Source organism: Pararge aegeria, chromosome 12 (genome assembly GCF_905163445.1).
Source record: "Pararge aegeria chromosome 12, ilParAegt1.1, whole genome shotgun sequence".
NCBI lineage: Eukaryota > Metazoa > Arthropoda > Insecta > Lepidoptera > Nymphalidae > Pararge > Pararge aegeria.
This window is the reverse complement of record NC_053191.1, coordinates 2,817,637-2,961,815: the sequence shown is the minus strand read 5'-3', so window position 1 is coordinate 2,961,815 and position 144,179 is coordinate 2,817,637. Positions and strand designations below refer to the sequence as shown.

The following is a 144,179-nucleotide window of genomic DNA, read 5'->3' as shown; positions in this document are numbered from 1 at the left end:
AGGGTCGCTGCCCACTGCGCCACTCAAAATAACGATTTAAATGACTACACTTTGATCCAAAAACTTTAAATAAAAGAAAAAATTATCGCATTGTCTCTACAGTTAACACAAATACAGCCTTTGCCTCTAAGCAACTAAAGAAACAATCTTGTCCGCTGTATAATAGAATAAATAGAGTATTGAATATTTATCCACTGAAACTGCATGACTGTAAAAAAACAGTAACAAATTGGTTAAAATCATTAACGTACGACGAGACAGAATCTCTCTTCGTGATTATAAAATAAAAGCACACACATAAACAGACACACACACACAAATGAAGACACACACACAGACACACACACACACACACACACACAAACACTTACACACACCCACTCACATATTTGCATGCTTGCATGATTGATTTTGAAAATTCTAAACATTAAATTATCAAATCATAACATACCATTTTTATGTCGTATGTCATGTAATCAAAGTCTTGTTATCAGTATATGTGTAAACTTTGTATCGGAAAGAGCGAGACCTCCAAAACCAAGTTTTTTCCAAACTTATATGGAGGTCTCAGCCTATTGTTTTGTAATTAAATTGAGATAAAAATAAATTATTTTTCATATTTTTCACTTTTCATGACAATGTGAGATGGTGATGAAAAAAACACTCGGCTAAGTTTGTTGTGGGCTTCTTCTTAGACCAGGACGCGTTTGGAACCCTCGTAGCTTTAGTTTTAAGTTTACGAATATTATTATCGCCATCATCTCACTACCGTGTACTTCTTATGTAATGTACGCATCAAAAGTGCCACCTATGGGCCTACTTGAATAAAGATATTTTTCATTGACTTTCACATTTTTGGGAGCATATAATAGGTTTTAACAGGTACAAATAAATAATATCTTTAACTCTAGTTTGTAATGATTACATATTTATTGAATTGATAATATTAAAAACATATATATCTATATTAAACAGTAGGTGTCTAAAGCACGAAATATACTACAGTATTCAGTGACTCTTGAAAATTAAGTTAAACAGTTAGGGCGTTTTTCAACGGGGGTCGTTAAAAGGCGCCTCTTTCAGCCGCCATTTGCAAAGCTTTTTACACGCTGTGAAAAATTTTCTTTTAATTAAAAATGAATCCTTTCTAAATGGACTGGAGAGTTGGCGCGTAAAAAGATAAATAGACTGAGTTTTGTTATGTATACAGGTTGGATAACAAGATCTGACTCGGACATTTTAAAACGCTTTATTATTGTTTTTTGCTGCGTAATTATTATAACTACGTCGGTCAACAAGTGGTTGAAATTCTGAGAAGACCGCATGAATGAATGTTGCCAAATTTTATTTTGCTAAGCGCTAAAACTGGGCTGGCTATACAAGTATAAATAAAAAAAATAAAACAAATAGAATCACAAACAAAAGAAAAAAAATTACTTTACTATTTTGTCTATGCCTAAAAATAACAAAATGTGTGCGTGTACTAGTGTACACACGTAAGAAGTAAAAATTCTTTATGACTTCTTTATATACCAGGTTAAGGCCAATGTTGGTGGTAGTTGGTGGCGTGGAGATTGGCATTGGTGTTATACTGTTTGTAATGTTGGCGATATTGCCCCAAACGTACGAAGAACCGTACTCTGTTGAGAATATATCCGTTTAGCATATATTCACAGAATTAAGAATATACAGAAACCGCATGACTAATAAAAACCACTCCACTTTATTTAGCAGTTAACAGTAGTTATTTTACCTATACCTACCTACCTACATAGGAAACGTTTGTGAGCTAACTAGTTTCCAGGGGTGTGAGTTACCGATTTTAATAAAACATAGTTAGTCAATCGTATTTATATAATTGATTTCATTGATTGATTTCATGTTCCAAAGAGTATTCAAACATTGTGTTTGTATAAAAAAAAATGAAGTAGAAATTCGGGACTATCTTCCTTACCTACCTAGGCTACAGTTGGGGCTCTCGTTGAATGCACGAACACAAAAAGCCGGCATGAAACCTGACTCCAGAGAAAAGAACCATATTAAAGCAAAAATGGCGGAGTCATTTTTAAAAAGTACCCAATTTAAATGCGAAGCACGTCTCAGCTTAATGGATTTCAGTTATCCAGCGTAAAACCATTTCATAACGCATAATTTTGCTGAAATCTGAATCAATTAAAATTGCTCTTTGGTATCCAAACTTCCATCATTACTATTTGAGTACACGATTGCCTACAAGAAGGAGTGTATTTTTTATGAAAGAGGCTAGTTACCACCCTGATATAGACGTTCTGCCTAGCGATATAGCGTTCCGGTACGATGTCAAGTAGAAACCGGTTAGGGGTATGGGTTTAATATAACTACCAGAGTGAGATTGCAGCTAAGGGATAACTTGTGCTGGAATAAAAAAATAAATTCGTGTCGCTTGAATCATTTTCTATCGACACATTTTACGTAATTTGATTAAAATCTGTCAGTTTTGTAAAATGTGTCGATAGAAAATGTTTTGATGACAGATTTTAATCGAGCTACGTCGCGATTGAAAATTCTGGTTGCGGATAGACGGATTCAATCCACGCCATTTTAAAAATGTCAATATTACGATTACTTGATACTAAATCATTATAAAGGCGGCACATGCGAAAGATGGGATTGGAAAAGGAAGTACTGTTCTTGTAGACACTTAGGACAAAGGGTTTAAAATATTTTAATCTGGTATTAACGCGAGTATTTATAGTAATGAGCGAGAGTAAGACGGAAGAATCAATTTGGGAGTTAATGAGCTTAAATAAGAAGATCATATGAAAGTATTTTCGACGAAATTGCAAGCTATGTACAAGCCTGTCATGGTAAGTTGTACGTTTATGGCCGAAGTGATGTCGATATGACAATATTGGTAAAAACATTTTTTGAACAGTTTCTAAACGATCGATGGTATAATACGGTGACCATATATTTTATATAATATTAGTGAGTTATACTACGGACCATAGTTTGATAAAGTTGTATTGGGCTTGATGGTTTCTGATAAAGTATACAAGATAAAACATTTTTGAATTTAGATGACTTTAAGAATAACTGATTTAAATAATACATATGTTAGTACAAAATATATTACTTACTCATATTATAAATTGAATATTAGAACGTTCAATTATTAAATACTAGGAAAAATATGATATGAAAAATTGCAAATATCTATTATTTACTTACTACAATTGATAACTATGAAAATCAATTACAATAAAGTCGATATTCTATTATATATCTAATAAAAGTGCTTTAAACCAATTTACTTTTTTTTTTCTATTATATTAACGAACATTAATAACAGATTATGAATAAAACATTTAAGTATAACCAAAAGTAAATAATAGATAAATTATTATAATCAAAGACAGTCCTTTATATAAACTAAACGCATATGAGAGAAACGAACTGAGGTCATTCGGAGATGATACTTAATATGTTACCACAGAGCTGGGTGTGCTTTTAGCTGTAGTTATGAAATAAACAATCAGTCAATAAAGTCGATAGACGGGATGGGCATAGAAATGTTTTCTGTGTTGAAGTGAATCGTTTGAACCTTATGACGTTGGGATGAGGTTGATATTATCGTGAGTGATTCACAGCATTGCTTGCGCACGATTTTAGCCTTTCAGCTATGTATGGACTTTTGACGTCGACCGTACCTACTAATGATACGATTGGGAGCCCACCTATTCTAAATAGGTGGGCTCCCAATCGTATCACTGTGTTACTGGTTGGGTCTTTTGTCCCTTTGGCGTGACTCGTTGGGAACCTAATGGAAAAAATGTTGCAACGATTAGTAAGTATGACTCGATGGGAAAAGAAAATTCCAAACGTGTCACACTTTTCCCATCCGATTTGCTAAAATCGCGATTGGGTCCAATTGCTCGACTTATTGAGGAAGGTTTAAAGCTGTTTGTTTTTTTTATTATTTGGTTTACCAACAGCTTTACTTTATTACGAAAAAAAAAACAATTTAAACTAGCTTATACAAAATGAAGACAAAATGTTCAGCTACTTATAGGTAAACGCCGCATGCAATACATAGTGTTTAACTAGATTACAACGACACAAACAAGATAAAAGTATATCATGTTGTGACAGAGCTCGTCCGGGAGAGTACTACCGCGTGCACAGTTTTTCTGACCTGGGTATTCATAAAGAAGGCAGATGCCATAAAATGGAATAATCCTTCGCATTAATGAGTTATACAAAAAATTTAGGGTATGCAAAGCTTTTGTGCATGTATGAAGTGCACGCCACTGACTACCGCCATTCTTATTTCTGCCACGAAGCAGTATTGCTGTGTTCCGGTCGTGGTAGCCGATGTAATTACTGGCACACCTACGCCTCAGCACGGCATGGGCAGGAGACAATTATAACCCCGGGGAAAGAATATAAATTTATCTTCTCCCACAGCTTTATCAATTCTCAGAGCACTGGCGCACAAGTGGAAATAATATCCAAATAATATATGTGTTAATAAATTTATTTATTTATACTCTTTATTTGTACACCACTCAGAAAAACGAGACAAAAGAAGAACAAACACATGAAGAGTTAAGTAGGATACAAAAGGCGGCCTTATCGCTAAGAAGCGATCTCTGCCAGGCAACCTTAGGATTAGGAAAACAACAAAGAAAACAAATAGCTGGGGTACACTATTTAGTACATACATACTTATATCTACTTACTAATACATAAACCAGACTACACAAATAAAAAAAATATACTATTGATAAATATAAAAAATAAATATACTAATACATATCTTAATATACCATAAATACTTAAATATGAGTTTGAGTAGATAAATAAATAATAATAGTCGTCTTTACTGAGCGAGATAATGAGCCTGAACAGCATTTTTAAATATGCCCAATGACTTCGACTGTCTTATGTTCAATGGCAGTGCATTCCACAATTCAGTAGCTTTGACAGTGAACGAATGCTTATAAAACTTCGTTTTGTGGAACGGCATGCTCAAAGTCAGCGCACGACTCGATCTAAGTTCAGACTGCACTCCAAGAAATTTAAACTTCTCCGTCAGATAAGAAGATGATCATGGGTATTAATAAACGGGGGTAAACTTCTCCTATTCCATGTTCCAGTGATTTAGCAGGTGGGCACGTTAATTATATCCCTTGGTCAGGGGATATAATTTTTATCTCCCGCCCGTGCTAGCCCGGCAGGTTGATGGACAAAGGCACATTGCCATTTCGACGGCCGACTGGCGCAATGGGCAGCGACCGTGGCGTGCACTTCATACATGCACAAAATCACTGCATACCGAAATTATTTTACATAGCTCGTATTGGAGGGGAATATTTCTATTTTATGCTATATATCTGCTTTATGCATACCCTGGCCGAAGACCCTGTGCACGCCACTGGCAGCGACCCTGCTTTCAGAGTCCTAGGCCGTGGATTCGATTCCCACAACTGGAAAATGTGTATGAACATGATTGTTTTTCAGTGTCTGGGTGCTTATCTGTATATTATAAGTATATATGTGAATTTTATTTATAAAAATATTCAACAGCTATCTTAGTACCCATAACACAAGCTACGGGGGCTAGTATATTTATTTTTATTTTATTTATATGCTATAATTTTTCATTAAACATCAGGTGGGTCATTAAATTGGTCCGTCAATTATAACTATAAAAAAACCAGTTCAACGAATCCAATGAAGTATGAAGTTAGTTTGATAACGTTTTTGTCAATTATTATAATTCTTTTTATTACTGGTCTGCGTACGAAAACCCAGTGGTCAAGCGAATATGTTACAAGAGTTTAAACATAGGTTAGACACAGCGAGGAATATTAATTAAAACTTAACTTTTTGTTTACTAGATCTGAACAAAGGTAATGGAAAAAATGTTATACTCAACAGAGGTTGCATTTTGGGAATACTAACTTAATCTAATTCAGGAAAGACAAAATAAAACAGTGTAACCTACTAGAGTAATTAGTTAGTGAAGTGCTAATAAAACAAATATATACAACGTGTAACGGAATTACGAAAAACTGTTGAAGCGTGAATAAATATATTTCATAAGAAATCACCCTGAAAAAATATTAAATCCATAGAAGCATATTTTTAATTAAAAACATTCTAAGTGTTTACTTATGACAACCCTATTGAAGATAAAAGACCGACACATGCATAGTACATACGGTACGCGACGCGTACCTAATAAAGTGACAGGAGTCTAGTAAATTACACTATACTCTCTCTACCTCTGAAGCCTGCGAATTATTATTTCGATTTTCATTCACACGTTGTATAAATGCGAAAGTGTGTTGGATTGTCCATGCTAAAAGCCCTTACTAAGTAACCAATCAACTTGCTTTGCACAGAGATTGAAAGGGCGGAGAGTAGCATAACATTCTTTTTTTCCAGGAATTTAGTTTCCCAAAGGATTTGTGAAAAAACGTAAAGAACGGACTAATAATATAATAATTTTATTTATTATTTATGTAACAGAAATAGTGATACAAACATTAATAAGTATATGAAGTGAAAAAATGGAAAGCTTATCTCTATAATTGATCTCACGATAATAAGCTGTGAGAGCTTATATAATATATAATAAAAAAAAAGAAAAGCTCATCATCAAATGTTCACCAAATTTATATTTACGTTTAACGAATGAATACGTAGTAACTCTACGGCACAACTGAAAGTAAAGAGGTGCGAAGGAACGTATCTAGTAATTCCTGTGCGCAACCATTGCCTTGCTACGTGATAGCTACGCGGTAGAGTCCTACGGTACGTGCTTACAGTTACGTGGTGGCGTAATGTATACCTATTGCTGTCACAGTGTAGTGTAGAACAGTGCAAAAGCTGGAAGTTTCCTAAACAAATAAAATTAAAGCTTTCTACATTCAACCTTTAAGCATCAAAGTACCCTTTTTACGTGAGACGTTTTTTTATTATATCTTGAAAATAAGCCTTGACGAGCTTGAATTCCGTGGAATGAGTATAATCAGTTATCTCTTACATGAATAAATAAGTACCCCACGACTTCGTAAGCGTAAGAATTATAAATTTGTTATTGAATTGTAAATTTTTCCCATACGAAGTTTCTTCATTATTGGACTATCAAGGACTGTAACGTTCTGTTGTATTATTATTCTCTAGAATTGGGCGTTTAAATGAAAAGTATTTTTTTAAAATCCGATCGGTTCGGTTGCGCCAGATATAAACGGTTTTAAATAACCAAAAGTACTCAGCAACTTTAAATATTTAAGTTTCATTCTAAATATTTTTGATTAGTGTTAAAAACCGAGGTCAGCTGGTATAATGAAAAGTACAACTAATATAGTTTAGCAAAAACATGCTGGAAGTTTTTTGGCATTTTAGTATATTGCATCCTAATGAAGAAAATAATCAAAACGAAGTAACTAAAAATTTCTTTGAGCGCCTATAGTCATTCCCTTGCTACATAAATTGTATTCTATATGCTACAGGCACAGTGTAACAAGATCAGGCAAAATAAAAAAAAAATCTGAGACTTGTGCGTGTGACTTCCCATATCAAAGATTTAATGGGGTGTAAATGTAATATGTAAGTTGTTGTAGAGAAAATCTATGTAAATGCCATAAAAAAAATAACCAAGCACTTTGTTAATTTTGTAAGTAAATATCGACTATGATAATTTCTGATCGTAATTCCAAAGGAAAATTTTGATGAGGTCCTCATGATTAGCCAAAGTATATTTGCATTAACTTTAACTTTTTATAGTTGATTTATTTGCGAGGAGCATTTAAACGTAAAGTGACATATTCCTGATAATATAATTCAGAAGAAATGTAGACTGCGCCAAGACACAACGATCCACACTGACAAAGTTTTTTTTTTTTTTTTTTTTTAATTTATTGTTCAAAATAAAAAGTTACAAATATTTTTCCAACATAATTATCCATCCCCTTAGAAACTATGCGTTTATGGTGGGGATGGCAGGTTCGCAAGTGTATATCTAAAAAAAAAAAAAAAAAAAGAAAAAATTTATTCAACTACTTAATCTTAATGTAAAAATATTTAAACAATCTTAATCAAACAGTGGCATTTTTGAACTATTAGCTAAAAAATGTCTTTTACAATTTCTTAAAAATATATGTTTTTTTCCATTTACACATTGCAAAGCAGGTGGGAGATCTTCAAATATTTTGGGTAATATGTATTTATAATTCCTTCTTCCGTACACATTATGTGTTTTCGGTAGAATAAACTTTTTATAACTAGGCAGTTTCCGAAAATTACCATCTCGCCCTTTACGTCTAAGATGTTGTATATTACCAAATTCTTCCTTAAGTACAGCTAACGTAACTTTGCTCTGCACTGGCAATAATTTACAATATGTGAATAATTCATGGCATTCCTTTGAGTATTTTAGTTTGATTTTTTTAGGTACTATGGTTTTTAACATTTTTAGTTGTAGGTTGTATATTCGGGTTATATATGTTTTATATGTTCTACCATAACTACTCAGACCGTATCCAATTATTGAGTCTGCTAGTGCCAAGTATAGTAATCTCAGCGTCTTGTAAGGAAGTTTATATTTGAGTATGTATAACCTACTTAATATAGCTCTCAGCCTTTCGCAAATATAGTTTATATGGGGTTGCCAATTAAAACGAAAGTCAATTTTGAGACCAATATACATATGCTCCTCCACCATATCTATATGGGTACAAATGCAATGTTGTATCCTGCCGTGCAAGCAGTCGTGCGCATGCGCAACTATATGAGCTTTATATTCTGCTTTATTGTGAGCAGAATGAATATGCATGGCCTTCGTTTTTTTAATATTTATCACCAGCCCTAAATCATGCGCCCATTTGCATAGGGTGTCGAAGTTGGCTTGCATCATGCGCTCGGCCGCCCGCACGTCCCGATTAGCGACAATGATACATGTATCATCTGCGTATTGATACACAGATCCCTCCTGAAATAGGTTACACATGTCATTTACGTACATAAGATATTCGGTAGGTTCTAGTATCGAGCCCTGGGCTGTTCCTTTAGTCGTTTTTATCTTGTTACTAATGATGTTATCGATTTTTACACATGTAACTCTGTTTCTATGATAATCCTTGAACCATTCCAGGAGGGGTCCCTGTATTCCGCAATTAGTCATACTTTTATATAGCTTATCATACACTAACAAGTCAAAAGCTTTACTAAAATCAATAAAGACAACGAGTACATGCTTTTTGTCATTCAAGTACTCGTTTACTTCATTTGTAAACTGACATAGTAATTGAGAAGTGCTTCGATTTTTTTGGAAGCCGAATTGTTTTGTGTTTATAATGTTATGTTTTTGCAAGAATTGTTTTATACTATCACCTAGGTACTTCTCAATTACCTTGTCGATGCATGACAATATGGTGATTGGCCGATAGTTGTTAAAGATTTTGTGACCACCCCCTTTATATATGGGCCTAATTATGCCAATCTTCAGGGCATCAGGATATGATGCGGTCGCAATGCATGTATTAATTAAATGGGTTATCACTGGTGTTATGTATTTATTTAAATTCTTTAAATCTTTTGCTCTAATTTTGTCATACCCAGCGCTTTTTTTTTCATCGATATTCTTAATTATTTTAGAGACCTGGTTGTTCGTTGCCAGCCCTAGCCTCATTGACACCCCCTTCCCCCCAGATACTTCTGAGATACGGCACAAAGCTTGGTTACACGTAACAGCTGTCAATTTAACATTTTTTTCAAACTCTTTTGCGAAGCTGTTAGCTAGAACATTTTTTTCTAAGTTAAAAGATTTTAATAGTAGTTCATCGACTGATATTCTAAATTTGCCACATATTTCATTTATTAAATTCCATAATTTCTTAGAGTTTCTAAAATATTTCCTAATTTCATCCCTAATGTGTTTATGTTTGAGATAGTTTATGTATTTATTTGTTTTATTTCTATATTTGTTGTATAAAATTTTGTTATCAATATTTTCTGGATTCTTGAGCCATATTAAATATAATTTTTTCTTTTGAGAACACATTTTAAGCATTTTTTTATTTATCCATTTGCAATTACTTCTATTATTACCGTTTAGTTTTGTAACTCGCGAACAGTTACTGTAAATAGTATTAAACTGCTTGCAAATAAAGCTGTAAACTTCAGTAGGGCAGTTGAATGACAGCGCTGCGCTCCAGTCAACCTGACTTAGTTGCTGTGATACATTCTTGTTATTAAATATTGTAATAAGTCGCGATGCCTTTGAATTATCGTTCACGCGGGGCCGGTGACCTTGTCGCTGCACGTGACAAGGTCACCGGCAAGTGATTGGCTTATAGTTGATTTAACGGCCTATGTACGTAGAACATTGTTAAAATGGAATCATTGAAATTTGTCACAGCATAGAAATAGTAATTTTTACTTGCTACGGTTGACTGTATGAAATGTTCTTTTTTTATTTTCAGTGGTCCATTTTATGAGAAACCTGGTCGTCGTGAGCTACTACAATTTTAAATTTGTGTGTTTTCACATGAAACCGTATAACCAAAAGACAACACCCAAAATTTAGCTTTTTTGATTTGCTTGCCAACAAAGACGAGCCTAATTATTCCTTTCCACAAGTTTTGCTAACAGGCAATGTATGTTCGCAAAAACCTCGGTACACAATTACCGTGTGAACGCTGATATACACAAAATATTAAAAAAATATATCAAAAAGTTACATCAACCTCCTCCTCTATTTCCTTCTCCTGTATTTTTATGTGGTGAACAATTAAAGTGTATTCATTCATAAGTTCATTCATCAACTGTTTTTGATTTACCATATTAAGTCTTCACTTCACACACACATTGTCCGATGAAAAAGGCACTAAAAATAATAAATAAGTGTTAGTGATAAAATATACAACTGCGTGTGTGCAATTATTTGTGATATATAGTTAAAAGTTCTCTTTGATCTGGAGGCCTGGCGACGTTTTATATTATGCCTAATTGTCGTCCCGTCAAGGTAAATTGCACCTTAACGTCCTGTGTTAGCGTATGTTATTCATTATGGGGCTACGTGGTCGTGACTGAAACTAAGACGACCATAACAGAGTTATAATTGTCGATCAATATAAAATACTCTTTTAACTTATTTTAAATGTAATTCGAATACATAGCTGGCTGAAAATCAGATAATAAGACCGTAAATAAAAAAAAACATTGTTGGTAGTATGGGTACACTTGGGTACTAGTCGATATATTTTTTAGGTTTTACAAAACCTGGTGGTTTTTTTTGTATACTTTTAGTTCCCACGAGAAAGGGAATTAGTATCAGAGGGAGTCAAAGCCAAGTGTAAACGCCACTAAGTTCCAAACTAACACTGAATGAAGGTCTGCACTTAAGCTGCTCTGATCGTCGATTTAGAGGGACAGAACTTCAGTATTATTATTGTTATTATTAAAACCACTTTGAACAATACTCACTCACTTGTCAGTTTTGTCTCATTTCTTACAAATTGCTTTCGTCTTCTTAGTTTTCTATAATAAAACGCTATTGGAATCTTATTTGCCGGGCTTTATAAAACGGGCAATATCAGATTCGACGAATTCCCGTTATGGTCACTGAGACTTGACCTGTAATAAAAATAATTTATATCGTCGGTCTGGGGGCTTGCTACCATTATTCAAGTTGCAGTATTAAAATAAGTTTTACATGAGATACTGTGACGTCCCTAAAATAAGAATTGTAATTCTGAAACTAGGGTCCTTAGTCCTTACTTCCTTGATGAAAAATGCGAAAGTGAGTTAATTTTTTTGTACGTGTTTAACACCCTAACTAAGCAAGCAATCGACTTGATATTTGGCATAGAATTAGTTCAACGGTTGAAGGTTAGCATAGGCTCATTTTTATCATAGGAAAAAAACCCTTTTCACAGGATTTGTGTAAAACCGTTATAAACGCGTTCGAATTACATGGTCTACTACTATGTGCTAGTATTTAAATAACACTTCTTTAAGCGAAAGTAGCAAGCTCGTTGGTTATCATCACTATCATGTAATAAATCTACCAAGCCCGCCAACTCACATTTGTGCAGCGTGATGGATCTATGTTCTAAAACTATCTTTGCTAAGAGTGAGGGCCTTTTCCCAACAGTGGCCGCAAGCATGATGATGTTGAACCAAACCGAAAATATGAAGTCCAATAAAAAATAAATCCATAACATATTTCGTTCAGATTGCTTCAGGCCGAAGTTCTGATTTCCTTACGATCATTTCTATGTTAAAGCAAGTGAGTGGTTTGATTTCTTCTGTCCACCTAGTTGGGGGCCGACCAACCGTGCGTTTACCTGTGTGGGGTCGTCACCCCAGCATCTTGGAACCCCAAGGTCCATCGGTTCTTCGAGCTATGTGCCCCGCCCATTGCCACTTCAGCTTTGCGACTCAATCAGCTATTTCGGTGACTCTGGTTCTTCAACGGATCTCCTCATTTCTAATTTTATCACGTAGAGATACTATACCCACAATTACTTTATATCTAATACGGAGTCCAGAGCGGCAGTAACAGTAATTTGTGCTCGCTCAAGGATCGGTCGGTCGCGGCGGGACTAGAGGCTGGACGCTCGACCAATTATCCGCTCGTGTTGACCCGCGATCCTTCAGCTCAAAGTCTACTCGTATTTGAGAAAGGGTCATATTTGTGGTTCAAGAATCAGTATCAAATGAACTTTTTAAACATGTTTTTATTAGGCTTAGTATGTATGTATGAAATGTAAACGGTGATAGCCGATACCAACGTTGCGTTTACCTGTGCGGGATCGCCACTCCAGCAACTTGGAACCCCAACGTCCATCGGTTCTCCGAGCTATGTGCCCCGCCCATTGCCACTTCAGTTTTGCGACTCGATGAGCTATGTCGGTCTGATTGGTTACGTAGATTCTCCCAATCACCTGCTAAGTGACTCTGAACCTTCTTATGAGGCCTATAGTTAGCGACCACGTTTCAGATCCATAGGTCAGCACTGGCAACACGCAATTTTCGAAGACTGTCGTCTTCAGGAACTGAGGAATTTTAACATGTCCCATGTTTTCGTCCAAAATTCCTCAATTCCTTCCCAGTTTTTCCGAAGTTGAGTGATGTGCTCGCCGTTGATGTTGATGCCAAGTCTGTTCCAATCCAGAAGCTTAAAGACGTCTTCCAATGTAGCCGTAAACAGCTTCGGGGAGATGGTATCTCCCTGTCACACTCCTCGCTGCAAATGGATCAGCCTCGTAGTCTGGTCCTAAATATGGATTGACATGTTGGTGTTTTCTTACAAACACTTCAACACTTGGAACTTTTTGTGTAAGTTAATCTAATTTTTCACGCTCCCCATCTAAAAGTTACCGAGTTTCTAGATTATACGATTTATGACGTATACAAACTTTATACACCGTTTAGCTTTTAAAGTTATTAACATAGAATATTTAAGTAGCTTGAAGAGGATTTTCTCGCATCATTAGGGTTCCGCTTCTCAGGACGTAAACTAATTTTCATATATTTACTAAGAACTTGCTTTTGCAAGCGACATCGTCCGCATTTGGTTTTGTTCATCATTTCAACCAAGACTTCAATATTAGGCCTCAATATACGAATTGAAAATATTAATTGAAGTCTAATAGACTTCAATATTAGACTTCCTACTTCAAATAAATGAATTTTGAATTTGAATTAAAACCCAGATATTATAATCGATCTGGAACTCGTTGCGGCGGTGCAAGTACCGGACTGTCGATATGGAGTCATATTTGTTCCGATACGCCCTGTGCCCTTAGCACGAGATTTGCTTGCAATCGAGTAGTTTTGGCATATCAAACTCTGTATCGTATATCGTGTACAAAGTAAAATGAACCTAATGTCCTAATTAGAGTCCCAAATATTGTACTTCCGGTTTTTGGTATTACATAAACAAAATAAGAAGCCATTTATTCTACTACCATTAAATTAAGAATTACATATTTTGTTACGTAACATTAATTTAAAAGCTTGTGCGTAGAAGTCGCTTCTCTGGCGTAGGCCTCCCCCAGTTATCTCCATTCCCTTCTTTCCTTAGCGTTTCTCATCCACAAAGGTCCACGTACTCGAGTTTTGGTATTACATATGTCCTATTAAAACCACGAGCTGAGAAATTGTAGGCAAAGTTAAGCTTTATTGCAATGAAAATATAGTGAATTTTTCTTTTTCTGCTGATACAAGTATTTCCTTTCTCGAAAACGACTCCTCGATTGCTAGCAAACAAATATTGTACTAAAGGTATTGCAGCGGTTCGCCTCATAGCTTCCGCTCCGTTACATTCAATAATTAATATTATCATTCCACAAACTTGGAGCTCGATATAATGCTTGGAGCATTGTAATATGGACCTTTGGAAAAGTACCTCGAAACTGCACTGTTTCCTACTAGATGGCGCTGCAGTCGCTATGAGACTGATATAAAAGGCTTATACTAATTTCGGCATTGGTCGTAAAAATTTAAAATTTTAAAATCGTGTATAAAAAATACATGGAAGAGATAGTAAAAGTAAAGGAAAGTGACGAAAGGGAGGGAAGGTAAAAGGACAACGACGTTAGTGGTAAAGGCAGGTACACTAACGTGTTGAAGGCAGGGTTTTTAGTCGGTAGAAGCCGGCGTGAATTTTCTCTGGTTTGGTCCGGGGGGGGGGGGGGGGGGGGGCGCCGGCCGTGGCTAGTTATCACCCTACCGACAAAGACGTGTCGCTAAGCGTTGGCGTTCCTTTACGATGGCACGCAGAAACCGAGTAGAGGTATGGGTATAATATAACTGCTATACCCCTAACAGGTTAGCCCTTTATCATTTTAGATTACATCATCACTTACCAGCAGGTGAGAAATCGCTGCGAAGCGATAAGGCCGCCTTTTATATACTGCTTTTGTCTGTGTTTTTTTTATTCTTCTTCTGTATTTTTATTAGTGTGCAAATAAAGAGTATATATCTCTATATATATAAAAGATAAAGTGTGTGGGTATGTTCCGTATAGGCTCTGAAACGGCTGGACCGATTTCAATAAAACTTTCAGGGAATCTCCGGATTGACCTGGCGAGTAATCCTGAAGAGTTTAGTGACGATCGGAGCACTCATATTTTTGAACTGTCAAACTGTCAAATAAAGCTTTTATTTACTATGATGATATTTTATTGTTGGGTGTACATGGGTGTAGATAATGATCTTCACCCGCTCGAGAAGAGAATAGAAGAGAATGAATACGGAGAGAAATAAATGATTTAATATATCATGAGACTTAAATTAAAAATTTAATGATGTAAGTTTATTGTTTAAATAAAATAAAGCAAAATGTAGCCCGGCGAAGCGGGCTGGGAACGCTTGTAAGAAATAAATATCAATCAGTTAAACTGAACCCGAGGAGTTCGGTTTCAGTTTTACTGACTGCTACACCTCCAGGTAATGTGGTGACCGCAGATCAGAATACAGCTGTCACCACCTATTCTCTTCGCAAGGGTGTCGTACGTGGCGACTAGGGGAATATAACAGAGAACGGGTAGCAGTACCCTGTTCTGCTACTAGCACCTACTGCGATCAACAACCTGTCTATTACCCCTATTGACCCCTGACAGGTGAGTTGTGTTTATGTAAGTGTGTGTGTGGGTGTGTGGGTGTGTGGGTGTGTATTAGCTATATTTGATGAAAATAGGTAAAAATTCAAATTCAAAATTTCTTTATTCACGTAGGCCTATCACAGGCTCTTATGAAGCTCTTATACATACATGTTTACATAATTTTAAGGGGATGGTGATAACTTCGTTCGCCAACTTAAACCATAAGTTACGAGGGTTCCAAACGCGCTCTGGTCTAAGAAGAGCCCACAACAAACTTAGCCGGGTATTTTTTTTGTTATCACCATCACACAGTAAATTTATTTAGCTATGAAGCTAGACCAATTCACCCCTTTTTATCGTTTAAGTAATCCTTAATATTATAATAGGATTTTTTTCTAAGCTTATGTTTCATATAAACTTTGAACTTATTGAGAGACATCTCAAAGAATTCATTTGGAAATTTGTTATAAAATACCATACAATTGCCCTTGAATGAATTTGCAATTTTGTGTAGCCTAGTAAACTGTACAAGTAGGTAGAATGTATTTTAATTTTTAATAATTACTAACTATTGTTGTCAACCTAAAACCTATTATTTCTTGGTTCAGCACTACGCTGCAAGTCGCGGACTGTCATTTTGCAGTCTTATTTGTTCCGGTACGCCCGCCCGCCTCGTAGCTTCCGTAGCGTTCTGTTTCATAGTTAATATACCAACCCGTAGTTCCATTTCAAGTTTCTAGTTTCTTTAATAGATTAAGAGCTAAGATGTAATGCAACCTTCACGTATGTAAACATTTCACTTCGCCAGGTTACACATAGGACATAATTATTAAGGTTTTTATTTCTTGTTAGCTGCGCCACGCTGTTTTTTTTTATTCCACTACAAGTTAGCCCTTGACTACTGTACTTTTAGTATAGTGTCCACTCCCAATCAAGGAGTCGTTTGCGGTTTTAGAGTATTAAAATACTTGAACATCTAAGTGAAATAGATCTTATACAATTTACATTGTAGCTCAAATTTGACTGTAATCCTTTAGCTAGGGCATTCGGCAGAACTATTGTAAAATAAAAATCAAAAGTACGGAATTTGCGACTCTATTGTGGCTAAAATAAGGCCTATTTTAGTTTAATGGTTTTATATGCGATAACGTCTCCTGGATTGCGAGCAATTGTTATAACAATTTTAATAACAATTATAATGAATATTATTTACTGTAAAGTCATCATCTCCTGAGGATGCTCAACAACACCATACAGATTCTCCTGCTTTTCGAGGAGAAAAGCAATTTAAACTTATTTTTTATAATATACCATGGAATTTCGCAAAGTAACGCCTGCTTATAACGAATATTTTGTTCTTTCTGCTTTCTTTATTATTCTTCTCTTGTACCCTATAGTTCCTCTTATTTTGTTTTAGTTTGTGTCATCATCAGTATCAACCCATTTACCGGCCCACTACAGGGCACAAGTCTCCACCCACAATGATGCGTGGTGCTCCACCCACCACGCTGGCCCTGTGCGGATTCGTGGACTCAACTCAAATTTGTGAATTTAATGAAGAACTCTTAGGCATGCAAGTTTCCTCACGATGTTTTCCTTCGCCGCTGAAGCAAGTGATATTTTAATTACTCAAACCGCATATAACTTATAAAAGTTAGAGTTGCGTGCTGGGATTCGAATTCGGCCCCCCAAAGGTGAAGTCGAAATCCTACCTTGACGCTTACTAAATACTTGAACTTTATTAGATACTTCCAGCCCAAAAACCATTATCATCATCATATTACCGGCCCACTACAGGGAACGGGTCTCCTCCCACAATGAGGAGGGGTTCAGTCAAATAACAGCTCATTGAAATCAATGCAAATTCAAAGCAAAATCACTAGAACATGGTGTACCTACGTTATATAACAAAGTTTGTGGTAAGTTTCATATTTACCGCAAAGCCGATTGTTTTGAGCACAACAGTGCCAAGTACAAATTTCGTAAACAAATAGGTTTTAGACCACAACAAAGGTACTGTAATTACTTTCTATAAATGACCTGCTCCCATTCCGTAAGTTTTCTGGTAGTTAGACCCAGCCCGCACTGCGAAATAATCCGCGCGTTTTTAACTCTCGCGGCTTATATTTTACGTACTGAAAAAGTAAGCATAAAATAATAAAGCAAAACGTGAAAATCACACTATTTTATAGTGTACGTTTGATTTTGTTTTTTGATGTGGCATTCAATTTAGTCGTAGTTCTAAAATTTTTTAAAGTATTCAGTATCGCTAAACCTTAAATGTGGGGTTTGCTGCTGTCCGCTGAGGAGTCCTGTCCTCTATCTCCAACCACATTCATCAGATCTACACAAAGTTTGGGCAAAATTAAACACATATTGTAATCTCTATAGTACAAAAATAATTATTTAAATCGGTTATAATTTGTCGGAGTTATGGTGTAAAATCGTCAAACACTTTCATCCCCTCTCCCAAAGAAACCTAGCTTTATATCGGAATAAAAAGTATTCTATATTACTTCTAACACTTCCAATAATATGAGCATAAAGTTTCATGAGGATCGGTTAAGTAGTTTTTGCGTGAAAGGGTAATTAACAAACTTACATTGACATTTATAATATTAGTACGGTTAGGGATAGGGAAGTAGGGATTGTACGCAGTTGGGCAGAGTTTCGGCTCACAATGTTCACTTTAGTCAAAAAGCCCCAAAAATGTAAGCATTTTACTGCTTTACCCATTCTACCGAAGGCGATCAGTAGCTGCAGTGGCTTCGCAAGGATTGGCTGGCTTAGGTTGGCTTAGATTGGCTGCTTTAAATTGGCACGCTATGATTGGCTGAGTTGATGTCATGTAACAGTACGGAATGTTACTAATCACACTACTGAATACATTTCCTTTCGATATTTTAAAGTATTTACGGTTGTTCTGTGGTAGGCCGGGGCTGGTTACCACCCTACAGACAAAGGCGTGCCGCTAAGCGATTAAGTGTTCCGTTGCGACGTCGCGTATAAACCGATTGGGGGTATGACTACCATAACCCCTAACAGGTAAGCCCGCTACCATCTTATACTGGATCGTCACTTCAGGGAAGTTCGTCACGTCAAGGGCTAACTTGTAGTGGAATAAAAAAAAATTGAGTTCACGACTTAAATGGACAACAAAATATTGAAGTGTATTTACAGCGTGAAATTTGTATCAAACCACACCGCTTTTTATAAAGAGAAAAAATATTTAGATCCTTAAGAAAATTGCAATAATACGACTCAAAGTAGCAAACTTTTAATCTTATAAAATATATCTCACTATCATAGATAAGTCGCAATAGATTCTTTCTTGAAAAGTCATTTTTAAAAACTACACCCCATTTTTCTAATATACACACTATATACTCAACTTTTAAATAGCTTTAAAAACAAAAAGAAACGCTGGCAATAGCTAGTCAGTCTATATGCTTAAAGAGTTGAGAAAACGCGCGGTTTTTTTTGCAATGCGCGCTAGCTTTTACTTTCCTGTGGAGACCTGTCATCTCCACACAGCGATGGGCATACCATAGTAAGTAGGACAGTTACAACTATCGTCAGTGCCTGAAGAAAACAGTCTTCGAACGGAACGTGTTGCCAGTTATACCTACCTCTCACGAATTATCGAATATTCTTAATATACCTGGAAAAGGTACTTGTGCTTAAAACAGCTGCTGTGCTGGGCTGAAATAGGTCTTAAGTTATTTTAAAAATTAGTTCAAAAAATTTGTCAGAGACCTAGTCTACTTTATCATTTTTCATACCAATTTTCCAAGTATAAAATTAATATTGATGAATTTATTTTTATACTCTCAATGAAACGCCGATTGGCGCAGTGGGCAGCGACCCTGCTTTCTGAGCCAAGGCCGTGAGTTCGATTCCCACAACTGGACAATGTTTGTGTGATGAACATGAATGTTTTTCAGTGTCTGGGTGTTTATCTATATTTTATAAGTATTTAGGTATATTATTCATATAATTATTCATCAGTCATCTTAGTACCCATAACACAAGCTATGCTTACTTTGGGGCTAGATGGCGATGTGTGTATTGTCGTAGTATATTTATATTTATAGTATGTCTAGAATGGGTTTGCAACGTTTTTGGGATAACACCGATGGTAGAGGTAACTACATATTGGCAAAATGTTAACTCTGTATTATTATGGTTTTGGTGTTTTTTTTTTTTCAAATCCCGTGGGCACCGTTTGCTTTGCTGGGATATAAAGCTTATGAATGAACGAATACACTTTTACTGTACACCAAAGAAAAAAAAGTACTTACAGAGATATAAATACATATCAAGAGAGTACAATTTGGTGGCCTTATCGCTTATGTTACTCTCCGTCCTTTCAACTAACTCTAGGCCCAAAATCAAGTTACTTGGATGCTTAGGTAGGGCGTAAAAGAAGGACACACAAACACACACACTCTCGTATTTATAATATTACCTATTGTAACTAGAGTTGTTTGAACCTGTGTCCTTAAACGTTTAGTCTAAATTCTACTGTTCAGCTAAGCTGGTGTATAATATTTTCTCTTAACAGCAAGCGAGGGATTTTCCGGATGAACGGAGGATGATATAAACCATCCATTGTTCTATTATTACAGTTTATTCGATGGCGCGTATCCAGGGCGGATGCTAGGGCGTCAGGGCGGGAAGGGGGTGAAATATTAAACTTATATAACGTTCACTGTTAGCAAGCGCTTTGTACGCGATATTTACGACGCCGTAAAGCTGACCGACATGTCATATACGCTTTATTTCCCATTTTCACACACGAGAACTTTCATTCGGTGTTTTGGATTTTTGTATTGACTTCTGTGACACATCTCAAAGTTAATGAAATCAATGTTATCAAAAATCTTCAGATCAAATTATTCAGTTATCCTTATTGTCAGGATAGGGGGGAAATAGGAGAGCAATACTAAATTTAATCCTTAATCTGAAGATCTCAGATAAGATTGATTTTAATTTCGGGCGTTAATATTAAAGTACAATAAAAAAAAAACAGTTTAGTTCCGGATGATTCCAAACGGGAATAAAAAGTGCGAGACAGATCAAACTATTTTGTTTTGGTCTGTCTCCCCGCACCGAACTAACTTTCATTCGTGCATTTTAGGTTTTTGACTGCCACTAGACAGTTGCCCGAGTTCATTGTCCTCTTTTTAACGGTTTTTTACAAATCAAAATATAATAAAATAAATAATAAATATACTATGAAAAAAAAACACATCGCCATCTAGCCCCAAAGTAAGCGTAGCTTGTTTTATGGGTACTAAGATGACTGATGAATATTTTTCATAAATACTTATAACATAAATAAATATAAACAACCAGACACTGAAAACATTCATGTTTATCACACAAACATATTCCAAATGTGGGAATCGAACCCACGGCCTTAGGCACAGGACTCAGATAGCAGAGTGCGCCCACTGCGCCAATCGGCCGCCGAATAAAAAGCTCAGGTTACTCTTCGACCTTTAAACTAATTCTGTGCCAAAAATTCTGTAGATTTATTTCGGAATTAAGTAAGGACAAACAAACCAATAGACAACACTCAATTTTCACAACAAACACACTTTCGCATTTCTAAAATAATTAAGTATAGATAGGTTTAGGATAGTTTTAGGATATAGATAGGTTGGATCAAGGGATTTTTTCTTTTGGATAAAAAATAAAAATCGAATCTATACTTCTAATAAAACTGTTATGGATCAAATTCTGTAGGTACATTAAATAAATAAATATACTATGACAATACACACATCGCCATATAGCCCCAAAGTAAGCGTAGCTTGTGTTATGGGTACTAAGATGACTGTTAAATATTTTTATAAATAATATACATAAATACTTATAATATACAGATAAACACCCAGACACTGAAAAACAATCATGTTCATCACACAAACATTTTCCAGTTGTGGGAATCGAACCCACGGCCACTCAGAAAGCAGGGTCGCTGCCCACTGCGCCCGCCAGTGGGCAAAGATATTGAAGATATTTTAAGATTTTTTTTTGGGTCAGCTGAACCCAAAACTGTAATTTTTTTCAATCGTGTTTGTCTGTCTGTGTGTCTATATGTCTGTATCGGGGCCGCGCATCACGCTGAAATTACTTACTATTTCAATTCAATTCTTTTATTTTCATAATTCCTACATATTTAGTCAAAATTTATGACATGCAAATATTTATTTACACAAATTAATTTACTTTAAATTTAATAACTAAAAAATCATTAAAATAAACAAAATCAGAATTATCAAAATAATATGTCGGCTGAATATAATAAAAATGATATTAATTTTACTGTATGAAATAAAAAAAAATATAAGCAATTAAAATAAAACATAAATTAAATTAGTACATACAGTATAAATTATATTGTGATGTGTGGCGCAATGTAAAAGATATTTTTTTTTCTTTGCTTCAATACCGTTGAAACAGTTTCGCCCACAAAGCAATGTTTGGATCGTGTATTCTCTGCAGTAATTGAGCGAATTTACCGTGGTAGGTGCCAAGGTCAGGAACTGTGGAGTCACAGTGCGAGCTTTGATAAGAGTCGTTTTCGCGTAGCTAACTCTACGCGACGCCGTTTCAATTTTCAAATCCTGTAGGTACTTATTTTTATTCAGTTACCCATTGACATCTGGGTGATGTATCTTAAAAAGTTCAAAGTTTATATTAAACGTAAGCTTATATGAAAGTCCTATTGTAGTAAAAAGGACTATGTTATCGATAAAAAAGCTTGGGTGTAACTTAGTGCTCTAACCAGGTTCCTCTTCTAATAATTTTAAATGACAATGTGAGATGGTGATTACAAAAAAAAAACACCCGGCTAAGTTTGTTGTGGGCTTATTCTTATGCCAGGATGCGTTTGGAACCCTCGTAGCTTTAGTTTTAAGTTTACGAATATGGTTATCGCTATCATCTCACTACCGTGTAATTCTTATGTAATATACGCATCAAAAGTGCCACCTATGGGCTTACTTGAATAAAAATATATGACTAAAGTCAAATACTTTAACTTTGGACATCTATATCTAATAGATGTAGATATACTACGACATACATTGCCATCTAGTCCCAAGGTAAGCGTAGCTTGTGTTATGGGTACTAAGATTTACTCTTGAAACTTACAAATACAGTTATTCGAAAGTGCTCTGTTAGATCTCCATTTTCATAGTTTAAAGTTTGTAGTTTTAGTAGTTAACGACACATTAGCTTTAGGACGGCAGTAGCGTACGTACATATTAGTCTGTGGTGAGTTATGCCACTGCAACAAACCATTTCTATTATCTTTATTCTTTCCCGTTCGGAAAAGGCAAAGGTATATCATCGCACAGCCATATCACAGAGTATTAGAGAGTAAAAGAAGTTATATGTTATTTTATAATTTTATACAGCGGAAAACGGGATTATGAACATAAACAGAGTTGCGTATCACTAACAAAAGTTCTACTCGTCGCTAACACTTGAGGCGTACCTCAAAATCAGCACGTCGCACACAAGCGCTTGGTATCCTCTAATTAGGTTGAAATAACGAGTTAACTCAACATCGCCCGATACGAGCGATGTCAATTTTAATTAACTTAATTAACTGCGAGGAAAATGTCCCCGGGAGCAGAATGGTTCGCGAAACCTGATAATATGTTTACTGAGTGAATGCGATCTTCGTTTGTAGTCTATGGTTATCACAGACTGCGTTAACAATTTAATTTCAATAGTGGCTGTGCAGTGATAGTACGGGGGTAGTATACCTTTGCCTTTTCCCTATGGGAATTCAATAGAGGAGTGCTTGTGACGTTTAAATGCTATGATGACTTAAATTCTTAAAATAAATAAAAATTAATATTTACCGACAAAGCTTAACTAGTAGCAAAGCTTTTTTTTTCTATTCCACTACAAGTTAGCCCTACACTGCAATCTCATCTGGTGGTAAGTGATGATGCATTCGAAGATGCTAGCGGACTAACCTGTGGGAGTATGGTGGACATACCCCTTATCGGTTTCTACGCGACATCGCACCGGAACACTAAATCGCTTAGCAGCACGTCTTTGTCGGCGGGGTCGTAACTAGCCACGGCCAAAGCCTCTTACCAGACCAGACCAGAGAAAATTCAGAAATTATAAGTAGATTACCAAATTGCCCCTGCCGGGAATCGAACCCGGGACCTCGTAAAATTCACAGTTCTCACCGTTGCGCCAGGGAGGTCGTCAAATCAAAGTCGGCTTAAGTCGCAATAGGCGGGACACATAGCGCGGAGAACTGATGGACGTTGGGGCCCCATGGTGCTAGAATGGCGACGATGCCAGTACCCGGACAGGTAAACAACGAGGTGGACAGACGACATCAAACAAGCGGCCCAGGACCGTGAATTGTGAAGATCCCTTCAAAAGACATGTCCAGCAGTGGACGTCAATCGGTTATTCGCTCGCTAATAATAATTTATTATTATAACTTAACTTGTACGCACTTAAATTTAATGACTTCTTCTTCTGTTCCTGGGCCGTTTCCGCACTTGGTTGGTCTGAAACCGTCCGTTTTACGTATATATTTACGTACTTATAAGACTATCCAATTACTTATTGAATGTTGTAGAAAATATTTATTTCTTGCTTTGGAGTTTCGACAAAGTTATTTTGTTATTGTAAATTTTTTTTGTCACGCTTTTTACGAGGTAGTTTTGGGATTATCTTATTTATAATAGCCAATTACAGTCAAATGTCAACTCATAATCCTTTACAAGATATTGCTTTTCCCGAAGCCGAAGGTGTTAATGGTTTAGAATGTCTCCCAGCATTTACAATGAATTTTTATATTGTGACGAGCATAAATTGCTTGGTAAGAAACGCAACCCGTGTAATAATAAATATTGTATCGTTCATCATCAGTTCCACTTTACTTTAAAATATACTCAAATTGCTATAGTTGTGCCTATAATATTTGAAGAGCCCCTGAGGTATAACGTACCAAACTTAAAAAGAATCAATCATCAAAATTCTAAATTCATTTATTTCAAGTAGGCCCAATATATAAGCACTTTTGAAACGTCAAGGTTTATAATTTGTGTAGTAATCAATTAGGTACCTAATTTTCCAAAAGAAAAAAAAAACAAAGTTGAATTAAGAACCTCCTTCTTTTTTAAGTCGATTGAAATATAGTATAATAACATACTATAGTATAATAGAGGTCACTGATGTTAAGTGTATTTCATGCAAATTATCGCCCTTAATTACATGAAAAACCATAGACGAGCGTCAATTTATAAGAAAGCCATTAATCAGAGAGAGTGTAGCAAAAAAAAAATGGCTGCCACGAAACCCTGTGGGCCTTGCAAAGTTATTTATTCTTAGGTATTTTCTTATTAAGTAGATGTTGCCCACGTCCTTCGTTCGCGTTTATTACGGTTTTTTTACCGATCCCGTGCGAAAGGTTTGGTTTCCTGGAATGAAGCCTATGTTACTCTGCGTCTTTTTAACTACCTGCACGCACAAAAATCATGTTGATAGGTAATGGGTTTCTTATTTAAGACGTAAAGGAAGGACAAAAAAATAAATACATGTTTTATTAATTTATTTATTCACTTTATTACACAACCAACCAGGCGGCCAGACAGGGGGCAGGCAGGTGGGCAGACAGGCGGGCAGTCAGGCGGGAAGGTAGGCGGGTAGACTCGCGGGCCGGCAGGCGAGCAGGCAGGCAGGCAGAAAAGCGGCAGGCAGTCAGGCGGCCAAGGAGACGGGCAGACAGGCCAGCAGGCAGGCTGGTAGACCGGCGGGCAGACAGGCAGGCAGGCAGGCGGGTAGACAGGCGGGCAGTCAGGCGGCTAGGCAGGCGAGCAGACAGGCAGGCAGAACAGCGGGCAAGAATGCGGGCAAAAAGGCGGACTGGCAGTCGGGTAGACAAGCGACCAGTTAGGCGAGCAGGCGGGCGGGCAGACAGGCGGGCAGGCAGATGGGCAGTGGGTATAAATTTTCATCCCCTATTTAATGTCTTTGTGGGTGGAATTTTTAAACGTTGTAATAACCGAAAATATATAATTGTATAGAATCTCCGGATTGACCTGGCGAGTAATCCTGTAAAGTTTGGTGACGATCGGAGCACTAATATTTTTGAACTGTCAAATACAGCTTTTATTTTACATTTACTTTAATTTATTATGACGTTTAAGTAGAAGTAGAACTTTTTTAACGGAGCTCATCTTCCGGATGTCTTCGCCATGCTTATTTCTGCCATCAAGCAATATTGCTGTGTTCCGGTCTGGTGAGCGTGATTGTCGGTGTAACGTAAGATGTACGGAGTTACAGCACATTTACGGTTCATTCGGAATCACTAAAATCATATGTGATAATAATAATAATCGCAAAAAGCCCTTCCTCAATATCTGAGGGGCATGCATGATGACTCCAGACATAAAAACATTATATTATCGACTTTTAACACACATTTAAGTGTTTTGACACTAGTTAACGTACTAAAAAATACAAATCTTGTGAGATTGCTTGCAATAACTATTTTAATATAAAAAATAACAGGAAGAGAATGGCATGTATGTAAAAATAATCTCGCTATTTATTTACATTTTAAATCGTCCTACTTACCTATTAATTACCTTTATCGTAAAAAGCTAAAGTATATGTATTAAAATTCTTTAGAGTGAAGCAACGACTAGGTATCCTATAACTCGGAGGTAACTTTTATCATGTGAAGATTAATTAAAAAATAACACCGAGCTAAAAGCAAGGGGAAATCCAGCGCCGTTGAGTGTAAAAAAGAAAGGTTTTCAGAAGCTTCTGCATTTTAATATGCAGAGAAAATATATATAAAGTATAAACAAACGAAGCCGTGATAGCCAGGACTTCGGCTTCACTTTCGGGAGCAGTGTTCGAATCCCAGCACGCACCTAAGCATAACTTTTGTAAGTTGTGGGTTTTAAAATATCACTTGCTGCAACGGTGAAGGAAAACATCGTGAGGAAACCTACATGCCTGAGAGTTCTCCGTAATGTTCTCAAAGGTGTGTGAAGTCCACTACTGGTGGACTACGGCCTAAACCCCTTTTTATTGTGGGAGGAGACCCCTGTCCTCTGTATTGGGCCGGTAATGATGTAGAGTATCAGAACTATTAGGATAAATGTAATGTTTATTATTTAGTTTCCATGGTAACTAGAATAGGAAAAAAAATTTTTTAATGTTTTCTATCTCACTCTGTCCCTTACATTTATGTTTCTTTACCTAGATAATATACGGTTTCCTTGGTAACTTAAATAGGAAAAATAAGTTAATTAAACGAAAGCGACGTTGCATGTTTGCGCATCACAGTTGCCGGGCATGCAACGTCGCAAAGCGAAAACGTAACGAGGTCATTCATCAGTAGATTTTACTCCTCACATTTTTCTCATACCGGGCGTCTTATATATGAAAATCGATTCTTAAGGAGTAAACTCCAAAAACGTTTTTCTGAGCAGCATATTATGATGTTACGTATTAGTAGACCTTTTTTGATCCGGATGTCTCCGCCATGCTTATTTCTGCCATCAAGCAATATTGCTGTGTTCAGGTCTGGTGGGCGTGATTGCCGGTGTAATTACAGGTGCATGAGACTTGACACTTACTCCTCAGGCTAATGGGAGTGTTCCTTCCATGCCCTGTAAGGTTTTGCAATGTTTATAGGCGACGGTTTTCTATATTTATTTTTTTGTTATTTCTGTTATTTCATTATTTGTTTTCTCTGTAATTTGGGCAATAAGGATTTCTTGTATCTATTATTAAAAACACTTATTCGGCTGCAGATATATTTATTAATTTCTTCTTACACCACAACACTACCAACTAGCTTAGAAGCTCAATGAAGACTGATTCCTTCTTTTTTAAGAAACCCCAAATGAAATTTAAAAGATTATTCACTTTTATTAATCAGAATATTTTATCATTAAGTCATAATTGAGCTACTAATGATTTAAAAATATGAAAATCGTCAAACATCTCTTTGAAATTACAAGTTAAATGAAACATATTTTGACGGAAGTTTGAACAATATTTTTAATTTGATTCATGATGATGACAATTTTATTTTATACAACTTACGTAATGTTTCAAAACATTCAATAAAATTAACAACTTATTTTAATAAAAGCAAACACTATCTATACTTATAAAAAAACAAACTTTTTCTCTGCATCATTGCGTGAAATGGTAAGTAAATTTAAAATAAATATACCCGAAGCAAGAGCCTGCGTTTCTAAACAGATTTACAACAAAATGCGTTTAAGGAAAAGAGACGTAGGTTAGCCATGGGTTTGAAACAATAAATCACACTGTCAATAAAGATTTGTTAAAACCACCCATTTATTTTCCTATCTTTAGCTTCAGCGGAAAACCATTATTATCCCCTTGTTCCCATAGCCACTCTAGATATGTTCAGAATTAATAGATTATTTGACACTGTCGTTTTAAGAAATCGTATAAGTTCAGAAATTTCTTTTATAACCCAACCTTTTTTATTGTGGGTTTTTTGAGCCGCAAAAGCCTTACTACTCGCTGAAGCCAAAAGGCCATAAGAGCCTATGGATTCGCTGAGCCTTGAGCAACTAAAGCCATCTAAGTTACTTGTACTAAAATTCTGCAGAAAATAATATTGTTGGATTCCTTAACAGCTATCAACGTCTGTAGCAGTTGGTAGCGCACTTTTCTTTTTGTCCTTTTTTTTAATAAATAAATAAATATACTATGGCAATAGCCACATCGCCATCTAGCCCCAGCGTAGCTTGTGTTATGGGTACTAAGATAGAAGATGATTTTTTTTTTTATTAATATAATACACATAAATACTTATAATATACAGATTAACACCCAGAAACTAAAAAACATTCATGTTCATCACACAAACCTTTTTTTTGGGTTGTGGGAATCGAACCCACGGCCTTGGACGCAGGAAGCAGGGTCGCTGCCCACTGCGCCAACCAGCTGTCTAAAGTTCCTCTGATCTGTTCTGGTGTTAGGTAGAAGGCTTCGTCCGTAGCTATTTATGACCCTACCGGCAAAGTAGAGTCCTACCGTAGAGTAGAGTTTACCTCAGGGAAGATCGGGTTATGTGGGAGTTTACCCCCTAAGACCCCCTCGGTAGCCATCCTTGGCACATATTTGGGAGGCTCCGGGATCACCCTAAGACCGCACCGGCACCTCCCTTGTACAACGCATGTAGAGCTTGTCCTGGGACCCCTGCCTCATGTGCCTCGCAGACGAGGTATGGGCTACGATGCGGCTATAAATTGATGGCAAACGGCAAGAGCCCTCTATGTCTTACCCCTAACAGGTTAGCCCGCTAACATCTTAGACTGCATCACCAGTCGAGATTGCAGATAAGTCAAAATATGTCAAATACGCAGAGGGCCTATAACAACCTACGTATACAGTACAGTTAAACGTAAGCTTATTGAAAAGTCCTATAATAGTATAAAGGACTACGTAATCGATAAAAAAGCTTGGGTGCAGTGGCGTGCACTTCAAACAAAAGCACTGCATACCCTAAAATTTAAAAATAGCCCGTATAAGTGCACGCCACTGCTTGGGTGTGAGTTATTGCTCTAACCAGGTTGCTCTTCTAATAATTTTAAATGACAATGTGTTTTTAGTTTGTTGTGGGCTTTTTCTTAGACCAGGACGCGTTTGGAACCCTCGTCGCTTTAGTTTTAAATTTACGAATATGGTTATCGCCATCATTTCACTACCTCGTAATTCTCATGTAATGTACGCATACGCAAAAGTGCCACCTGGGCCTACTTGAATAAAGATATTTGACTTACAATAATGGCTTCAGAGTATTGATGGGGCTGCCGCGCTTCTGAAGTGCATCAGAAATGTTTGCGGGGAATCCCGTTGATGACTTTTACGCAATCATGAGAAAAAGGTCTGCATCAATGATGAGCAGGCTGAGAGAAGTTAAAACAGTATTTTGAAAAAATTAAGCAATAAATTGGGAAAATCCCTTTATGGAGCACTGTGTTGTACTCACAAGATTATTGTTACATTCTATGGAATTTTATTCGAAATATACGTTATTATTATTATTAAAATCGCGACTAGCCGCTTGAAAATAACTGAAATTGAACTGTGCAAACAATTCGGAAACATTACAATCCCATTTTGTACCATATGTAATGCAAGGAATGCAAGTATGACTGTAGTTTTAATAGTTTGAATTAAATTTTCTACTTGTCGTCTTTTATAAATAAAGGCTTATAAAGAAACACACAAATTCCATTATAACTTTTTTTTTATTAAAAACATGCCAAAAATAGGAAAAAACAACACGTTACAAAACGTTATCATTCTTCTCTTCACCATCGTTAGTACCAAACAATATCCAAAACCAATTCTAAATACGACCCAAGCTTGAATATTAGTAACAGTTAGTACAAAATTTATTCGCATTCAGCTTCGTGCATCAAAATGGCGCGCCTTACGTACCGGAAGTGGTAGAAACTGAACACCACCACGAAGGAGAAGAAGTATAAAACTGCAACAGTAAAACAAACAACGATCAGGTATTCGAAAGTCAAATACTCCCTTTTTCAAAAAATAATTCAAATAGGTACATAAAAAATTGTACATTGTATTTGCTACGCAGGAGTTGGACGGACAGACTTTATATTTAAATTTACCTATATCCATTAAATTATTTGTTGTTTTTAGTTTGAAAATTTCTTTATTTTGACAATAAAATGTAAAAAATGTTAAACAATAGATATAATAAGTTCTTATTGCTAACGTAAACTAATTTTTTTTTTTGTTAAATTATTAATATATTATTAATAATCAGCCCACTGTCTACAAGCGCTTTACGCAATGTTACAATCAATCAATCAAAAGCGTGATTCGCGTTAATTCCTAGCATGCTAAATTATGTTTAGCATGCTAGGAATTAAAGCGAATCACGCTATTGATTGATATATATGCTAAATATAATTTAGAATTTATAGTAATTTGTATGGAGTCGTCGCACCGGTTTTCGCGTAGCCTAATTGAAGCTCTGACAGCCTTAGTGGTTAGGGCTTCGGTTTCACTTTCACACGGTAGCACTCTCGTATCGAACTTTTCTAAGTTATGTGACTAATTGTTAATTCATCAAATTATTCAATGTAATGTCAACATCTCCTGAGAATGCTCGTCGGTGCGGTGTCGGAGCGAACCGTGCTTCGAGAATACATTGCCAAAGATTTGTACAATTGCCATTGTTTGACGTGGAGAAAAAGATTGAAGAAATTGTAAACAACACCGTACATATTATACTACTTTTCACAAAGTAACTGTAGCGAATTAAGTTTATTTTCACTGTACTTCTTTACGTTCCCAATGCAACGACAGCTTCTATCCGATATTTAAATTGCTAATAAATAAATAAATATGCTACGACAATACACACACCGCCATCTAGCCCCAAAGTAAGCGTAGCTTGTGTTATGGCTTGTGTTATAGCTTGTGCTAAGATGACTGATGAATATTTGGTTTTATGAATAATATACATAAATACTTTCAAAATACGTAGAAACACCCAACAGTGAAAAACATTCCAGCTCATCACACAAACATTTTCCAGTTGTCGGAATCGAACCCACGGCCTTTGACTCAGAAACAGGGTCGCTGCCCACTGCGCCAATCAGCCTTCGAACGCTACATCAGATTTCGCATGCCAATTAACGCGGTGGAAATTAATACATCACTAATAAATACCGTATCGGCCATGAACAGATAATTCCTGGTAGATGCAAAATGAGCCGGATGATGCATTACTCGCTGCAGATATGCATTAACTAATTAACGCGTACTTTTGATTAACGCACACGTGTACATTTTAGCATATTGGATGGTTTCATATCACTATATATGCTCCAACATTTTACAATTTTTATTAGTGTTTTTACATACACACAAACACTTATAATTAAAAAGCAATGTGTCATCTCTCGCTTCAAAAGTGTCTCATTGTAATGTGGACTTTTGCAAAGTAGATTTAAACTACAAAGTTTCCTACGAGATGGCGCTACAGTCGCTATAAGACTGAAAACAAAAACCTAGCGAAACTGAACTGAGTCGAAACGAAACAACTCATAGGGAAATACCTATTTCGGCATCGGCTTAGTGGTTAAAGTGCACGGGCCGCAATTGCCGCAGAGTCGCAGGTTCAAATCCTGTCGGTTCCGTAATTTTCATATGCATATAATTACCTACCTGGAAGCGGTGATATCCCATTGGGTAGGCCTTCGACTTCGCTTTTGGTTTCGGTAGCGAGTTCGAATCCTAGAACGCACCTTTAACTTTTCTAAATGATGTGCGTTTTAAGCAATTATAATATCACTTGCTTCAATCGGTGAAGGAAAACGTCGTGAGGAAACCTGCCTGAGAGTTATCCATAATGTGCTCAAAGGCGTTTGGAGTCCACTAATCCGCACCGGTCCAGCGTAGTGAACTACGGCCTTATAGAAAATTACGGTAACACAAAATGAAAATCAAAATTTCAAATAAAGAACGTGTTCTGTTTTCAAGCAAAGGTACGTACGGGCTCCAATAAAAGTGCAGAGTCCGCTAACGCATGCCAAATTGGCCAATCGATGCTGCTCGTCTTTTATCTTCGGAGCTGAAAAATATTAAAATCGATTCAGAAAATCAGTAGTGGTTCCTTTCCAACTAAAACCTCGTTTAGGATGAATACTATTTTTATATTTTGCAAGTTTTTTAACAAATATTTTAGGAACAAATGTTTTATTTAAATGCTACGTAGGGATTTCGCGACACTTCTTTTACCTATATTAAATTTATAATTTCAGAATTTTCTCTGGTCTGATCTGGTTGTTGGTTGGCCTCGGCCTTGGCTAGTTACCCTAACGATATACCCGTGCCGCAAAGCGATTTTGCGTTCCGGTACGATGTAGCGTAAAATCTGATTGGGGCATAGGATATACACACTCATCTTATCATACTCTAGTCATACTCTTACATCTTCCGTATCCCTAATAGACGCGCCACATTTGTTAAGCACTCACATTACAAATCCTCTCTCATAAAATATGCATGTTTTCATAGTAACTGACATCTGAGCAGATGACATGCATAGTTTACTGAAAGTAATCAGATACAGCCCTAACATCACATGTAAGATTAAAATCAAGTGACTCTTGTCGCTTTATAGGGTTCGCGTCGTGTAGCGTAGGTACTAAGTGCGTGTCGGTCTTTAATCTTCAATAGGGTTGGCATAAATAAGCATTTTAAATGTTTTGAATTAGTTTGTATGGAAAAATAAATAGAATAGAATAGAATAGAAAAACTTTATTGCAACACAACAAAAAAAAAGGAAAATACAAAGAAAACAGTAATAGTACTTAGTGCTAGGGTGCAAAGGCGGCCTTATCACTAAAAGTGATCTTTTAAAGGCAACCTGACCGTACGAAGCCGATAAAAGAGTGGAAAATGGATGGTGCATAAAGTAAGTTACAAAAAAAAAAAAAACAAAAAAAAGAAATGTAATATAAACTTACATGAACATACATACTACATTTACATATTAACTACACAAATACCAACATAAATTAAAATATGCTTCTTTTGATTTAATATTTTTCAGGGTGATTCCTCATGAAATATACTTATGCGTCCTTCAACATTATTTCCTAATTCAGTTACACGTTGTATATATTATGTTAAGACAGCCGACTGGTGGCGTCGGCAGCGCCCTTTGAATTTGTTATCATATGAAAATCTGTCAATATTTGCTACAGTTCATAAACAAAATAAACTAAGCTAAATAAACTAAAACATAACTAATTAAATATTAATTGTAATTATATAGCTTTAATGAATTTAATTGTAATTAATCAAATTCTGAACGTTATTAATTATTTTTAAGTTAAGATTTGCGTGCCTTTAAATGGGGTAAACATTGTTCTGTATAACTTTTTGTAACATCTATAATTTGACATGTTTTTTGCAAATAAATGATTATGATTATGATTCCATAGCTGGAAAACGTTTGTGTAATGAACATAAATGTTTTTCAGTGTTTGGGTTTTTATCTTTATATTACAAGTGTTTGTGTGTATTATATTCATCAGCTATCTTAGTACCCATAACACAAGCTACGCTTACTTTGGGGCTAGATGGCGATGTGTTATTATATATATTGTCAAAGTATATTTATTTATTATATAAAGATAGGGTTACTTACCATCCTGGAACCGCACGCAAGCTGTACTTATCTTAGTGACAGCTAAGGATACGATGCCCATCCAAACCAACGATGCGACGAGGAGGTACACCTGCGAATATATTGTTATATATATTAAAATTTTATCAGTGATAACTTATTATCAATAGCCTTTAACACAGCTGGACTATGCCAATATGAATGTTTTCCAATCAATACCCTGGGCAGAGAGGTTATTTTGAAGTTCTTCTACTTACTTTAGTACTTCTTCTGGCGCGTTAAGGAAAAATTATGTGAATAAATTTTTACAATGCGCGCGCGCACACCGTCACAAGAAACCGACACCCTAAAGCTATAAGGTTTGACAGAGTACACCTTCAATTGTCAAGTCAATTATACAACAATATTAAATTTTAATGTGGATTGAAACTTGGTTGTCCGATAATGAGTATATTAGTATTAAAAATTTAATAATGTTTATTATGTCCATTTCTTTAATTATGTAGAAATATTTTTTGTAATATATGTAAATAAACCTTATTAAAAAACTTTAAATGTATTAAATACTCTTTTCCTATTGTTAGTGTCTTTTTTTGCAAACGTTTTATAGATTAAGGCGAAAGATAAAGTTCAGGAACAGACTTTTATCTAATTACGCCAAATGAAGTATAACTTCTAACGCGTGTACATAAGTACACACACGTTTATTGACGACAATACCCTTCTTTTTAAATTTCTTTTTTTAGTTATTATGATAGCAATGATGATAATCGTGATGATCATTTGTAAAAGTATACTAGTTGCGCACCGCAGTGTTACTCGCGGTAAATAATTTGTCCCATTGCTTTGTTAGGACGTAAAGGAAGGACGATATTTGGTGTAAAAACACGAATGTTTCTGTAAACCTCCCTTGGAAATTTATAATGTTTTTCCAGGATCAAAAGTAGCCTATGTTACTTGCATGGTTGCTTGGATAGGGCGTTAAGGAAGGACAAACAAACAAACACATTTTATCATTAACTTATATTAATCAATTGTATTTGTTATTCTGATGTATAAGCTACATTACTGTAAAGTTTTATAGAAATCCGTTCAAAAGTTTTCGCGTGATAAAGTAACAAACATCCATAAATTCATATTTCCTCACAGACTTACGTGTTCACATTATTAGTAAGAGAGATTAAAAATAGGCTGTTATTACGAAATAAAGGCAAACCACTGAAACTTTGTTCATTTGTAAAGATATATACATCCGAATGCCTAAACAAGATGTTCGGATCTGATGTCGTAATAAAGTTTGCGTCTGTATTTCCATTCGAAGTTTACAGTGAAATAACTAACAGTGTTAACTGTTAACATCTAAATCAAACAGTATTGAATATTGCAAATTGAATATTCAATTCAAAATGTTGATATTCTGTATTAGAACATCGTCGCTGTGGACGAATTTAATAATAATTGACAAACTATGTTTTGTTAGTTTAAAATTGAATACTAAAATTTTACTGCACACAGTACGTTAGATTTTACTGCACGTTTTACATGCATGTAGCCAGGGGGGTGCACAACCCCCTTTCCATAGTCAACAACCCTTGAAAGTTCGTCTGTCACTAAAAAACGTCATAGGTGTAATCCGGGTTTTAGAATTTTGGTTTAATTTTGCGCAATTATGTACGAGGTTTTTTACGGTTTGCTTGCATTTACACTCATTCAACTTTTTTTTTCAATGTGAATGTTAGTCAAAGTTTTTGATGGTTTGTTACTCTTAAATGCTTAAATGGCCTAACGGAGAAAAAGGTAACGGAATATCAAAGAAATTTGCCAAAGTATGGATAATGGAACAATATATAGAGTTATGTGGAATTGCCTAAGACTTCGTTCACGTTTTTTTCGGTGTTAAAAATCCCAAGGTATTGTTCGAGGCTAAGAAGTATTTGTTCTACTAATATTTTAATTTTATTTATTTATATCCTTATTCTACCACTTATCATCAAAATAATAATAGTGTATAGTGTAGCTTTTTAAAAAAATAACATTAATATTTTTCAATTTCCGTAAAAAATAACAAACATCGCGATCCTTGTGAATTCACTCAATATCTTCGGAGGTAGGCTAATGCCAAACAAAATCAAGATCTATGAGATAGGCTTCGCTGTGAATCACCTGTCATGCAACATGCTAATGTGACGTGATATGCTACGCGTAGCGGCCTGTTTACGTGTTAAATACACTGATATATTGATACGTAGGTGTTTTCACTTCGGACGATTTTTATCTTCACAAATAATCATCCGGAAGCTCGACATAAAAAGTACCCATTATTTTATGTTTCTCACTAAGAAGCATGCTATCTCTGGTGCAAAATAGTCAAGATTTGTGCAGTTGTTGAACATATTAAACATTTCCACATTTTTTATAATATTATTAGTATGGAATTAAATATGAATAACGATATAAAAAAATATCGGTTTTATAATATTCTCAGTTTTTGACCCATCCCATAGAAAGAACTAGGCTACGTCTCTGGGAGTATTGCATTGGAAAATTCGAGTAGACATAGTAAACAGTTTGGATGCGAATTTTTCAGCGTAACAGCAAGATAGTTTTGTAATTTGTATTGAACTTTTTTGGTATTTGCCCCAAAGCTACAGTCTGTACAAAATTTGATGTGCACGCGTAAAAGTACCATTTTTGCTAAAATTTTATACAAAAATTGGCACTTGAAAAAATGGCTAAAGCGTTTTGTTTACATTTTTATATTTCCCACACATTTCAAAGCATTCATCATTTTTTTTAAGATCGAAAATAAATTTACTCCCAATATTAATAATAAACTAATATAAAATCCAAAAATGGCAGATGAAATAATTTTTTTGTTTTAATTGTTCATTAAACTGGTAACCATTTATAAATAAATAAAATAAACTACGGCAATATACACATCGCAATCTAGCCCCAAAGTAAGCGTAGCTTGTGTTATATATATTGTGGTACTAAGATAACTGATGAATATTTTTTGAATAAAATACAATCTCATTCTTATAACATCCAGCCACTGAAAAACATTTCAACATTTCCCAGCTGTGGGAATCGAACCCACAGCCTTGAACTCAGAAAAGCAGGGTTGCTGTCAACTGCGCCAATCAGCCGCCCAATCAATCAACGACATCATCATGAGAATAACAAAAGTAAGAGAAACCTTCTAGAAAACAAAGGCATGTTTAATTAAAATATTATGAATCTAAAAGTGAATGGTCAACAGTGTGAACCAAAAAAAAATTTCTCATAACAGAGAGGGATTTCGACACTAGAACGCTACTCCATTAAAGGCTCATAGAATGTTATAATGATCCCCCTATCAAATAAAATATCAGAATTCATTACGCTGCGCCCACATTATCGCAATTAATTCGTATCATATTGTGAAAGGAACATCGTGTAAATCATTACAAATGTCTATATATAAACTTGGATCGCGCGAATCGCTTCGTGAAAAATATAAACAAATAGGTATTCTTACAGTAGCTTCGCAATATATTTATAATATTATAGTCTTTCTGAGACAAAATATTACTCTTTATAAACAAAAAGCTGAAATTAACAATCGACTTACCAGAAACGGACATAAATTAGTGACATCTGCATATCGTCTGCGAAAGGTGTAGAACTCCTTTGTGGGGTTGAGTGAGAGACTAAGGAAATTCTTGACCTACCAATGCATACATTTAAAAGATGTGCAAAAACGCATCTAGTACAGCGAGGTTACTATACATTTGATGAATTCCTCAATGACAAGGTAGATTGGAAGCAGCCAGCCTCGCTCTCATCTCCCGCAAGATAGCAAAATGATGGTAAATGTAGATGGTTTAAAAGAGCAACTACTGAGTTTTAAGCTAAAAAAATTTTGCACATTTCCCCAGTTCATTTTCTAGGTGCATCGTTACTTTTCTGCCAAAAAAATACATTCACGTCCGTCGCATACAAGAGCTGAATTGCATCCATACAATAAATAATAATTACACTTTAAACTGCAACTGAAGAAGTGAAGCATAACAAATAAGCTTACACGACATGTTCATGTGTGTGTATGCGTGTGTGTGTGTGTGTGTGTGTGTGTGTGTTTAAGTTCTATGTGATGATGCAGTCTAACACAATAGAGGGCTAACCTAACTTTTAGGGGCGTGATTGTGATTACATACCCATTTTAATGCGTACATCATATATGAAACAGAAGTGAGTTGATGGCAATAACTAAATTCGTAAACTGAAAACTAAACTAAACTAAAGTATACCATAATAAAAGCTACGAGGGATTCAAAGGCGACTTGTTCTAAGCAACAACCCACAACAAACTGAGCCGTTTCATTTCATTTAAAACTATTTATCTTTATATATATATTCCTTGTGTGCGGCCATGTATGTCACTGAACCCCGCCTAGACCCGATTTGAATGAGTTTTTCGGTATGCGTTTGGGCACCCCGGATGGTTTAGATTCACAAATCAGCCCGACAGATGGCGCTGGGGACAGCTAGTTGGAATGTATATATGTACAATAATGTACGCTAATTAATATGTTATTTAAATATTACTGAATATTATTAATGCTTTGGAAAGGCAGCGTGCAAACTTCCTTGCACCTACCTACCGGTGCCTACGCACCTGCTGGGAGTTGCAGCAATGAAGCTTACTCTATCGCGACAAAACCCTTTGATGCGCTCCAGTTTACCGACAGCGGCGCGATAAGCATTCGTGTTCGCCCGAATACATCGCTATTCGACGGGCTACTCGGCCACACTTCACGCGATAACGCGATTATTCAGCGAGTTCAGATAATGTGGCTTTAGCGTAACTTTGGCTTAGCCGGTGTTATTACATTATATATTGACACAGAGGGGCAATTTGTAGGACGTTTTTTGCATTACCTGCGAAGTGTTGTTTTGCTTATATCAGATACCCTTGCAATAAGGTGGGCCATCTGCTTGGTCCGAATGGTTTCAAAATTCAAATCAATTCATTTATTTCACGTAGACCTAATATAAGCACTTTTGAAACGTCAAGGAAGTCTGTTTGTAGTGACTCTACCACCGGTTCGGAAGGCAGATTCCACCGAGAAGAAGCCGGCAAGAAACTCAGCAGTTGCTCTTTTCCAACATCAACAATTTAAATTTTACATTTCAACATAATATTTTCTATCTTGTGAGAGATGAAAGCGTAGCCGGATGCTTCCAAGCAACCTTGACATTAAGAAATTCATTAACTGTATAGTAAACTCGCTGTAATAAATGTGTTTTAACATATTCTTTAAACTTATGCATTGGTAGGTCCAAAATTACCTTAGGAATCATATTATAAAAGCGTATACTCAATCCAACAAATGACTTCTGTACCTTTCGCAGACGATACGCAGATGTCACTAATTTATGACCATTTCTTGTATGTACACTGTTTATATCCACTTGTTGTTTATATAGACTAATATGTTGCCTTACAAACACTATATTATTATAGATATATTAACTTACATTTATATAACTAAAAAACTTAGATGTCGATGTAATAAATTTATTGTTTCTCACCAACATAGCTCTGCAGTTCTCTGTGAGTGCGACTATAATCAATAGGAGTCCTGCCCCTGTCACTCCGCTAAGTACCGCACCAGAAGCCATGCTCATAACTTTAAAAATAATGTATAAATTAAAAACTAAATACCTACTATATAAAAAAAATAATACAAATAAAAAATAAAATGAGATTTCAATATAGGGTGCATTTTTTTTTTGTGTTTCTTTTTCCTCCGACATGGTTGCCTTTTTTTTGCCTGTTTATTCTTAATCTTTTGGACTACGTACTACTTATTATAAGTGCAGTGCGTCAGGGTTATCGGTTCTTTTGGGAGAGGGGATGAAATTGTTTGACGACTTACACCATATCTCCGACAAATTATAACCGACTTAAATAATTATTTTTGTACTATAGAGGTTATAATATGTGTTTAATTTAGCCCAAACTTTGTGTAGATCTGATAAATGTGGTTGGAGATTGAGGACAGAACTCCTTAGCGGACAGCGGCAAACCCCTCATTTAAGGCTTAGCGATAATACTTAAAAAATTTATAACTCAACTAAATTGAATGCCACATCAAAAAACAAAATCAAACGCAGACGAAGTCGCGGGCAACAGCTAGTATAACATAGAAGTGAGTTGATGGCGATAACTACATTCGTCAACTTAAAACTAAAGCTACGAGGGTTCCAAATGCGCCCTAGCCCCTAGTCTAAGTAGAAGCCCACAACAAACGTAGCCGGTTGTTATTTTATTATGACCACCTCACATTGTCACTTAAAACTATTAAAGAAGCAACCTGGTTAGAGCAATAATTTACACCCAAGCATTTTTATCGTTGACGTCGTATCGAGAACGGGTTAAGTCCAGCACGCTAGCCCAGTGCGAATTGGTGGACTCCACACACCTTTGAGAACATATTAACAAATCTATAGATTACAGAAAAAGAAAAGGGACATATGGGAATATGAGGGAGAATGGGTAACAGTCTCTCAGTTTTGCTACCACACTGCGATCACCAAACCGTCCGCCCAGCTTTATGGGCAAGCCCTTCGCTTTGCGAGAGGCGTAAAGTCCAGCAGTGGGCAGTTATAGGCTATGGATGGATTGATGACGTAAAAACACAACAATGTTTTTCTAATACTTACACTGTGATGTTGGAGTCTGATGCATTTCATCATACTGCTTTCCATGGGTTAGGATCAGGGTCAGAAGAATAGATCCAGCCAGAACTTGACAGAACGCTATGAGCAGCACCCCAGGGAATAGGTTACAGACACCGCAACAGCTCTCTATATGGCACCCTGGTTTGTGGAAGGTAAAATGGAGAGGAGCATTCGTTGTTCTACTGGTGCTGCGAGGGCGTTTATCGCTTGATGTCGTAAAGTCTTCCGTTGTGCTTTTGGGCATATTTGCGGAAATATCTCAAGAAGAATTTATTGTTTTCGATGATTTTATAAATATGGAGTGACAGAAGATTGACAGGAGACATTGGCTGGACTGGCCGGTATTTTGACAAGTATAAAAGAGGTCAGTGTTACTATCAAGAAGTACCTTTGAATACATATGACAATGCCATGCAGTGTTTGAGCTCTGGCCATCCATGCCTTGAGGTGTCAAATCAAATTTGCCAAGTGGTCAAAATAACCAATTATTCATTTTAAAAAAAATTACTACATATACTCTAAAATAAACTTGACACTAAAAAGTCACGAAAAGATCTATAGGTTAGTAGACTTTAATTGTAAAGGGAAGGAACCTGTGCATGAACTGTTGGTATGATTATCGATTCAACACATTTATAATCAAAGAGGATATAAACACTGAGATTTTGCGTTAGTTTTAATAAGTGATTTATTATCATATACTTACTCTACATATTATCACATTAAAAATTCAAAAATACAAAATTCATTTATTCACACATTCACAATAACTTTTGAAACGAGATATTCAGATTCTACCAAGAAGAAGCCAGAAACTCAGCAGTTTCTATTCTCCAACATCATTTTACAATTTAACAATAATTGTTCTATCGTGTGTGAGATGAAAGCGGAGCGGCTTGCTTCCAAGCAACCTTGTCATTAAGGAATTCATCAATAGTACAGTAAATTCTGTAAACGTTTTTTATTAACTTCGAGAAAAATCATGGGAAATCATGATTTACAAGCATATATGCTTTTATAACATAGTACCTAATGATGGCTGAGTATCTCAACCCCACAAAGGTTTTTTTACTTTTCCAAGAAGATATGCTGATTTAAATTAATTTAGTTAAATTATTGTACGAATTTTAAGAAATAGTATAGCTTACAGTATTCCTATTTCTTTAATTTTTTTCACGGAGAGATTCGCGTGATCTAAGATTGTATTAAGGACTGCGTAATAGATAATCTATATCTATAGATATTTTCTAATAATTTTAAATGACGATGTGAGATGGTGATAATAAAAAAAAAACCACCCATCTAAGTTTGTTGCAGGCTTCTTCTCTGACCAGGATGCTTTGGGAACCCTCGCAGCTTAAGTTTTAAGGTTACGAATATGGTTATCGCCATCATCTCACTACCTATAAATAATAAATAAATAAATATACTACGACAATACACACATCGCCATCTAGCCCCAAAGTAAGCGTAGCTTGTGTTATGCGTACTAAGATGACTGATGAATGTTTTTATGAATACATATAAATACTTATAATATACAGATAAACATTCTTGTTCATCACACAAACATTTTTCAGTTGTGGGAATCGAACCCACGGCCATGGACTCAGAAAGCAGAGTCGCTGCCCGCTGCGCCAGTCGGCCGTCATCAAAAAGTGCCACCTAGGCCTACTTGAATGAAGATATTTTTGACTTTGACTTTTACTTTTAAATATTGATCGGAAAGCTCTTTTTTGTAATATAAAAATATAAGGTAAGTATATATATCAGCTGCATTAGATATGTACACTACGAAACAGTTACATATTTTATTGTTGCACTACGCGATGAGAATATCAAAGGCAAGAATTTAAAAGTATATTTTTCCAAATACTAGCTAACAAAATGAATAGGCCCGTAATAAGCGAAATTCGGTATTAGTAGAGTTAACAAAGACCTTTTCTTTGTTATCCAGATAACCTTTTGATAGCTTTTGCTTAGCTTTGATTCCGTTCTTTTGATTTTTGAACAATGGTAATCAAAAAAGGGAGAAGTCAATGTCTGGAAATAACACGCTTTTGCCTTTTGTGTGTTATGTCACGTCCACCGCGAAGTTCCAATACAATTTGAGCGTGATTAATGATCAGGCAAATATAAAACGAACGATTTGCAAATGATTAATGCTTTTTAAAACCCGACGAAAAAACGACGGGGTGTTAAAAGTTTGACGTGTTTGTGTATGTGTCCTAATAATTTTAGATCCTGCTGGAGGAGGAGATCTTATTTTATATTTTAATTAATTTATTTAGTTTTTTTTGATTCAGAAGTTTATAGTTTAATTTTACCAGAGTTTGGAATAATTTCACATTAGGTGGACGAAGATATGTAATTCTTCACAAAATGGATACAGGATGCAAGGAGCACTTCAAAATATATTAAAATTTCATTTATTATAAGTAGGCCTACTTTAAAAGCACTTTTGAAACGTCAAGTATCATAAACCTGAGACGTAGGTGTTGTACACCCTTCAGATCGGAGCATAACAATGCTGCTCGGCGACGGAAACATACATAGCGGCAGTACTGAACCAGACGAGATATATATATTTTTTTAATTAGTAAATCAAGTAGCTCTTGACGTAGCGGGCTAACCTGTTAGCGAGTATGGCAGTTGTATTAAACCCGTACTCCTAATCGGTTTCTAAGCGACATCGTACCGGAACGCTAGTTTTAGTTGTTCTCTTTTACAGTTTATTTAGTTTTTTTTTTTTATTTAAATTTTTTATTACAATTTACTTAAGTTATAGTAATAAAGCAACGGGCGACGCGTTTGTTTGCTCAGTCTGATACTCGTGCAGACTGAAAATCAGCGCTGAGCGTTGTTGCTAATGCACAGCATATTTGCCATATTGTTAATATTAATTGATAATCATTTAGTTAATAATCTTGTATTAACAATAGTGTATGGCAATTATTATTATTATTATTATTAACGCTAAATCGCTAAACGGCACGTCTTTGTCGGTAGGGAAACTAGGCTGGTTTGTACCTAGCCACGGCCTCGGCTTCGTCCGTGGCTAGGTATCCAGACCAGACCAGAGCAGAGAAAATTCAGAAAAATATAAATTCCCAAATTGCCTCTGCTGGGAATCGAACCCCCAGGAGGACCTCCAACTTAAAGCCACAGCGCTCTCCGCTGCGCCAGGGAGGTCGTCAATATTCTCTCAAAAATAGCTCTAGTGCCTACTAAATACTTTGACATTTTTAATATTAAGCACGGATACGCCAACACTTGATTCCATTTCAGGAATATTAATGGCGTTCTAAACACAAAATGAGGGATTCGCTAATGATTAATGTTTTTTTAAGCCCTCTGTTACAATTTATTTACAAGAAAAATCGATATTTAATGTTCTCTCTTGTCGAGATACACCAGAAAAATTAATGAACTTTAGTAACTCTTTAAAAAAAAAGGGCAAGAGTGCGGTCATCTACTCGTTGGACACATACGGTGAAATCGCTGACCCAGACAACTGTGGTGGAATGCTTTCGACACGCTACCAACTGCCAAAAGTGGAGAAGACTCGCGCGGGACGCCGTGCAATCCAATGATGCCTAATGCCATGAAATTCATCTCAGCAGCCACGACCACTCTGCCAAGAGTGCACAACTAAGAAGAAGTAACTCTTTAAAAAAATAAAAAGGAATTGGTAGTTCTTAACATGACGAACTCCTCAAGTTCTTTGGACACATAACTAGGAATAAACACTTCATGGAACAACTCGTTGTCGAGGGGAAAGTCGAACACCCACGCGTTGGACAGACATAATAAAAGCTGCTACACAAACCTCCAAAGTACAATGTCCCCGAAACGCTTTAGACCGTAACAAGTGGAGGCGCATTACGGGGGCTACTGTAGCCAAAGAAAATGTATCATCGTCAACCACGGTCACTCTGTGAACGACTAAGGAGCGACTAAGGAGGAACAGGACGACCTCTTTCATAAAATATCTCTTAATATTAACTCTTCTCGCTTTTAACAATACCCTTGATATTTCCGATGAATGTAAGCTCATAATTAAACGCTGTAGGTATATAAGCAATGGTTTTTTAGTGGAAGTCCGCGATGCACAAAGCTAAGGTTAATTTACTTATAATCTCCCAAAACCTTACAAGCCCAACACGATCATAGCAACCAATAACAGGGCATTGTTCTCCTCCCATAGTGAAAAGGGGTTAAGGTCGTAGTCCACCACGCTGGCCCAGTGCAGATTGGTAGACTCCACACACGTTTCAGAACATTTTGTTTGAACAACCTTCAAACATGCAGGTTTCCTCACAATGTTTTCCTTCACCGTTCAGGCAAGTTATATTTTAATTACTTAAAAAAACGCATATAACTTAAAGACACACTGGGCGAATACCGCTTCAATATATAAGCTCATATAGTGCAATATTGCATAGCGGTGGCCGGTGGCCATAAACCTTGAAAATTAAAAATGGTGGACTCGGCGAACCTAAACTCCATTTTTTCTTACATGTTTTATTATGTAGATAAATAATCTGTAAATGACTTTTTTTGTATAAAAATCGTTTGGAAAATATTGAAAAATAATAAAAGCATGCATTATAATAGCCTAAGAGCCCAGGTCGGCCAGACGTTCGTTTCGTCGTCATTTAATAAAAGCTGAAAGTTCTTCTGTGCGTGTCCCCTATACAGGTAAGAACGACCAGGGACTGTAGAATTTGGATTGTGGTAACTTGGGCAGGTCACAGGTAGTAAAGGTGTCTAAAATAGCACTTAATTTCGTTAAAGTATAAAGTTTAAGTTTTTATAAAGAATATCTTTTTTTATTTTATTTTTAAAGCATAATTTGCACTAAAAAGTAATGTATTGCATAAGAAATGATTGTTAGAAAAAGAGTACATAAATCGTTCAAATTTCTTACGAAATTCCGTGGCGCGGAAACTAAGTAAAGGAAACAAATACACTGTCAAATTTGTTATATATACGTTAGGATATAAATATCGTGCACCTTGGAAAACTGAGTGATTTCACTCATTTCACGCTGAAAACAATTCGCGAACGTGAAATTAAGATGAGGCAGCGTATCACAGATACACTTTCAATCTTTACCTGAATCAGCATTTCAGTCTCGTGTCAGAACACGAATCCGAAATTGAAATTTCAATCCAAACTCACGGATTCCATTTGGCTACAGATTGGCACGTAAGGGAAACAGAGCGGCACGTAATTAGTCTACAATGAACGCGTGCCTACGCATTTCTCTTTTTTTTTATTTTCCGATGCTACTTTTCCGTTTATCCAATGTTTGTTCTTCCTTCTTCCGGTGGGAGGCTTCGGCCGTGGCCAGTTACAACCCTAACGACAAAGAGCGCAAAGCGATTAAGCGTTCCGTTACGATGTCGCGTAGAATCCGATTAGGGGTATGTGTTTAATATAACTGCTGTACCCGTAACAGTTAGCCCGCTACCATCTTACATTGCATCATCACTTACAACCAGTGGACAGTCAAGGGTTAACTTGTAGTGAAAAAAAAAATTGTTTAAGTTTATTAATCTTTCTTTCTTTACTACTTAGACAACCAAGAATTTATTATCGATTTTTCTTGTAAATACATTGTAACAAAGGCCATCCTTCATTTTATATTGAATAAGTCATTAATCACCTTGAACTGAAGGGGGATCAACTGTTCAGTGACGCATTAAAAATGTAAAATAAATAAATAAATATACAACGACAATATACACATCGCCTAGCCCCAAAGTAAGCGTAGTTTGTGTTATGGGTACTAAGATGACTGATGAATATTTTTATAAATAACATACATTAATCTTATATCTTTATACGAGCAATTCTTGTATATATGCACATATATAAATGGAATCTCGGAATCGGCTCCAACGTTTTGTCAGGGGGTTTCGGGGGCGATAAATCGATCTAGCTAGGATTCATTTATATTGGAATCTCGGGCAAAAACTGCAAAAAATATCCTTTTTGAGAGATTCTGATGCGTGCGGTGCGAGAACCGTAAACGTTACGCCAAACGACGGAAGTATGGAGTAAGTATATCGGAATTAACAAAATTGTAGTTTCTTTAATGTTCTATAAAACTGTCCGCGCCAACATACGAATAATTTTTCGAAGTCGGCTCATTCGCGGACTAAGTCGCGCGGGTCCGCTAGTACTTATAATATACATATAAACACCCACACATTGTTTTTATATATTTTATATATTTATTTAAGTAATGATATATTTATTTTATGTGTGTATGTGCACCACCAACCCATTTTCTGTATTTGTTTTCTTCGCCATCGCTATGAAGCGATAAGGCCGCCAAATTGTATACGTTGTTTTGTTATACTTTTCTTTTTGTTATATACTTTTTGTAGTGTGCAATAAAAGTAAATTCATTCATTAATTCAAACACCCAGACACTGAAAAGCATTCATGTTCATCATACAAACCAAAATCCAGTCGTGGGATTCAAAACCACGGCCTTGGACTCAGAAAGCAGGATCGCTGCCGACTTAGCTACCCGTCCCTATATGAGTCTCCCTATTGTCTGAGGGGGGGTCAAGCTGAGTCCTGATCCCCTCCTCCTTAGCGTAGTAGCCCTGGCAATCGGTTCGGGCGGTTGGTAGACGTCTGGGAAGTATACAACGGGTTCCCCGGACGTCCAATAAAGCCAACGAGAGGGACATGCCGTGGTGATTTTTAGTTCGGGTAAACGAGTCCCACATTACCTCTGTCCCGCCCAAAAGGACAGAGGTAGCCATAAAGCTTTTCCACCACGACAAAAAAAAAGGGATCTTTACCGACTGCGCCAATCGGCCGGCTAAGAAGAAGTTGTAGAAGCTTTTTGTGACAGCTTATGCCGCCAAGCAGTAAAGCCAAGCCAAGCAGCAAGTTTCTGAGTTCCGGTCTGAAGGGCGTGGTTTAAGGTGAAATTTCAAAAAAAAAAATACAAATTTATTAAGATTAAATAATTAATAATAAATTAAAATTTATTTATTTATTTTTTTATTTTTTTTTATTTCTTGGATACAGGGCTGCATCTTGTTGGACGTTTTTATTGCATGCCCTGTTTATAGGTGATGGTTTTCCAATTACATCAGGTGGCCTGTATGCTTGGTTAATTTATTAATATAAAAACAATAGTTAAAGTCCGCCTACCCGCATCGGAGCAGGGTGAAGGGTCAAATCTGTTATCACTCGCTTATTCGACGACCTCCCTGACACAACGGTGAGCGCTACGCTGCTATTTATTACATCTAGGTTATTATACAATTGATGAATTTCCTAATGACAAGGTTGCTTGGAAGCATCCGGCTAAGATAGAAAAATGAATTTTAAAATGTAAAATGTAAATTGTTTATATTGGCAGCAACAGCAACTGCTGAGTTTCTTGCCGGCTTCTTCTCGGTAGAATCTGCCTTCCGAACCGGTGGTAGAGTCACTACACACAGACAGACTTGATGTTTCAAAAGTGCTTATATTAGGCCTACTTGAAATAAATGAATTTTGAATTTTGAATTTTTGTGATTTTAAGTAGGAGGTCCGGGTTCGATTCTTGGCATAGGCAATATGGGAATTATTAATAACTGAATTGTCTCTGGTCCGATCTGGTACCATAACCGACAAAGACGTGCTAAGCGATTTAGTGTTCCAGTGTGTTGTCGCGGTTAAACCTATAAGGGGTATGACTACCATGTACTCCCTAATAGGTTACCGCTAATATCTTAGTCTGCATCATCACTTACCACCAGGTGAGATTGCAATCAAGGGCTCACTTAGAGTGGAATAAAAAAAAAGGCATGTAAATCATGGTTTTTTTGTAAAGTAAGTACTGCTTCTATGCAGTGTACCTAATTTACACCGTATCGATCTGCAGTACGTTCGCTCAAATAGTATGCGCGCTTTGGAAGTCCCCTGTCGGCTTATACCGAAGGTCGTCTTAATCAAATACTTTCACTCGTTACACTCTATGCTACGCAGGTACGTCAGCGTTCGAAGGATTTATAAAAAAAAACTTTGTATTTAGATATTTAGTATACAAATTCATCATAAACATCTTCGTCTTTGGAGTCCTACTCTCCGCCACATTACATCATCTCACAAATGGTTGGTAGCAATTGGTATTGGTTCCAACAATTGGTTCTCTTTAAAGATCACTATCAACGTTATATTAAACGGGACCAACGCCTTAACGCGCTATCCGTTTATCGGTGGCGTGCATAGGTCTTTTAACCATAAAGCGGGAAGATGGCGTAAAATTAAAAATTCTCCTTCTATACAAGTTGTATGAAATGTTTAGGGTAGGCAGTGGATTTGTGCATCTATGGATTGCACGCCACGAGCATGTTAAGTAGAACTAACCGATACCTTAACAATTCTTGGCCCGGAAATGGTAATCGAACTCAAGACCTCGTTATCCATAATTGAACATTCTAACCACTGATCCAACGCGGAAGTTGAGTTCTTGTACTGTATTATTAAAAAATGAAATAAATGAGGTAACTTATAAATTATTAAGTAAATAACTGTTGCCTACGGTCTTTGTCCGCGTTTACTACGGTTTTTCACAAATCCCGACTATTTGTTTTGCTGGGATAGAAATTATGCCAAAACTCAAGCAGATTGATTAAGCTAAGTTTGGGCGTAAAGTAACAAGCAAACACTTTTGAATTTATAATAGTAGTATTCAAGTAACATAATGTTCCTTTTTATTTATTTTTACATATTTTCCAAATTAGTTTGTTATTAAAATTGTTTTTAGGGCCTTTATTCGATAAGACCGCCAAATTGTATACGTTGTTTTGTTATAATTTTCTTTTTTATGTAGGTACTTTTGTGGTGTGCAATAAAAGTATATTCATTCATTCATTCATTTCATTCATGTAGAATATACCGCAAACTATTTGGGTGAACGATCGATACAGCTGTTTCATACTTCAGTCTTCAGCAGACATCGCGAATTCAGTTCATTAGTGTGATACGCTTGTACAAATTTACTTCGACAATCCGCTTAATTTGAAAGTTTGTGTGCATCTGCTACTATGTAACTCCACAGCTGTAGTCAATCAATGCATTACGGGGAATTCGGGATTCACAGACAGTTGGATGAGAACTTTCAGTTTTGTGATGGTAAAATGTCTATTCGTTCGTACAGTAGAGTCGTAATTCAAATTTAAAAATGTATTATTGAAGTAAAACTGCTTTAGGCGCGACTAGGGAGTAACTCAGATTTTTCTGACGGAAGTAACGCTTACGTCAGACGTCTACGTAGTTTCCGCTATTTAAAGATAATATTTTGGATTGGTCATAAGTACATGTCATATACTCCACGCTTCTTGACTTATACGCCATCTAGTGGCAAATATCATAATCAATAAGGATTATTTATTTCCAATGTTTCTAAATGGATCAATTGTGAATAGCCAAAATGAATAAAAATTCAACAGTTTTGAAAATAAATTTCAAATTGCAAACTTTTTTAATAATCTCTAAATATATGTTTATTTATTACTTTTGTATTAAATAAATTATTAATAAATTTTCTAACGATTGTTCTACTCTCAATATTATATATACTCTCAATATCAATTTTTAATATTATTATTTAACAAATGAAAATATTTAAAAAATGTAAAAGTGATATTAAATGAATTTTATATAGAATATAAAACGAAATAGTGATTTTTAAGTGAAATGGCGGAGACCCAGGAACATTTTACTATTTCATCAATAAATAACAATAAAAGTTTTATTTCAATCGCGCGTAAAGATTACACGCAGACACTTTTTTTTAACTTAGCCAGGTTTTTATATAGCCAGCCGTGCTAATATTTTGTACCTATATCTTTAAGAAAAAAATTAAAATATAACCTTCAGAAAACAAGGAAAGAAAAATTTGCCTGTAAAATAAGTAAGAGATGTTATGTAAAGCTAGTTTTTTTATTTTTATTGCACTCAAGTTAGTCCTCGACGGCAATCTCACCTGGTGGTAAGTGATGATGCAGTCTAAGATGGTAGCGGGCTAACCTGTTAGGGAGTATGGTAGTCATAAAATTAGTTTCTACGCGACATCGCACTGGAACACTAAATCGCTTAGCGGAACGTTTTTTTCGTTAGGGTGGTAACTAGCCACGGCCGAAGCTTCCCTCCAGACCAGACCAGAGAGAATTCAGAAATTATGAAGAAGTTCCCAAACTGCCCCTGCCGGAAATCGAAACCGGGACCTCGGGTTTGAATTCACAGCGCTCACCATTGCTCCAGGAAGGTCAAAAGGTCGACATATTGTGAGATAAACGTTTATTACTTTTTTTTCTGCAGTGAAAAAATAACCGATATACCGAAATCGGTAGAGACAAATCTATTGTTACTATACTATCTCTCATATCGCAATTTCGGCCCAGCGCCCGACAGCTGCGTTGATTGTGGATTAGAACCACAATCGATTGAGCTGGAACTACGTTTCCAATCTACTCCACCGCTTAGTACGAGATCGGACGCACAACTCGCAAGTTTAGATGGGTTTTTTTTAAAGTATTCATTGACAGACCAAGCATATTGCCCACATAATCGTAATTTTAAATTTAAATTTTATTTTTAATATTACTCATCAATCTGTTATAATAGCTTAATTCATATTTACATTATTATTTTTAACTAGTTGTACCCTGCCACGCTTCGCACATGTAAGTGACACATTTTTATGGAATGGTTGAGAAATGATATACAATAATATAATAGCAATATTTGTGAATATACAATATTTTGGTTGTTTCTACACTGTCTGCGTAGATATAAAGACTCGCGGATATGTGTCTGATGCAAAAAATAGATAAAAACAATCCTTGATGCGGATATTATATCATGCTAAAATTTCAGCTCGATCGGTGCAGAAATTTTTGAGTTTTTGAAGCGTACACAAACCAACATAACAATTTTAAATATTTCTTAATAGTTTTTAGTAAAATACTTATTTTAGTTTTAATTTTTTTATAATGTGGCCGGAGATAACAACGATAAAGCTGTATACCTATAATTGATTATTGTAGATTGTAATGGCACTAGACAGAATTTGTAATTTTAACACATAGTTTTTTTTTTTTTATAAATGTAGTTACAATTAATTGGTGGTGTGTCTAATAAATAAATAAATAAATAAATAAAGATAATCGAAAAACCATCGCCTTTAATTGTGTTAAGTAACACAGGACGTGTTACTTAACACATTTAAGTAACACGTCCTGCAAATTGCCCTTTGTCCAAAAACCTGAGGCGTAGGTGTTAAACCTCATGTGACCTTACACCGACAACCACGTCGTTCTAGATCCTTCCAGATCGGAACACAGAGAGATAGATAGATAGATAGATAAATTCTTTATTGCACACAATTTATAATATAAATTGGAAACATAAATATAAGAAGAATAAAAATGCGCAAAGGCGGTCTTATCGCTTTAAGCGATAAGACCGCCCTCCAGCTCCTCCAGACAACCTTTAATGAAAGAAGAAAAGAGAGAACTGACACTAAGAAAACAGCAAAGTGGTAGTAATTGCTGTCTGAGTTCTGTCACAAAAAGCTACTTACTACTCATAAAAGGACTGGTAAAAACCGGGCTGATTGCTTGACACGTATTTCAACTGTGCGCTGCTAGTCTTACGAAACTATTTTTCAACCTTCAAAGCCAGGAGATCTAAGTCATCCTTACCTCAGCGTATAATGCACCACCACTTGGCAATAGGTACGGGTAAGCTATCGCCCTTAGGTTAGAAGACCTCTGGTTGCGCAACCCGTGTCCTATTGTATAGGACGGACCTCTATGTTCGCAGAGTTGCCACAGATGTGAGCAAAGTCGCTCCCAAAATTCAAACTCGAAATTCAAATTTCAAATTCTACATTTCTTTATTCATGTAGGCCTATCGGCTATCACAGGCACTTAGCGTTCATACATAAATGTTTACATAATTGTAAGGGGATGGTAAAAATTTCGTTCGCCAACTTGAACCTAAAGCTACGAGGGTTCCAAACGCGCCCTGGTCTAAGAAGAGCCCACAACAAACTTAGCCGGGTCAATTTTTTTTTGTTATCAACATCTCTATATTAAGCTATGAAGTTAGAGCAGTTCACACCCAAGCTTTTTTATCGTTTAAGTAATCCTTAACATTATAATAGAAGGAAATATGAGTCATATTTTAAAAAAATCGTTTAAAATAACTAGATAGATTTTTATTGTGATTACCTGTGGATCGTTGTCGTAGAAATGAGGGTAAGATTTTAATGGGTTTTTTTCTTCTTAAGCTATATTATTGAAACAACCTAATTTTACGTAAAAGACATACATAATTTTGTTAAAATTAGAAAAAATAGGTATACTTACGGTAGCCTCACAATATAATTTATAACAATATAGTATTTGTAAGACAATATATAAGTCTATATGAACGAAAGGTCGACTAACAAGAAATGGTCATAAATTAGTGACCTCTGCATATTGTCTGCGAAGGGTACAGAAGTCCAACCAATACATAAGTTTAAAGAATGTGTGAAAACACATTTATTACAGCGAGGTTACTATACAATTGATGAATTTCATAATGACAAGGTTGCTTATAAGCAACTGGCTCCGCTTTCATCTCTCACAAAATAGAAATTATTATACCATCCAAGAATATTTAACAGACACAATATTATAGTTTTGATATTACAGTGATTATAATTTGACATGAATAATAATTGATTGATATTTGTAATTTTGATTATATATTACGTATATTTATTTTACATTTTGGTATTTATGTATATCAACACTCTTAGCACTATCCCGTTCTCTTGCTGTAAGTCCTATCTACAAAGGTTGCCTGTAAGAGATTGCTTGCAGCAATAAGGCCGCCTTTGCATGTCTACATTGTGTACTGTATACTCCTTACTGTTTCTTTTTCTGTATGTTATACGTGCAATAAAGTGTTTCTTCTTCTCTTTCTTGTAATTTTGATATCAGTCTTATATTTTATTCTTATTTTAATAATGTCGATTGATTTAGGATAGTATTATGTATAGTAAGGAGGAATTAGTGTAACATATATATTTTTTGCATGCCATTTAAGACGGATTGTTTGTCCCTATATTTTGTCTACCAACAATGTAAAACCAATCTGCAAACAAAGGAAGGAAAAAAAAGGAAAAGAATTTGAATTTGAAAAAGGTTTTGAATTTTAAAATGTAAAATGTAAATTGTTGATATTCGAAAAGAGCAACTGCTGAGTTTCTTGCCGGCTTCTTCTCGGTAGAATCTGCCTTCCGAACCGGTGGTAGAGTCCCTACACACAGACAGACTTGACGTTTCAAAAGTGCTTATATTAGGCCTACTTGAAATAAATGAATTTTGAATTTTAAATATACGGATTTATACATTACTGTGGTGCTACAGAAATGAGATAACGGCGATGCTTTTTAAAATTTTTAATTTCATCACTTGTACTCTGTGGTTTTCGAAAACCATAACGCTCTTCGAATGGTACAATCTCGCACTATTGGTACTTACTCGTAGGAATAGTGTTAATTGAATGAAGCGCTCAAAGCTGCATTGTTCCTACATCTACAAGCTTGGGATTTAAAACGATCTTTCAAATTTCGAATAATCAAGTAAAAGCAAAAATAGCAATAATAAAGTTGAACCGGTGATAGCGCAGTGATAGCTTGACTTCCCTTACGGGGAGCCGAGTTCGAATCACAGCACGCACCTCTAAATTTTTTAAGTTATGTGGGTCTTAAGTAATTCAAATATCACTTGCTTCAACGGTGAAGGAAAACATCGTGAGGAAACCTGCATACCTGAGAGTTCAACATAATGTTCTCAAAGGCGTATGGACTTCACCAATCCGTACAAGGCCATCGTAGTGGACTATGGCCATAACTCCCTCATTGTGCCGGTAATGGTTTGATGTGATCATTTTGACATTTATGTATATATATCAACACTTAATCCGTCTTTGCATGTCTACATTGTTTACTGTATACTCCTTACTGTTTCTTTTCCTGTATGTTATACGTGCAATAAAGTGTTTCTTCTTCTTCTTTATCCGTTCGGGAAATACGATGCCACAGACAGACGCACACACCAAGACACGTCAAACGTAAAGCGCCGTTGTTTTTGCGCCATGTTCAGAACGGTCTCTCCTATGAGAGAGGTGGCCTGTATCCAGAAATGGGATGCTGAATGATTTTTTTTTAATATATATAAATATACTACGACAATACACACATCGCCATCTAGTCCCAAAGTAAGCGTAGCTTGTGTTACGGGTACTAAAATGACTGATGAATAATTTTATGAATAACATACCTAAATACTTATAAAATACAGATAAACATACAGGCACTGAAAGACATTCGTGTTCATGACACAAACATTTTCCGGCTTTGACTCAGCTGAGTCGCTACCTACTGCGCCAATCGACCATCAAATGAATGGGATGGAGGGGATTTTTTAAATATTTTTGCTTCTATTTTATCATCATCCCATTAACAACAGCCAACTATAGGGCGCGGCTCTCCTCCCACAATGAGTAGGGGTTAAGGTCCACCACGCACTGGGCCACTGGGTTTGGTGGACTTCACACACCTTCGAGAACATTCAGGTTTCCTCACAATGTTTTCCTTCCTTGAAGCAAGTGATGTTTTAATTGCTACAAACGCACATAACTAAGGAAAGTTAGAAGTGCCGGGATTCGAACTCGCCCCCTCGAAAGTGAAGAAGTGCTACCCACTGAGCTATCAGCGCAAATGACAAAGAGGTATTAGGTAATCAGCAAAAGACAAAATGTCCGCATCTCTGCAATACATTATCACCGCTTTGGCCGCTATAATCTTTTATTACATTACACGTGATACATTCCAGCCATCAGCATTAGCGACGCCGTCATAACAGAAGTCCCTTTTCCCAAAACAATTATTAATATTGTTTCTGAGTGTTACCCACTGTTGTAATATTACGGGGCTTAATTTTACGCGTTGAGTTCGTAAATTAACTTCGAGCTATGCAATTTGTTGATTCACTCTCAATAAGTGCAAAGTTTATATAAAACGTAAGCTTACAGAAAAATCCTATTATAACGTTAAGGATTACTTCAACGATAAAAAAGCTTGGGTGTCGATTGCACTAACGTCATAGCTTCATGTAAATTTACTGTGAGATGGTGATAACAAAAAAAAAATACCCGGCTGAGTTTGTTGGGGGCACAACACAAGCTTTTTAGACCAGTCTGCTGAGTGTGAGATTTTTTATATATTCGATCGCTTAAAAGTTAAGTATGATGATTTGTATGGCGTCGAAGCGTCTGGTCATCTCTGGTCTGGTCTGGTCTGTTCTCGCTCTTTCGACGCCATACAAATCATAGTTAACTTTTACGCGATCTATTCGCGATCTACTCGATAGAGAAGGAAAATCTCGCACTCAGCACTCAGGGCGTAAGTTAAGTTGGCGAACGAAGTTATCGCCATCCCATTACAATTATGTAAACAATCAACATATATGTATGAACGCTAAGTGCCTGTGATAGGCCTACATGAATTTGATTGTTTGTTATCGTACGCTTAGTATTAAAGTGACCGACAAGTTTTGCAAGTAGGACTTCCGCTGTTTATTTCGACAAAATTACATAAGGTGTTAGTTGTTGAGTGTAAGTTAGCATTCAAAATAGATGAACCACAAATTTAGGAGAAACTTAAATTTGAATGAGATATTATTTATTTTGGATAATTTTTTGTACATTGTCGTGAAATATTCACTGCATATTTCTAGTGAATGCGTTTTAGCTCTGGGTAGAAGTAGAGTCCAGCGAGCCCAGCAGACAAAAAGTAGTCCACTTCGACTACGCTGGGAGACCAGACAAAAAAGGGAGCTTTGGGCGTCGCTAGTAACAACCCTGCTAACAAAAGGGCACGGGTCTCCTCCCACAATGAGAAGGGGCTAAGGCCGTAGTCCAACACGCTGGCCCAGTGCGGATTGGTGGACTCCACACACCTTTGAGAACTCTCAGGCATGCAGGATTCCTCGCGATGTATAGATTATAAGTCACTACTCCAAGCCCCTTCCGAATCAAGTGAATGTAAAACACTCGCTTTGCAGCTTTATAAAGACTGTCAAAAAGTAGAAATATTAAAAAGTAATCAATATGACCAAGAAATAATATTTCGTTATGAAACAAGTCAAGTGAGTGTAAAACACTCGCTTTGCAGCTTTATAAAGACTGTTAAAAAGTAGAAATATTAAAAAGTAATCAATATGACCAAGAAATAATATTTCGTTATGAAACAAGTCAAGTGAGTGTAAAACACTCGCTTTGCAGCTTTATAAAGACTGTTAAAAAGTAGAAATATTAAAAAGTAATCAATATGACCAAGAAATAACATTTCGTCATGAAACAAGTCAAGTGAGTGTTAAACACTCGCTTTGCAGCTTTATAAAGACTGTCAAAAAGTTGAGATATTAAAAAGTAATCAATATGACCAAGAAATGACATTTCGTCATGAAACAAGTCAAGTGAGTGTAAAACACTCGCTTTGCTGCTTCATAAAGACTGTCAAAAAGTAGAGATATCAAAAAGTAATCAATATGACCAATAAATGACATTTCTTCACGAATAACGCAAGTCCGAATTGAACTGTTTTACAGAATTGTAACGCGTACATAACTCTACAGTTATTTACAAAAAATACAAAATTATATAGGTAATACAAAGTATACTGAACTTGTTTTTCTATAGGATTATCCAAACCTCCGGAAAAAAGATATAAACTGTTATCCAACAGCATTGAATTAAGAACAGAATCCTCATTTAGCCATTATTAGATGCAGTACATTGTGTCCAAAAACAGTGAAAGCGCCCCGCGCATTCTCATTTCACAACCGCGTAATGTTCCTAGGTCACAATTTATTTTCCCATTTCCCCATTTTATGGTGAACGCTTGGAATATTAGAGTTAAAATAATGAGTATCAACTGCTGTCAACTGCAACCGTTTGTTCGAGAAACCAATTTAAAGTGGAGTGGTTTTATGATGCTTCAATATTAGTGTACACGGTTTCTATATGTTCTTAACTCTATGTCCAACAGTTAATGTTTTGTTTTATGCACACATTCCGTAATAATAAGTATATTCAATGAATACCCACTAGTTAGTTGGCTGACTCTTTTGTATCTAGTACAGTTTATATTCAATTATTTTGGTACTTACTACTATTAAAGTAATTAGAAAAATTAAAAAGTCCACGCTTACTTAGTTCATATCGTTCTACAATGTAGTAGTATGTTTTTCCCACAGCTGTTTTTTTTTTTAATGTTTTATTTATGTAGACCTTATTACAGGTTTATGAAGCGTTCATACATTTAACATGTTACAGTAATGTAGTGATGGTGATACCTGCATTCGTTAACTTAAAACTAAAGCTAGGAGGGTTCCAAACGCGCCCTGGTCTAAGAAGAGCCCACAACAAACTTAGCCAGGTAAATAAACTTAGCTTCCTAATTAACACCTAAGGTAATCGTTGCGGATAGGCACCGAGGATCAACCTCTGCGGTTCTTGCGGTGCTTTTATACTAACGATTTTAATGTGATTGTTTTATTTGATAAATAAAAAAATACTTATTTTTAATTAATGAATCAAAAAAAATTATAAAATATTTAGCTTTTTCATGAAGCTAACACTTGTAATCATACGTAGATAAATTTAACGTAAACAGCAGCAAAAACAAACCGACAAAGGTAATAAAGTTGCCACCAGCCGGAATCGTAAATTAAGAAAATTTTCCGGCCCTTTCCTATATCGATAAGGAATGTTTTGGCAAAGAACAAAACAACATTGAGCTTTTATAATAAACAACAAGTTTTATTTTATCCAAATAGGCCAAATGTCGGTTATTAAAACAACTACCCTATTTTACAAAGCGGCAATTTATAATTACACACAACTTTATAATTTTTGAATTTTCTCTGGTCTGGTCTGAAGGCTTCGGCCGTGGTTAGTTACCACCCTACCGACAAAGGTGTGCCGCAAATTTATTTAGTGTTTCGGGCTCCGGCACGATGTGGCGTAGAAACCGATTAGGAGTATGGCTTTATTATAACTGCCATACACATAACAGGTTAGCACTTAGACTGCATCATCACTTACCAACAGCTGTCAAAGGCTAACTTAAAGAGGAATACAAAAAGACAGCGTAATGACAGAAAAATTGCAAAATAGGTACGTTCTGTTTCGTCTAATCATCGCGCAGCGCTTCGTTTATGGCGTGTTTCATGCAGACTGATATCCATTAGAACTCCACCTACGATATTGTCTGTACTGAAAGTATACCTTACATCAAATAGGGTAACTGTGCTTGTTACCGTACATTGAAAATTTATGGAACATTCTTCCCGTGGGTGTCATACGAGCTGACTAAGTAATAGTATAAGTAAAAGATATATAATGGAGTCAAGGCAGCAGCGTCCTTTGTACTACCACTACCGTCTACTGGGATCACCAACGTCTGCCCGGCAGAGTATGCCCTAGTGATTATATGCAAAATCTGCCGCCGGGAGAGGTCAGAGTCCAGCAGTGAAATGTTATGAGAATGATGATGATTATAATTATTTACCTTTTATTTATTAATAATCTATCTAACTCAATCTTCAGATTACAGATTGGATTGAGTAATGCAATCCCTTTCCATCTCTTCTAAGTAGATAACGATAGCCCTACTAAATTCGAGCCTGCTTTTCAGGCTTTAAAAAAGAGTCAAAGACTATCCGGAGATTTTAAGCTTTAGAACTTTTCACAAAACTAGTTTACCTGTTCAACTGTGTACGGGAATTTTTTTAAACGCCTTCAATCCGCAGATATTTTTTTGCCACGATTATTTATCTACCTGTCTAACATAAGAGATGAGACTTAGATTTATTACAACTGGGCATATGACATAGTCAGTGTTAGGTATCTCTGAACACTCTTAAATCATTTTCCTGCTTTTTATTAAAATCCAATTAAAAACAATATGAGGTGGTGTATTATGGCAGGGACGACAGTATTTTGTATTATATTTGCCAAAAGTATCGAGTCTTCGTTTTATTAATTAAGAGATCCTAGATACCTAGAATCTACTAATATAATTTATGATTTTTACTATTCTTTTTTGTCTACTATACCGCATATAGGTTAGCAGTGCATTTTATTTAGATATAATCGTCTTTTAATTTTACTAAGCCTATTTTCCATTCCATCAACATTTCAAAATGTCGGTAATTATAACAACTACCCCATTTAAACATGCCTCAAACGCAGGCTGCGTGCCTTTTAGCTTTAGCCCGATCTAAGGTTTCCTTTCAAGGTATTTACATGCTACTATTTGTTTTCGATATAAATAAATATTATACGTTATTTACGTCATAACAGCATAAAATGAAGTAACGTAAAATAAGTAAGACAGAATGTTATCAAACCACTTGCGCCTTTACTGTATATAGTAGTTAAGAATGTTCGGAAAAAACGGCATGCTCATTCACCTCATTTTTGTCTGTCCGTCCGTCTGGCCTACATGCGTCATTACGATATCTTACAAGCCTAAGGTTTAAAGGTAGAAAAAGTTTTAGCCTCTATTCTTTATTACTATGGTCTTTATTTACAGATTTAAGTACTATAAGTGAATAATATAACTGTGTACGTATCTTACTTGAGAAATTATAGGCTCTGAGCGACAGACAGATAAACGAAAGTACATATAGACAGCTATAACTACAGACGGAATACATAAATTTAAAATTTCGAAAACCCTTTTCATTCAATATAGTGTACATTATTCTGCTAGTCAACCCTTTCGTATAATACCCATATTGAAGGAGTTGTGAAAAATCAATGAAATTCGTAACTGTGTGGTGGCGGACATCTTAGATTTAAAATATAAAAACGCTTAAAATTACAAAACTTCATCGACGAAATTTGTTTCCCTATTTGTCATACTTAGAAGGGTTTTTTTGTTTATTTGTTTCTTATTTAGTTTCATTTGGTCGACTAATCTACTGCACCAAATTTGAAAAATTCTCGCGGGCTACAGCTACTTTATCTAAAATAAAAAAATGAAAAACAAAATTCGAATAAAGAATTACTTCAAACTAATTGTACAACTGGCAGATTTTTCAAACACAAATAGTTTTTATTTCTCCCTCAAGTACCTATATCGGGTAGCGTAAAATACTCGTACATTTAAATCTTACAGTTTGCAGGCCCTATATATCACTGTCAAACGTAAAACTACTTGATCGATTAACAGTCTGAGAGCCCACGGGAAAAGTTGAATTACAACAAATCAATGTCTTTATTTTTCCAACCCGACTGAGTTTTTACATGTCATAGAATATAAAACTGCACTTTTCGTAGCAAGCGTAGCTCTTTGGGCGTAGCACGTTATGTAGAAAAAATGCACCGCTAACCTATATGCGGTATAGTAGACAAAACAGAACAGTAAAAATGTCTACACATCGTTTTAAATACATCCTTATTAATATAATAAGCGCCACTTTTGGCTATTTTTTTTAATCACTTTTTCAGCTCCACGCCTATGTTGGTCATATTTTTCAGAAAGATAGCTTGCATGCGGATGACTTCTTATCCGGGAAATCTAACAGTTTAAAAACAGGGAATTTTAAAAACATGTAATAACTCGGATGAAGCTACCTGCAAAAGTTAGTGAAGTTGCAGCTTTCATTGAACTTACTAACCTGGCTAAGTTAGTTGTTTGTTTGTTGTACTCTTCTCAGACCAGGGCGCGTTTGGAAACCTCCTAGCTTTAGTTTTAAGTTAACGAATGCAGTTATCACTATCATAAACCACATCACATTTGTGTCACATGGTAAATGTATGAACGCTTCATAAGTGCCTGTAATAAGGTCTACATGAATAAAATATTTTTGAATTTGAATTTAACAAGCGAATTGTTATTAATTTATTTGCTACTTACAGTTAGTTCTGCTCTTATTATTTAAATAAAAGGGATCTCACCATGGGTCAAAGCTGCTTATATAAAACGATATTCATATTGCAGAAAAGAGCTGTACGGTCAATATATAAATTTAAATCACATGAAACCCTCCGAGAAAAATTAAAAAAAAAGTGTACTTACGGTAGCCTCACAATATATTTATAACAATATTGTATTTGTAAGACAAAACATTACTCTTTATAAACGAAAAGTGGATATATACAACTGCCTTACTCGAAATGGACATAAGTTAGTGACATCCGCATATTGTTTGCGAAAGGTGCAAAAGTCATTTCTGGGATTGAGTATAGGTATGCTTTATAATATTCACAAGGTAATTTTGGACCTGCCAATGCATAAGTTTAATAAATCTATCTTCTATTACGTCTACGGTGCCATAAGCGCGTTTTTATTGGTAAACTTTTATTTTGATAAATGTAAAGGAATCTGGTTTCAATGACCAGCCAAATTTTACCGTTAGCTCTTATTCTATAGCAAAAAGTTTTCCGTTCTATGCGACACACCGTTAGTAGGGGACAGTTTACTATTATGGGCTATGGATATGGGAGGGGAGGAAGGTGTAGTGAGTAAATTACTCCAATCTATTTACGCGAGTGAAACAGGCGAGCTAACTCCACCTCAGCATTTATTGAATGGCTAGGCTTACCACGTCTTGGAATCTTTTAAAAAGAGTTTTTAAGAGTGGTGATATCCTAGTGGTTATTATTTAGACACCATTTACTGAGGAACTGACTTCGATCCGATGATCCTCTAACGTTTAAGAAATTAAATTTAATCTCCATGCCTTACTAGATATATCTCATCTTATATCTTTAAACGAGCAATTCTTGTATATAGATAATTGGAATCTCGGAATCGGCTCCAATGATTTTCATGAAATTTAGTATACAGGGGGTTTCGGGGGCGATAAATCGATCTAGATGGGATTCATTTTTAGTAAATGTCCTTTTATTCGTGTTTTCCGGTAATAACCGATTTGGTGCAGACGAGGTTGCACGGGTCATCTAGTTCTTCTTTATAATATAATGGAATAGACTACAATATGTTTATTTGCAAAATTTAAAGTTGTTAATTAAGTATTTAAATTATATTACGGTAAACTTTAATTGAATAGTAGGCTTAAAATCAAAAATAAATTTCAAATTAAACAAAAAAATGTGTTTTAAAAAATCATTAACAGTAGGTATAAAGTTCTTATATTTTAACCAGTTAATGAATAAATTTTCTCAAAGGTGTGCTTATTCCACAAATCCGCAATCGGTCATCAGATATCATATAGACTAATAACTAGCCTGCCTTTACACTTAAAGAGTCGATCAGCGAAAAAATATAAAGAATTTTTTCATAAAGTATTTTCAAGTAACATGCCCGACTTCGCTGAGAGTACAACACTACGCGACTTCGTCTGCCTTTTGCCAATCCCATTCGTCCCTTACTAGATTTTGCATAATGTTCTGAAGAATTGTTGCAACAATGGTATCTCGACCTACCATGCGGTGTACCTACCCGCTTAAATTTTATAATTCTGTTTAACATTATCAGATTGTGCAATTTCCATACAAACTCAGTGGAGTTTCAGGACATGAAGTCATCCTACCTACAGATTGTAAAAAAAAGAATGTTATTTAAAATCTATATAACATGGTGACCCTACTCGGGTCTCATTCCATACATTCGGTACATTAACCAGCCTATTGTTAAGCGACTTACACGCTTAGGTCGCTTAGGACAGCGGTTAATATCGAGCGTTTTCGCTCACGTTAACACCTGGTATTTTGATACCCTAAGATGTGTACGTTTTAGCACGTCATGCTGTAAAATATGATAGGCATAAACTCATGATACACTCATGTAACATACGCTTTTAGTGTTAAATTATTTACACCTTGCTTACTTAGATCGTATAGTATTTAATTAAAGTAATAATTTAAGTAAAGTATTTTACACAATTTCATTTCTTTGAGAACATCGGAATATACGTTTTTGTTGTATAGACGGCCTTTATTACCTTTTCAACTTACTTAATTGTGATTCTTAAACAGTGGGGGGAAGGAATTGTGCACCTGAATATAATTTTATTTAACACCCATCGCGGTTCTCAAAATAAGGGGTCTTGACAGATTGACAGACAGACAGAGAGTCAGTCAGAAAGAAAAAAAAGACGTCCTATAAGGGTACTTTTTATCCCTTTGTGATACGGAACCCGATTAACTGTAATGTCTTGAAATCACATTTAATTTTACACGCAAATGTTGGTGCCTAAGCCCGCTATAATAATAAGTTACGTATGTCTATGAAAGTATTGATTTCAGGATAACGTTGAGAAAGTTTATTTTGTATGTATACTTACTGTAAAACCTCATCGGCTTTCCAAAAAACCGTGTTAAAACAGGAAAAATAAAGAATGTAACCATTGTCATACAAAATATTTATTTGAGCCAACACACTTTTTACCCAGTACCTTAAAAAAAACAATACTTTTAAATAGAATTGCAACAATACAATAAATAATTGAGAAAATTATTTCAGTGCCTTTAGTTAAATTGATTAAATAACACCGTTTCCAAAAATCCTTAAAAACTTGATTATTCTAAAAAGTCACTAAAATTTAATTACACTTTTAACACTAATGATTATTTTATTTCGGTACTGGTCCTTAGATTCTTAATTCTATATCACTTAATAAAAACATTCACACTTATGATCTGTTTAAAACAACTAAAAATAAAACAAACCTTATCTTAAGACTAATAATTCAATAAATATTAAATAATTAAACACCCAGGTTAAATATTTCATACTTTAGACGAGAAATCAAAATTAAAAAAGAGAGAAAGAAAACGTGACCTCTTGGCATACGATATTAATAATGCTTTCAAATCGATTTATTTTACAGCTGCACAAAAGAAATTACAGCGAAATGAGTCTCACTATATAAATCTAATGTAGCACAAAACAAAAAATCAAATAATAGTTTATGATACCTATTTAAATAATATCATACCTATTGCATTATCGTTAGTTAATTTTAACACAACTATTTTCAGCATGTCATTCCTATAATTTGTTGAATATATCAGACGCATTTGTTAAATTATTGGCGCTCACCTGATGGGTGTTGTCAAGAGAATTAGGTATGCTTAGATTTTTATAAATACTTTATTTATTTCTTTGTTTTTAAATACAAATAAAAAAAATTAAGGACAATAGAAATAAGAACAGAAACAAAAACTTTAGGATACAAAGCCTTATTGGTCTCTTATAAGCCAGATCAATACAGCGTGTTAGAAAATACAGGTCAGCCTGCAAACAACCTACTGAAGTCAGTTGAAAACATGCAAGAGCAGAAGATATAAGAAACAACAACCTTTCAAAATGTATGAACTATAAATAAATAGAAACAGGTTTTTTATTGATTTACTGCAATTTTTGATGTAGATTTTAGATTTAGAAGAGACATTTAGGTATAAAAAGAATTTTCATTTCCAAAAAGCAAAAACATTTGACTTTCTCACTTCGTACTAATTAATAGTTTATGAAACGGTAGCTATAAAAAACCTCTACAACTGATTCTTCTAATTACACCTATTTTTTACAACCGTTTTTTTTGCAGTTTTAGTGGATTAGTATCTTTAATCGTATCTTGATATTCTTAAAACACAGTAAATAATAAAAGTCTATTTAGTTATACACATTAAGGAAAAGCTTACGTTACGTTAAGATATGTAATTTAAATATTTATAAAACTGTTTCAATAATGGCTTCTTTTACAAGTTATTTTTGCTTCACTTGTTTGATACTATTAAATATGATGTAAAGTTTCACTATGTTATCTAAAATCATGTATTAAAATTTAAAACCCTCGTATCGTATTAGCAAAAAAACTTCGTGGCCAGTTTTTAGTATATTTAAATGAATTTTTAGTAAAACATCATTGTTGATAAGAAATTTGCTTTATAATTATTTCACCTTTTCCTAATGCATAATAATTATTTTAACATGTAATTATAGTATATCACATCACCGTATCATCTTATACTTCAACAGTACGTTGCTTTTCAACCATACTAGTAACGATATTTTGAGAAACTTTACCTCTACCATCCTGTTCTGCTAATATTCTATTAATTATATTAGCACAATCCTTATTCTCAATTATACTGACATGATTGCCTTCTAAATGATATACGGTAACCGGTCCTTCAGTTATTTTATCTAGTCCATAATTATCGTCAATAACCAATTGGGGAGGACTTTCTTTAGGTCGCAGAAGTACAATAGGTGCTCTGATTTTCTTAATATCAGTGTGGGTATGGTTCAAGACCATTTTAAGACGGTCGTACGACGACACTGCCATCGAGCTAATGAATTTATTGGAATACTTATTTTGGACAGGAGTTATCTTCAGGGCATACTGGATTCGATCCTCAAACGATTCTATTTCGTCGAGATTATCGATCAAAAGGTTGGAAATATCGTTCTTGGGACTGACGAGGTCTATGGAGTGTTTGATGAGGTTGTTTTGTAACTGCGTATCGCTTTTGGAACCGATAGTTAAAGAGAGTAATGCGTAAAGAAACTCGGGGGCGCCGTCGACGCAGAATATTGTTCCTTTGTGACCTGAAATTTTGAAAATTATTATATAATTCGTTACATCAATGAAGCGATCACCTCAGTAAGATATTTAATTTCGAGTCATAGTAATATTATTGCCCATATTTTTCAAAGCTGAAAAAAAATTCAAATTTCTGCTGAATCGTCGAATTTCACATTGATAAAAATGTGTGCAAAGAATTATTTCTATTATTGTAACAGGGTAAAATGAAGAACAAAACCTATTATTGTAATTAAATCTAAGGTATCATCTCAATTGATCTAAAAATTAACTACTTGGGTAGAGAATAAAATAAGAGAAATACATACAATAAGAGAGCAGTTAAAAATGTTAAAAATAAGTAGCAAACCTTCGTTTTCCAAAATGCCGGCCAATTTCAACATAGGAAGAGTTCCAAAACTGTAACCCATAAGAATGTAAGGCATTCCAGGATTCAACCTTGACCGGGTGATCTGTAACCATTACATTATTTAAATGAATTCAAAATATTAAGTAAATAGTAATATTAGCATACTTTTGTCTACCAGACTGCCTCGTTAATCCAATGGTTAGCTCGTCCAGTCCAGAGATAGATAATGGGCCGTTTCACACCCCGTGTTGATCTCAGTTATAAACATTTACTTGTGATAATAATTGTTAATGCCCACCAATCCGCGTTAGAGTACAGTGGTGGGTCTTTGCCTTAAACCAGTCTCTCCTAAGAGAAAGGAGACTTATGCCCAGCAGTGCACGCAAAAATGGATTCCATTACGCATCACACGCCCAAATAAACACGTACGTTGTAGCAAAATCCCGTCGCAGTCCAGTGTCTACCCTCAGCAAGTATTGAAGGGGAAATTAAGATTTAATTCGGTACTTTATACATTCAATATTATTATTATAGGTTATTCATTAACCAGTCTGCTAGGGTTAAGATGAATTTGGGGAGAATATGTTAGACATAATAACTATCCCTACATCTTGCGTTTATTCTCGTAGCCTTAGTTTTAAATTAATTAATACAAAACTGTCCCCTTCGCAACATAGCAACAACAGCACAAGTCCTTAGACTATTTGAATAAACAAGTTATTGACATTCAAATTCAATTCAAATTCAAAATTCATTTAACTTGCAACCATAAATTTTACATTAGAGAATTGTATTTTTATAACTTGCTTTGTTACCAAATTTTTCTTTTCAATACCTTCATATGAGGTGTTCAAAAATTAACCTTCTTATTCAACCATACATTATGTACCTGCCCAAGATGAAAATTTATTTACCTGGTGGAGTCTATTGACCATTTTCTCTAAAGTATCATCCTTGTACTCTATTCCTAGCTGCAGTACGCAAATTTTAATCTTAAGCCGTCGACATAAGGGCGCCATTGCCGCGGCACAGCCTTCGAGGCCTGGCAACATGAACATAACCAGCTCGTTGTCATGGACAGAGACATCCGTCTGAAACAAAGTGATTTTTTTATCATCCAAATTTTTATTTTCATGGTCTAGGTGAATAAAGATCTAAAGTTACCTCGGATCCATCGCTGACCATTGTAGGCATATAAATGAAGGGTTCTGTAGCAAGATTCTCGTCACCGAAGTTCCTAATGAGAACTCTTAGGCCAGCTGCATCATCAGATACAGCAGGTCGGGCTGTAACAGCTGTAGAAGCAGCTGCTTCCTTTTGAGCTGTGAGTTCCACAAGCCTGGAAATAATGAGGATTATAAAAACCTGCTAATTTGGCAGTAGAAAAAAACCAACTAGTAAATTGCATATGACAAAATACCTAAACGCCATCTTTTTCAACAAAGTTGTGAATTGGGTGTAAATAATAGGTTTGATTTGGTTCTGTGGAAGGTTGAGTTTTGCAATCAATGTCGTACGGAAAAAAAATTGAAAGCATTTAAATCAAATTTATTATTATCTTCTGTAACAATAGTTAGTGAAACTATATATGATTATTTTCTGACCAATATTTAAAATATATTTTAACTATGTTGTCTTTACATGTTTTTCAAATTTAATATTTTCTTTAAAAGAACTAATTAAACTTGATAGTCAGTTAAATACCTTGCAAATGTTAGTGTCCTGATGTCCTGAGCCGTAAGGAATATCTCAAACTCCCGCTCCAGAGTCTGTTTGATCTCAACTGCCATCATACTGTCCATTCCTAACTCTGCCAATGACACTTGCTGCGATACAGTCTTCAGATCCTTAATACCTATGATTAAAACAAAAAACGATTGTAGTTTATCATGACTTTAACTAGAACTGCTCAAAATCAAGAGCGTGTTAGTATCCCTTGATGTTGATTCTTTTAACTATGGATAACTTCGAAATCGTTAAGATTTTGGTTCAGTTCATAATCGCTTAGAACAAACGACAAAGAAAAATACTTTTCTCTGGTGAATTTCCTCTGTGATCTTAAGAAGAAAGATATGATCTTGAAATTCCTTTCCGGTGACAAAAAAAACAAAGGCCTATAACAGTCCACTGCTGGGCTAACAACCTCTCCAAACGGAAGAGTTTGCTCATAATCACTGGGCAGGTGGTTTGGCAATCGCTGAAGATGGTAGAATTATCATAAAGGACGCTGCGTCGTGTTTTCCTATATATTCCTTTAGTCGCCTCGTACGACACCATCGGGAAAAAGAGGGACAAATCTATTCTAATCTGCAGTCACCCAGTCATCACGCGGCATATCGGACGTCTCCACACGGCACCAAACTCAATTCAAATATTGTCGCAGTATTAAAAATATATATATATAAACCTCCTACCTCATTCAATCTTCTACTTCGATTGGTCTCCTATGAGACATTAATCCTTCTCTCATAGTTATGTTATTTAACATCTTAAGAATTATCATTGAAGGATATTGTTTGAGCAACTACTATTCTCAACGAATTTATTAAATAACAACAATTTACTCGAATCTCTGTTGAAATAATTTTGGAAGAAAAAAAAAACGTTGGAAATAGTAATTGCGGAAAGAACCGCCCATTTGAGGGAAGCGTCTAGATTGAACTGCTAAATGTATGCGTGTTTTCCAAATCCAGCTAACAGAATTAACATCCAATGGGACGGACTGCTCGCATTAATATTTATAGGTGTTTTTCAGTATCAGTGTAACTACCTACGTGTAAATGTTTTGAACAAAGTATTTATCAGACTTTATTCATAATGCCCGGGAATGGTTAACGATGCAAAGTCGACTTAGCTAGGTACTAGCTAGCTAGCTAGCTAGGTATGTGTTGTTCACCTTACTACAGTCTAGCAACGACCCTGATATCTGAGTCCAAGGCTGTGTGTTCGATTCCCACAACTGGAAGAATGTTTGTATGATGAACATGAATGTTTTTATTATGAAAATTAAGCTTAATTTGCTATACTCCACGAACAGCAGAAAAATCTGTAGAATCCTCAGGAGATGTGGTCTTAACAATTATTCATTGTAAAGTCAACATCTCCTGAGGATGCTCCGGTTTCGGAGAGAAACGTGCATAAAGGGTGCATTGCCGAGGATCTGTTTGGTGTAGAGTATACGGATTGAAGAAATTATAAATTACACCATACAGATTCTCCTGCTGTTCGCGGAGTATAGCAAATTAAGCTTCAATTGAATGTTGCTCCAATACATGGATGTTTTTCAGTGTCTGGGTGTTTATTATAAGGGTGCGTACTGGGTGCTTATGTATATTATTCATCAGTCATCTTTATACTCATAACACAAGCTACGCTTACTTTAAGGCAATGTGTGATTTGTCCTTGTATATTTATTTATTTATATGTTAGAGTTTCGATTGATGATACATCTCTCATTTTTAAGACTGATAGAAACAAAGATAATTTTGACGACGTAAACCGTGCTTTGTCACATGTGTCAGACTGGTTTACTATTAATAACTTACTTTTAAATGCAAAAAAAACCAAGTGTTTGGAATTTGTTTTGCCTAACGTAAAAAAAATTGATAAAAACATCATAATAAATGGAGAAACACTTGAAATAGAAAACTCCACTGTTTTTCTAGGAGTGACCTTAGATTGTAAGCTACAGTGGGGTACCCATATAGAAAGCCTAGCGAGTAAACTCAGCTCAGCTGCATATGCAATCAGGAAAATTAGACAGCTTACCGATGTTGAAACAGCTAGGCTTGTTTATTTCGCATACTTTCACAGTATTATGTCCTATGGGATCTTGCTGTGGCGAAAAGCTGCAGATATTGAAAGTATATTTATACTACAGAAAAGAGTCGTACGATCAATATATAAACTTGGATCACGCGAATCGCTTCGTGAAAAATTTAAACAAATAGGTATTCTTACAGTAGCTTCGCAATACATTTATAATAATATAGTCTTTGTGAGGCAAAATATTACTCTTTATAAATCAAAAGCTGAAATTAACAATCGACTTACCAGAAACGGTCATAAATTAGTGATATCTGCATATCGTCTGCGAAAGGTGCAGAACTCCTTTGTGGGGTTGAGTATACGCTTTTACAACATGATTCCTAAGGAAATTCTTGACCTACCAATGCATACATTTAAAAAATGTGTAAAAACGCATCTAGTACAGAGAGGTTACTATACATTCGATGAATTCCTCAATGACAAGGTAGAATGGAAGCAGCCAGCCTCGCTCTCATCTCCCGCAAGATAGCAAAATTATTGTAAATGTTGATGTTGGAAAAGAGCAACTACTGAGTTTCTTGCCGGCTCTTCTCGGTAGAATCTGCTTTCCGAACCGGTGGTAGAGTCACACAAACATGCATACTTGACGTTTCAAAAGTGCTTATAAAGTAGGCCTACTTGAAATAAATGAATTTGAATTTGAATTTGATTGGTTTGACGTTTACGTCAATTCCCGCATCTTTCTTATAACACGCTATCTTTCCATAATTCTTTAAGAGTCTCTTCAAAATCCTTAATCACTTTAGCCACATTTTCACTCAATAAGCTTTAAAAATTTTGCAGAATCCTATTCTTATAAGTTTCAGCGTATACGGTTTAGTCTAAACTGGGTAAAAAGCAGTCTACATATTTTGTCTTTAGAAATTCCCGCTGTGCAACATTTCAAACAATTTTAAGCTCAATTAAGAAGTTTTTTTTTTTTTAAATCTCAGACAGAAACTTCAACTTTATTTACTTGTATAGATTGATACGCTGCATGAAAACTTTTTGACGGAGTAGCCTCTATTTTTTGTATCATCGTTTTTCCAGAACGTATATTTTTATTGCAAATTGGACAGCGTGTTCAAATTTTGAATTGGCTATGCGTATTGTGCTCAGTTCAGATCATGAGATATGATTTTTTTTTAAATGTACAATTGTTTTGAAACCACGAAAATAACCTACTGCTAAGAATAAGAATGAAAACCTTTTATTAGTTTTAAATTAACAAATTTATAAACCATTTACACAGCTTTATGACAGCTGAAAAATAATAAAATAAATAAAAAGTATATAATAATAAGATGTAAACTTGTTTAACGGAAAATTATTTATTTTTGGTTCTGCTATAACTAGATAACTATTTTATAATCAACAACCCGCTGTATGTTAGATATGTATTTGAATGGGACTACGCAGTGTCGTGCACTTCATACATGCACAAAAGCACTGACTACCCAAATTATATAACTCTTATTGGAGAGAATTTTTTCCATTTTATGCCATATTGCTGCTTTATGCATACCCTGGTCGAATACCTTGTGCACGCCAATGGGGCTACGTATCTCTACTATGTAAAAATAAAAAAACATGACTTACGTATATCTGAGACGCGGTCTCTAACTTTGGGCCTTATAAGAAGACTCAGAGTCACTCAGCGAGCGATGGAGAGAGCTATGCTACGAGTATCTTTACGTGGTCAAATCAGAAATGAGGAGATCCCTAGAAGAACTAGAGTCACCGGCATAGCTCAGCGAGTCGCGAAGCTGAAGTGGCAATGGGCAGGGCACATAGCTCGGAGAACCGGCGGACGTTTGGGTCTTAATGTGCTGGAATGGCGACTCCGTACCGGTAAACGTAGCGTAGGTCAGCCTCCAACGAGGTGGACAGATGACATCAGGCGAGTCGCTGGGAGCCGCTGGGGGCAAGCGGCCCAGGACCGTGGATTGTGGGACTCCCTACAAAAGACCTATGTACAGCAGCATGATGAAGACAATATCGACACCTAGTTTATTAAACATTTCAGTACTACGCCTCGTAGAAACCGACTAGAGACATATAAATGAACAGTCACTTACCCATTATCAAAGCAACGGCGTCCACCATGCTACCACATCCAGATCCACCAGCCTTCTTCTCCGCCACCACGATCGAGGAAACTATCACTGCGTCCTGCTTCAGGAACTTGTCCAACGCCAGGAGACAGGAGGAGATCCTCTGCTGAAGAGTACCACCGATTTCCAACTGCACGTCCTCATCTTGCATATCAGCCACGAGACCAACCTGATGAAAGTCAAAAGTCAAAGTCAAATATAAATATAATTGAATATATTACGACATTACACACATACATCTAGCCCGAAAGTAAGCGTTGCTTGTGTTATGGGTAATAAGATGACTCATGAATATTATACACAAATACTTATAATATACAGATAAACCTTCAGACACAGAAAAACATTTATGTTCATCACACAAACATTTTCCAGTTGTGGGAATCGAACCCACAGTCTTGAAGTCAGAAAGCAGGGTCACTGCACACTGCGCCAATCGGCTGTCTGTAAAATAACCACGTTAAAATAATGCTAATAAAATTATATAAAGACATCAAAGTAGTATTTATTCAATCTTATGAACAATACACGATAGAAAAAGAATCGAAGTGCTAGATACTTAGTTGAAAAGTATACTTTTCATAAAGATAAAAAATTTAAAAAAGTGAGTTTATCTGTAGCTATTATATTTCAAACAATTCAAAATTCAAAATACATTTATTTCAATTAGGCCTAATATAAGCACTTTTGAATATCTATGAATTAATATTTAGGTATATCATTCATAAAAACCCGTTACACAAGCTACGCTTACTTTGGGGCTAGTAAGATAGCAATATGTATATTGTCCTTGTCGTTGTTGTAATTATAACTTAGAGTGCTTTAAGTCAAATCTTAAACCAATTAATTAATGAACCTGTCTTCTGTTGCTGATATAATTAAGATATAATTACTATGTAAATCGATTTACCACTCGCTCTGGATTTCAATGGAGACATACATCAACTTAAAGGACTGGTAAAGGATTATGACGCACACCAAACAAAACTACAGACATAAGAAAAAAACATCACAACATAGCGTGTAAAATTAGGCGACCTTATAGCTTTATATATAAAAAAAATAATTATATTTACTACGACAATAAAAACATCGCCATCTAGCCCCAAAGTAAGCGTAGCTTGTGTTATGGGTACTAAGATGAGTGATGAATATTTTTATGAATAATTTACATAAATACTTATAATATACAGATAAACACCCAGACACTGAAAAACATTAATGTTCATAACACAAACATTTTCCAGTTGTGGGAATCGAACCCACGGTCTTGGACTCAGAAAGCAGGGTCGCTGCCCACTGCGACAGTCGGCCGTCAATGTTCGTTTCCGTCAAGTTTATTTATTCATAAACATAAATAACCTTAAATAACCCTAAATAACCTGAAAAAAATGTACCAAAATTAAACAAAATAAAATCTAAAACATTCGAAAGCACCGCAGAAAGGCATAATCCCTAAGAGTCTGGCAACATCGCCCCTTTGAATGGCCAAACTAATTCTTAGGCCAAGGTAACTGCCCACTCTCACTCCAGGATCACCGGTAGACTCGGAACCCTTTTTGACAATTCCTTAAAAAGAGCTCGAGTTAGCTGTCGCCACGGTCCCGAAGTATCTACTCCGAAACTGCTGGAGCGACACATGTGTCATTTTGCTGATCACTACAAAATGTATTGCACGACGAGTGCGCCCGTTCTATCAATCAATGGCAGTCGTGTTTTTGCGCACAATAAACAATACCTGTGCTATGACGTGTTTCATTTAGACACCCAGATAGGGCATTGTTAAAACTGCTATCAATTATATAGGCTACTTTTTGACCGAGGAAAACAAACGGTTTCCAGAGGATTATAAAAAGAAAACCGTGATAAACGCGGACGAAGAACGTGAGCAACAGCTAGTGTTATATAACACGCGATACCCAAACTCTGTAGGTACATATATAAGATTGTATGTACACTTCGTAAAGTAGACTAGCGACAGTATAATTAGCAACTGAAGAAGAAGCCGGCAAGAAACTCAGCAGTTGCTCTTTCGCAACATAATTTTACAATTTAACAATCATTGTTCTATCTTGTGTAAGATGTAATGAGATTCCTTATGAAATATACTTACGCATCCTTCAACAGTGATTCCTAATTCCGTTACACGTTGTGTAATGATGAAATGTGAATGCAATTCATTGCTGTTGTTAGTGTCAAGCATGGCACAATTGGCAAGAATAACTTTATTTAATTAAATAATGAAATTACCAAGTGAAAATAAATATGTTGTTTTATAATCAACATCATAATTCTAAACCCCTTATACGGTCTTCTCTCAGGATAAGGGTCGTACTCTGCCACTATGAAAACATTATGAAGATCTCTCATCACTTAAGTTTCCCCACAACGTTTTCCTTCGTTCAACAAGCATACACAAGTGCGCATAATTTCGAAAAGTTCCGAAGTGCGTGCCGGAGATTGAACTCGGTCCCTCAAAAGGTAGACCGAAGCTCTAACCACTAGTCTATTACCGCTTTCTTGTTCTTGTAATTAAGGCTAGTGACACCCTTATTTCGATTTAGAGGTATAAAATATTATGACAAATATTTGTTAGACAATCTGTACTTATGTAAATTTTGATAGAAAATATTTGGTTCGTTATTAATTAACATGGCTACGTTTGCCAAGAAATAATTGGGTGTGATTTACGAAAGGTTTGATTTAATTTTTGTAAATAATTTTATAACTAAATAAATAATCATTTTCATACAACAGAATGGCCGATTTTAGAACATAACGTATACATCATAGTTAAATTAATTGAAGTACCTAACATATTTATAAACAAAAATAGTATATGTACCAAAATAAAAGAACATAAAATTAAGCACGTTTTCGATACTACCTCCAGCTACCCAAGATGCTGGCAGCATGTCCCTTTGAATGGCCAAACAAATAACTACAACTACAAATAACTACTATATACCCGGTAGACCCATTTTTTGAAAACTCATTAATAAATAGCCTCAGGGGTCATTAATGGGGTCTTGGATCAGAAGCTCGACCCCCCTTACCCAAGGCCCCCTAGTCTCGACCCCCAGAGCACAAAAATTAAACTGCTCTCAAGGTTTTAAAATGTGTGCCTCTGGGCCCGATCAGCGCTATACACCATTGATGCCCTAGGATACCTGTACGTGTGCTCACATCGTGAACGTGGAACGTGGTATCGACACATGAGGCCTTCAAAACAAATAAAATATGTAATGCAACGAAATGGCCAGTTCAAAGTGGTTTGTAGCATGCAAAATATGTGCCAAGCCGATAACTAACAAAATGTAATCTAATTAGTGGTTTTTGCAATAACGCAATTCAAAAAAATGTGTGACGAGACGCCTGGTATAAAAGAACAGATTACGACAGCAATCAGATAAGGCATAATGAAAAGATAAAGAAAGCATCACAAATTTGTTTCAAAATACTGGCTGTTTATAGCATAACTATGCATTTTTATTAAATTTAAAAAAAAGAAAAATTCAAATTTTATTTTATATCGCGACAACTCAACTACCTATAGTACATATATTCCATCATATAGAGTGGCCACGCCAGCAATCAAGTTTACCCTCGCCTGTAGATGCTTCAATTCAAAAGAGAATTTTAGAAAAACTTACATCGCCAACAGCACCCCACTGCACCGCCAAGGCAGGGAAGCCAAGCTTCTTCCTCCATTCACAGATCCTCTCCATCACTGAGTTAGAGAAGCCGTAGTTTGCCTGACCCGCGTTACCACGACCGCAGGATACGGAGGAGAATATCACAAAGTCCCTGAAAAAATAAGTACCTATAGCATAGTGTCCCAACAGTGAAATTTTACGATATGTGGTCCTACTAATCTATTAAATATTTTGTAATAGTCCAATCCGCACTAGGCCAGCGTGGTGGACTACGGCCTTAACCCCTTCTTATTGTGTGAGGAGACCCGTGCTCTGTAATGGGCCGGTACTGGGTTGATATGACGATGATGAATTTAAAAAATAATATATATCAATCAACCTATGTTTATTACAAATTGTAATTTTAATTTCATATTTTTATAACCCTGTTATAATAGTTTACCTACAACTTACCACATCATTTCAATAGTTTTTAGTCTATTAACGGATATTTATTGTTATAAAATTAGTAGTTCACTTACTTAAGAGCCGGACACATTTTTTTCGAAAGTTTATCCAGATTCATCGTTGCTAAGGCTTTCGGTGCAAAGGATACTTTGAAGGACTCTGGAGTCTGATTCTGGAAGATGCAATCTCTAAGTATGACCGCCAAATTAAAGATTGCTTCAACCTGTCCCATGGAGTTCGCCATTGCTAACATCTCTTCGCAGCCAGATTCGTTGGTGATATCATGAGTGGAGATCCTAACATCGGCGCCATAGCTGGTCCATGCTCTAGTAAAAAAGTACAATTTTAAAACACGTTTCGGCAAACTTAATGCATATCCGGCTCGAAGGACCAATGGAGTCATTATTTACTTTACAGAATTTCTGGGAATGTAACTGGTTTTTTTATTACTTGCCTTTTTTCTTGTAATTAATTTTTATTGATTATTCATACAGATATAATTAAAGTAATCAATCTTTCCCGACATCTATAGTCTACTATCTATAGTCATTTAATATTAGTAGATTTTGATGTCAACAATATAGCATTTGCAAATGTGATACTTTACAGTAACATATAGAATCAAGGCCTAGGTTAAACACTAGAAGCATCCAAGGAAAAAGGAAGTAAAAATTATAAAGTATCTAGAAGGGTAAATCTACACTTAAACAAATACGAATAATTTCGTTGTTTAATTTAATGACAGGTTTTTTATATTTGGTCCAATTTTTCTTTTTAAATTAAAAAAATATTATTAAATATAGATTTTTCTGAGGTACTCAATTCCTATAACAAATTTATACTTACTTTATTCTAGAAGACTGGTAGCCATTACTAATTCCTCGTCTCGACGTGAGCACCACTTTCCTAGCACCCCTCAGGATGAGCCAATCAGCCAGTTCAAGGCCAAAACCTCCAAGACCTCCCACAACTACGTAAACCAGTTCTTCAGTACACATGTATCTGGAAACAATACGAAAATATTAAATTATTTATTTATTTATTTATTTATTTATTTATTTATTTATACTCTTTATTTGTACACCACTCAAACAAAGAAACAAGACAAAAAAAGAACAAACACATGAAGAATGAAGCAGGATACAAAAGGCGGCCTTATCGCTAAGTAGCGATCTCTGCCAGGCAACCTTAGGATTAGGAAAACTAAAAAGAAAACAAATAGGTGGGGTACACTATTTAGTACATACATACAAATATCTACATACTAATACATAAACCAGACTACACAAATAAAAAAAAATAAAAAATACTATCGATAAATATAAAAAAATAAATATACTAATACATATCTTAATATACCATAAATACTAAATTAAATTATCACCCTTCTTTGTCTGCGTTTATTACGGGTTTTTACGAATTCCGGCGGAAACGATTGTAGCCTATTTTGCTCTCCGACCTTTCAAATACCTCAAGGAAAAATCACCTGCTTTTCGCGTAGCTTTCGCAAACTAAGCTTAATGTTCTTTATATACATGTTTTATTTCTCGCTTTAAAACATTTCGTTATACGAAGACAAACAACATCATACCTTGGAACTGCTTTTATTTTGAAGCTTTTTGGTTTCACTGGTCGATTTGTTCGTTCTTCTTCACGAATTTTGATGATGACCTGTAGGCAATAATTTCGTAAGTAAGAAGCATAAGTAATAATAGTAATAATAGAATATATAACAAATGTGCTATCGTCTCATCATTTAAAAATACACTGCTAGACTGATTGCATGTGGTTTTCCGGAAAATCGCATCTTCACTGAAGCATTTGGGACCACTGTTACCACACCAGATTTATAGGGTTGCCACAGATTATAGCAAATTAATCTATGTGATAGATTCTAACCGGTGGATACTACCGCTACTGGTTAAATATCAGTGTGCCATTAAAGTTTGCCACTTGCACTGTAATTTTAGAAGTAGCGGGAGTAGACACCAGCTAGTTGGACAGACGACATCAAACGAGTTACAGGAAGTCACTCGACACAAGCAGCGCCAGACAATCTATCAATTGATGGGCCATCGCCCATCTACCCACAAAGTAAGCATAGCTTGTCATATGGTTACTAAGATAGCTGACGAATAATTTTATGAATATAATAAGACATAAATGCTTAAAATATACAGATAAACACCAAGACACTGAAAAACATTCATATTCATCACACAAACATGTTCCCGTTGTGGGAATCGAACCCACGGCTGCCCACTGCACCATTTGACTGTCAAATTTATCACTGTATTAAATGCTTTCAGATATATTGAAAGAAAGAATCGTCCTTATAATATCACATATCTAAAATGTTAAATCTGTATCATTAAATTGTTTAAAATTAAATAAAAATGTGTGTGGAACGAGCTAGCTTAGTATAGCTGAATACTTTAGTATTAGCCCAGCACTGATTTTCAGCCAGCCCCTTTATCTTCGTCGGAGCCGAATCCTCGTGACTAAACCATAATAGATCAATTATAAAATAAACAAAAACGCTGATTGTATATAAGCAAACAAAAATTGCACGTTAACATTAGATATTGAAGTCATCATAGTAATGTTTCTTAACATAGATATGTAAATGCGTTGAAACAAAGTAAACATTGAAGATAATCAAGAGAATAATCTGTATAAAGAAATATTTGACTTTACTTGAAAAGTATTAAAGCAGCTGTTTACCTTTCCAATATGTTTCCCGGCAGCCATGTAACGGAAGGCAGCTTCGACTTCGTCTTTGTTGAACGTGCAATATGTGAGAGGACGGATGGCTCCACTCTCCATACCAGATAAAAGGAGATCTTGTAAACTCTAGAGAAATCAAAGACAATAAATATAGTGCACGTAGTGTTAATTTCAATAATTGAAATTCGTATGATGATACCGTACTTATGGTATTTAATATTATATTTAAGTTAGTCCAGGCGAATCTATTGCACAAAATTGTAATAAATTCTAGCTTTATTTAAACAGAGAGTTTTATTTTATTGTCTGTATCAAAACTCTATTCTTACAGGACACGTATTATATCATCAAAAACAATGTAAAAAATGATGCATCCTAACCTTTCTGAACTCGTAGCCTTGTTCAAAGATGTAATCCAACATAATACCGTGGAAGGAGATCTCTTTGAGGAAGCAATACATTCCGATGGGGGTGTTGTTGCTGATATCAAACTTGCCAATCTCGAGGAAACGCCCGCGATAGCCGAGACAACGCACAGATGCCTAAGGATATTATACAAAGGTCATTAAAATTTTTAAAGTATAATCAGATTTTAAATAACATATTGATAATACGCTTAAAAATCAATAGGATTAGGACAATGTAGGACAAATTTGTAGAAAAAAAAATTGGTAAAAAATGTATTCAATTTAGCAATTCACAATGGGCTACATAATTGTGTAGCCATATATCATTTCAATAGCAAAGTAATACAGCCAGTAGTCAGGCAATAGTGAGAGTTTACTGGAGAAAAGCTTCCACAGAAGTTGAAGATGTTTGTGGTATTTAACACTCCATTAATTTTACCTGCAGTTTTTCGTCAGATAGTGAATTGAGGACCATATCGACTCCCTTGCCATTAGTTTCCTTTCGGATCATGTCTTCGAAAGATGCATCACGCGAGTTGCCGATGTTACTGTCTGTAATACAGAAATTGAAATAAATAACTCAAGACAAACTGAAGAACTGATAAAAACAAGTTCAAGTTTATTGTTCAATAAAAATATAAAAATTAATTAAAATAGCTCTCGTGCAGCTTTTCCTTCTGCCAGTGGTTGCCTGTAAGAGATTGCTTGCAGCAATAAGACCGCCTTTGCTTGCCTATAATTCTTGTTCTTTTGTTTATTTTATGTATATTTTTATATTAGTGTGCAATAAAGTATTTCTTCCTCTTAAAATAGGTACTAATCTGCTGACAGTTGTTTAAAAGAACCTCTAGGTTGAAAAATAGCTGTCATAAGCTTGAAAAGCTGGTTTTATCTTAGATTGCTCAACCGATTCTATGGTGATAACTATCCTTATTAAAATAAGGTATATTCACTTTACCTGCATAATCTATTCTTGATTTTCAGTTAGGTATCTTGTAAAGTCAAAGGTTTGAAAAGTTTATTTAATAAAATACCCGCAACTTCGTCCGCGTTTATTTTGGGTTTTTAGAAATACCGCGAGAACTCTGTATTTGCCCAGGTTTATGTTTATCTCTAGGATGCAAACTATTTGTATGCTAAATTTCACAAAGATAAGTTTAACAGTGAAGCTATGCACAAGTGCTATTTATTTAAATCCCGAGAATAACTTTTACCAGAATCTTTCCGGGATAAATATTATCCTATGTCTATTTCCTGGATCTAAGAAACATGTTTCTGTGAAGGTCGGCTCAACTGCTCAGTCACCCACGGGTAAATAAAACCAGACATACACACTCACATCGCATTTATATATTTATAATTTGTATTAGTGTGAATTACCTATTTGTTTAATCAATTTTAACTCAGCATATTATTTTAGTTTAAATCTTGAGAGAAAATATAAGATTGAGAATCTAAACCTTACCTTTCAATTGCGGGAACAGTTTCTTAATGAACGCTCGTTTTTCTGGGGTGCCCACGGTGGTGAATACTTCACAACCGTAGTGGAATGCTACATTAATAGCTGCTTGACCTACGCCTCCAGAGCCAGCGTGAATCAGTATTGACTCACCGCGTTGAAGTTGGCCTACCATTATCTATAAAATATCATCTTCAGATTAATAATCTAGATATTTCTAACCAAAACATGGTAATTTTATTCCAAATTCAAATCTTGAGCAAATGTATTAAAAACACCAATGTGGCGGTAAAACACGTTTCTGCAACTGCTAAATCTAGACGTAAAATGTTTGAGATATACAGACACGCAAGAGAAACTGTAAGGGTTCGTTGTTTTGCCAAAGTATATAAAATTTTAATTTTCTTAAATAAGTTCAATGACTTGAACTAAAACGACGAATTAATGAATGACTAGATAAGAAATAATGAATGATAAGAGAAAAAAATCCACAAAACTCTCCTCTTAAGCATTATTTATCTTGGCAATACTAACCATGGCATAATAAACAGTTCCATAAGCGACGGGAACGGTGGCGGCCTCTTCGAGGGTCCACTCGTCGGGAATATTCCACATTAGGGCTCGGTCTGCTTCAACCATGTTCGCGCAACCAGAGTTGGTCACCATGGCCATTATTCGGGCACCACTACAAAAAATTGTTTTAACCACATTTAAAACTGATGACGATAATGATGATAATTTCTTAGACAATGATTTTATTGATGCAGTAAGAATGTAATGGATCAAATGAACTGTTTATATTTTGACCCAGCTAAGATCGTCATTACTTACCAAACAATTATCGTCAAGGTACCTAAGAATGAGTTTTAAAAAGGCTAGCTTTATTCTCATATTTTGCTGTTCAACATACGCCTGATTATTCAATGTAATCCGAAATCTTCAGATCAAATATTAAAGTTAGTGGAGCCATCCTTATTGACAGAATAGAGTAGGAAAAATATAGTAATACTAAATTTAAAATATCTTAAATATTAAATATTTGTCTTAGCTTGACTTTTATAATAATGATTTCGTTATCAACCATTTTAATTGGTTCTGTTAAAAAATTCAATTAAACCTAACCTTAACCTAAGCCTAATTAGGACTTAATTTTTAAACTTGCTTAGGGTTTTATATTAAAAAAGCTACTACTACTTGGTTTAGAATAGGCACACCTGTTTCTATGAACAAATGCTTACCTGACAGTTCTACCAACGATTTCGAAACCTTGCACACATTCTTGTGCTAACCTGCCTCGAGCCACAGCGTCGACTGTGACACGACCTGTAGCCGTCATTACATCTCGGAAGTTCATTGCAGCGCTATATACCTGGAAATAAAACAATCCATGTTTACTGCGATAGATACACCGCAAAGTCGTCAAATAAATTGTTATGATAGCCATAACTATAATTGCATAAACCGGCTGATGCTGCTCATAAAGAGAAGAAATTTTAAACATCTTTAATATCCAAGCAGTTTAAGGCGCTATTCAATTTTAAACCGGTTTATTTTTTCTCATCTGAGCAAATGTTTCTTAGAAATTCCTCGGGTTTGCTATAAACCTCCAAGAAGAAAGAGTAAGGTAGCTGGTAATAAATAAATATACTCACATGTACTAACACACTGTCAGGATTTTTGAAGGCTTGGTTTTCTCGGATGGGTCCTTCCAGCCATTTAAGCGTTGACAAGTCTCCTATAGTTGTAGTGTTGACATAGGCATGGTGCGCTTCGACGGTATCCAGATCCCCCAGGAGTAAGTGGCGGTATGTGCCCCATTGACCCTGGAAAATAAAGTTGTCAAGAACAGCACAGTTCTACCGTCGACCTGCTTCTGAGCAGCATCTTTAATCTAAGTACAAACTGCTGTAAAACGGGACTTAAATAGGGTAATAGCCTGGAAATAATAGCTACATTGTTGACCTATAAGACAAAGCCAGCCACAAAACCCATAAAATTTATCATCATCATTACACTAGTTGATGCTGACGGGTGCTTTATCCAGTTTTTACGAAACATATAGAGAGATAGAGAATATAATAAAAAATAACATCACTCACTTCTTGATACACATTCAAAGCTAAATCTTTATCCAACTGGTCTTCATAGAACTCCAAATCAGGGTTGAAAGGTGGTGCGGATGGATCGGACAAAAGGAGACCACAAACAATTTCACCACCAGGTTCCCTCCTTAGACAATTAATAAGACCTAAGAGCCCATTTATAAGTTCATCTTGGCTATAAAGTACAAGTTTTTGTCCAGCTTTAAGCTCCTCCTTAACTTTGTCAACCCAAGCGTAAGTTTGATCTACGGTATCAATTTTTACAAACTTCGCAGGCTTAGCTCCAACTCTTTTTCTGAAAAGAACTAAGTATTCTAGGCCTGTGTCTTGTATAGTAATTATATCGTATTTATCAGAGTAGTCTTTGGGGTTAATGCGATCTTTTTCTCGGCTTATAACGAAACATTTATCACGCAGGGTTGATAAGGCTTGCTTTAGTACCTATGAGACAAGAATAGCATAATATTAATAATTGACGAATAAACGTAAATCAAATTTAGTTATTTCTTCATAAGCTCGATGCAATAAAATCAGAATTCATGAATGAAGGACAACTTACGTCTGGCCGCCTAAGTAAGTTAGCACCAACAAATATTACTGTGTTAGTTTCTCCGAGCAGCTTCTTATTTTCAACAGTTATATGGGACGGCATATCAGGCAAAGGATCTTCAGATAAAACTGATAATTCCGCTTGTACTAAAGGCAAATCACCAAGTACATCACCAACGATTTCCATTACAGGTTTTAAGTTGTTGTTTTTATATTCTTCATCAACAAGTTCAATACTTTTGACTTTATAAGTTTGAATGTTTTCTAGGATAAGCTGTATATTGGCCCGAAGGATATCTTCGATCTAAAAAAAGGGTATATTACATTAAAACATCTATTATTAAAGAAATGTAGACTAGGACAATTGACCAAGTCATTTGTAAAAGCAAAAATAGAGGCCCCGAATGGTACCTTGTATTACTAGAGATATGAATTTACCTTCATTTTTGATTTGCCGAAGTTAGGTATAAATTCGTTTTTTTCAAGTACTGGCACGCCCAAAGGAATTCTTTTGGAAATAGGAGTAGCATGTAGACCCCGAATTTCCACACCGCCAGCCCTATTTTATGACAAAAATAGATTAAGCTGCATTATCGTGTAATATTTAAAACGATTTGTGAACTCAAAATACAACGTTGATCTTACCTAATAACATCAACATGAGGATAAACTCGAATCTCAAAGGACTGACGAGTAGAATCCGGGTTCATTTTGGAAATGGCATCATAATGCATATTGGCGTCTATACAAAGCTTCTGAATTCTAGTAGGGACGAAAAGACCACGCGTATCTTGACTAACGATTCTCATTTGGAGCATACAATCCATGAAGGCTACCCAGTTATTAGACCAGGCGAGGCGCCCGCGAGTGCCTTCTATGTTACTGCCAATGATACTTCTGAAGATGCCACTGTAAAAAAAATTAGTTGTACTTATATTATTTTACTGTGCAATATTACATAAGTTTAACCGTTGACAGATTATTTCTATCCAAAAAAAGATTAGGACTCATTTAAAAGTATTTTGAATTATTCCAGAAGAAAATATTTGGAAAATTATTGCTCTCATAAGATCTGAAAAAATGTACACAACTACTAATACATTTCAGGTTGCTATATTAAGTTTCAGAGAAAACGTAATGCTGAAACACTCCTACTACCGACTTACCCATATTGATATCCTCGTAGACGTAATTCCTTATAGAAATCTTTGGTGAGCATGTGTTTAACATTGGGACCAGTTGCTTCAGGTGCTGGCGGTAGAACTCTGTAATCTTGACCGATGTTTTTCTTAGCGTATATACGTCCTGTTACGATTGATGCTCCACTCTCCACGATCTAAACAACATTATTTATTCATTAGGAAAGCATTCTTTGCTTTTTATCATTCATCACTAGAAAATATTCTTACCTCAAATTGTCCGCTTCCCTTCTGTATCATAACGATGAACTCGAGATTTCCATCTTTGGGGATATTGGTCGCCCTCTGGAATCGAACGTTCTCGAATACCACAGACACCTCCGTGTGTAGTTCTCCCATCATCATTCCAAGAGTTTCCCAAACCATTACCAGATATCCAGTAGCGGGGTATAAATTACGTCCTAGAGAATATAGTTTAGTTTAGTTTAGCGTTTTTACAGCGTCGGATAGAAGTTGTGGAAGTTAATTTGCATGAATACTAAGTTTAATGACGTGACAACCAGACAAATCTGAAAGGTATTTTTTTGTTTTATGTAATGTAGCACAACATATATCTGGCAAACCGTACTTATTTATCTGCTTGTCGCAGACTTAGTTTAATGGTTTATTTTCCAACACATTTGCGTAGTCGTAGAGTTTAAATTTTATCCAAAGACGGCGGTAAAAAGAGTGATGACAGTCGAAACACTAAGATATGAGATAAGGTATGCATGCATTCTAGTGAACACTTAGCTCAAATACATTTCTGCGTGGAATCATATCTTAACATAAACTAAGCTATATCGTTTAGTGCTATATCTTTCTCGTTAGTTAAAATGCATTGAGTTAGTACGAATATTAAGGACTACATTGAATAAACCAATCTAATTTTAAGAGTAATCTGCCCATAAACATCGACTACTAAGCTAGTAAGTAAAAAAATACCTTCTAGTTAAGTATTTCGAATTACATCTATAAAATATTTTATTTTTATTTTTTTTGCTTTTCCTTTTTTTAGCTTTTGAAGCCTTATTATAAAATGGATATTTAAGTTTATCGGCTAATATTTACCATCAACAACGTGTCCTGCCATAAATTCACTGTCTTCATCCGCAATAGACATTCGTACTGTTCGCTCTCCAGACTTCATTTTCTCTTGGGCCTTGTATGATGTTACGTACCTGATGAGGCAATATTAATGCGATATTATAAGATGGTAATAAAAAATATACCCGACTGAGTTTATTTAACTAGACTTTAACTTAAACCGGGCAGGGTTGTAATTGTTAAAACTTAAAGTTTTAAGTTAACAGTTTTATTAAAAATAAAAACGAAAAAAATTGTTTGAGAAAATATAGATAGAGATTTCAAAAGTGTTTATAATGAAATAAGTATATATTAATCACACTTGCTCGTTGTTAATAGCATCACTTTAAGGCTCATAATACAAGGTATTAAACATGTGTCTTTTTATTTACAATACCGCATGAGTTTTTTATGATAATACGTTTTATTAGTATGTTAATATGTTTTCCTTAATTTAAATAGATAACAGCATTTAACATGGATAACTTATAATTGGTACAGTTTCATTTATTCACACAATTGATCATATTAACTATCTGGATCCACTTTTACCAAAAAAGGAGAACGTTTTGGCAAAGTCACAAACCAACGGTGCTGAAGTGAATATTGAACAAGATATATATTCAAAATTACAGAACGGAGCAATTTGTTTGCGGCCTCCTGACGAATGGGGTGCTATTTATATTTGTACGACTTTATTACGTCCGCTTCGGGTCACTTGCAGGAATATACGCAAAAACCAGGCAATAGAAATAAGTGGGTTATTTATTATTGAAGCAAAGAGCTTAGAAGACCCTGGATTAAAAAAAAACACATGTGCTTAATCAAAATCGCCAGGATTCTTTATGAGGAGTAAAGAAAAGAAAGTACCCAAATAAAAAGTGAAAGATGTTAAGTGTGGTCTATTATAAATGAATCAATGAGATTAAGAAAAAGAACCTTCAGATAATATCCTAGATCCTCCTTATTTTCCTGAACCAACGAAACAAAAGCTCAGGAGAAATCTCCCAGAACTTGGTCTAGTTTATTTTCCTGAACTAATGAAACGAAAAACTTAGGAGAAATCTCCTAGAACTTGGTGGTTCATTTTGAATTTCCGATCAGTATATTGCCAATCTTTCATATTTAAATGTCTTACTAAAATCGTAGGAAGCTCTCGGACTATTTTGCATAATAAATTAAGACTTTTTTTACGTATTATATTAAGGCCACCCGCTTGTTGGGTGCCGTATCCGACGGGACCCTACTAAGCCTTCGTCGTAAATCCTCAACAGCTTCGTTGCCTGAGAGAACGTTTTTTATTTGAATAGCTTATTGCTTGTTTAATGGTACCGTATATGGTTCTTGGTACCTACTGTAGAAATAATTAAGTATTTTCTAAGTTATCTGTTCAAATGTCTTTTTTTTTCACAAAGTGGTCAAACCGATCTATCTTTAATCATTCAATTTGTATTTCAATAAAAAAACAGAAAAGTTAAAAAACCATTTCCGTAATGTTACTATTGGTTTCGATTTTTTTTTCATTTATCTGTCACGGAAAGACACCGAGGAAAAAAGCTTTAATATTTTACAGTACACCAAGAATACGGTACTAGGTAACCATTGGTAAAAGTTTTGCTTAAAGGCATCCCACGGAAATTTAACATCATATCTATAACTCGGCTCTAAAGAGATAACGATTCTATTAAATTATATAAATTCTTACCAATCTTCGCTATGCTCCCATTCGACGAGATGTGAAATCATGGGGGTTCCTTGTGATACAGGAAACTGCACGTGCGGGTAAATATTTGCCATGTGAGGGTTTAGTCCGGCCTCGTATAGTCTGTCAAACAATACTTTAATAAGTTTCATATTAAAGTTAAAGGTTTGGTTTACATTTAAGTTTAAATAAAAAGAACCCTTCCTAAACAAAACTTTCTCTCATCTTAAGAACATTAACCACTTACTTTCCCAATGCCGTCAACAACACTTGTACATTATCTGGATGCTTTCTTTCTGTTAGTGGGATATTTATGACGTCCTTCTTCAATGAACGACGTAAAATTGCTTGAAGTAAACCATGTGGTGCAATTTCTATTGTAATTGCATTTGCTGGGATCAGGCGGGCAGTTTCTTCAAATAGTACCGCACTCTGTCAGAAAATAACAGTAGAAAATCAATGAACCAACGTAAGTACACTGTTTTGATCTGAGGGTTTTAATTATAAATAGTACAGCTACTGCGAGTTGGATTTAAAGTCAGTTGTACATACACGAAATAAAATATGTCGTGAATACAATATAATAATCAGTATCTGTTCTAACAATTTCAATTATCACATGATAAACTCAATATGAGATTAGAAAACCAATAAAGAAGAAAATCAAATAATTATTAATTAGGTTGTTTTGAAACATGAAGAAATAACATTTGAAATAATTTAGATTTATCATGATGAAGTTCAATTAAAAGGTTTCATTATAATAAAAGTCTGCCAAATTGGAACTATTAAATTCCAGGGTCCGAGCAAGGACTTGATAATTCTAAAATTAAATTATTCTAAATTATTCTGAAAACATTCAGTCTTATAACAAACATTACATACAATAACCACGAAAACATAATAAAGGGTTTTTTTCATTTCAAACAATAGTAGACGCAGTATACTTACCAAGAGATTGTTTGTATGGTATTCGGCAGATGAAAGTTCAGCCTTTGGATCTTTCCACAGAGCTTGTGGCACAGAAGTAGAAAGCCAACGTTCTGAACGAAGCTTTGGATCAGGTATCACTTGTCTCAAGTATTTCAACAGTTTTGGCCCTACACGAAAAAAAAAACAAGATAACAATAACACACCAGCAGGGCTAGCACGGGCGGGAGATAAAAATTATATCCCCCGCCGATTATATACTCTGACAAGGGATATAATTAACGTGCCCACCTGCTAAATCACTGGAACATGGAATAGGAGAAGTTTACCCCCGTTTATTAATACACATATATTATTTGTGTTCTGTTGCTCTGAGAATTGATAAAGCTGTGGGAGAAGATAAATTTGTATTCTTTCCCGGGGATATTACTGTCTCCTGCCCATGCTGTACAGTACTTAACCGTCTCATGAGATTTAATTAAGAATAGTGACTACAGTTCATAGTTCTGTTTATTTTAGTGTATGTAGTTTAGTAGGTTTATAGTTTATTGAAAACCCACCAATCAACAATTCAAGTAACAGTTTGAAAAGTTTGATTAGAAGTTTCCTTAGGGTAAAAAATTCAGTAAATCTATTAAAGATAGATTACTTACCAGCTTCTGAAATATAGCGTGAGTGGTAGGCGATGTTTGAACATGGGACCTCTTTAGCGAAGACACCTTGAGCAACGAGCTTCGCGACGAAGGTCTTCATGATATCAGCTGGACCAGATATGGTGCTGGAGTCCGGGCCGTTGTGACAGGCAACTTCGATTTCGGGTGGGACTATTGTTTTGATCTATAAAAAAGAGAAATACGATGACCAATAGCCTAGTGGTAAGGGCTTCAGCTCCCTTTCGGAGGGGATCGAGTTTATCTCTGGAACGCACCTCTTCGGAGTTATGTGCGTTTTTGATTAAAGCTATTAATATATCACTTGCTGTAACGGTGTACGAGCGTGGAAAGTTGCCCATAACGTTCTCTAAGGTGTGTGAAGTCTACCAATCCGCACTTGGTCATCGTTGGACTGCTGTTAATAAATATGGTATTTTCTCTTTTAATTTTTTACTCTCTTAACTACTTAACTTAAATATAAACGTGATGCTCTAGACACTTACTTCACTGTAACCAAGTCCAACAGCAGCCATGGAACCTTTGATAAATGGAGTTTCAATAGATGCAAGACCGCGGCTGTACGCAGACAAAATCATTTGTTCAGCAGTGAAACATCCATCTGCATAAGCGCAACCGAGCTCGCCTACACTGTGACCTAAAACATAATAAGGTTATTTTTCCTTCCACATCATCTTCATTTCATTTAAATCTTAGTACCGACTGACCTGTATTTAATGTCAATACAACCGTTTTTCGCTGTATGCACATGAAAATGTATATGGTATTTGAAACAAAAAAAAATGACTTGTTATTCAAATACTTGGCTTTCTAATGGTTTTTACAAAAACTTTGTTACTAAAACAAACAAAATATAAGAGATCCGGTGGTGACTTTCGAGCTTTAAATTCAGACTTTTAATTTATAAATGTGAACCAAATTTCAGACAGTATCGATGAAAACGGGTCAAAATTATTTATGAGATCTGGCACAAGCGTATTAAACACAAGAGTAAAATGAAAATTAAGCTTAATTTGATATACTACAACTACTACAATTTTCTATATCGGAGCATCATCAGGAGATGTTGACTTTACAAAGGAGATTTGTTATAACAATAATTCATTTCTTTACAATGAATAATTGTTATAACTATTCATTGTAACGTCAACATAATTTTTGCAAGTTTCGGAGCGAAACGTGCGTAGAGGGTACATTATATCGTGTGCAGAATAAGGATTGAAGAAATTATAAATTACACCAAACAGATTCTCCTGCTTTTCGCGGAGTATAGCAAATTGAGCTTAATTTTCATATCATGGATTTCCGCAAAGTGGCGTTACTTTGCGGAAATCCATGATATGAAAATTAAGCTGCTTTTATCCAATACAAGAGTAAAGTTAAAAAGGAACTGTTAGTACACCTTTTTTTTAAATAGCTGTAGTAATTAAATCCATCAACCAATGAAACTGATTAACAAATATGAGTATCGTACTTACCAATAATATAGTCAGGTTCAATGCCTAGAGCCTTCAAGATATCAGTGAGACCTATCTGAACAGCTGCGATACCAATGAATGAGTTGAGTATATTATCGTATATCTTTGGGTCAGGTTCCGTGATAATTTTTGTTAAGTTTATGCCTTTCGATTGCAGAACTTTGTGACACCTGGTAAAAAATTAAGCAATTCAGTACATCCATGTAATATTAGTAACAGAAGACTTCTTAATTTTTCGAAATTTAAACGGATAAAGGCTATCATTCCGTGGGATCATTGCCAAGATAAGGTAGTAGGAAAGAAACGAAACAATACTCAACACTTTTGGTACACTATGAATGATATTTTGAAATACATAGTACGATATGAAAAAATAGCGTTGCATTAGTTTTTGAAATTTTGTAATTGTAGGTTGATATTCATTTAAATTTTAAATTTTTTACTGTTTTTCATTATTTTGTATTGTTTGCAATTTTAATTTGATTTAAGTAAGTATTAATTTAAGATCGTAGTCTGTACATATTTGTTTATCTTCACAGTATTTTTTGTGTTTTTTGTTTTAATCTTCGTCATATGGGTATTTGGCCTGAATTAAAGCATTTATTATTATCTTATCTTAATATATATAAATCTCCTGTCACGATGTTTGTCCGCGATGGACTCCTAAACTACTGAACCGATTTTAAATTAAATTGGCACACCGTGAGCAGTCTGGTCCGACTTAAGAGATAGGGTAGCTTGGATCTTTAATTATAGTCGCAATTTTATTTTATTGCAAATTTTTTGTCTATAATTAATTGACAGTCACATGTTATATATATATACTACTATACTCATTTAAGGTTTAGCGATACTGAATACTTTAAAAACAAAATCAAACGCAGACGAAGTCGCGGGCAACAGCTAGTTATTATAAAAAAGCATAGAGGTAAACATTACATATTGTCTGAAGTATCACTTCAATTCACTCAGTGGAGTTTCATTACTTATGATTGTAAGAAATAATATAATAATAATTATCCCTTCTTCAAAGTGAATAGGAAGTTTAAAGCAATATATAAGCCCAACGCGAAAAATAATAAAGATTTTAACTTACTTCTCAATAGCAGCAGCAAAGATAGGAATCCTCATAAGCTGGGTGGCCATACCGGCCCATTGCGACCCCATGCCGGAGTAAACGAACCAGACTGGACGACGGACGCCGGAGAAGTATTGGACATCCCGAGCAAGAGGTACGCTCTTGGTCGGTGTCGATCCTAAAGGAAACAAAGAAACAGTTTTAGAAAATTGTGAGACGGACATTTTTCATGTCAAAATTGGCACTTTTAGAAAATTTATTATGGCAAAATAAGTATTGTAAGCGTAAAAGTTTTTGTTTCTCATTTTTGTTTTAATTAAAAAAAAATTTTTTTCTCTTTTTTTGTATATAATACAATAACAATATAGCTTAGGTAGGAACTTATTCCTAAGCAATTGTGGTTAATGTTATCGTATTATATGTATAACCAAGTTGTGGAAACTTCATTGGTTTATGTGATACAAAAATACGACATTACTTTTATGTGTAAAAGTACTGTTTGTTTCCCTTGAAAAGCTAAGAAATAAATAAAAGTAAATAAAAAAAATCTTGTCAAAATTGATCACCGCTATAAAGCGAATAGAGATAATTTGAAAGAGCGGAATTTATGATTAAGCTTGACTATAAAGTCAAGACTGTTTAGAACTGACTGTTTAGTTTAGCCCAGTAGGTAGGAGCTCGACTTAACTTTCGGGGAGCTGAATTTGAAACCCAGCACGCGCCTCCATCTTTTCTAAGTTTTGTGCGCTTTAAGTAATTCACATATCACTTGCTTCAACGGTGCAGAAAAACATCGTGAGGAAACCTGCATGCCTTAGAGTTCTAAATAATGTTCTCAAAGTTGTGTAGAGTCCACCAATCCGCACGAGGCCAGCGTGGTGGACTACGGCCTTGACCCCTTCTCGTTGTGGGAGGAGACCCGTGCCGTGTAATGGGTTGGTATGATGGTGATGATGAGTCAAGACTGTTTAGAATAAAAAAGCAGATTTAAATAGACAACTGTAAACAGAACTTAAAAGCATGATCTTCAGGTAATGCGGTAAGCTGAAAAATGTTTAACTGAACAGTTTGACCAGTTTAATTAGCCATATCGATTACCTATTAAAGTATATCCTCTAACAACATGTCCAGTGATATCTTCATCATGAATCGCATGTAATAATCTGATGAGCTCAGCATCAACTGTTTTGGACTCCAGGTCATCGAGGATCCTTGCGACAGCTGATTCCGTACGTCCTGACGCGCATACTAAACGTGGAAGATCATCTGTGGGTATGCCGTTGTTGACCTGAAAGAATACATTGGTTAGAGTGGCCAAATAAATGAAGATGTATACGTAATGCATACAAGAAAGAGAAAGTAAATTTATGGAAAGGAAGAAAATAAATGTTAACATAGCATAATATCGAGTCAGAACAGCAAACCTTTTCTCTCGCGAAATTCTTGAGCAGAGTATGGGCATTAGCACCTCCAAACCCAAAGCTGTTTATTCCAGACATGCCTCGATTCCATGGTGTCTTCTCTGTAATAACTCTCAATTTTCCTTCCGCTAGAGCTGGAACTCCATCTCTGGGAGTAGAGTAGTTTAGATTTGGGGGAATAAATCCAGTGGTGTAGGCTATACAGAGCTATAAGAAATAAATCAATATAAATAATGAGTACTCAATTATATTCGGGCTGTATTTTGGGAAGTTGTTGAGTGTCGCAATTTAATTGGCAATTACCATCTATATTACTTATTGTTTTCCTTTATTTTGAAAAGGCGTTCTATTATGATTACTAACTTTACCTTTTATTGGGTATTCGAGAATTGCCTTTCCAATTATTAGGAATTTCTCTTTTTTTTTTTTACAATTTGGATTATTTATTATACTTCATTAAAAAAAAAAAAACATTTCAGCTTACTTTAGCTATTGAACAAAGTCCGGATGCAGGTTCACTATGCCCCAAGTTAGACTTAATTGATCCAATCATAAGTGGATCAGAGCGACCCGTGCAAAAGACTGCGTCTATAGCTTTGAGTTCCTCAGGATCTCCAACTCTGGTACCTAATGGAAAAACAGATGAAATGTTCAAAACAGATTTAGATTTTTTTAATACTACTAATTTGCTGATAGCAAATGTTGATGTTGAGAGCCTCTGCTGAGTCCTTGCTGGCTTTTTTTTGTTAGAATTAGGCTTCTGAACCGGTGCTACTCACAAACTTGAGGTTTTAAAAGTGTTTTTAATGTAGGTAACCCTAAAACAGTGGCGTTCAAACAGGGTGTGCACTAAGCGGACAGATTATAATAAACTAGACAAAATCTCCAGGACGTGTTATATTTTTTCATTTTATATCATCTGGCTTCTTAGAGCATACCCTGTATGCACGGCATTGACTTTAGCCGGAAGCCACCGTGTACAAATTGAAATTGTAGTACGCAGTTTAAAATATATTTTTTTTTTAGATTTTTACACAAGTACTTTACACTTAAACACAGTTTGCCATACTGAATTACAGTTTATCAGCAAAGGCTCTCGTTAACTTTTACACATTATGAATTTAATTTTCTTAATTTTATATTTATGTTATTGATCATCAACATTACCTAAAATAAGTTTACTGTATCTTTAACACTACTCTTTTGCAATGCCTGAAGAGAAACAACTGTCTGCATTCTTTACATGAAATACTTAAGCTCTAATTAAACACATATAATCTACAAAATAACTCTTTTCATAACTATTATGCATATTAAGTTTTAAAGTGCTCCAACAAGGTCTGGCAATTATTCATTTTGTCGTGCAGACATAATAATATTTCATCTACATTTTCAAATGTCATCGTAATTCACATTTTTTGGACAAACTCGTCTCGTCCCTTACCATTGTCACACAAGAGCATTATAAAGTATTCATTCTAAATCATCTGCGAAAACGTCCCAAATATTGTCCTTTGTAAACCCCACATTAACAAACGTTTTAGTGGAATTATCCATAATATTATCCGCACAATGGCAAACGTGACAGTAGGGAAACCTTTTACCTTATACTTGTAAAAATATAACAAAGAACTATTCATAATTCGGATCCATCACGGTGAAAAGTGTAATAAAGGTATTTATTTTTAAAAAAAACGTGTGTGTACTTATGTATGTATGCTTAGAAGTTATACTTTGGCGTAACAAAATAAAAATCTTTTCAAATATTTTACCTTTCGCTTTTCTACGTTTGTAGAAAAAACGAAACTAATAAAGAAAAAAGATATTTCATACATTGAAAGTTTATTATAACGCACTATCTAGTTAAATAAGGTTAATTTCAATATCACAAAAATAATATTTCTACATAATTGTATTTAAAAAAAATGGACATAATAAACATAATTAAATTTGAAACACTAATAGACAGTTAGTTATCTGAAAACCAAGTTTCACTCAACATTAAAATTTGATATTTTTGTACAATTTAATCAATGAGCCCCCAGACTTTGACAATTCAGTGTATATTGTCAAACCTTATAGCTAACTTCAGGGTGTCGGTTTTTTGTGACGGTGCGCATCGTAAAAATTTACTCTCATCCTTTTTTACCTAACGCGCCCAAAGAAGTATAACTTCAATAATACCGGGATACAGCTGAACGCCGATGGATTTTCGACTCGTCTCTCATAACCATGAGCCACATACGAGCCCGAATTAGTTAGAACGTAATCAGGCACACTCCGACAAAAATCCACGTGAGATGAACCTTTATTTATATATAAGCAGAAGTGACCTCAAATCATCGGCATTAAAGATTCAGTTTCACGCAAGAATCCACTTGAGTTTGGAAAGTTACACCTATACCGTGTACGAGTCACTGAATGAAGTTGTTAAACTATTTCTATTTACTTATTTTCGATCCCAATATTAATGTTTTGCGAGAAGAAACACTTAAAATTGCGAAAGCAAAATATGCCGTGTGTAGAAGTTCCGACTTCTATCGACCCGCACCCATTTTTATAAAATTCATCATTATAATTTTTCACCCATTAGCATCCTACTACAGGACACGGGTCACATCTCAGAAGGCTTATGTCGTCCACCACCTACTAGTGTGCATTGGCAGACTTCACGCGCCCTTGAAAACAGCTGACATTATAGAGAACTCTGAAGCATACAGATTCCCTCACGATGTTTTCCTTCACTGTCAAAGAGAGTGAAATTCTTCATTAGATGCCTATCTTCATATTGAAGTTCGGAGGTCAGCCGGTGGAAAATCGTACGATGATGGGCCATCTTCTTCAATTCCGAATAGGTTTGTCCGGTCCACTCTTTTATATCGTCAAACCACTTCTTTCTTGGTCTCCCAAGGGCTCTTTTCCTGGTACTTTACCCTACAAGGATCAACCGTGGAAACTCGTACAGGGAACGAAAAACCTAACCTTCCTTTGTTCAGTTCATCAGTTTATCAGTTTTCGTTGGCTTTTGGCCTTCGTAATACTTGAGCGTTTTAGATGAATTGTCTCCATGATATTTTAAAAATTTTTCGTAATGACCACATCTCGAACGACTTTCCTTCTTTAAAGTCCAAGTGTCGCATCCATATAAAAGAGTAGACCAGACATAGCACTTCAGAACACGATACCTCGGGGGTCACAAATTTAGGGTCACACAAAACTTTTGACATTTTGTAATTGCACTAAAATTACTCTATCGGAATATGGAATGTATCCAGTTACACATGCCTTCATTTCTTTGGTTACAAAAAAAACCAACGCCGTGCTCGTGTTTTTGGCCCCCAGAATAGTACAAGTGAGTATTGTTATATGATATATCTCCGCAATCAGTCCATCTATTAACTGTGAATATATAACAGTGAAATTGCATAAATTAAAAACGCACATAATTCGTTATATGTACGTGCCGGAGATAGAACTCGGTCCACATAAAAGAAAGGCCGAAGCCCTAAGCCCCAGGCTATCACCGCTTCGGATCATTTTAATTAAAATCCGTAAGAAATCCACCGGCCTTTGAGAGAAGCAATTTCAGTTCGAACTCGATACGAACCAGCAAATTATTTACATGCCAACTTTTTATTAGACAACGATGTTATCTCATCGTTTTCTTTATCCTAAAGCCAAGCGGGCATTATCTTTTTTTTTCTACAATTTACATAATTTATCTGCGGAAAAACCTTTACCTGATAAATTATTTAAATTTTAACTGAGTAGAATATATTGCGTAGTACCTTATGTACTTGGTTTCGATGTTTCTGTTTTTTAAAATTGTACAAGGAAAACAAAAATAACGGAATAACCGACATCGGTTGAGTAGCCTGTTACGTAGGCATACGCACGGAATAGCCATAGTATACCTGTTAACCAAGCCGCAACGAATTCCGAAAACTAGCATTGAATCGTGATGCAATTCCTTTTTTACCACGCTTCCTATGGAAATTAATTGTAACACCTAGGCTAGGTAGCTCGTACCACAAATTGGCCGAGCATAGTTAATAAGTTTGGTTTTAATTTTATAATAATTAATAGTGTAATTCTTAGACTAATAAATTTATATTAGTCTTAACATCTTTTTATTCTGCATCCTGCTGCGACATAGAATATAAGTAGCCTTTTATTTATAAATAAAAACAAGCAACCATTTTCGTCCCGGTTTTTTTCACTAGCATGTGATAGTAATCCTTCATGCCCGCAAACCCACATTGCAGCAGCGTGGTGGGTCTGTGCTTTTAAACCCTACATTTTAAGTCAGGTAACCTGTGCCCAGCTGTAGAGGTCAAAACACTGATAATCACGAAATTTAAACAATTTGTTTCAAGTACAAAATACATCGGGTGTAATTTATAAAAATAACTTTTTCTGTTAGTTTGTGTTCAGGTGTAAACTCGCGATAACTTCCACATTAAATGTCCGATTGGAATTAATTAAAAAGTATTTAACTGCTATATCAATATCCTTGATGATAAAACTATTTATTTGAATATATATGAATACTGCATTACTAATGTTACCAATTTTTGTTACTACCGGCGATCTAATAAAATTTTAGAACACAAAAACTGCTATTATGATAGATAGACCTATTTCTTCCCGGACTCTTACCAAAGGTAAGGTAATAATGAGAACTTTAATTATATAACACATATTTTTTATGTATCATCAATAGTTTTCTCCGCGCACAACAAATAATGAATTTTATAGGAAGAATGTTCTACTTTTGGTTACATTATTGCATTTTTCTTAAGGATCTCCAACTTTTTTAAGAATAAATTGTAGCCTTTGTTTCTTCGTGATAGTTTAGCTTTCCTTTAGCAAAGAAATGGTTAAAATCGTTCCAGAACTTTCGGAGCCTATTTGGTGCAAACAAACAAGCCAACAAAAAAATCTTTCCTTTTTATAATATTAGTATTAATTGATAAAACATTAAAACAAAGTTTATAAGTGATACCAAAGTTGTTTACCTAAAATATAAAAAGTTGTAAACAACAAACAATAAAAAGCACATTGCGCGTTAATCTTAAAACGGAGATTTATCTTTGCCCTTTGTGTCGTGGACAATAGTGAGATGAAAGAGCTTTTTAATTTTATGTCGGAGTGCTCTTTAAGTAAACGTTGGCTAAGTTTTCCTATCTCTTTCCCAGCGTTATCCATTAGCTGTTTTCCATTTTTATGCGCTTTTCTTGTATTGTTTTGCTTCATTCTATTTAGGGTAACATTTCTGTTATTTTCCGCCCGAGGCAGTACTTAATGGTCGGGAGTAAATCGCGAATACCGGACTCAATTTGTTTTAAGCCGATTTAAAAAGCGAGGAAGCTCGATTTGTCGTGTTTTTAATTTGTAACGAAATTATCTGACCCCCAAAACTATAGTTATACAACGACTCATGGAATTTATGAATTGAAAGTAATAAATATAATTTTATCATAAAATCGACTTAGAAACGTATTTAACATATAATCAGTAAATTATTGGAAATATTTCTTTTTATAGTAAGTATTAAAAAAAATTACATTCACATGGGGCATATGTACAAGTTTTTTTTCACAATTTTATTAAGGAATACCAAAAAATTGAATTTGACGTTCACATACCCCGTAAACTTTTTTTTTATTTTCCTTTGGATTTCACCAACCGTACCTATTTAAGATAATGATTAGTACTTTTGTGATTTAACAAAGGTAAAATAAAGAAGTAAATAATGAAATCATATTAATGTTATCTCTATTATACGTAAATAGAATTCGATTAAAAACACTTTTGACGAACTCTCTGGTGCAGTGGTGGGGCTTGTGGTCTTATAAGCGGTAGGTCCCGGGTTCGAGCCCCAGCAGGGACGAATAGATAATTTATAATTTCCGGATTTCTAGTCTAAGTAGGGCGACTAGGTTATTTATAATTTCCGGATTTCTAGTCTAAGTAGCGAGTCTAAGTAGCGTCTAACTAGCGACTAGGTAATTTATAATTTCTGAATTTCTCTCTACTCTAAGTAGGGCGATTAGGTAATTTATAATTTCCAAATTTCTCTCTAGTCTAAATAGGGCGATTAGGTAATTTATAATCACTGAATTTCTCTCTACTCTAAGTAGGGCGACTAGGTAATTTATAATTTCTCTCTAATCTAAGTATAGCGACTAGGTAATTTATAATTTCTGATTTTCCCTGGCCTATTCTGTTGGGATCGGTCGTGGGTAGTTACCACCATTGCACATTTTACCATTTTACCAAAGATGAAGTATATCCAGTAAAAACTTGGTTGTACGAACTGCTTTACTTACCAGTACCATGGGCTTCGACAAACTCAAGGGTGTTGGGGGGGATGGAGCACTCCTCGTAGAACTCATCTAGCAGTAGTTGCTGGATGTGACCAGCTGGGTAGGTGATGCCCTGCTCTTTGTAGCCATCGCAGTTGGTCTTGGCGTGAAGGACTTGTGCATACACCCTGAAGATAATTTAAGTGTTGAAAAAAATTACTTGATTGCAAGTACCTAGCGCAATCAGTTCGTCTATAAAATTCGCAATTTATTTAACAAAGATCAAAATTTGTATCCAGTTATTTTGATTTAAAAACCAAACGACTACCTAAACTTAGGGAGGCTGGCTGAAAACCTGTGCGGTGCCTTATAATATAGTGTGCAACTGTACAGAAACAGCTAAAGAAGATTGACTTACCGTCTTGCGTCTTTCGCCTTCTGTAGCAAGATGACCACAATGGCTTCAGAACGAGCGTACCCGTTGGCTTTATTGTCGAAACTCTTGCACTTCCCATCAGGCGATAGTACACCTAATCTGTAAAACGAATATGATATGAAATAGATTAAAATTAGAGTTTAATACATTGGTATAGCTAGGACAACTTTGATAAATAGGTATTTGAAAAAAATATTGCCTTTGCGCTGAGCCTGTCTTCCCCCGTAGTGGGCGACAAGGTCAGATGTAACTCCGACCTGACTTTGTCTATAAAATTTTGACAAGATAACACTGGCTTCTAATAAACTAATAAGCCTCATGTGTCTATGATAACACTGGCTTCTAATAAACTAATAAGCCTCATGTGTCTATGATAACACTGGCTTCTAATAAACTAATAAGCCTCATGTGTCTATGATAACACTGGCTTCTAATAAACTAATAAGCCTCATGTGTCTATGATAACACTGGCTTCTAATAAACTAATAAGCCTCATGTGTCTATGATAACACTGGCTTCTAATAAACTAATAAGCCTCATGTGTCTATGATAACACTGGCTTCTAATAAACTAATAAGCCTCATGTGTCTATGATAACACTGGCTTCTAATAAACTTATAAGCCTCATGTGTCTATGATAACACTGGCTTCTAATAAACTTATAAGCCTCATGTGTCTATGATAACACTGGCTTCTAATAAACTAATAAGCCTCATGTGTCTATGATAACACTGGCTTCTAATAAACTTATAAGCCTCATGTGTCTATGATAACACTGGCTTCTAATAAACTAATAAGCCTCATGTGTCTATGATAACACTGGCTTCTAATAAACTAATAAGCCTCATGTGTCTATGATAACACTGGCTTCTAATAAACTAATAAGCCTCATGTGTCTATGATAACACTGGCTTCTAATAAACTAATAAGCCTCATGTGTCTATGATAACACTGGCTTCTAATAAACTAATAAGCCTCATGTGTCTATGATAACACTGGCTTCTAATAAACTAATAAGCCTCATGTGTCTATGATAACACTGGCTTCTAATAAACTAATAAGCCTCATGTGTCTTTGATAACACTGGCTTCTAATAAACTAATAAGCCTCATGTGTCTATGATAACACTGGCTTCTAATAAACTAATTACACTTTTTTTCCCTTTCCTTTGTTGGGTTGCCTGGCAGAGATCGATTTTTAGCGATAAGGCCGCCATTGTAGCTGTGTTTTATTTAGTGTATTTTTGGTTTATAATTTCATTTCTGTTAGGTGTACAATAAAGTGTATTTTCATTTGATTTTATTTTTACACTAGGTACGCCAATCTATCTTGCCCCATTCTTACTAAAAATAATTGTTCGTTTCTTACAAACTTACCTCGAGAATTGCAAAGACACGTATGGATGCAGACAAAGGTTTGAGCCGCCGACGATGGCAGAATCGCAATGCCCATCACGGATCGCCCTGAAGGCATGCTCTAAGGCGTAAAGAGAACTTGAGCAAGCTGAGTCCACGGTGTAAGACGGACCGGTGACTCCAAGCCAGTAGGAGATGCGGTTGGCTAACATAGCGCGTGAACATCTGAGAACAAAGAGTAAATTATAGTTACAGAAAGCTAAGCTAAGCTAAGCTTTTTGACGACCTCCCTGGCGCAACGTAGAGCGCTGTGAATTTACGCAGTCCCGAGTTCGATTCCCGACATGGCGAATTCAGAATGTTCTCTGGTCTGGTCTTGTGGGAGGCTTTGGTCGTGGCTAGTTACCACACTATCGACAAAGACGTGCCGCTAAGCGATTTATTGTACCGGTGCGATGTCGCGTAGAAACCGATTAGGGGAATGACTTCTATACTCCGTAACAGGTTAGCCCGCTACCATCTTAGATTGCATCATCACTAACTTAGTGGAATAAATAAAAAAGAAAAAAAAAGTCATATGTCGTATCTCAAAATTAGTATTCATGACAGTGTCACAACAATACCACCTGGGATACAAGGTAAACTTAGATAGGCCTAACTTTCTAAAATCATGTAGATTCAAGCGTGGACGATGATATTAGGCCTCGTATCCGATCTTGAATTATGATATATGGCCTCGTATCAGATTGTGTTTTAATGCCAAAAAGGAACCGCACTAAGCCCTTCTCATTCTAAGAGAAGATCCGTGCCCTGTCTGGTAACGGGTCGATGACGATGAGTGCAGAGGTTGAGCCGAACATAGATTAAAAAAAAAGCACACTTTGGTATTAATAAAATAATTACGGATTAAGTTTCCCACTGTAGCGCGATCCATTACGGAATTCAACTCTGCTGAAGATTAACAAGTCTCGAAGTTAAGTTGATTAATTAAACAAAACTTATCTTGAACACAACCAAAAGTTCCGCTTAAGTACTTTAAAGACGTATATTAGATTAAACTTCACTATTTTAACTACAACACAATTTATTCACATTCAAATCTAAGGCATTAGGACAGTAACAGCATTAGTAAGTTAGACAGTTCGACTTGGTCAAACCATCTCCTTTCTACCATCGAACTGCGAGGTACCGAAAGAATCTGCACCGTTACGTTGTTGAAATACCATCAACACGTACGAAGCGTTTTCCTTTCTGATCCGCACCGCAAAGGCCTGGAATGCCCTCCCATCTTCCGTCTACCCAGATTATAGGTATCGGGGTATCGGTACCTTCAAATCAAGAGTGAATAGGCATCTTCTAGGCAAGCGCGCTTCATCTTAGGCTGCATCATGACTTAACATCAGGTGTGATTGCAGTCAATCACTTGTCTATATATTTAAAAAAAAAAAAAAAAAAATAATGAAAAACGTAGTTATATTTATTTATATTCGAAGTGAGATTGGTATTTATTTATATAATGAAACTGCAAGCTCTACCGATCCGCGATGACAGGTGAAACGCCAAATGCAAAATCAGGTATGTCACGTCTATATAAACATAATTTTGCAGGTAAAGGGGAATGTATGATTTAATTATTTTTAATATTTTTCGGCCTACGCACGTTTCGATTCGAAACCAGAGCATCCTCATTATTCATGGAACAGATTTTATCGATAGGGCCACGAAGTCGAAACACTTAAAAACTAATAAAATCTTCACTTAAAGCATTTTACTCATAACTGTTATTCATTCGCAATTGCGTTAAGTGCAGTTCAAATGTCGAGTGAAAAGCCTCAAGAATTACTTTCAAATGACATCGAGCCTCTAACTTTAAGGAAAGTATTATTACATCAAAGAAGAGTTAGATCAATAGTTAAAAACCTTAAGCGCAAGGAATTTTAAAGCGATTAAAGTTCTCTATTGTAGCGCGATTCATTATAGAGTTTACTGTTGGAAATTAACAAGTCTCAAAGTTAAGGAGACTCTTTGAAGCACTCGCGAGCTCTTTCTAAAGCGTGAGTAGGTAAGTTAAAAGGTAGTTGTTGTAATAAAAGCTTTATTATCAAAATTAAGCTTAATTTGCTATACTCCGCGAAAAGCAGGAGAATCTGTGTGGTATAATTTATAATGACTTACAATTATTCATTGTAAAGTCAACATCTCCTGAGGATGCTCCGGTTTCGGAGCGAAACGTGCGTAGAGGGTACATTGCCGAAGATCTGTTTGGTATGGAGTATAAGGATTGAAGAAATTATAAATTACACCACACAGATTCTCCTGCTTTTCGCGGAGTATAGCAAATTGAGCTTAATTTCGATAATATATCATGGATACTTTGCGGAACAAAGTAACGCCTGCTTCTATCCAATGAAAGCTTTAACCTAACTTAACCGTATAGTTTAAGGGGTTGAAGGAAATCCAAAGGTATATTGACAAAAGCCATAAATTTTTAATATAGGTACATAAATGAAAAATACAATACGAACAATAAATTGTTTTTTGTTCTGTATCTCCTTTTTATTAACACAAGCAGGACCGGTAGACCTATAAATTACACTCACCCGGTTACACCGAAACCGTTGACCTGCATTTTTTCGTAGAACCATGTTTTTTCAGACTCCGAGAAGCAGGCGCCTATAAACACTCCAGTTTTAGTGTTACGAAGCTCCTTCGGGTTAAGACCTGTAAATAAATAAAAGTTTTTATATAAAAATATGACAAACAACTTAAAGTTCTAACAGACCGATTTTATTACCATGAACACCGCCAACAAGAATTATGATAGATTATTCATATCGAAAAATTATTTAAAAGCTATTTAAAAGCTAGCTAATAAGAAGATCAGCATACTTAATATGCTGATCTTCTTATTCAAAGTCAAAGTCAAAAATATCTTTATTCAAGTAGGCCCATAGGTGGCACTTTTGATGCGTACACTACATGAAAATTACACGGTAGTGAGATGATGGCGATAAACATATTCGTAAACTTAAAACTAAAACTACGAGGGTTCCTTTTTGATCTACTAGTTCACATACTTGAAATTAAAAAAATATATATATGAATAGTTTTGGTCATATGAGGCCTCCTTAATGATTACATTATTATTTTAGGTAAGAACTTGTTGCATTATTCAGGAAAATTACCACTATCATAAGTAGCTGAAACTTATGTGCCTATCTAATATACTCGTATATCTATGTGATACTAAGTCAAACGCCTTAGATAAATCCATAAATTAAGCACAAGCCATTTTTGTAGCTAATTAAAGTAAGTAACAGCGTAATGGAGACTTCTTTACATTTTAAAGCTCATGGACATCGGCATTCAACCTGAGTGCCTCATATAAATGCTACTTGGATTTGATAACTGAATGTTATTAGACTCAGTGTTGGTATAATACTTTAACGCAGAATACTCGCTTCTTAATAATTTGATTGCTTAGTACAAACAAATTGACATATTTAATATAAGTTTAGCTAAGTTCCTAAATTATATTTTGTAATGTACATCTGTATTTAACTTAGTATAGGATTTGGCTAGCTGTAAGTAAACTAAGGATATAAATAAATAAATACTGCAATAGAACGAGCAAATTTCATCAAGCAATCTGCTATCAATCCACATAAATGGAATGGGTGCCTTATATTATGTGTCTTACAAGCATAATGACTTCTTGGATATCTGGAAACGTTTAATGTTAGGGTCTTCTAAAGATATAAAAAGGTTGCATTACAACTGACTGACTCTCAGAAGCAGAGAGAGTTGTACGGAAGGGCATAACTTTACGAGGGCGCAGTGGAACGAGATCTAATGAGATTCGAATCGAAGAGACCATAGATCACAAACGTGCAGAAAGATAGTTGAACCGTAAATCATAACAGAATTACGATAAAGTCTTATTTTATTTCCGACAAAAGACCATCTGCTATGCAAGACCATCAAGCATAACTAAAACTTTGTTCCTACAATTTATATACGAAACTTCAGCTAATTTCGAATGCCTGTTAAGTAAAACGAGTCCTCGCAATCTTTATTGAACAAGTACTTACTCTTATCTTTAGAACCATTAAAACTTCTGTTCAGTAATTGCTATAACTCGATATTGTCTTTGACCGTCTCAAGTATATCCGAAATTCAGTCATTTAATATTCAAAGTTAAGGGCCTTGTTTGTTATTTAAAAAAAACTTATAAGTTCTTTGACTACGAAAGTGAGTAATTTGTCAAGTGAAAAAAGATTATTAATGGACTTCCATAATTTAGACGCCGCCATCTATAACAGTACAGTGCTAGAAAGAACTTACTGGTTCCAGTGAGTGGAATGATCTGTACCCGGCTTTAAAATTTATAATTTCGCACTGACTACCTAGCCCCAGGGTTGAATTCTGCAAACGGCATATTATATGAGGGGCATATTATTTGCGCTTAGCAAATTTTGTATTCCAAGATCAAATCTATGTTTGTGTTGTCTATGCTCCGCTATTTTACGTTCATTATTTATAATAAGCTCGTTTATTTAAATTTAATAAAAGTTTTTTTTTTCATGTTAGACCGAAAATATAAATAGTAGTAAAGATTTTTGGGACACAGATCGTCCGAGTTAGTACTTACTCGCTGCTTATTCCTGACACCAGGCAGCATTGCTTTATACATTTCTATATATATTATAGGTTGCAAATTCAAAATTCATTTATTCCAAGTAGGCCTACTATATAAGCACATTTGAAACGTCAATTATGTATGTTTGTAGTGACTCTACCACCAGTTCGGAAAGCAGAGGCGGCAAAAAATTCAGTAGTTGCTCTTTTCCAACATCAACATTTACAATCATTTTTCTATCTTGTAGGAGAGCCGTAGCTTAATTGGATAAAGCGCGCCAGCGATTCGCGATTGCCAGAGAGTCGAAGGATCAAATACTGTCGGTTCCGAAAATTTTTATATGCAATTTAAATTTATAAAATTGATAATTCCCCCAAGTGTAGCTATACACCCTTATATGCAACCACGCCTTTAGGCTGTTCCGGTTTTATTACTGGCACATGCGGCTTAGCACCTACACCTTAGGTCGATGGACAGACGGCGGTACATTGTAAGCGATGGTGTGTCACATGTGGTTATAATATCCAAATAAAATATATGTAATAATATACGAGGGGCATCTTCTCATAGCGAGTCGTTAAGCTGAAGTGGCAATGGGCAGGACACATAGCTCGGAGAACCGATGGACGTTGGGGTCTTAAGGTGCTGGAATGGCGACCCCGCACCGGTAAGCGCAGCGTAGGTCGGCCCCCAACGAGATGGACAGATGCAGGCGAGTCGCTGGGAGCCGGTGGAGGCAAGCGGCCCAGGACCGTGTATTGTGGAACTTCCTACAAAAGACCTATGTCCAGCATGATGATGAAGATCTTCTCATATTCCCTGTTCCCGTGCAGATTGTTTGTATCCCTTGTCAGGGGATATAATCGGGGTATATAATTTTTGTCCCCTGCCTGTGCTAACCCAGCTGTGCGGAATTGTGGATTCCACACGCCTTTGAGAATAAAATGGGAAACTTTTAGACATACGAGTCACGAGGTTTTCCCTCACCGTTGAAGCAAGCGATTTTACTTGCCTAAAACGCTCATAACTTAGAAATATTAGATGTGCGTGCTGGTATTTGAACCTAATCACTAGTTAGGACGTCGAGGGGCCAAGTTCGAGTATCTGCTATGACCCAATACAACATATGAACATAAATAAACAACATATTGATTAGAGACAACACCCCGTTTATAATGGTTCGTAGTTTAACACGCACATAAATTATGCACACACAAACAGTACGACAGATTCCGCCCCAGGGGCGCAAACCGGCTGTGACGTCACAAAGATAATAACAGATCATTATCATTCAAGAGCTGAATTCAGCACCTTTAGTACATGATTTGAACGCTCGCAATCGAGGAGTCGTTTTCGAATAACGACTCATTACTGCCAAAGTGCATTCCTTTTTTTTATTTTTATTTATTGAAAGAAAGTAAAAATATATCAAAATTGCAGTGTTGCACATAATGTATGCACCTTACCACCCACCCTGCTAAAATTGGACACATACATATGCTCAAATAACAGAATCGTCAGGATATCACTGGTTATGCGTGGCAAAGTAAAAGGTTTCAGGTTAAGTTAGGACTACATTCCTTGGTGAGTTGGCGTAGATTTCCATCTTGAACCGAAACCAGGCACTCTCACTTGCTGGTACGCGATGATGAGTTATAAGCCACACCCATAGTCCACCCTACCACGTATTCGCTGGTTGGGTGGTAACTAGAAGCGGAAGTCTCCCAGACCAGACCAGAGAAAGTTGAGAAATAATAAACACCCAAATAACACCTGCCAGCAAACCTGCCTTGGAACAGCGTTTTAAGCTCAACGATGAAACATGTGCCGATCAGTGTAACAGCCAAAGCCAGAACTAGACCAGAGACAATTCAGAAATAAAATACGAGAACTCCAACTCAGAACCACAGCGGTCGAAACTAGTGGCATCAGGTCCACATATTTTTTTTTAATGTCTGGGTTTTTATATGTGTATGATAAGTATTTATGCATATGTATCTATCTATATATATAAAAGAGAAAGTGGTATGTTCCGTATAGGCTCCGAAATGGCAGAACCAATTTCAATGAAACATTCAGCTTTTATAAAAAAATTAATGATAAAAAAAAAAAACGTTTATTTCGTTTCTTACATTTTAAATGATACATGTTGTGAAGACCTCCTAGTAAGCATCAAAATACCTGATCAGGAGGCCTTACTCTTCCATAGCAAAAACAAGATAAAATTAAAATAAAACGATTGAGTAGTGTGTCTTGGTGTGTATGGTGTGTTAATGTTTGTGTGTGTGCGCGCGTGAGTGTGTGTTTGTGTGTGAGTGTGTGTGTACATGTTATTAAGTGTGTCTATATCCATTACATTTTAAATAGAAAAAAAAAAATATGATTGTTTAAATTAAATGATGTAATAAATATGATTGTTTAAATAAAATAAAGCAAAATACGCTAGTTGTTTATAAAAATGTTCATCAGCTATTTTAGTACCCATAACACAAGCTACGCTTAATTTGGGGCTAGATGGCGATGTGTGTATTGTCCTAATATATTTATTTATTCATTTTACTTTCTCGCTAATGAGTTTGATATTCGAAAATGACTCCTCGATTGCGAGCTAGCAAATCTTGTACTAGGTTACTGAACGGCGGACGGTGCGAAACATTTCGCTCGAGTTATTTCCATTTTACAAACGTGGAACATCCGTTCGTGATAACAAATTGGAAAATGTAATTTCACGATCTATTTAAGTTTATTTGTTGGGTTTTTTTTGCTACTGGCTTTTACTTGCGTATGCAAATCATCATGATCGTAGGAAAATAACGGACCTGTATTTTGTCAAACATTACAGTATATTTAACACAATAAAACACCCGTATTCATGTTAGTTCAATAACTAGGTAACATTAAGAATATATCTTATCTTTAAGTTAAGTGTAGCTGTTGACGATCTCCGTGGCGCAGCGGTGAGCGGCCTGGTTTTTAAATTGAGGTTCCAGGTTCGATTCTCAACAGGGGCATTTTAAGAATTTATAATTTCTGTCGTCTCTTGTCTGCTGGGAGGCTGCGACCGAAGATAGTAACTAAAAACATGATGCTAAGCGATTTAGCGTTCTGGTACGATGTCGCGTAGAAACCAATTAGAAGTAGTAGGTACCTATGGGTTTAATGTAACTGCCATACCCGAAACAGGTTAGCCCGTTTCTATCTTAGGCTGATGCAGCCTCACTTACTAGCAGGTGTGATTGAAGTCAATGTCACTTGACAGTGTTAGATAGTGGAAAAAAAATATATATATTACAATTTTCGAGTTCGTTACACAACGACTTTAAATAGGCTGATGTTTGTGTTTATGATCTGTTTATTTGTTTTTAGGATTACGAAAAAGCACTTTTAGCTTAAGACTTTTTCCTAAGCTAAAAGTGTTATTTCGTACTTTTCTCTAAGAAATTATTTAAAATCAGAGGTTGCAAGTTCGTCCGTGTTTTATCGGATTACGTAAACCATCGTAAACTGTTGGTTTTTCCGGAGTAAAATAAAAATAATTCGCTTTATGGACCACAACGACTATTGCGTCCATATACAAAAAATTTTAAAAAGAAGAGAAAAAAAAAAACACAAATAATTAATTCATTTTCTAGGTTCTTGGTAATAATGAAAATTTGTTTTTAATAATAGAACAATTGAAACCAAACCATCTACATTCATTAACTACTACGTAATTTGAAAATACCTACAGCTATTTTCGACGACTCTTTGGATTATTGAAAAGACAGGATAAAAGCAGATAAAGTCGCGGACAACAGGTATCTATTACTATTATGAAGATGAAGAGTTTGCTTGGTTTGAATGCGAATCAGAAAATACTGGTACGAATCGGAAAAAAATGTATTCTGTTAGATAATTGATTTATCGATCAAGACTATAGGCATTAGAACATCACACTACGACCAATAAATAGGAGTGGATCATCAATGAAAAATGTTGCAAAAACGGAAAACAAAATATTCCCTTTGGGAACCTCGATGGATTACTCTTATCTGACCATCTCCTCTGTCTCCTCAAGGGGATAATTAAGTATAAAAGAGCGGTCTGTCCATCTCCCGACGAGGGGACAAATTTATATATGTATGACTTTAAAAAAAGTTCAAAAAAAAGGTCCGCGATAGCATGTTATACCGTCAAATTCGCGGGGAAACGCTTGTATTAAACAGCCAATCTCTTGAAATAATACTGCCTCATTCGAGCCAAATAAACAAGGCATCCAATTAGCTAAAAGAGGAACACGCCAAACAAAATGGCGGACAGAAGTCGTCCAAAATTGATGTCTCCAATGACCACAGCGAATTTAATCTGCGACCGCCGAATTTACGGATCAAATAAATTGATCTCATTACAGAGGGAGGTAAGGAAGTGCGTATTCTTTGAAAGCTCCTGAAGATTCACACCGAAGTGTAATTATTGGAAAGTCTAGTCCGTCTAGTTCATTTTGAACACATTACCAGCTATAGGGCACGGGTCTCTTCTCACAATGATTAGGGTTTAGGTCGTAATCCACCACGCTGGCCAAGTACGCATTGGTAGACTTCACACACCTTTGAGAACGTTATGGAGAACTCTCAGGCACGCAGGTTTGCTCACGCATTTTTCCTTCGCCGTTAATGCAAGTATTATTGTAGAGTTGCTTAAATTAAAACACGTAACTTCGTTATTTAGAGGTGAAATAGAGGCACCGCTTCTATATTATAGGTATATATTTTCCTAATAAACTATTTCTTCATCATCATCATCATATTTACAGGGATTACAGGGCACGGGTCTCCTTCCACAATGAGAAGGGGTTAAGGCCGTAGTCCACCGCGCTGGTCCAGTGCGGATTGGTGGACTTCACACACCCTTGAGAACATTATGGAGAACTCTATGTTTTTCTCCACCGCCGAAACAAGTGATATTTTAAGTGCTTAAAACGCACATAAACAAAAAGTTAGAGGTGCGTGCTGGGATTCGAACTTCTGGGCTATCACCGCTTCCTACATTAGTTATTCCTTATACAATTTATGAAATCTATATATATATATAATGAAAATGGTCTTCGTTTGAGGCTCAATCACGCCTAAACCACTGATCGTATCGACATGAAACTACCACCATTCGATGCGAAATCTTTCCTAGATGGTTTATGGCTATCTAATTTTTGAATTCCAACATTCCTTCATTTTTTTATTGCTGTTTTACTTTTATGAACATTTATCCCGCTAATAAAAACAAAAGATAAGCATTTTCTCTTGATTCTTTTGTTTTCATGGATTTCAACAGAGTGTATTAAACGGATTATGGTTTTTTACATTCAGCTAAGAATCTACTCACGGTAGTGGAGAACGGTTGGACCAATTGGGCTTTTTTTTTATCTTCAGAATTGTCAGGAGAAAGTTTTGTATGTAAGAAAATTTTAAAAAAGCCCGATAAAAAGTTAAAATTTCGATGATAATCGAAGAATTCCCATCTATATAGTCACTCACCACGAAATCTCGGGAACCATAAGACTTAGAAACGTGAAACTTGGTAGGAATATTACTTTTGCTATGTAGAGGTCAGCTATGAATAGATTTTAAGAAATTAATTCCCCAAAGGGGATTGCGGGGGCGTTAACAATGAACAATTCCCGTTTTTAAACTATAGCTCCTATAGACTTCAAATTTGGTAGGAATCTTCTGTAAGAGGTGTAGAAATAGGCTATGAACGAATTTTACGATAGCTCACCCCACAGGGGGTTGCGGGGGTGGGTATTAACAATTAATATTTTTAATTTTCCAGCTAAAGCTCCTACAAGCTCCAAATTTTGTAAGAATTTTCTATAAGTGATGTAAAAATGATTTATGAACAAATTTTACGATATCCCACCCCAAAGAAGATTGCGGGGGCGTTAACAATGAAAATTTTCAATTTCCAAGCGATAGCTCCTATAGACTCCAAATTTAGTGAGAGTATTCTATATGTAATATAAAAATGATCTTCGAGCGGATTTTACAATGAATCACCTCCAATAAGGTTCGCGGGGGTGGGTGTTAACAATAAAAAATTTCAATTTCGAAATATAGCTTCTAAAAATTCTAAATATGGTAGGAATCTTTTATTATTCACATAAAGAACATCTCAAAATGGATTTCAATAAAGTCTACTTCCGACAGGAATTGCGGGGGTGGGTGTTAAAATCTAAAATTTTTATTTCTAACCTGTAACTTCTACAGACTCCAAATTTGGTGGGGATCTTCGTATATGTATTTCCTTACAACAATCGTCTTTTTGGCAGCGGAGAAAAAGTCATTGAGAGGTTTCAAAAACTTAACTTTACATGTAGCTATCCCAATCAACGGACTAAGAATTTCATTTTACTTTTGCAGACTACATAACCGACGAATTCTTTTATTGCGGGATCGCGAAAATGTAACAGATTAAAATGAATGCATTTTCCAAGCACATGAGATGTGGAAAAGAAATTTAGTTACTTATTCCAATAGAATTCATAAAAAACATGCACAATTAATTTTCTATAAAAAATTGATGTCACGGAGAAAATTTTAGTTAACAGAAAATTCGTCGCACTTGAACCTAGACAGATTTCAACTTCACATATGAGACTTGCAATGACTTTAACTTAAACTTTCAATGCTCATTTCAAATTTTTTTCTTCATGTCAATTATTATTAATTTTTGGAAGAAAGGCACGGAAATGTTATAATGATTGCACATTGAAAGTTACAATGAATATTAGTGAGAAAAATCACCTGGATGAAAGATACAGGCTAAATCGATGGAATTTGGAATTTGAGTAAGTCTAAACAATATCGATGCTTACAGTTCTATCCGAGGGGCCTATTTATGTTCATACAAAAATAAAAAAAAGGAGAATAATAAAAATATGAAAAAAATAAATAAAAATGAAACATAAAATGTAATTTATTTCCTTTTTCAATTCGCCCAGCGAAACGGGCTGGAAACGGCTAGTCTATATATATAAAAATGTTATGTTTACGCTTCAAAAACGCTTCAAAAAGTTGTGCAGAACTTTTTGCTGCTGCTTTTTGATCGGGCTGAAATTTTAGCATAATATATAATCCGCATCAAGGATTGTTTTTATCTATTTTTTGCATCAGTCACATATCCGCGACCGCGAAACTAAAGTTTTTTTTAACGATCGATGTACCAGTGACCGCGCCATCTACCGAAAGCGAGAAAAACACTCGCTGACATATGTAATTAATGTATTCTCATTTCTCAACCATTCCATAAAAATGTGCCACAGCGAAGCGTGGCAGGGTACACTTAGTTATAAATAAACGTGGGTATGCTAATACAGAAACTAAAAATAATAACACTAAACAGAAAACGAATCGCTATGTTCATAACGGTGTAATATAAGGACTATTACAGTGAAGTAATTTGTAGGTTTGCGGGGTGGGTACACAAAACATTTCAAGGTTTTCGGTGACTTATTAACAGAACATAATACTTGGTACTTACAGTTCATTGCCTGGTTAAAGTTAATTTGTTTGCTTGGGCTATAAAAGACTTTTTCTGTGTTGGGTACCCGTAAACTTAAAAATGTATTTGCAGTATAAAATTTTAAAAAAACGTGTGTCTACTTATGTGCATGCGTTAGAAGTTATATTTCTTTCGCGTAACAAGATAAAAATCTTTTCAAAAGTGTTATCTTTGGCTTATTCTATGTTTGTAGAAAAAACGACACTAACAATAGAAAAAAGGTGTTTAATACATTAAAAGTTTTATTATAACTAGTTATCTCATGATCGGACAACCTAGTTTCACTACACATTAAAATTTAATTGTACAAATAAATCAATTAATTCCCCGGAATGATCCCGCAGACTTTGTCAAATAAATTGTACAAATTGTCAAACCTTTTTTTGAAAAACTAAAATGTTGACTATAGCTAACTTCAGGATGTCGTTTTTTTGTTACGGTGTGCGCGCGCATCGTAAAAATATCATTTTCCTTAATGCGCCAACAGAAGTATAACTTCAAAAACCTTCGGTTGTCCAGCAGTGGACTGTTATAGGCAATTGCTGTAGATTGTTGAACCATACTTTGATTCAATGATATACAGAGAGAATAAATTAAGAATTTCGCATGGAATTAAGAATTTTTGAATTGGACTTACCAGCATCAATAACTGCTTCGTATGCCTTCTCGAGGAGTATCCTGCACATGGGGTCCATGGTGTGAGCCTGCTTGAAATGTACGCCGAAGAACGATGCGTCGAATTTGTTTACATTGTTTATCTTCCCCGTCCTTTGGGGAATCTCAGGGTGGGCGAGTTTCCATCGTCGGCCGTCCCCTGATATCAGGTCCACCTATAATGAAACAAGCGCGTGAATAATGGTACATTATCAAACAAGTATGGTACTTCGTTCTTTGCTTATTATTGCACAACCATAAATCGGCTTACAAGAGGTGGTTAAAATATGGTACCTATATTGTATTTTTTACACCACTCGTTTGATAACGCCTTATTGTATAGCCTAGTATTGAAAAGTCAAGCTCGTCAATACATCCTACAGGCTTAGCGGGTAAGTAATGGAGTGGATAACCTACTGGAGTCTCAAGGGCTTTTATGATTGGAATAAAATTTAAGTGGAAGTGGAAATCGAACCCACAGACTAAGACTCAGAAAGCAGGGTCGCTGCCCTCTGCGCCAATCGGCCGTCAACTGATATGATGAGTGTTTTTTTTTTTTTATCTTGTTAGTACGGCATGGCCTCTTACACCAACTAGATAGAACTACATAATTTATGGATAACTATAAGACAATAGAATGAAATATGACTTTAAACATTATAAAAGACATGATATTAATATAGTGTACTATAGTGATTCAATATGCTCCGAGTATATCACCAATTCACGGAAAAACGCTGATGTTTTACCTTGTTAAATAGATTCTCCTGTAGGTGTATTACTGAATCGGAGTCAGGGAAGTAGCCAGATACTCCGGTGATCAGCACCTCATCGCCGGACTTCGGATGCGACAGCCGGTGGCCCGAGGTCAGCCGATCTTCTGTGACTGTTACTGGTGCCATCTTACGAAGAATAAAAGTAATGCTTTACAAATGAACAAAGAATTAATAGTATATTAATTCTTAGTGAGCAAATGAAAAAATAATAATTAGTATATTCAGTATATTTATATTTAGTATTAGTTAAGAAAAAAAAAACTACCGCAACATGGCTGAGCTTTGTGATTTTCCACACAAGTGTAGGACAAGCGGTGACACAATTTTTTTTTAAATTATTATTTCAGGTTGAAATCTTAGTATTCATCAATAGCCTATAACAAACAGTTGACTGTTCTCAGTGAGCCCTTGACTGCAATCTCAACTGGCGAAGATGCGATCTAAGACGATAGCGGGCTAACCTGTTAGGGAGTATGGTAGTCAAACCCACACACCCGATTTTGTCAAAGTTTCTACGCACCGGAACACTAAATCGCTTAGCGGCACGTGTTTGTCGGTAGGATGGTAACTAGCCACGGCAAAAGCCTCCCACCAGACCAGAGCATAGAAAATTCAGAAATTATAAATTCCCAAATGGCCCCTGCCAGGAATCGAACCCGAGTCCCCCCATGGGAGGGTTTGCCCATAATCACATAACAACAATACGAAATATCATCGCAATAATATATAAATAAAATCATCATTAATCCAATCCAATCCGGGCCACTAAAGGACACAGGTCTTCTCTCAGAGGTTTTGCCTGCAGTCCACCACGCTGGCCCAGTGCGGATTGGTGGACTTTGACCTTTGAGAACATTATGGAGATCTCTCAGGTTACCTCACGATGTTTTCCTTCACCGTTAAAGCTAGTGATGTTTTAATTGCTTAGAACGCACATAACTCAGAAATGCGAGCGTGCTAATTCGAACTCTGCAACCCGAAAGTGAAGCCAAAGTTAGCCACTTGGCTAACAGCGCTTCAGCTTCAGCTACCATTAATTATTTAATTCAAATTATAATTTGAATTCCATACCGTATTATACATTCAAATTAATTTATGTCCAACGTAACAACCCAGTGAGGTCAATAGTGCATTTAATTTACAAGTCAAAAATGTTATGTTCACATATGTAATTATGGTCACATTGTTTTCTTTTATAAACATAAAATTATAATATATTTTACTTTCAACCGATTTGAAAACATGTGGATGATATACATTTGACGCGATACATTTTTTTAAAGCAGGGTAACCAAGTTCGATTCCCGAATCTTTAACTTTAAAGTTCATATATATAATCTGTTACCAATAATGTTAGGTGATGGTGATAACTACATTCGTTAACTTTAAACTAAAGCAAGGAGGGTTCCAAACACGCTCTGGTCTAATAAGAGCCCACGACAAACTGGAACCAGTTTTTTTTTGTTATCACCATCTCACATTCGATTTAATATCTAGCTATGACATTAGAGCATTTCATACCCAAGCTTTTTTATCATTCATGTAATCTTTTATCTTAATATATATGAATCTCCTGTCACGATGTTTGTCCGCGATGGACTCCTAAACTACTTAATCGATTTTAAATTAAATTGGCTCACCGTGAGCAGTCTGGTCCAACCGATGAGTTAGGATAGCTTAGTTATTAATCATAGTCGCAATTTTATTTTATTGCAAATTATTTGTCTATAATTAATTGACAGTCACATGTTATATATATATACGCCTTAAATGAGTATAGTTATATATATATATATTACTATACTCATTTAAGGTTTAGCGATACTGAATACTTTAAAAACAAAATCAAACGCAGACGAAGTCGCGGGCAATAGCTAGTAACATCATGTAGTAGTAGTAGATGTTTCTATAAGCTTACGTTTTACATAAACTTTGAACTTATTGAGAGACATCTTAAGGATGTAATCTGTTTTGTTATAAAATAATAGACAATTACTTTTAAAAGAATTACTAATTTTATGCCGCCTAGTAAACTTCACTACAGGTTTCTGTTTACTTCTTATATTAATATAGTTACAGTCCACTTTATTTTTAAATTTTATTACATTTTTATGTATGTTTTAGTTATGTGCGTTTTTTATTTAATCAATAAAAATATCACTTTATACAACAGTGAAGGAGAACATCGGGAGGAAACCTACATTCCTGAGATTTCAACAAAATAGTTTCAATGGTGTGTTGAGTACACGCCAGCGTGGTGGACTACGTTCTAAACCCTCGATATACCTCGATGATGATTGTATTATTGCGATGCTGTTTACCTGCTAACCCGCATTCCTCCTTATTACGAGTGCGAAAGAATCTATTAAAAAGTTATACCATCGATTTATCTACCTTAGTTTGCAGCTTTTTTTCTTTCTACCTTCATTGAAACTTTACACTTAAGCCTTTTGCAGGAACTTTTGTTAAGACTCGAGTACAAAGTTCTTTTTTTAGCTTATAACTTTATTTAGTTGATGGTAAGTTCAGACTTCGGAAAGTGTTTCACAGATAGTGAAGTTTATGAGAACTCTCTAAGTTAATAAATACTGACACTCCTTTTAGGGCGGACGTTATTCAATGCATTTTCGAACTCGCATCCATGAACAAAAGAAGTATCTCAATATTTTATCTGTCAATCCATCTTCTTTGACTTTCGTTGTGTTTGTTTGTTCGAAAATTATATAGCACAAACACATTTTATACAAAGTAAACACATATAATACAGAAGAAACAGAATACATACAACAACACATACAACACATACTTTGGGTTGTAGCTTAGAACAAAAATTGTTATTACTTATATTTAGATCTTCTTTTAGTTATTACCTGTTTTGTGTACCTAACAACAATAAACAACAATAGAAAATGGGGCGTGCAAAGGCGGTCTTATCGCTAAAGCGATCTCTTCTAGACCACCTTTGACGTTAGAAAAGACGAAGAAATTGGTTGGCTGTGATACACACTATGTTCGTTCTACTACTACCGAATCTCTTTGCAGTCACTTTCCACTGCATCTCTGGTTTTTTTTTATTTTTGAACTAAGCCTATTTTGTTTTTTTTTGTCGTCTGTCGTCTCTAATAAATAAGATTATGAAAAAAGATAGCTGTATTTAAATGGTTTTGTTTTGCATATTATCTATTGTTAAGGCGTTACTAAAAGTCTGAAGACTTTTAGTAGTAGGTACAGATATTGTTTTACATTTTTCACCTTATGTAAAATGTTTCTGCTAAATAAAGAATATTAAATTTGAATTTGATTGACAAGTTTGCATTGCATTATTTAATTTCTTGTCATTATTAGTCGTTACTTCATTATTAGTCTTGGAGTAGACTTGAATTTTTATCATTTGGCGTAGTGTAAAAAATATTAATAGAGAAATAATAATAAAACTATATAAATCAGAAGGCGGAAAATGAATGGATTGAAACCTACTAAGACTACTTGAGTTTATCGCGGGTGTCATTGATGGAAAAAGGGTGAAATCAAAATAAAGGCTACGAGTAGGAAGCTTAGCTTGCTTGAAGAAGACACTGGCAAAGTAAGTCGTGCTGTTTTGGCACTACGAAAAGCCATAAATCAAAAGAAGAAGACAGGGAATTATTTGGAGCCCTCAAGAACCTAATACAAGTAAATTATATACTCTTCTATATTACTAATAACTACGACGTAGAAAAATACGAAAAAAATAAGCTTTCGAAATACTCAGCCCATAAGCAAGATGCCCAAACGGCTATCTTTTTCTCGATTATTATTCGAGAATTTTAATAGAAATATTTTCTCCTTTATCATTAGGCCAACAATTTGCTGCCATTATCTTATGCTAAATACAACTGTCACTATCTGTAATTGAGTTCAAAAAGAGAACATTCAAAAACATTCGAATTCTAAATCCGACTAGTTAGTATTTACTCGAACACCACTTTCCTTAGCGGTTGTAAATCAAACCTATATCTAAACATATGCCATTTCAAAGTGTAGGCCGTTAAGACGATAGTAACATATCGATAGTAACATAAATCAATGCATTTAAGCATCGACTTTATAATAAGTATTTAGACAGAAAAAGTGGGTATCACAACACGCAAAAGGGAGGGATCCGAATTCCAATAAACAAAACCAAAATATAACTAATATTTTAATTAATTGCGGTTCACTTATTATCGACTCTATAAATTTTGTTGTAAGTATACACCGAAGCAACATCACAATATATTGGCTTATTCTTTCTAGAAAATCTTAATAAGTTATTAATCAACAATAAGATTTCTCAGATGTCTTTCTCGACTTTACATGGTTTTTTTATTAGTGTCGGCAACCCCATTTGAAAATTTTATTCGTTTAAATCGATATTTAGACTCTTAGTTTAAAAATTAACAAGGTGTTTTCTTGCAATAGCCGAGATAATTTTAAATAATCCAACACAATAATACGACAATTAAATTATATCTGATTTGTAGATTCTAATACCTACTTAAAATATTTTTTTATAATCAACTATCGAATTTCAAATGAAAATCTACACATGTGCCATGTTTATAACAGAAGATTTTTACAGATACACAATTTCGTAACGCAAAGGTCAAACATTATACAGCCGAAACATAATAACGCCTAAGAAATAAAATAAAATGCAATAATTAAACCATTACGTTGAGCGTTGATGAAACGTTTTAAAATTAAAATAATTTAAAAAATTAACTTACCGTTATATTTCAACACTAAATGACTTTAAGTCAATTATTATTATGTTATAATAATCCGGAAAATGAACCTGTAACGTGGACACCGGCCACTCAGCGTCTGGGCGCAAGCGATTTTCGAACGATGTTTTTAAAACACATTATTTAAAAATCCTTCATCTACAGGGTGCGACTAATATTTACTAACTGGTAGATTATGTAATATTCCATTAAATGTATGAATTTTAATTAAGGCATTTAACAAAAATTTAATTAAAGATTGTGGTTTAAGTAGTTTTAAATTTTATAAAAAACAAGCGAACCCCAGCGCCATCTGTCGGGCTGATTTGTGAAACTAAACAATTCAGGGTGCCACCCAAACGCATACCAAAAAATTCATTAAAATCGGTCCAGCTGCTTAGGTGGAGTTCAGTGACATACACACGCACACAAGAAATATATATATAAGATAACAAATTAGCAGCTATGAACATTGTACGTTAAGAGATTGTTAAGTTGCTGGTTTCTGAACTACCAAGACCATAATTTATCATAAGTTTTGTTAATTCATTGAATTATTAATATTTTTTAACAATGGAAGCCAAATAGATGTCTTCGAAATTCATTTATTTCAAGAAGGCTATAAGCATCTTTGAAACGTCAAGTCAGTCTGTTTGTAGTGACGCTACCACCGGTTTGATAGGCAGATTAAACCGAGCAGAAGCTAGCAAGGAACTGAGCATTTGCTCTTTTCAAACATAAGAAATTAACATTTTACATTTTTTCATTTCAAATACGAAACTGTAAAGTTATTTTTATTTCTTCATTAAAATAATTTATCATCTGAAATTCATGCGGATCTAGAAAGATACTTCAATAATCTATATTATAGTTATACTTCTTTAGGAAAAACAATTGTTAGCACATCTCTCTTGTTCATCAAATATAGATAAAGGAAAAGTTTATTTATCATATTTGACATATTTCTAGCCACATTTCTTCACCGCTATATTAAATATCTGACACATTCCTTATTCCACCCTCTGTCAGTTTTTCAATCATAAACAGAAGGCAACCACTTACACCCATACGGCACGATAAGCATCGTTTCAATTTACGATTTCTTTGATTTTAGTGTGATCCTACCAATAATACATAGATTGGTCCTAGATACCTCTGCCGTTAACGCCGGTTAACAAAAATAAGCAAAAAGGTAGTGTTGGCCATATTTGAAAAGCTGAAGCCAAATCAACGTGTTCAAAGCATGTGAAGTCTACACACCAGCACTTGACCAGCGAGGTAGACTACGGCCTAAATTCCGGCCGGTTAAGGGTTGAAACACCCCCCCTCCCCCCCGTGATTTAAGCTTTTTTGAGGACGTAATGGAAGATGGGCAAAAGCGATTGTCTGTATCTTTTGATGAGATGAGATTTATGGGGTATGTCTGTAATAGTAATATCTAACATTATAGAAGTTATTGCCCCTTACTTAGCCATACTTTGTAATGAATATGTTGATAGAGGTACTTTTCCAAATTTAATGAAACATAGTAAACTTATTCCTCTATTTAAATCTGGCAATAAATCAACTTTTGAATCACTTCAATGTTGTTAACTTACTACATACATCCGGAGCAGTACGGTTTTACTAAAGGAACTACGGATGCAAGCGCTAAACTTTTAAAACTTGTGTACGATGCCTGGGAACGTTCGCAGAATGCCATTGGTGTTTTTTGTGATCGATCCAAAGCATTCTATTGTGTTGATCATAAAACCTTGCTTCTTAAAGTAGCCCACTATGGTATCAAAAACGTTGCAATAAATTTGGTTGCCTCAGTGACAGAACCCAAAGGGTTTGCATAAAAGACATTAAGTCGCAGTTTCAAAAGTGCTTATGTTAGGCCTACTTGAAATAAATGAATTTTGAATTTTGACAATGTTGCGCCACTACCTTTTAGCGCAACACTGTTATAGTTAAGGCTATATTGGTCTAAACCAACTTGTCCAACCTGCGTTTACGGTGGATGTAATAGTTTTGTCCAATGTTTACAATATAGACACAAAAGCAGACGAAGGCAGTGAAGTTTTAGAATTTAAAAAGTCGAATACTGTAAAGACTCTTTTATGGGTAATCTGCAGAGTTTTCTTGATGTTTGACTCCTCGGGACGCGTGCCGTGAACAGAAGTTTGGAAATTCAAACTTTGTAAGCCTCGCTGTGGATCGGGGATCACGTATTGCTTGTGATCCATAATTAGTGTTCATTATTTAATGGAAATTAGCCATTCGGTGCTTTATTTTGTGGTTCTTGAAACCGGGGCCTTTCAAGATCACCGGCGGGGGCACTTTATAATCTCTGAATTATCTATGGGCTGGTCTGAAGGGAGGCTCCTGGGCCGTGGCTAGTTTCCGGTACGACGGCTAGCCCGCTTCCATCTGAAGACTGCATCATCACTTACCAGATGAGATTGCAGTCAAAGGCGTGGAATATCTTGTATTTTTGCTTGTTTGTATACATAGTAGCTATAACACATACAAAATACGTTATTCACATTTTACGTACCTACGTACTCCTACGAGAAAAAAAATGTTTAGGCTCTGAACCATAGGATCGGTTGTAGCGAAAAGAAAAAGCATACGATGAATTTTAACTCCCAAACTTTCTTTTAAAATAATCCTTCCATTTTACTAAAAACCCAACCATCCTGTATAAAATATGTTCATAGCATATGTTACGGAATCATAATTTTTCAGACAATTCGCAATACAGCTAATTGTCAATACAATAATAAACGTCTGGATTAATTTGACATTTTAAACTGCTGGTGTTTGTAAGTCCAAAAATTCGATGTTTGTCGAGTTAAGATCCAAGAACGGGATTAAATAAAGACAGTCCAGAGATGTTTTAAAACAAAACGCAAATAAAAGTTAATCACCAAAATCTCTTCTAGTGTTATGAACTTTGTAGAACATGGGAGCTATGATGCATTCTACGATAGAAGAGATAAGCTAAATGGCTGTACTGTTTTTGTTGTGTTAATTGCAACTGTTCTTTGTTGCGATACAAACATCAACTTCTTTATGGATTATATGTACTTTCCTTAGTTATTCGTAGTTGATTCTTAAATAACACAGTTTTGTGTGAGTGTGTGTGTGTGTGTGTGTGTGTGTGTGTGTATGTGTGTCTGCTTGTTTTTTTATGTTCTGATTGCATACAAACCGTACCCTATAATCGCCGTGCTTCGCTTATGTAGATACTAGGCTGACATGAAATATTGAAATTTATTTCTCATAATCTATTTATGACTTATTCATTATTTAGTTACTTAGGTTGGTGATTTCAGCCATTCCAATGTTAATTACTATAACATTCATAAAAAATAAGTAAAATAAACAGATAAATAAAACATTTAACAACATTTTAAAACTTTTATTCGGTAGTTATAAGTTTGAGTTGTACAAAAAGTAATAATATAATTCTTTATTTGGTGACCCATTTACGATATAACAGAATAATTATTAATTGTAATAATCAAAAACTAAATTTTAAAACACTTACGTTGTGATATTAATATTAAATATACAAAATACTTAAATAAGTCATTTAATCCCAAGTAACATATTAAACGTCGAATTACAAAATAATAAAGAAATAAACAAAATAAAGAAAATCTAAATAATAAACATGCATTAAAGTTAGTTGGGTACCCATCAGCGGGTAAAGGCCTCCTCCATCTTGCCCCACTGCACTCTATTAGTGGCGAGCCTCATCCAAGTGCTTCTCTAAAAATACACAACACCATAAATACATAACAGTTTTACAAAATAATTACAAATTAGAATTTCTGCCTCCAGGCAGCCCTACATGGAGTTTAAGTAATGTACCCGGTTTAACATTTTCCCAACAGCATAAAGGGCGTAGCATGGTACATTGTTTGTAAATGAAGTGTTTTCAGTACATTTGGATAGAATCCCGTGACCCCAAGCGGTCGACTATATTACCCTAATATAATATGCAACACTATTCATATTGACTCGTTCCTACGATAATGCAAGTTTCTACATAATATTGTTACGGGATTAGAAGTATAACTCTGACTATTGAAATTGGTGCCTTTATTTGCCAAATGTTGTTTTGCCCAATGGTGGTCAGAAATTACGTATGTACTCTAAGATGGCCAATCTGCCGGGGAAATCATAGTTTTTTTTAAATCAAATGAAATTTATTCGCTGAAGATGAATAGGGTCTTATTATAATACTAGCTGACCCGCTCAAATTCGTCTGCACCGAATTTTTATTAGAGGTTTTAATATCTTAAAAAACCTAGGTACGAATTGCAGCGCTACCTACCAGGTCCAGTTTTACTTCCAAAGTATGTTACTCGCGGCCGGGCGGCCCGCTGTATTTTTCTTACTTTTTGCGTTTCTATGCCCGTCGTAACTTCTAAGCGATAGGTTTAATTTGAACAATTTAAAAAGTAATTTGCAGGTATATAATCAAAATTCATATTTTAAATTATGAATATATATATTATTTGGATAAGTATTAATATCATTATAGGAATGTAAACATCTTACGATTATACCAGTTTTTTGAAAGAAAAAAGTAGTTATTGTGACTTAACCATAACAGTTAGACATATAGCCTCGCGGATTCTTTTGTAGATAATCACGATTACTTTAAACATTATATTTATGTATCATCAACCATTTTCGCGTACGCCAGTAAAACTCCAAGTCAGTCCAGAGTCAGTCAGTCAGTGACATCTTTAACAAACATATATTTCAGCCAATTTACAGAAAACCATACTAAAATAAACTGAAACCTTCAGCATGAGTCACTCTGGTCATTAGTTATAACCGTACAAAAATCCGTTCTGTAGTTTTTCGCTAAGACACACAGACAGAAGAGTAGCCCGTGTAGCTCAAAAAAAACCACGATTATCTAAAACGCGAATTGCGCGGATTTTAAAAACAATTGCGGAAAAATGTTGATGCTTTCCTGTTGAAGCTGTTTGCTTTTCCGGGATAAAAAAGAAGCCTATGAGTTATTCCAGACTATATTGTATGTCTCTGCCAAAATTTAGCGGATCATCCGTTGTGGCGTTAAAGTGAAACAAACATGCATCCATACATCCATTCTCACAAACTTTCACATTTATAATATTAGTAGGGCAGTACGCATGCATTCGTTGTCCCATATGCCTTGCGACTTGCTGTTTTCAGTGAAGAGTTATGCCCTTTATCTCCTAGAATATTTATCAGATCTTCCTTAAAATTAGAGAATACATGCTTGATAGTATACGCTTTCAAATAAAAAAAGAATTATTAAAATCGGTTAAAATTTAACGGATCTACGAGTATGAAGTAAAATTTATAAAAACTTCCATCCCATTTCCCAGTGGAAACTTATTGTTTATCGGAATACAAAGTAGCCTATATGTTAACCCGGAATATCAGCTACCACTATACTAAATTATATCTAAATCCGTTCAGTAGTTTTCACGTGATGCCCGGACAGACAGACAGACAAAAATTAAATAAAAATCATCTGTTTTGGATTCAGCATCGATTATAAAGCATCCCCCTGTCAAAATTTTCAAAATATATTAAATGTACAGAAATCTCTCAGAATTTTATTATAAGTAAGGAAAAAAGTAATAAAGATTATATAAAAGGTGATATAAAAAGTGACATTTTAAGTTGGAGAATCACACGATGTGCGTTAACTGACAGTAATACCCACCTCAACGCATTGCTTAAGAGGCGTGCAATATGTTACTATTGCATACAAGTTGTTTATAAAGTCAAGGTATCTAAGTAGCGTACGACATCAAGTCGGATATTTAATCTTAAAAATGAAAAGAAGACTTACTACCCCCGCAATTTACCGAGCAGTATTATTTTAATATTGTTATTAGTACAGTAAACCTATTATAGTACGCTCCAGATTACTATGCTTCGCAAAATAGTTTTTGCAATGTTATCTTGTGACACACAGTACAGATTTTCAATCAGTTTAATGGTTTATTTAGCGGAGCACCTGCTTTACTCTATACTGCAGTTCACTTCAACTAAAACCTTTCTAGCTTAGAGCTTTGACGTGTAGGAGCCAGTAATGGATAAAGACCTCTTTATTTATTTACCATCCGATATATAAGGTAAATAAATGACCAAGGTTTATTCGATTCTGTACACACGACACGATATTTGATCGTGTATTAGAAATAATATACCATGGACGTGATAATATACCTAAAGTGAGCCCTGTGGATTTATTTCAGTGGATCAACCTGGGTCCCACTCCCAGCCCATAGTAATTTGGAAATTTATAATTTCTGAATTGTCGTTGGTCTAGTCTAGGTCTCTGCACTGGCTAGTTGCTACCCTAACGACAAATTCAAATTCAAAAATGTTTTATTTATTGAAGCGTTCATTTAACATGTTACACTAATGTTAGTGATGGTGATAACTGCATTCGTTAACTTAAAATTAAAGCTAGGAGAGTTCCAAACGCGCCCTTGTCTAAGAAGAGCCTACAACGAACTTAGCTAGGTTTCTTTTTTGTTATCACCATCTCACAGTCGAGTTAATGTTTAGATACGAAGTTAAAGCAATTCATACCCAAGCTTTTTTATGATACATGTATCATCCTTAATATAGGATTTTTCTATAAGCTTACGTTTTGTATAAACTTTGAACTTATTTAGAGACATCTCAAGGATTTCATCTGGTAATTTGTTATAAATTTAAAATGCATATAAAAATTTTCGCGTGCGCTTTCTCCAATTAAGCTACGGCTCTCCTACCGTCGATGCCAAAATAAGTATATGCCTTTCACATCAGTATTATAGCGACTGTAGCCTCATCTAGTAGGAAACGTTGCAGTTTCGATCTACTTTTTCAAAGGTCCATATTACAATGAGACACGTTTGAAACACAAATATATAAATAAAATATATAACTATAATATATATATGTATATATATATTACATATAAGTACAAATAAGATATAAACATACATGAAATTACCCATAATAAATGTAAACTACTAAAAATCATATACAACATATATAAATATGTAAATATATAACATAAATACTTATATCAATATACAACATATAACATATCACATCCTAGTTCTTTCCAGAAGCCTAACAATGAGTTTGTTAGGCTACTGGACAGAACTAGGATATTGATTCGGTACTATGAAAGAAAAAAGGGGGGTATACTAATACCTTGTTGTAGAGTATGGAACTTAGTGCTATAGCAAGCTCACAATGGCGTTAAGGTGCCCATGCATATAAGCAATCCGACGTAGCGATCGATTGCACACAGATTGCAGCGATTCGTCGCTTCTAAACTGTTGTCCACACATGTTGGCATCACGACGTAAAATAAACTAGTAAATATAAAATAAATAATAAACTAATATATAATATAATTTATTCTTACTCATATTTAAGTAAGTATATATAAACTTAAATGAGTAAGAATAAATTACCGAATGTCGTCTTTATTGAACAAGATAATGCTTTAACAGCATGTTTGAATATGTCTAGTGACCTTGACTGTCGCATGCTTATTGGGAGTGCACACAGTTCAGTAGCATAATGGGAGGGTTGGTGATCACAGTAGATTGTAGTAGTAGTACCGAGAAAGCTGCTCGTTCTCCGCTATATTCCCTAATACCCCTCGTACGACACCCGCGAGTGGAGCGGTGAATGTCACCACTTTATTCTGATCTGCCGTCACCACACAGAATGATGTGTTGAGCCTCATGTCTGTAATTACACCAGCAGGCGTGCCTTTAGACCGGAACACAGAAACTGCCGAGCGACGGATTGCACCGTGTATAGGCCCCCTTAAAGTAAGAACAATCTGCGTTTGTCGGAGCGTATAACTAATGGACCGCCATTCATCGGATATAATCGCTGTTATCGAGCTCGTAACTCCGCCCGAACTATTTTAACCGGGAAAAGTTGGCTAAAATGGAAAATCACCTACCCCCGCCAGCATCGTCATGACTTTTACAGACATTTTTGACGAACTCTTAGGCACAAAGGTGAGCGCTGTGAAATCATGTGGGAGGTCCCGGGTTCCCGGCAAGGGGCAATTTGTAATCAATACCAAAATCAACCATCTTTTTTTTTGCAAACGGACCTACACGTCACGTCACCTTGCCGTCACGAGTTCAGCCACGACACCCGGCGAGCGTGTTCGCGGTTTTTGTTTTTATTTTATACTAGCGTACCCAGCCCGCTTCGCCGGGCTAGATTTTGCTTTATTTTATTTAAAAAACAAACTTACATCATTAAATTTTTATTTTATCATATACATATACATATCATATCTCATAATATATTAAATCATTTATTTCTCTCCGTATTCATTCTCTTCTATTCTCTTCTCGAGCGGGTGAAGATCATTATCTACACCCATGTACACCCAACAACAGAATATCATCATAGTAAATAAATGATCCGATCGTCACCAAACTTTACAGGATTACTCGCCAGGTCAATCCGGAGATTCCCTAAAAGTTTCATTGAAATCGGTCTAGCCGTTTCGGAGCCTATACGGAACATACCCACACACTTTCTCTTTTATACTCGTATATATAGATAATGTTCATAGTTCACTTTTTAAAATAAGACATCATGCCTATTTTACGCTGAACGATGATATTACTGAAATCATCTGAAGAATGAATATGAAGAAGTGGTATAGCCCAGTGACTTCGACTTCACTTTCGTGGGGCCGAGTTCGAGTCCCAGCAGCTTTCCTAAGTTATGTGCGTTTTAAGGAATTAAAATATCACCTGCTTCAACGTTGGAGGAAAAACATCGTGAGGAAACCTGCGTGCCTGAGAGTTCTCCATAACTTTCTCAAAGGCGTGTGAAGTCCACCAATCCGCACTGGGCCAGCGTGGTGGACTACGACCTTAACTCCTTCCCTTCTGGGAGGAGACTCGTGCCCTGTAGTGGGCCGGTAATGGGTTGCAATTGAATTTCTATTGAAACAAAAAAAACGGAAGACTTAATTTCCGAAGCCTATCAACATCCCGCTCCTCTCTGATATGAGAGATGGTTTAAGAGAACCACCACGCTGATTATTATCATAAATAAGTGATAGTAACCTAAGAAATTGGGGACTGGTCCGGGAATCGAAGCCAGTACCTAGTGATCCGAAGCCGAATATGCTTACCACAAGACCAACACACTAAATTCAATTAAATTATCCAAAACCCAAACGACTAAAGCGTGGTTCCGCGTTTATCAAATAAAGTGTTCCATTCATAAAACACAGCAACGACTTGTACTCGAAGCTGGGAAGCTGATAGTTTATTCAACTGCACTCCAGTAGGGTGGAAATTAAGGCTGTTTCAGACGAAAGTATTTTACCGCACCGGTTTTAACTCTTTTTTTTTTTGTGTTATTACAGGTTAGTCCATAGTACTGAATCTCTCATCATAGTGGTGATAAGTGATAAGACAGTCAAAGATAAAAGACTCTTGCGACCCTTATACGAAATGTACTAAACTTGCATAAACGAAACTTTCTTCCGATATATGAGACGTACTAAACTTGTGTAAAAGATGCTTGCGATTTGTATACGAGAAGTACTAAACTTACATAAAAGGCACTTGTAACCAGTATATGAGACGTACTAAAGTTGCATAAAGACACTTGTAACCTGTATGCAAACGTATTTAACGTGCATATAAGACACTTGCGACCTGTATTCTAGACGCACTAAACTAGCAAAAAAGACACATGTTACCTGTGTACAATACGTACTTAACGTGCATAACAGACACTTGCGACATGTATACTAGACGGACTAAACTTGCATAAAAGACACTTGTAACTTGTATATGATACGTACTTAAGGTGCATAAAAAGCACTTGCATCCTGTATACTAGACGTACTAAACTTGCATAAAAGACACTTGTAACCTGTATTTGATACGTACTTAACGTGCATAAAAGATCCTTGCAACCTTTATACGAGACGTACTAAACTTGCATAAAAGACACTTGTAACCTATGTGCGATGCGTACATAACATGCATGATTACGCACTTGTGTACACACTTGTGACCTGTATACTAGACGTACTAAACTTGCAGAAAAGGCAATTGTAACCTATATACAAAACGATCTTAACTTGCATAAGAGACACTTGTAACCCGTGTACAATACATACTTAACGTGCATAAAAGACACTTGCGACATGTATACTAGACGTACTAAACTTGCATTAAAGACACTTGTATCCTGTATACGATACCTACTTAACGTGCATAAAATACACTTGTGACATGTATACTAGACGCACTAAACTGGCATAAAAGACACATGTAACCTGTATACGATACGTACTTAACGTGCATAAAAGACCCTTCCGACCTGTATACGAGACGTACTAAACTTGCATAAAAGACACATGTTACCTGTATACAATACGAACTTAACGTCCATAAAAGACACTTGCGACATGTATACCAGACGGACTAAACTTGCATTAAAGACACTTGTATCCTGTATACGATACCTACTTAACGTGCATAAAATACACTTGTGACATGTATACTAGACGCACTAAACTAGCATAAAAGACACATGTAACCTGTATACGATACATACTTAACGTGCATAAAAGACCCTTCCGACCTGTATAAGAGACGTACTAAACTTGCATAAAAGACACTCGTAACCCGTGTACAATACGTACTTAACGTGCATAAAAGACACTTGTAACCTGTAAACTAGACATATTAAACTTGCATGAACGACAATTGCTTTCTGTATTCTAGACGTACTAAACTTGCGTAAAAGACACTCGCGACCTATATACGAGACGAACTAAAGTTGTATAAAAGACAATTACGACCTGTTTACGAGACGTACTAAACTTGCATGAACGACACTTGCTTCGTTTATACTAGACATACTAAAAATGCATAAAAGACTCTAGCGACCTGTATACTGGACGTACTAAACTTCCAGGTAATAATAGAGGACAGTAGCCGAAGCCACAGAATTAAGAACATTCAGAACACTCATTCACCCATTCTTGCATGCACTGCATTGTATCTCACTTCACACTCACGGAATGTTGCTAGCTCACAAACATTTTCCCATTTTATGGTAAACGTTTAGAACATTAGAGGTAAAAATTTTACTGTCAACTGCTAAACAATATGACAAACCGCCTGTTCGAGAATCACCACTAAAGTGGAGTGGTTTTTGATGTTTTAATATTAGTCGTGTACGCGATTTCTGTATGTTCTTAATTCTGGCCGCAGCGAACTAACTTTTTCGTCTGTAACCCCTGTTCCTCTCACAAATAATTCAAAGCGTAGAGTGAATTTGTGGTATCATTTCGTATGTCCGCTAAATGCAAGCTTAAATACGCAGTTAACATATAAACCGCCCGCGTCGGACGGCTGGGTTTGGATTGCGCGAAAATACCCAGCTTGCAGATGAGATTTTATATTTGTTCATAAACGTAACAATATTTTGCTAACGAAAATTCAATAATCCCAAAATGTATTTATAGTGTTACAATAAAACTTATAATTAAACTAATTACTGTAAAGGTCATGCCCGCGTGGAATGGTGCCTAGAATGCTGGCTGCATTTCTGCGCTGGACAGCCAGGCTGATTCTTAGTGCGATATCAAGCCAGCCGTTCTGTCACCAGATTAGGCAATTAACCGCGATGAAATGTCTCGCAAGTTTTTTTTTTTAATTAGATTCAAATGAAATGAATGGAAATGGAGCACCTGGTTTGTACCCTTGTGTACCCTACAACGGCCAAGTCACACAACATTAACTATAATAATAATGGAATCGCAGTAAACAACCTTAGACTTGTTGACTTGACTAGCAACAGTTTCATTATTTATTATTAGGTTTAGACGGTTTAATTTCTGATAGATCGGCACGGTATTTATTTTTTATTTAATTTTTGTAAACTTGTATAAAAGCCAGTCAAGTCTTATCCAGAGTTTTCCTTTAATTTTATTTTTATACGTTTTAAAAGCAGAAGGGGGAGGGAGGCTTTCGCCCAGCAGTGGGACACTATAGGCTAGATTAAATTAGATTAGAAGATGTGTCCCACTACGCTGGATTTTTGCAATGACAGACAATTTTTTTATGTACCAATAGTAGAAAGGAGTCTTACCATATCTCTAAGAGAGCTCAGACCAGCTGAGGGTTCTTTACCAGGTACTTCAGATCTTCGATTATCCTAGTTTTATAGTTTTCCCTTTATGTGGCCATTAAACCCAATCCCAATTACAATATCCTCTGTACCCAATTTCAGCTCTCAGAGTTTATGGGAAGTACTAGTTCTATTCTGATGATCATGAGTGAGTGAGTCAGTGTCTTAAATTCGAAACTTTGCTTTCGCTTAACTTCGGAACTAAATGACCTACAGACTTGAAATTTTGGATTTTAAGTATGTGATTATAGCTTACTGGATGACGAATTTCTGCGTTCTGCTCTTATCCAAAGGTTCTCATATAGGGGCCTGAAAATGCGGCGAAAAGGTCCCAGTATAGGACGGTACGGCAGTGTTTGCTTCGCGCTCGACTTTACGGGGGCACTACCGTGCCCCCCAAAACCTGTAGTGCAGTTTATTAGGCTGCATAAAATAGTAATTCATTTAAGGGTAATATAACTTTATACAACAAATTACTAGATCCTTGAGATATATCTCAATGAGTTCAAAGTTTATCTAAAACGTAAGCTTGTAGAAAAATCTATATTATAATATAAAGAATTACGTGAATGATAAAAAAACTTGGGCATGAAATGCTCTGACTTTATAGCTAAAAATTAATTTGACTGTGGGATGATAGTAACAAAAAATACCCTGGCTAAGTTTGTTATGGGCTTCTTAGACCAGCGTTTGGAGCGCTCCTAGCTTTAGTTTTAAGTTAACAAACGTAGTTATCACCATCACCTAAAATTAATGGTAACATATTATTGGTATGAACGCTTCATAAGTGCCTGTGATATGTCTACATGAATAAAACATTTTTGAATTTTAATTTAAATGCAGTACCTAGTACTTTATATTATATATTCTCACCGCCAATCTAGTAACCTGACCTCTTCTAGTAGTAGTAGTATATATTAAAATTGTTTACGTTTTGTTTCAGGATTATAATTCTTGTTTCTAGGAACTCAAGGTTTGTCAAATTAATTGACGGTTTCAAATAATAATGCTTTAAGCGACGGTAGTGAGCCGTCTATGGGCTTAACTATTTTGAAATGACATAAATAAAGATATAAAATAAACTCAATTAATATAACACGACATTACACACATCGCCATTCGGCCCCAAAGTAAGCGTAACTTGTTTTATGGGTACTAAGATAGCTATTGAATAATATACATTAGATAATTGATAAAAAATATTTATAAATACTTATAATATTCAGATGTACAGACACTGAAAAGCTGTCACGTACATCATACAAACATTTTCCAGTTGTGGAAATCGAATCCACAGCCTTGGACTCAGATAGCAGGGGCACTCACCAATGCACCAATCGGCTGTAAAAATACACATTGTCTTCCCCAAAATAAAGATTATAATTTTAAAACAAGAAAATCAACGATTAAAGTTTATTTTATTTTTTGTAACACATAATTTAAGCACCATCCACTTAACACTTTTTTATCGGCTTCGCACGCTCAGGTTGCCTTTAAAAGGTCACTTTTAGTGATAAGGCCGCCTTTGCACCCTAGCACTAAGTACTCTTAATGTTTTCCTTGTGTTTTTCCTATTGTGTTGTGTGGCTATAAAGTTTTTCTATTCTATTCTATTCTATCAACAATACTTCTTCTTCTTCTTTGGGTTAATGGCTTTTTGTCATGCCTGCACGGCACAGTTTACTCCGCCAATGTCGGGTGGGTAACTTGAATAAAACGAAGTAGGATGATGGGATTGTCTTGAGACTATTTTAGGTTCGCAAAACAATAGCAGGGTTGCGTTTTAGTAATTGTTATTATCAAACAACACAATATACACTACGTGACGTAGCAAAAGGGCGACGGATTTATAAGACACGCGTGAAGAACAAAGTTATATTTAGAGTTTACTTAGAATAACTTGACAGTCAAGAATAGTGTCCCTGGCTAACTTCCCACGCAGTGGAAGCAATAGCTGGAAGCACGAACTGTAGGTTTCACTAGTAAGGTTCCTAACTACAGCGTCCGACAAGTGTCTCCGAGAGGAAAGCATTTAGCGCGATTTACATTTTAGGCAACTACAACTAACGCCATCTAGTGTTAGCGGGTCAATATTACGTTTTATTGTAATGTTATACATAATATATATATTTTATTGAATTTTTGTTATAGACAAAAAATATATATGTTGTTATGCATAAAATGTATTTAATAGACTAGTGTATTTACAGTTTAATATTGTTACGTTTAATGTATCTACATAAGAATTTGACATATGCACTAAAAACAATTCCCTTCCCATTAAAGATATGCCCTATAATGACCACGCTGGGCAGGCGGGTTGGTCATCGCAGGGCTAGATGCACTGATCGCACCGGCGTCGCTTCTGCCCGACACCGGTCTGTGCCATTTGTTCATCCTAGCCCATTCGAAGTGGTTATACCGCCACTTGTCGGTCGCTCGTCGGTAAGACGGCAGGGTTCACACAGGGAAGGTGAGGATGGCAATTTGGGAGGCTGACTGGTACTAGCCTCCCACTTACACCCTAGCAGAGTTTTTCAACAGGTTGGCCTAAAAATTAACATGAGCAAGACGAACATTATGTCTAATGCTCATGTTCCGCTTCAACCAGTAATCGTTGAAAGCACTGCACTCGAAATTGTCGACGAATACGTATACCTAGGACACACGATCCAGTTAGGTAGGTCCAATTTCGAGAAGGAGGTGAACCGTCGAATCCAATGCGGATAGGCAGCATTCGGGAAGCTTCGTGACATCTTTTCGTCTAAAATCCCTCAGTGCCAGAAGACCAAAATCTTCTAACAGTGCGCGTTGCCAGTGATGACCTATGGCTCCGAAACATGGTCAGATAAAATCAGAAATGTGAAGATCCGTAGAAGAACCAGAGTTACCGACATAGCTCAACGAGTCGCGATGCTGAAGTGGCAATGGGCGGGGCACATAGTTCGGAGGAGGGATGGACGTTAGGGTCCCAAGGTGCTGGAATGACAGCCCCGCACTGGTAAACGCAGCGTTGATCGACCCCCGACGAGGTGGACGGACGACATTAGGCGCGTCGCAGATAGCCGCTGGATTCAAGCAGCACAAAACAGTGGAATTTGGAACTCCCTACAAAAGACCTATGTCCAGCAGTGGACGTCTATCGGTTGATATGATGATGACTAAAAACAAGAATTTATAGACATTGAACACTTAAAGGAGGAGGGATCTTGGGGGGAAGAACATCATAAAGTCAACAATACTGAAATAATACTGCTTTAAGCGACAAATGACAAAGTCTCTTGTTCAACCATACGAAGGGATATTTGTCTAAGTTTTGACACAAATAGTTGATTTATACTCTAGCGGGATTTCGTATACATTTTGCCTGAGGGTTGTTTTAAAATAATGATTTACCGTCGCGAGGGTATGCTCAAGTCTTCATGTATGATATTGCTATGAGGCCTGTACCTAATTCAAGCGCATGCCCAATCATATGTTTTTAATATGTTTGAGTAGCGGTGATAGCGAATTGGGAACGAGCTCGACTTCGCTTTCGGGGGGCCGAGTTCGAATCCAGCACGCACCTCTAAGTTATCTGCGTTTTAAATAATTGCTTCAACGGTGAAGGAAAATGTCATGAGGAAACCTGCATGCCTGAGAGTCCTTCATAATGTTCTCAAAGGCATGTGAAGTCCACCAATCCGCAGATGACTGAAATTCAAATTCAAAATTCATTTATTTCAAGTAGGCCTAATATAAGCACTTTTGAAACGTCAAGTCCACCACCAAAGGTTCGCAAGGCAGATTCTACCGAGAAGAAGCCACCAAGAAACTCAGTATTTGCCCTTTTCCAACATCAACAATTTGCAACATGTTTTCCAGTGTCTAGGTGTTTATCTTTATATTGTTATATTATGTGTATTCTATTTAAAAATAAATATTCAACAGCTATATTACTTAATTTGGGGCTAGATGTGTGTATTGTCGTAGTAAATTTATTTATTATTATTACTAGCTGTAGCCTGCGACTTCGTCTGCGTTTGATTTTGTTTTTTGTTGTTATAGTTTGTCGGAGTTATAAAATCTTCAAATACTTTCATCCCCTCTCCCTAAGGAACCGAGCTTAATGTCGGGATAAAAAGTATCCTATATTACTTGTAACACTTTCAAGAATATGTGTACAAAGTTTCATGAGGATCGGTTAAGTAGTTTTTGCGTGAAAGCCAAACAAACAAACTTACATTGACATTTATAATATTAGTAGGGATTTATATTGATCCCAGAAAAAAGAAGTGTAACAAAAGTTGTTTATTTTCATACATACCAACTTAAATTCCCCCTTAGTACCTTAGGATTTGTACCCCCTTTACAACTAGCCTTGTAAGGCTGGCGAAGAAGAAAGAAGAGAAGAAGAAGCTTGTTACACACTGCTGTAAAAACTGCAGGAAAAAAAGAGTCCGCTCGATCCGAAAGAATCCGCATTCAGTACTTAGTCTGCGTTAAATATATTGAAAACTCCTGATCAGATCGATTAGCAACATAACACCCGTCATTTAACCATACGAATATATACTTTATGTACTAAGATATAAGATTCACTTTTAATTAGACGCAGTAATTAAAACAACATGAACACTCGTGTTTTATTTATTTTGTATCTTATAATTAACGGGGTAAAGTTTGAAGTTCGATGGCAGAGATGGACTGTTAATTTTCTAATAAATTCTCTTTTTAAAGAAGTAATTGACTTCCAGCGCAGATAATTTCCACATAAATGAGGTGGGAAGGCGAATGAAAAATGATTAAATTGATATCCCGGTGTAATTACAAGATTACAACGCTGCATGCTTTTAGAGAGATTAATTAAATATGAAAATCTATTGGGAGGATCTGACCTAATATAATCCACTTACGTTTTCTCATTATTTTTTATCCCCGTCGAAAAAAAGCGGTGTTATAAGTTAGCGATTTTGCCTTCACGGCTAATACAAAGTTCTGGAACGCCCTAGTAACAAGAAACGTAAACTTAGAAGATATAAAAAACGCAATAATGTGTTATATATAATATATGTGTAGTATTAGAATTTCTATATACTACATGTTTGCAATATTTTTATTTAGGTATCTACATTTTGATTGTCGCACTTAAAGCCAAAGGTTGCCTGGGAGAGGTCACTTTAGATAAGACCGCCTGTGCAAACCTAAACTAGTATTTTTTTTTGAATTTTGTACCTATTCATTTTTTTTGTGCATGCAATAAAGAATTTAATAGTAATAATAATACCCAATCAAATACGCAAATCAAAATATAATATTTTTATCGGCTTCGTACGCTCAGGTTGTCTTTAAAAGATCACTTTTAGTGATAAGGCCGCCTTTGCACCCTAGCACTAAGTACTATTACTATTTTCCTTGTATTTTTCCTATTGTGTTGCAATAAAGTTTTTCTATTCTATTCTATTCTACGCCAAAAAACGACCACAACACAGTGCATGAACGCTTTCTCAACGAATGCTTTTTTGTAACGATGTTCCTTGTGGTGGAGGCTTTAGCGGTGGCTAATAGTAACTACGTTACCAACAAAGACTGCAGCCAAGAGATGTAGCTATCTAGTACGATGCCGCAGACGAAAACAAACTGACACAGCCTGTCCAGTGATTAACAGCAGAGGCTCAGTGAACATCAGTGCAGACTGTAGTTTATAAAATTAAATTTGGAATGCCGGAACGAAACCTAGTAGGCTGTATGGTCAATGATCTTTGCCTATCCTGCAGGGCTAGCAAAAATAATATATCTTCCGACAGGGGATATAAATAACGTGTCCACAGGAACATGGAATAGGAGAAGCTTACTAGCACTTGTGCGCCAATTGAAGAAGATACATTTTTATCTTTTCCCCGGGGAGATAATTACTGTCTCCCGCCCATGCTAGCCGTGCTGAAGGGGACTAATTAAAACACAACAGAAACTAGACCACGTAGTGTTTATATCCTCTTTGAACTAGACGTTGAACTACAAACAACTTAGTCAGGATTAGAAAAGGCAATTTCGTACTACCCAACGAACTCCAAACATATTTATTTATTCATAGGTATACCAATATATTTCGTTAGCTTCAAATTCTCGATCGTCCTCTCAGAACTCAAAAGCTTTTGTTCTGGCATGTTTTAATAATTCACAAGGGTCCGAGGAATGTTTTGAGTGGACGTGTTAGGTAATAGATCGGTCCGAATTTTCATTTTAAGGGTGTTATACAATTCACTGTCTAACAACCGTATAATTGAATGGATTGAATGTATGAACGGCTAGGTTCGCTGGGCATTTTCTACCTTTAAGCTACAGCTTCACTCGGCTTTGTATTTTTATTTTCCATTTTAAATCAAAATATAGTTTATTCCAAAACCGGACCGTGCGCCATTCTAAGAAACTACAGTTAATGTGAGGATAACGAGTACATAAATAGTATGTAAATTGTTACGATTGTTAATAGATATAATTAAACTAATACCTATTTACCATTAGCTACAATAACTTTTATAGCCAAACTAATTTAATATTATAGCTATAAGAACTACATAAGAATATGTTAGTTATTGGGTGTTAAAGATTTTCAATACCAGCCCGAAGTTAGGTATTTGGCGGTGACAACCCCCGTGCCTCGGAGAGCACGTTAAACCGTCGGTCCCGGTTATAGTCACTAACTTTCTTTTGCACGCCTCAAAAGCGAAGCGTTGAGGTGGGTATTACTGTCAGTTTAAGCACACCGAGTGATTCTCCCACTTAAAATGTCACTTTTTTATTCTTTATTGCTTTTATAAGTAAATATAAATAGACAAATGTTGAGAAACACTATTTTTAACACTTATGATATTTTTAAATCTCTTTTTATTATTTAAACTAATTAAAAAAATGTTTAAAAAGATCTTGGACGTTCGTGTGTCTGTATGTGCGGATCCCGTATCTTGTGGTCACGATAACGAGCGAAATACTTCACTTATCGAGTTGGTTTATAGGCTTCAGTATTTTGAGTAATAGAAGCCTATTACTTTTCACGGTATAATTAGGTGTAGTTTAATTATTATTTACAAATAATCTCAATTTTATTGTAATGAATGAGATTATGAGGCGTGCACTTTTGGATTTTCCTATTGACGTACAAACCGGCAACCACGCCCTTCAGACCACAGCATACCATGTTCCACTTCGGAACACAGCATTGCAACAATGCTGCTAAGCGGCAGAAATAACCATGGTGGTAGACAGTAGTACTTCCCCGGATGAGCTCTGTCGAATCAAGCTTTACCTACTACTAAAACTTGTGATAATACTACACCAACCCGCATTAGAGCAGCGTGGTGTGTAACTGCTCCTGTGCCCAGGAATGGGACGTTAGCCTGAGTTTGGTAGCTCGAAATCTTTTGGAGCACCAAACATTTGTTAATTTTTTTCTCCGAAGTTCGGAAACTAAAATATCATAAGAATTATTAGATTGGAAAGAGGTTTTTACTGAAAATTCCAATAAAAATAAAGTAACAGTTTAGACTAGCACAAGATTTTCTTTACTTTAAATCAGCAATAGAAAGCGAACTTATTTCTATCCGAAATTAAATGGATATCTTTTATTGTTTTAGTTTTAGACGCGACTGAATTATGTTATCATCATATCGACCTATTACCGGCCCACTATTGGGCACGGGTCTTATCCCACAATGAGAAAGGTTAAAGGCCGTAGTCCGCCACGCTAGCCCAGTGAGGATTGGTGGACTACACACTTTCAGGACATTATGGAGAACTCTTAGGCATGCAGGTTTCCTCACGATGTTTTTCGTCACCGTTGAGGCAACTGATATTTTAATTTCTTAAAAAGCACATAAGTTAAAAAAGTTAAAAGTGCGTGGATTCGAACTCGCCCTCTCGAAAGCCGAAAGGGTTGTCTAAGTCCTACCGACTGGGCTATCACCGCTGCGGATCGGGAAAGTCCGTGTAAAATAGCTCCGATAAAATTTACTTCGATATCTAGCTCTATTTCAAACATAAATGGTTCTCACAGCGTCGTCAGTAAGTCAACAAACCCGCTCGGAAACTTTCCTGGCTTCCTAGGAAGGCAAAGCGCATGTTTACCTCGAAACTAATAAAAACTTCCCGGCGACTGTCAAAAACAGGTAAACAAACTCACCTACCTCTCACTCAAACTGGGAACACGTAAATGTAAACAAAAACGCCAGGAGCTAGTGGGTTTCATTAAAAATTTCAGGGAAAATGTTTTATCCGGGAAACTGTAGCGAATTAATCTTTCGTTTGTAATGCATTTGAAGGTATACGATCATTTGGGGCGTTATGATAATTAGATACGAGTGATTTTCTCTGAATCAGTGTTGTGCAGAGAGGGTATGCACAGTGTATGCAGATGATATAAAATCAAGAAAATCTCTAGTACGAGTTAACAATACTGGGTTTTTTATATCTCTTACAATGCCTATCCTTAAGTTTTTTATAATTCGTACTGGAGATTTTCTTCATTTTATATCATCTGCATACCCTGTGCATACCCTCTATGCACGCCACTGCTCTGAATAGAAAGAAACACAGGATTTTCTGCCAAATTATAAATATAGGTCCATCCAAACAACACATTATAATTGACATATTAATTGACAACAGTTATAATTGACAGTCCAAGCAAAGACCCATCCGATAATAATTGGAAAATCCTAACCTATAAACGGAGCAGGAATTTGTAGGGGTAAGCGGCGCGCGGTGTTTTGGGAACAAATCGTCTTCGAACAGTTCGTGTGCCAGTGGTGACTTGAACCTGGTCGCTAACAATGGGTCTCATAAGAAGTCTATGAGTATCTCTACGTGATCAATTCTGGAATGAGGTGATTCGCAGGGAGATTACGTTATCTTACAGCAAGCTTACGACAGGCGTAAATCTGGCGATCTTTGTTGTCAAACGTCACTCTTGCCGTTCAAAATACAAAGGTGTCGTTTGAGAGCAAAGATTGCAAGATTTACGCTTGTCGCAATCCTGTTATGAGATACACAATCATCCTAAGTATACGTATTACATCGCTAGGCGCGCCGCGAAGTAAAGTGGCAATGGGATGGGAATTTGACGGCCGTCTGGCGCAGTGGGCAGCGACCCTGCTTTCTGAGCGGCAGCCCTTGGTTCGAATCCCACAACTGGAAAATGTTTGTGTAATGAACATGAATGTTTTTCAGTGCCTGGATGTTTAAATGTATATTACAAGTATTTATTATATTCATAAAAATATTCATCAGCTATTTTATTAACCATAACACAAGGTTCGCTTACTTTCGGACTAGATGGCGATGTTTTTTTATTGTGGTTGTATATTTTTATTTATAATGGGTATTGCATATCTATAGCACGGAGAACCGATGGACGCTGGGATCCCAAGATGCATAACACATTTTATAATAGCCTGATACTTGTTTGACTTTTTAAATATCGCAAGTCCGACTATTGTATCCGTCTTATAATAGGTTCAAGTAGTCTTGATAGTTATCTACATAACGCCCAGTAACACGTAGATAAAGGCTTCAAATAATAAACAGGTTATAACGCACCGCAACAAAGATCAATGTCCGATGCTTTAACCCGCAAAACCTCTTCATTGGGTCTTAGTGGGTGCTTCTATATATAAGTATGTATTTATAAACGCCTTATGAAATAAATGATCACAATTAGCAGCCACGTTTGTCTCGTGATACGTCTAAAATTCCATATGTACTTATCATACCTTAATTAAAAATATTGCTTTACCCGGTGCAGGAACGTTAATTGTTAACACTACACGGTCAACATAAATCAGAAGAATGAGGTATGCGGTTCATAATTTAATCAATAAATAAAACAATCCACACTAATATCACTCTCACAATAAAGAAAAATAAATCCCAATCTATTAATATGGCGCAAAGAGGTCAGTTGATGCTCGAGTGAGAAGTTTATTTCCATTGTTAACTTGTTCGTTTGAAATATTTATTGCACACACACATTTTATACAAAGTAAACACATATACAGAAGAAACTTAAAATAGAAAATAGAGCGTGCAAAGGCGGTCTTATCACTAAAGCGATCTCTTCCAGACAACCTTTGACAGTATAAAAAACGAAGTAACGGGTTGGTGCAGCAGTTTAAAATATATATGTTAACTTGCTTATCAATTAACTTTTCCAAGAGTCTATTGTCATTTACGCGGCGATTTCAATATTATAAAACAATTATTTGGAACAGGATTTGGCTGCTGAAGATGCTTTTGTTTGCTTGGTGGATAACATTTATGACTACTTCCTTTTGGTCAGGACAGAGATTACGAGGGGCTGGCTCGTTTACACGAACTAAAAACCACCATGGCATTTCCCTCGCTTGCGAGCTGAAGATACCCTGGGTTTCATATTGCATGCCTCATAAGTCAAGCGTTGAGGTGGATATTACTGTCAGTTTACGCACACCGAGTGATTCTCCAACTTAAAATGTCACTTTTGTTCTTTATTGCTTTTACAAGTGAATATAAATAGACAAATGTTGAGAAATAACACTATTTTTAACACTATGAGTATTAAAAATAGTGTTATTTCTCTTTTATATTTTTAAATCTCTTTTGATTATTTAAACTAATTAAAAAATTGTTTAAAAAAGTTCTTTCTTGTGATCACGATAACGAGAGAAACACTTCCCTTATCGAGTTGTTTTTTTTTATAGGCTTCAGTATTTTGAGGAATAGAAGCCTATTACTATTATTGTTTACAAATAATCTCAATTTTGTTCTAATAAATGAGATTATGAGGCGTGCACTTTTGGATTTTCCAGCTATTACAGTTTAAAATGTTTTTTTTTTTTGGGTTTTAAGGTAAATTTTTCATCGACTAATGTATCTATTACCGCAGAGCGTCATTTATTAGCCGATTTAAAGAAACTCATTTGTTTGAAACGGTATGCTTCCTGTTGATTCCATTTTCGTCAGGTTATGATGTATTGAGAGCCGATTGGCGCAGTTGGCAGCGAATAAAGCGGATATATTTATATTATTTGGGATTTTTTCCCGTTTGATTGCGTCTTCTACAAATTAACCTAAACAGTATATGAATATGATAAGAGTTATGAGTTGTGTGGCCTAAGTCGACATAACCGATCTTTCCTTCTTATAACAGAAGAAAAAGAAAAGAAGAAGGAACGATCATCAGCGACAGTCTAAGTTCTAAGTCAGTCTTAGTTCTAAGTCCAAGGCTGGGGGTTCGATTTCCAAAACTGGAATAGGTTGGTGTGACGAACGAGAACGTTTTTCAGTGTCTGGGTATTTATCTGTAAAATATACGCTCACTTTAGGGCAGTGGCGTGCACTTCATACATGCACAAAAGCGCTGCATACCCTAACAGTTTCATATCTGGTCTAGGATTTCGCTATTTTATGCCATTTTACTTCTTTATGCTTACCCTGGTCCCAATTCCTGTGCACGACAATGCTTAAGCGCTAAGTGGCGATGTGTTTATTGCCGCAAGTATATTTATTTATTTCTTGGGGATTCTGGAGAAATCCAGGGAGTTCTTCAAAGTTTATAGCCCATAGTAATTTTAAACAGTCGGAAACATAGGTCATCAGTTTCAACACGCACTGTTCGCAGACTGGTCTTCAGGCACTGAGGGTGTACAGTAATAATATATCAATGCCAGTCCGGAGTTCGGAAAGTTGCTATATCCAACCTCGTGTCAGAGTGGTGGGTCTGTGCTCTAAAACCCTTTCTCTTATAAGATAGGAGGCCATCTTATAAGAAATCATCGTCATCACCGATCGTTCCAAATTCAAATTCAAATTCAAAATTTCTTTATTCATGTAGGCCAATCACAGGCACTTATGAAGCGTTCACAGACAATTATGTAAACATATATGTAATGTTTACATCATTGTAAGGGGATGGTGATAACTTCGTTCGTCAACTTAAACCTAAAGCTACGAGGGTTCCAAACGCGCCCTGGTCTAAGAAGAGCCCATAACAAACTTAGCCGGGAAATTTTTTTTGTTATCACCATCTCACAGTAAATTTATATTAAGCTATAAAGCTAGAGCAATTCACACCCAAGCTTTTTTATCGTTTAAGTAATCCTTAATATTATAATAGGATTTAAATTTTTC

General features: G+C 35.6%; 2 protein-coding genes across 2 annotated transcripts; both read right to left on the bottom strand.

Moving 5' to 3' along the window:
* Nucleotides 1–29,970: 29,970 nt before the first annotated feature.
* On the bottom strand, nt 29,971–40,801 carry LOC120628380. Its single transcript, XM_039896724.1, has 5 exons — nt 40,540–40,801; nt 39,406–39,503; nt 33,850–33,940; nt 32,188–32,265; nt 29,971–30,147 (listed from the first exon to the last, which is right to left on the bottom strand). The coding sequence occupies exons 1-5, from the start codon at nt 40,799–40,801 to the stop codon at nt 30,053–30,055; spliced, it is 624 nt and encodes a 207-aa protein (XP_039752658.1). The 3' UTR covers nt 29,971–30,052.
* Nucleotides 40,802–64,461: 23,660 nt separating this feature from the next.
* LOC120627910 (fatty acid synthase) lies at nt 64,462–119,924 on the bottom strand. The gene is made up of 41 exons (XM_039896034.1): nt 119,835–119,924; nt 115,060–115,212; nt 114,294–114,486; nt 104,085–104,205; nt 101,506–101,709; nt 100,112–100,228; nt 99,718–99,881; nt 93,870–94,012; nt 93,389–93,592; nt 93,063–93,252; nt 91,983–92,142; nt 90,887–91,056; nt 89,894–90,045; nt 89,391–89,574; nt 88,759–88,907; nt 88,055–88,239; nt 87,811–87,930; nt 86,091–86,200; nt 85,251–85,441; nt 85,008–85,177; nt 84,487–84,750; nt 84,280–84,400; nt 83,852–84,145; nt 83,290–83,733; nt 82,843–83,013; nt 82,429–82,559; nt 81,725–81,875; nt 81,197–81,368; nt 80,171–80,283; nt 79,705–79,866; nt 79,322–79,450; nt 78,189–78,268; nt 77,444–77,599; nt 76,672–76,923; nt 76,148–76,301; nt 72,459–72,663; nt 68,278–68,428; nt 67,738–67,912; nt 67,488–67,664; nt 66,574–66,676; nt 64,462–66,229 (listed from the first exon to the last, which is right to left on the bottom strand). Exons 2-41 carry the CDS (start codon nt 115,210–115,212, stop codon nt 65,643–65,645), a joined length of 7,272 nt encoding a protein of 2,423 aa, XP_039751968.1. The 5' UTR covers nt 119,835–119,924; the 3' UTR covers nt 64,462–65,642.
* Nucleotides 119,925–144,179: the final 24,255 nt, after the last annotated feature.

Coding starts and splice junctions, on each gene's coding strand:
- LOC120628380 (XM_039896724.1), bottom strand. CDS start 40,801: ATGCCCAAAAGCACAACGGAAGACTTTACGACATCAAGCGATAAACGC. Junction 39,504..40,539: donor TCAGACTCCAACATCACAGT/GTAAGTATTAGA, acceptor TTATTTTTAAAG/TTATGAGCATGGCTTCTGGT. Junction 30,148..32,187: donor CTGCACTTTTATTGGAGCCC/GTACGTACCTTT, acceptor TTACTGTTGCAG/TTTTATACTTCTTCTCCTTC.
- LOC120627910 (XM_039896034.1), bottom strand. CDS start 115,212: ATGGCACCAGTAACAGTCACAGAAGATCGGCTGACCTCGGGCCACCGG. Junction 85,442..86,090: donor GGCAGGACACGTTGTTGATG/GTAAATATTAGC, acceptor TATATTCTCTAG/GACGTAATTTATACCCCGCT. Junction 81,369..81,724: donor GAACTGTTTATTATGCCATG/GTTAGTATTGCC, acceptor GATATTTTATAG/ATAATGGTAGGCCAACTTCA.